The sequence below is a fragment of the Hyperolius riggenbachi genome, chromosome 2, assembly GCF_040937935.1.
Source record: "Hyperolius riggenbachi isolate aHypRig1 chromosome 2, aHypRig1.pri, whole genome shotgun sequence".
NCBI lineage: Eukaryota > Metazoa > Chordata > Amphibia > Anura > Hyperoliidae > Hyperolius > Hyperolius riggenbachi.
In genome coordinates, this window is record NC_090647.1 from 48,383,526 (window position 1) to 48,527,704 (window position 144,179).

General features: G+C 45.4%; 3 protein-coding genes across 7 annotated transcripts in view; 1 reads left to right on the forward strand and 2 right to left on the reverse strand.

The window, feature by feature from the left end:
* Nucleotides 1-4,627: 4,627 nt before the first annotated feature.
* On the reverse strand, nt 4,628-12,966 carry LOC137543719 (aquaporin-11-like). The gene is made up of 3 exons (XM_068264846.1): nt 12,301-12,966; nt 6,601-6,717; nt 4,628-4,865 (listed from the first exon to the last, which is right to left on the reverse strand). The coding sequence occupies exons 1-3, from the start codon at nt 12,890-12,892 to the stop codon at nt 4,792-4,794; spliced, it is 783 nt and encodes a 260-aa protein (XP_068120947.1). The 5' UTR covers nt 12,893-12,966; the 3' UTR covers nt 4,628-4,791.
* A 3,956-nt stretch (nt 12,967-16,922) lies between these two features.
* On the forward strand, nt 16,923-90,051 carry CCDC81 (coiled-coil domain containing 81). Of its 3 annotated transcripts, none has more exons than XM_068266769.1 (16): nt 16,923-17,052; nt 38,936-39,011; nt 47,894-47,955; nt 51,900-52,056; nt 54,140-54,396; nt 57,600-57,685; nt 59,848-59,993; nt 61,088-61,202; nt 66,408-66,522; nt 68,023-68,169; nt 72,059-72,166; nt 75,125-75,294; nt 81,916-81,994; nt 83,293-83,519; nt 86,310-86,435; nt 88,896-90,051. In XM_068266769.1, the coding sequence occupies exons 1-16, from the start codon at nt 16,957-16,959 to the stop codon at nt 89,032-89,034; spliced, it is 2,106 nt and encodes a 701-aa protein (XP_068122870.1). In that variant the 5' UTR covers nt 16,923-16,956; the 3' UTR covers nt 89,035-90,051. The 3 variants fall into 3 exon arrangements, with proteins under 3 accessions (XP_068122870.1, XP_068122871.1, XP_068122872.1); XM_068266770.1 differs by lacking the exon at nt 16,923-17,052 and adding an exon at nt 21,960-22,102; XM_068266771.1 differs by lacking the exon at nt 16,923-17,052 and adding an exon at nt 22,143-22,209.
* A 9,165-nt stretch (nt 90,052-99,216) lies between these two features.
* The window catches only part of ME3 (malic enzyme 3), a 212,096-nt gene continuing 167,133 nt past the window's right edge, over nt 99,217-144,179 (reverse strand). For all 3 annotated transcript variants that reach the window (XM_068266772.1, XM_068266773.1, XM_068266774.1), the window contains exons 9-15: nt 139,375-139,472; nt 131,755-131,868; nt 118,957-119,062; nt 117,741-117,883; nt 113,242-113,415; nt 112,851-112,949; nt 99,217-100,444 (exon numbers count right to left, since the gene is read on the reverse strand). In XM_068266772.1, coding sequence (XP_068122873.1) covers nt 100,283-100,444; nt 112,851-112,949; nt 113,242-113,415; nt 117,741-117,883; nt 118,957-119,062; nt 131,755-131,868; nt 139,375-139,472 — 896 coding nt within the window. In that variant the 3' untranslated portion in view covers nt 99,217-100,282. The remainder of the gene's footprint in view (nt 100,445-112,850; nt 112,950-113,241; nt 113,416-117,740; nt 117,884-118,956; nt 119,063-131,754; nt 131,869-139,374; nt 139,473-144,179) is intronic.

The window sequence follows — 144,179 nt, forward strand, 5'->3', positions numbered from 1 at the left end:
GGCTTCCCTTTAAGCGCAGAGTTCCCTAACCCTGTCCTCAAGGCCCACCAACAGTGCATGTTTTGCAGAAAACCACAAACATTTACAGGTGAGGTCATTAGTGTCTCAGCAGAGCTGATTATCTACCTCTGTGGATTTCCACAAAACATGCACTGTTGGTGGGCCTTGAGGACAGGGTTGGGTAACACTACGGGATACCTGAGGTGTAAATAAACTAAAGAAATAAACAATTGTATCTATAATCCTTCTCCTAATAATGACTTCAAGATATTGCACAGTTTTATTTTATATTTAAATCTAGTTTTTAGGCCTGGAACCCACTACAAAACGCTATCGCTAATCGCAATCGCTAGCGTTTTGTACGTGCGGTTTGCAAGTGATTTCATGAGCGTTTTCAGGAGCGATTTTAAAAAGTGTATTCAATTTGCCAGCGGTTGTGTAGCTATCCTGATTGGTCCTTTCAATTAATTTTAATTTTGTTACAGTGTGCAGTAACTCCAAAACGTTAGCAAAATCTCTCTGATTAGGTTTTGATGAGCGATTACAACAGCATTTATATACTTTACATTGCAGAAACGCTAACGCTAATCGCTAACCACCAAATGTGCTGCATGTCCTGGTTTTGCGATTTGGTAATCGCAATCACTCCAGTGGAATTTGGCCCATCCATTAATATTAGCTGAGCGTTTAGTGAAATCGCTAGCGGTTTGAATCGCTCCCTAAACGTTTAGAAAATCGCTCTAGTGGTTTCCAGCCCTTACTGTTTTATTGTTTTTGCTCAATGACACATTCATTGAAGTATGCCAGAGCGAAAAGCTATAAACGATTGACCCTTTTTATCTCTTTCCTCCTCTCAGAAGCTATTTTCTGCTAGGAAAGTGTTTTCTAGTTGTAATGTCTTATCAGTGAGGGCCACACTGTAGTCTGACCCAATCCAGAATCAGACAGGAACTTCCACTTACATACCTGATGTTTAACTCTTTCAGGCAGAGAAAGAAAAAAGGAGCACAGCATTTGTGTGCTAGGCACTGTACATACTCATGTCTATCTCATCATGTCACGTCACCTCGGGTGACATAAATGAATGGGGCAGGAATGGGGGGGAAGAGTGAATGGGGCAGGAATAGGAGGAAGCCCCAGTTAAGTATAAATACTTCTACTTTTGTTGCCTCAGTTTTACTTTAATTGCTCCAAAAGCTATAAAAAATGCAGCCTCTGTGGAACCATAAGGTTCAGCATGTTATGCATTTTAGACCATGCTGAGCAGCTTGAGAGGACATGCTGGCACTTGTGATTCAAGGCTTGCTTTGTATCCACAGCAGGGGTTCAATAAGGCCCGGTTCACATTAGCGTTCCAGGTCCGGCTTCCCCGGAACGCTCCGTACACAGCGGATGGTGAATGGATACATTGTTAATCAATATATCCATTCACACTCGTGCGCCGTCCGGATCCGATCCGGGAACGCAGCTCCGGGACGGTCCAGCTTTTTTTCCAACTTGCTCCATTTTTGCCGTACGTCCCCCGTGCGGCTGCGCACCCGGGCCGGATCCTGACCCGAACATGCGGCCCATGCTGTGCAATGAGAAACGGATGTTTCTCATCACACTGGCAATAGGACCGGATGCTTCCAGCACCGGTCCTATGCCACTTGGGGGGCCCGGACTACACGCCGGTATCCCCCATGCTTGCGGTGCCTTTCTGGCACTGCAATGTATCTAGTTCCGGCTACTTTATTGTAGCCGGAACTGATACATTCCGGATCCTCAACTTGTGCCGCCTCGTGGCCACCGCAGAGACCCGTATGGTCTCTTTGCGGCCACCAGACCCGGACCCCGGGACACTTGCGGACTCGAACCGCAAGTGTGAATGGGGCCTAAGCAGGAAGGTGAAAGAAGATAAATGGCAGGAGGAGAGGTTGCTGTGCACACAGACTTGAAGTCACAGTTTGGCTGGACTGAACTCCTGCTGCAGACATCAGATGGCTGCATTCCTTTCACTGATCCTGCCTGCGTGCTTCCTTTCTCCATACAGTGTCTCCCAGCAGACAGGACGTTCTCCCTTTCTCTAATGAGTCTTTCCCATCTACTGTTAGCCCTGCAGAGGTCAATGCTCACTTCACTAGCCTAACTATTGCTGCAAATTCCAGGACGAGCACTCTCAATAGGGACTGTCTACAAATTTTTGTCTAAAAAAACATATCAGTGGTTTGGTAGATGTAGTCATTAGAACTGTGCAGAAAGCAGAAAGCTTTTTCTCTCCATGCCCTTAGGCCCCATTTACACTAATCAGTTGCTCCCAATTATAACTGATTTTTAAAGTAATGCGCATGTTTTCCTATGGCACAGTTCATACTTAAAGAGAAACTCCGACCAAGAATTGAACTTCATCCCAATCAGTAGCTGATACCCCCTTTTACATGAGAAATCTATTCCTTTTCACAAACGGATCATCAGTGGGCTCTGTATGGCTGATATTGTGGTGAAACCCCGCCCACAAGAAATTCTGAGGACCATGGTACTCCTGGCAGTTTCCTGTCTGTGAACCTCATTACATTGTGGGAAATAACTGTTTACAGATGTTTCCAACTGCCAAAACAGCAAGCAGCAGCTACATCACCTGCCAGCAGTAAAAATGTCACCATGTGATAAATGGCAGAATGTAAATCAGGGTTTTTAAAGATTTTACAATGGGAAAACACTGACTAAATCATTTATACATAATTATTGTAAAAATGAAGCACTTTTTTATTACATTATTTTCACTGGAGTTCCGCTTTAAAGGACCACTATCGTGAAAACAGTAGACAGTTAAGATCTGACAGAACTGACAGGTTTGGGACCGGTTCATCTCCTCATAGGGGATTCTCAGGGTTTTCTTTGTTTTTCAACAGCATTTCCCGAACAGCAATTTAACTGCCAACATAGTAAGATACCAGCCATCCTCCCTAATCACTTGCTCACTATTTTGTCAGTTAGACTTTGCAACTGCTGTTCAGGAAATGCTGTTGAAAAAGAAAACCCTGAGAATCCCCCATGAAAAGATGGACCGGCCCAAAACCTATTGGTTCTGTCAGATTTTGACTGCCTACTTTTTTCGGGATAGTGGCCCTTTAATGCATTTTAACTGAAATCTTTTTCACAATGCACTGCTATGGAAAAGAAAAAAAAATGCGTACCAACTGATTAAGTGTAAATGGGGCCTTAGTCTCTCAGAACAGGAAAATCAACATCTCCCCCTATAGCCCCCCCACTGCGCCTGCACCCCTTGCAGGGGTGATTGTTACGCCCCAAATTACCGGGACTGGGGAGAACAAGGAGAGGAATGAAGAATGCACAGAGCTATGTAGATCCAACATGAACTTACCTTTAAAAAATATCCGAAGCAATTAATAAAATCTAGCTTTACTTACCTGGGTCTTCTTCCAGCCCCTAGAGGTCACTTGTGTCCCTCACCGCAGCGCCAGGCTTTTCCCGGGTCTCACTGGCAGCCTCTGACGTATCACCAACCCCCGATGGGTCTGCAGCAAAGGGAAACGTGAGCTCTGGGGGCTGGAAGAAGCCCCAGGTAAGTAAACCTAGATTTTATGAATCGCTTCGGATATCCTGTAACTAGCTTCACCTGGGTCTGGTTAGGTATCCTTTGAATTTGTGTGCTCTATAAAGTGGAGAGATGTTCCCAAATATTGCTGTATTCCCATTCAGCATGCACAGTGAGTCCTAACTAATCAATTCCAAAAGGGATGGGGGGGCAACAGAACATTACATTTGTCTTACTGGGGGTCAGCAGGTGTTAAATGGCACTAAAGTAAATTCTGGTAGGGTAGCACATAGGCCCAGTGCACACCAAAATCTTCTAGCAGATCCGCAAAACGCTACAAGTTTTTGAAGCAGATTTTCAGAGCGTTTCTAGGCAGAGATTTGCTAAACATGCCTAGCATTTTTTGGAGCGTTTTTGTGTAGCAGATGTCATATTTTGTTACAGTAAAGCTGTTACTGAACAGCTACTGTAACAAAAACGCCTGGAAAACCGCTCTGATCTAGCGTTTTTCAGAGCGGTTGTCAACTTTCCTATACTTAACATAGAGGCAGAGACGCCTCAGAAATCTAAAAAATGCTGCAGGACAGGAGTTTGCGTTTGCGGAAAAAAACGAGCCGCTCTGGTGTGCAGCATCCCATTCACTTTCATTAGCCAAGCGGTTTTCCCCCTGCAAGCGTTTTAAAAACCGCTTCAGAACCGCTCTGGTGTGCACCAGCCCTTAGGCCTAGTGCACACCAAAAACCGCTAGCAGATCCGCAAAACGCTAGCGGTTTTTGAAGCTTTTTTTTCTTCTTTTGCTAGCGGTTTGCGGTTTTGTGTAGCAGATTACAGATATTGTTACAGTATCAAGCGTTTTATCAAGCGTTTTGCGGTTTTCCTATACTTAACATTGGAGGCAGAAACACCTCAGAAATCCAAAAAATGCTGCAGCCCGGGAGTATGCGTTTCTGCAAAACACCTAACGCTCTCGTGCGCACCAGCCCATTGAAATACATTACCCGAGTGTTTCGACATTTCGCAAGCGGTTCTAAAAACGCTACCAAAACCGGTCGGTGTGCACCAGCCCTTAGTGTGTACACACCCCTGGGATACAGCACCTGCTGCATAACCAATTCATTTACAAAGGCAGCTTGTGCGTTGGGTACAGATTGTGAGTCTGGTATGAATCGGATTTGTCTGCTGAAATAACCCCTGCAGGACTCTGTCTTTGGAGTGTTACTTGGAGATTTTGGATGAGCGACTCCAGTCATTGGTTAGTCCATCTTCATCTGACCTGGCCTGAATTTTGGCAAGATGTACTTCAGGAGCAGGAAGGAAATAAATGTTCCTATAACGAGATAAGATAAGTCTGAAGTTAAGTTAAAAAAGTTGAATGACAAGTATTATTTTCACAATGATTTTTCTGCGGGAGTCGGGCAGTGTTCGCTAGCAAACAGTTGACCAATCCAAAACTGATTTTCCAAATTGGAAGCTTTCAGCTAATGCCTGTAATATGCAGATTGATGCAATGAAGATGAACACTAGTTCATATAGGTGGGGCGCTTCCTTGCTTAAGCTGGCCACTAACGGTCCAATTTTTAGCGAAAAATCGTTCGAGCGATCAGAAATTCTGATCAGATTGGTTGTAAATAATCTCCATTGGTGGACACAATAGATTATGAACGAGTGAAAAAAATGTCGCCCAAATGAATTTTCGTCGAACGAAAATTTGGATTTTCTTGGTGGTCGTGATAGATAGGAAGCAATGATTGATTAGTTGATGGTGTAGTGAACGATTTTTCGTCCGATCAGAATTTCTGATCGCTCGAACGATTTTTCGCTAGAAATTGGACCATTAGTGGCCAGCTTTATTGTGAAAAGCTTAAAAGATGCAATATTAGAATAGGTTAATCCAGTCTCTGAGGAGTCACCATAGTAATGAAACGCGTAGGGTGGAGCTACAGAGTGGCGCAACGTGTGAAGTCACCGGAGGCGGTGATTGTCTGATGCACTGAGTTTTTCACTATCAGTGGCGGCGGTTCCTTGGGGTGAGAGCCCCGGCGGCTTACTTTAAGGCTGACACTCTTGACACAAAGCTGCGTGCCTCCCCAATCTTAACACCCGCATGTTGTATATAAGAAGCAAAAAGATTGTTTTATTTGAACTTTTTACAAGAAACGTGAATTTGAAGCATCTTTTTTGGAGGTGACGTTCCTGGATTCACAAGAGCCCAGCTGAGCTTGCCAAGGTGGCTGAGGGGTGGCCTATACCCCTGAGGCGCTGACGGGCCCATTCAGCCATTCCATCCGGTGAGTTTTTTCATATTGGGGGGGACGGGACTATTGGTGTGCCTATCCCACCCTATATGATGAAGTGCAAGTTGAGATTCTGACTGCAGCAGAGACTGGACTTTGAGCGCTTAACCTATTCTAATATTGCCTATACTGTCACTTTTCCTGATGCCCACAGCTCACCCATTCTCCTGTCTAGCCCCCCTATCATACTTAAAAGCCCTCTGGGACCCTCTTTCGGGTCGCCGGAGTCTGGCTTTACTGTCGGCCTGCACGCATCTGTGGCCGGGAGCACACTGCGCATGCGTGTGACTTCATGCACATGATGTAGTGACGTCATACGCATGTGCAGAGCGCTCCCAGCCATGGGTATATGCCTGCTCCCACCTTTTCTCTTAATATTTTCACTTCTGGTATCCTTTAAGTGCTGTACAGGACTTGTGATATTTGTTTTCACCTCTAGGGATGCACAGAAATTTCAATCACAAAGTGACTATTTTGACTTGAAGCATTTTGTTATCTCAGATAATATACAGGTACTAGTCTACTTTAGGGGACCCAGCAGGAAACATCATAGGGAAGTTCCGCTAACGTGATTGGGTGGACAGCACCTTACTTGTACTGCTAGGTTTCAGATAGGTTGTAGTAAACTACGCCCACACTATTCAGCCAATCACAACGCTTCATGCTGTAGAGGGTGCTGTGATTGGAGAACTGATCCTATGATCAGTCCTCCAATGGGTCTCCTAAACTAGACCAGTGCCAATATATATTTCCATATGGAAAACTCACCGATAAGAGGTCCGATCCAGTAGACAAAGATGTATTCCAGATAAGTGTTTCCTTGGCACAAGAACACAACTGCGAAGGCCAATACTGGGTTAAACAAGGCTCCAGTCAGAGTGGCACCTGCAAAAGCACACAACAGCCCTGTACTTTATACAAATCACTGCTCAACAAAAGGCACCATTAAAAAATGTTGTCACTTTCTAGATTTTTGAGACTTCAGATAAGTGGAAGTTCAGCTATCCGTCTGAAAAATCCTGGTACACACTTTTAATTATGATTGGTCAATCGCTGACCAATTTTACCACCTTCATGTAATATATGGGTCAACAGATATTGAATACTAATGCAGATTGTGTAAGTAAACCCTCATACTAGATCAGCCTTTCTCAACCTTTTAACCTTGGAGGAACCCTGCAAATAACTTTTTGATCTCAAGGAACCCCTGCAAACACTTTTTTGGTCTTGAGGAACCCCTACATTTATTTTGTTGGAGGCATGGTCTTTAAAATATGTGTGGCTGTTTATTTCACTACTTCCTATTATATTGCCCCTCATTATACTGTCTCCTGACCCCCCAAATTAACGCTTCTTGTTACAGTACTCCCTATTATAATGTGCACTATTATACTTCCCCCAAGATGAGGGAAAATGCCAAGGAACCCCTGCAGAGTACTGAAGGAACCCTGGGGTTCCAGGGAACCCTGGTTGAGAAAGCCTGTACTAGATGGAGGTAGTAAAATTGGTCACTGATTGGCCAATCATAATTGAAAGTGTATACCAGGCTTAACCAGTATTATGTACAGTATATCTACACCCCCAGAGACTTCATCTTAGCTCCAGAGGCGTAGATATTTGTATCTCGCTGCAATCACAGCTGCACACGCTCCCTCTCGCTCCTTCGTGCGCACGCTCATGCGCGTTCTCATCACCACCCGTTAGTAGGGAGATCAGTGAATGGGAATGCAGTTCGTATTCATTGATCTAAGTGCCTGTGTCAATGATCGCTGGCATCAACGAGATGCCTTCGGTCATTGTAATAACGGAAGTAATACATATACACATTACTTCCTGTTAGCGTACTAATTGTATCTTGTGGACAAATAGTAAAATTACATCTGCATACATTTTTTTTTCAACAAAAAGACCTATACATACAATAAAAATGAACCCCTTACCTCCCACACTTTCCCATAGTTACCCACATATAACCTGAAAAAAAAAATACATAAATTTAGTCCCTTAGGGACTGAACTTCTTTCATATGTATGTCATAGAGGGTATATTACTGTTATTTTTGCTCTCTATGAACTTGTAATTAGTGATGAACGCAAAACTTAAAAAATGCTCCTTTATTTCCAAATAAAATATTGTTGCCACACATTGAACCAGGGACATGTTTCAAACGTTGTAATAACTGGGACATATGGGTGAATAAAATGTGCAGATTTTATCCACGGTAGCAGGTTTTATTTCAAAACTATAATTGCTGAAAAAAGAAAAATAATGCATGTTTTCCATTTTTCTTATTTTTCCCTTTAAAACACATTTAGAATAAAATCATTCTTAGCACAATGTACCACCCAAAGAAAGACTTTTGGTGATGAAAAAACCAATATATAGATCATTGTGTTGTCATAAGTAGTGATAAAGTTATTGGTGAATGAAAGGGAGGAGCGCTGAAAGGTGAAAATTGCTCTGGTCTTAAAGGGGAAAAACCTCTCAGTGGTGAACTGGTTAAAGGACCACTCCAGCGAAAAAAGTAAGTAGTTAGAATCTGACAGAACTGACAGGTTTTCGACTAGTCCATCTCCTCATGTGGAATTCTCCGGGTTTTCTTTGTTTTCAAAAGCATTTCCTGAATGGCAATTGCTAAGTCTAACTGCCAAAATAGTATGCAAGTGATTAGGGAGGCTGGCTAGTATCTTACTATGTTGGCAATTAACCTGCCGTTCAAGAAATGCTTTTGAAAACAATGAAAACTCTGAGAATCCCCCATGAGGAGATGGATTGGTCCAAAACCTCTCGGTTCTGTCAGATTTTTAAGTGACGGTGAAGTGAAAAAAAATGTATGAATGTGTAGTATTGATAATTAATAGAACATTAGTTGCAAAGAAAATAGTCTCATATTTACATTTTTAGATATATATGTGTTGTTTTTTTACATGGCATTATTCTGTCATATTTGGAATTATAAGCCACACTCTGTATTTTAAACTATAAAATAAGCAGAGCTAATGACCCTTTAAGTTTCCTGCAGTAAAAATCTTATCTAAATCTGTCTGTTTCTTTGTATAAGTGCTCCAGAAAACAGCGACCCAAGTTGGGTCGGAGAGCTCAGAGAAGCTCTTTTGCATTGATCACAACTGAAGTTTTTTTTAACTCTTCCTGAACTGGAAACAATATATGACTCATATCTGGGCTACTAATGTTGTATTTCTTAGCTGCACTACACATACAATTCATTATCTCATAAGTTTATTTTCACTTCAGTGAAAAAAGTGAACAGTTAAAGGGAATCTGAAGTGGTCCTTTAACGCCTACTGCCCAACACGGCATCAGGAACACAGCACACGTTTCTACAAAGAGCTGCCATAGGAAACAAGAGTGTGTCTGAGATGACTACAATTAGCAGGAATGTGTTAAGTACAGAAATCTGTAACCTTTGTGCCCAACTACCAGCTGATTATGCAAAACTCTGAACTATGGCTTGTTGTCAGTGTACATGTTGCCAAAAGGCTTACTGCATTTCAGTGTCTCCGTTCACATGTGTGATGCAGTATGGTAACTATAGCTGCTCTGAGGTCCAGGAGTAGGTGGGGGCCCAGAGTGTCCTTAACCTCCTTGCCGGTCTAATTCCCCCGGCAAGGAGGCAGCACAGCACTTTTTTTTGTTTTGTTTTTTTTTTTACATCATGTAGCGAGCCCATGATGTAGCAAAGTGCTAGCTGCGTGTAACAAAAAAAAATATCGGGATAACCAGCAAGGAGGTTAAAGTGGATTTGAGATAAACTTTTACTCATTGCATATTGCATAGGTGTGTTCCTTTCATATAGTTTATAGGGCATTCCTCAAGCCAAATACTTTTTCTTTTGTTTTAATACTCTCTCTAATTTCCAATAAACTAAACAAGCCCCACCCACAGCTTCTCCAGAGTGCCTTGGCACACTGAGACCCTTGAAGCAAGGGCTTATGGGAGCTCAGTCTGGGAGGAGGAGGTTACTAGCCAGAGATTTCAGAGGCAGAGGGGACGAGAGAGGAGGAGAGGGGAGTGAAGTTTTCACAGGCTAAGGGCTGGAGATGCAGATCAGCTTGGCTGAGTAATGTGACAAACAGAACATGGCCACTCTCATTGTATCACAGGAAGAAGTAATCATATACTGTTGAAGCTGTTTGCAGCTAGATTTGCTGTGCGAACTATCTAAACTTTAGATAAGATATACAGACAAGTTACTTGTTATAGTTAGTTTTTCATTTCGGATCTGCATTAACCTGACTTGAACTGAGCAACGGAGTCCTGGGAGTGAGAGCAGTGGCATAGCAATAGGGGATGCAGTGGTTGCGACTGCACCGGAGCCACTGGAGCAGAGGGGCCCACTAAGGGCCTGCCTTCATCTGTCTTTTTAGCTTCTCATTGGTGCTGTGCTGATGATGAACTCCTCTATATGTGCATTGCATAGTAGGGAGGCTCATTTGGATTCCATAGAATTGAAATTTCCCCATTTCCGATTGGAAATCACATTTTCACACTAGACAGCCAATCAGAAGACTCATAATGAATAAACCAATAAGGGACTGCGGAATTTTATTGCGTCGGAACGCAAAAAATGTTTTGTATTACCGATATTCGGTCATTTTAAGCGAATCAGAAGACTTAGAATGAATAAGCCAATCAGAGGATGCAAAAATTTTCCCATCAAAAGGCAATATTGTTTCGCATTGGAACGTGGAAATTCGCAGTAGGTGGAAAGTGGTAGCGGTAATCGGCATTGGCCGTAAGTGGAATATTGGCAGAAGCAGAAATTGGCATCCCTATTGCATAGTGGTAATCTCTGTTTCCTAACAGTAAGGATGCTTCCTTATTCAATTCACTGTAGTACTCTAATTCCACCTCTTTGACACTGCAGCTGTCCTGGTAGGTTTTGGGGCTCCATATCAATACAGTGCTTGGGGCCCCATGAAAAACTCGCACTGGGGCCCCAAGCTCCTTAGTTACGCCCCTGAGTGAGATTGCATTTACACTGCATCAGTTGTTTTGCATAATAAAAAGATACGCAACAGCATAATAGCCTTTAAAGAAAAATATTTCATTGTTACAACTGATAAACACAGTTTCCATTCACCGATCTAAGCGCCTGTGATCAATGATCAGTGATGAAAGTGAAAGTAAAGCATACACAAGTTATTTCCTGTAATGCGTGACTGCAGTACACAGGAGGAACAAAAGTGGCCAAATAGTAACATTACACCTACATACATTACATTAAATAAAAATACATAAAATACCCCATGAATTAACCCCTTACATCCCCTCCCATAGTTACCAAAAATAAACACTTGTATAAAAAAATTCAAAAATGTACATATAAAAAAATAAAATAATAGTTACCTTAGGGCATACATGTAAAACTCCGGCCCGCGGGCCAAATCTGGCCCTCAAAGCCATCACATTTGGCCCCCAAGTGGTTTCCCACTTTGCATTATGTTTGGCCCACTCTAGGTGACCAGGGAAGCTGTAATGGAGGTAAAGCCCTAGAATTCCGGGGAAGCCATATGGGGAGTTAGAGGGAAAAGCACTAAACACTTGGGAACTGTATAGGGGAGGGAGGAGAACCACAACACACTGTGGAACTAAATAGAGGTTGGAGGGGAGCCATTAGACACCAGGGAACTTTATGAGGGAGGAAGGTGGCCAGTAGACATTGAAGTTGGCCCGCAACTTGGTCCCAGTGTTCAATTTTGGCCCACTTTGTTTGATACCCCTGCCTTAGGGACTCAACTTTTTTTTTTTATATGTATGTCATGGGGGTATATCACTTTTATTTTTGTAGATATGGGCTTGTAATTAGTTAGACGCAAAACAAACACACCTTTATTTTCAAATAAAATATTATCGCCACACATTATACTAGGGACATATTTTAAATGTTGTAATAAAAGGGACAGAAGGGTAAATAAAATGAGTGGATTTTATCCAAAGTAGCATGTTTTATTTCAAAACTATAATGGCCCAAAACTGAGAATAAATTAATGTTTTCATTTTTTTCTTATTATTCCCATTTAAATGCATTTAGCGTAAAATAATTCTTAGCAAAACGTACCACCTAAAGAAAGCCTAATTGAAAAACAAACAACATATAGATAATTTAATTGTGATAAGTAGTGGTAAAGTTATTGGTGTATGAAATGGAGGAGCACCCGAAAGGTGAAAATTGTGCTGGTCCATAAGGGGAAAAAACCCTCAGTGGTTAACTAGTTAAGCATGATCATGTACTACAGTGCAGAACACGTATGAGCCCATTTATAGCATGAGTAGAGATGGTCAAGAAGATGCTAATAATTGCAGTTTGCATGCAAAAAGTATGCAGCTGTGAATCTAGCCAATCGGATGCAGTGTCTACAGATTTTGATTGGCCCAGTTCAATTCTGGAATTATTTGCATTTTTTGGCCATCTCTTGTTGACGAATAAGAAACCGCTATCATCACCTGCGTAGGCGATCAACGTGATGGTCACAGCAATCATGTGTGGTTGAAGAGCCTCGCTGATCCTGGGAAGAGGTTGCAGAGTTAGGAACAGGCTCAGGGCACAGGCCATCTCCACCAAGGCTCCGGTCAGATAGGAAACCTGGAGGGGGCTGTAGCAGTCTTTATCCATTTTATGAAGTGGCGACACGCCCAGTGACCAGAGATGTGGCATCAGTACCCATGATAATCCAGCTGCCACAAACTGGGCCACCACCTGCAGGACGGCACGTGAGGCCTTCACCTTGCCATACAGCCACTGATTCATACTTCCACATGGGTTGCACGTGGCACTTCCAAAGGTCGTACAGTGTACCACAGTCAGCAGGTAGGTGAGCGTCAGGGCCAGCCAAAGCTCAGCATCAGTCCTAGTGCAGAGTAGGTCCACCTCCAGGGTGCAGCAGCACAGCTGCACTGTACACACTACTTCCAAGGCCAGATCCAGCCCGAGACCTGCAGGCAAAGCCCTTCGGCACACCCAGCGTAGCAGCTCACATAGGAATACAGTGTAGATAATCAGGGCTGCAGAGCCCAGCACCAGCTCTGTGATGTCCATTTGTCTGATGGTGGCACTGGTTTCAGTCCGCACTGGGTTTGGACCTTTGCTGGGCTCCCCGACACAGTTTTCACTGAATGTTCTCCAGTGCTAGTCTGCTTGGGCATCTGTCATACTTCTGCTTTGCTTCTGGGTTCAAATCACATTCTGCACTGATCTGAGAGTTCAGGGCACAGTGTGTAGTAAACCGCCTCCTGTACTGGGAGCAGGAGCAAAGTCTCTGCTACTGATGCTATCTGCCAATAAAAGTTTAGCTGTTTTATGTGCTGCTGCCCTCTAATGGTTGTAAGCATTAAAAAGCTGAGAGGTGAAACTCGAAAACTTAGAATATTGTGCAAAAGTAAATTTATTTCAGTAATTCAACTTAAAGCGGAATATAACCCAGCATTTCAACTTTGCTCTAAAACATTATTTACAGCATATTATATGCAACCAGCATTTGGAAGGGTTACACACAGAGCTTTATAGTTCCGTGGAGAGAAATGCAGATGCATCTGAAGTTTAGATAGATACATTTAAGTAAACACAATGTAACAAGTGGTGAATTTGACTCACTCTCTGACTGTCCTCCAGCTCCTGCACAGTCAGAGAGTGTGTGTCACATTCCTCAAACTCGATTTTAAAATCGATTTTAAAAATGCAAAGAAACATGGTTTTTAAACTGTCATTTTTCTAAGTTTAAAAAACATTTTTTACTTGCATTTTTAAAATCAAGTTTCTCAAAAACTACAAGGTCTTTTTGCAAAATTCTTTTTTTGACTTGTACCCACGATTCTCCTTAATATATGTATATGCAATTTTGGTGTCAATAGCATGTATGGGGGCTGTGCTTTTCACCGCTAAAGTCGGCAAGAAATTACGCGAAATTTAATGCGGAATTACGAATCACTACAAGAAATCAATTGAATTTGCAAATCGTAAGTACGTATAAGCGCATTTGCAAAAATGTACGTGAAATTTAGCGAAATCGTAATTTGTTGATTAGATCATCACTAGATTGGAGCTCTGGCATACTGCAATGAAGGTGTGATTGAGCAGAGACAATGAAACAGTAAAAACGTAAAAACTAGATTTAGATTTAAAATAAAACTGTGGAATATCTAAAAAAGGTCATTTTTAGGAGAAGGAGGATGGGATACAATTGTTTTTCTATTTTCACCTCGGATATACTTTAAGGGGATATTTTCAATCAAAACTGTAGAAAGCACTTTTAAAAAAATAATAATAAATAGGTCATTCCTTTTAGTTTTTATTTAAAATCCATTTTTTTTTCAAATACATAAAATAACAACATATTAACATCACGCTATTAGTTATCAACAAACTTCAAGTGCAATCAGATATTAGTTTATCCACTCTTAATCTTGTTACATGAAGTGCAAGTCGTATTGCACATTAGGAGTTTCGCGACACGTACAGTTAAAAATATAGTACAGGGTGGGCCATTTATATGGATAAAAATGGGAAAGTTTGGTGATATTAATTTCCTGTTTGTGGCACATTAGTAGATGTGAGGGGGGAAACTTTTCAAGATAGTGGTGACCATGGCGGCCATTTTGAATCCAACTTTTGTTTTTTCAATAGGAAGAGGGTCATGTGACACTTCAAACTTATTGGGAATTTCACAAGAAAAACAATGGAAGTTAAAGTGAACCAGAGATGAAGCACCCTCATGTATTTTACCATACAGTGGGAGCATTAGAGAAAACACCTACCCTACTCTCTGTTTCATTCTGCACTGCACAGCTTGTTTCTTAACAGACCTGATAAAATCCCCGACTGAGCATTTAGTCTGGCATTGCTATAATGACTCAGCTATAATGATTCCTGAGCAGAGCCAGCAGGGGGCAGGCTTGGGCTTGAAAAGACATGAGAGAACACAGATTGAGCTATAAATATTCCTGAGCAAAACCAGACTGAAGGCTCAGATGGGGATTTTATCAGGGCTGATTAGAAGCAAGCTGTGCAGTGCAGAATGAAACAGAGAGCAGGGTAGGTGTTTTCTCTAATGTTCCCACTGATATATATGGTAAAATACTTGAGGGTGCTTCATCTCTGGTTCCCTTTAATATCACCAACCATTCCCATTTTATTAAGGTGTATCAATATAAATGGCCCACCCTGTACATAGCTTCACCGCCACTGTAAACGTGCCCTAGTACATTTTTTGCTACAATTTGGAAAGTCATACCGATTTCAGTTGGAGTTATTTTAAACACCATTTAGAGACTGCAATATTTATATTTAAAGAGACTCCGTAACAAAAATTGCACCCTGTTTTTTATCATCCTACAAGTTCCAAAAGCTATTCTAATGGGTTCTGGCTTACTGCAGCACTTTATACTATCACTGTCTCTGTAATAAATCAATGTATCTTTCCCCTGTCAGACTTGTCGGCCTGTGTCTGGAAGGCTGCCAAGTTCTTCAGTGTTGTGGTTCTGCTATGAACTCCCCCTTCCAGGCCCCTCTATGCACACTGCCTGTGTGTTATTTAGGATTAGAGCAGCTTCTCTCTTCTCTTTTACAAGCTGGATAAATCGTCCTCTGAGCTGGCTGGGCTTTCACATACTGAGGATTACAGACAAGGGCAAAGCTGTTTGCAGGAAGAAACAAGCAGCCTGAAACTTCAGTGCATGAGAACAGGGGGAAAGAAACACACAAATAATCTCTTGAGATACAAAAGGAAGGGTGTATACAGCCTGCTTGTGTATGGATGTATTTTCTATGTGTGGACATACTGTACATCAACCTACTTCCTGTTTTGGTGGCCATTTTGTTTGTTTATAAACAAACTTTTTAAAACTGTTTTTAACCACTTTTAATGTGGCGGGGAGCTGCAAAATTGTGACAGAGGGTAATAGGAGATGTCCCCTAACGCACTGGTATGTTTACTTTTGTGCGATTTTTAACAATACAGATTCTCTTTAAAGAGGAACTCCAGTGAAAATAATGTTTTTTTCTCTTTAAACTGGATTGTGCAATTTTACATAGGTGGCTTTAAAGGGAACTTTTAAAATTCCCATTATCAGTGTTTTATGGCAGCGTGGGTATGAGTGGATCTAGGTAATATCCAGTGTATGATTAATGATTATGTGAATGGGTTAGTGAGAACAGAAATTCATGTTCTGCAATCATTAACACATTGTAAACCTTGTAGGAAATAAAATATTAGGCCCCTTTTACACTTAATCAGTTGCTCTCAGTTATAACTGAAAGAAAACTGATTTTTAAAGTAATGCCCATGTTTTCCTATGGCACCTTTCACACTTAAAGAGGAACTCCAGTGAAAATTATGTAATTAAAAAAAGTGCTTCATTTTTACAATAATTATGACTACAGTATAAATGATTTAGTCAGTGTTTGCCCATTGTAAAAGCTTTCCTCTCCTTGATTTACATTCTGACATTTATCACATGGTGACATTTTTACTGCTGGCAGGAGATGCTGTTTGCTTTTTTGCATTTTTTGGCAGTTGGAAACAGCTGTAAACAGCCATTTCCCACAATGCAATGAGGTTCACAGACAGGAAACTGCAAGGAAAATGGTCCTCACAGTCTACTATGGGAGGGGTTTCACCACAATATCAGCCATACAGAGCCCCCTGATGATCCATTTGTTAAAAGGAATAGATTTCTCATGGGAAAGCTACTGACTGGGATGAAGTTCAATTCTTGGTCACGGTTTCTCTTTAATGCGTTTTAACTGAAATCTTCTTCCCAATGCGCTGCTATGGAAAAAACGTGCACTAACGCGTACCAATGCATACTAACGCACACTAACGCATAGCAACTGATTAAGTGTAAATGGGGCCTTAGTGTTTTTATTGCATCTGTGCAACGCTCACATATGTTTTTTTTTTTAGACGTAAACAATAATTACATAAAAGTAGTCATAACATTTTAAATGAACTGTTACAAGAAGTAACTCACCCAATCATTTGTTCCAGCAGTGATCTCCATGGCAACTGCGGTGTCATGTGACCTGCCTTCTTTACATATCAGCATATCACATGATGCTGCCGTCACCATGGAGATCGCCGCTGGAACGAGCTACAATGGGGTCTCATGGCAAAAGTAATCGGGGGAGTGGCCCTGATCACCCTCTCCCTGGAAGCAAATCCACCCCTGAGGCAGCTGCCAGGCCCCCCACTATCCCTGCAGGTGTGCTGCTCCATTAGTCTGTGCACTGTCGTCTTTGTCCTCACAGGGGGCCCTCTTCTCAGTGACCCAACGCATGTTATTATGTAATGGCCTGCAGAGCAGGATCATCCACCAGGCAACCTACGTAGGAAGGTCAATGGGCTCTAGTGGGTGTCAATGGGCCCAACAGCGACCTTCTCTGATCTCTCTCCACTTTAGCTTACCAAAAAAACCTCAAGGGGGCCCCAAATCTACTACCTTGCCTAGGGCCCCATTACATCTTAAAGTCAATGGGAACCTTTAAAAAAAAACAGATACTTACCTAGGGAATGGGAAGGCTCTGACAACTATAGAGCAGTGGTCAGGAACCTTTTTGTCTGAGAGAGCCATAAATGCCATATATTTTCAAATATGTTTCAAACTGGGACAGTAGGGCTCATGTCCCTGTTGCCATGGTGATGTGTATACAGTTGATCCGCCAGGCAGCGGAGTGTCAGACACGTCTTCAGCTTCTCTTGGGTTACAGCAACATCAGCAATTTCCCCGAGAGCCAGACAGGAGAAATACCAACTAACAGCTTGTACAATTAGCTAGCTGACTTGGGCTTTAATTCACTTTGTAGGACAGGATCCCCGCACTTTGATTGGTCCAATAGGCTGCCTGTCGCTTGACAGGCAGCTTATTGGGCCAAAGTGTGGGGATCTCACCCTACAAAGTCACTGGACCTGACAGGGTCCAGAGTGGGACAATTGGAGCAGATGTTTATTTTGGGGTAGCGTAAGTAAGTTAGTAGTGCATGCTACAGCAGTAGCGGGCACTACTTTGAAAATGCTACTTGCGCTGCCACACTAAGCTGCCCTGCTTGAGCAATGGAAGCTTAGTGAATCAATCCCTACTGATTTGTTTGTAAGCCGGATGTAGCCATCTAAAGAGCCACATCTGGCTCCCGAGTCATAGGTCCCCTTCCCCTGCTATAGAGCTACCCTCTCCTCTTCTGGTGTCCGTTCCAGTCTCCCCCGTAGCAGCATTTGACTAAATTAGTCAAATACTGCTGTCTTCTCCGCCAAAGGGAGGCTTTTGAAGTCTTCGGGGAGCCCGAGTGCTCCATACTGCCCTCCCTTGCGCACTCTCTCGCACACTCGCAGTATGGAGCCGCTTGTCTTCAGGAGGACTCGGCTCCCCAAGATGCCTGAAGTCCCCAGTGGCAGAGGATTTAAACGCAGGAGCTGCCGCCGCAACGAGGCCCCCGGGAGAGTACTGGGAAGGCGCATTAGGACCCATAGCCTTTCCTCTCCTTAGGTAAGTATCTGGTTTCTTTTTTGAAAAAAAAATAGACTCCTATTAGCATTAAACCACCTCTAATCACATGTAACAGTTCACTGAGATGATGTAACCAAGGGGTGTGACACATGGAGCAGCATGCTGGGACAGGTGAGTTGCTATGCTGCCTAAAACTTTGCAGGGGCCCCAGGGAGCCCAAGTTGGGGGGTGGGGGTCGGTCAGCAGTGCCCAGCAGCCCTGGGGCAATGCACAGAATGCCACTATGATAGCATTGACCCTGTTTGATCGGGAGTGGCTGATTTTTCTGATCAATTCTTATAAAAAATTTAAAGTGGACCTGAACGCTTGCACAGGACAGAAGGAAAACAGAGAAAAGCACCCTGTATGTATTTAGAGAGTTTAGCTTGTCTAATTCCCCCTCATCTGTGACTAAGCACAAGTTGTAATTTGATCCCTCAGCTGTGTCGGCCTGTCCTGCCAGGACAGAGAGCTAATTAGTAAACACAGGATGCTAACAATATGTCTGCCTCCATGAAAGCAGGAAGTAGACACTCTGCAGATTTATTGCAGGATTTGCATCAGCTGTAACAAAGAAATGTTTTTCTTTAAATTTTATTATGCTGTTGCTTATCTTCTAGAGCAGATAGGAAGATCTGAGTTCAGGCCCGCTTTAAAGGGAAGGTTCAGGGAGGGGATTAAAAAATAAAAATAAATTTCCACTTACCTGTGGCTCCCCCCAGCCCTTGGCAGGCAGGAGGTGCCCTCGCCGCCGCTCCGCAGGCTCCCGGTGGTCTCCGGTGCCCGACCCGACCTGGCCGGCTGCCAGGTCGGCTCTTCTGCGCTCCATTTCCTGGCACTTCTGCGTCCCATGCCGGCGCGCTGACGTCATCGGACGTCCGCCGGGCTGTACTGCGCACGCGCAGAACTACTGCGCCTGCGCAGTACAGCCCGGCGTCAGCGCGCCGGCGTGGGACGCAGAAGTGCCAGGAAATGGAGCGCAGAAGAGCCCGACCTGGCAGCCGGCCTGGCCAGGTCGGGTCGGGCACCGGAGACCACCGGGAGCCTGCGGAGCGGCGGCGAGGGCACCTTCTGCCTGCCACGGGCTGGAGGAAGCCCCAGGTAAGTGGAAATTTATTTTTATTTTTTTAATACCCTCCCTGAACCTTCCCTTTAATGGCGTAGGATAAATTGTCAATTTCTTTATTCATATCATAGTCCAAAGCATTTTTTTTCAGAGTTTTCAATCATTTATGTTTTCACAATTGGGGAAAAATTGAAGACGTGTGTAAAACATTATTCACATTTTTCAGATGTTACAATCAATCAGAAAGGGCTTACGGGAGAAAACTTCGTACTGCGTCTGCGCAGTATGCTCCCGGAGAAACGAGTGGGAGTGAGGACCAGTGCGGCCACGCAGCCACAGTAACATCCGTCTAGTTAGACGAATAATTGGACGGTGACATGCGACGGGAATGGAGGATTCTTCAGTGACGGCGCAGGACAGGATATCTGCAGGGGGCTGTGCTGGGGCGCTTTCTCTAGCACTGAGTGATTTTTTTTTTTACTCGCCTTTCTCTGCGTTTTCTAAGTGCTTAGAAAGTGATTTTTTTTCACTTCCTGGCGTCAGTCAGGAAGTGAATTCTTTGAACCGGAAATGATTCATAAAAACGTTTGGGAAATCGGCATATACCTGCCATTACAGGCAAATCGCCCTAAAAATGGTACAAGCGGCGCTTTGCTGACCGGATCGCAAAAGAACCGCTCAGATGCGAACACTCTCATAGGGCTTGTTCACACCTACGGTGTTTTACGCTTTTTTTGAAAGCGTCAGTGATTTTAAAAATCGCCCTAAAAACGTGTGTGCAATGATTCCCTATGAGAGAGGTCACATCTGAGCAGTTTGTTTCCGATCCGCTCAGCAAAGTGCTGCCTGTACCATTTTCGGGGCGATTTTGGTACAATGGAAGGTATAGGAAAAGCGCAAGACGCTCACAAATTGCATTGCAAAAATGTATCCGGCGATTGCGCTTTTAACCACTTTGTCCTCCTTGACGTATAAAAACGTCAAGGAGGACATGCGCTCTCCCGCACGCTCCTGCGGCCGATCGCGCGCGTGCACGCGCACTCCCGGCCGCGGATTCGTTAGCCCAGGAATCAATGTATCGGGCTATGGTGCCCGATCACTGATTCCTCTCCCCCGCTGAAAAAGCAACAGCTTCTCTCGGAAGCTACGCTTTTTCTGAAGCTATGTCCCTCTAAGCGTACATTGTACGCTTACAGTGACGTCATGTAAACAAACTCAAGATTGCCATCTTGTGGCCAAAAAGTAAAACTACAAGTAAAAGTAAAAAAACATTACAATACACAAATATTTCCCCAAATAAAACACTATTTATATCCCACCCTCCCAAAAATGCCCACATAAAATGTTTAATAAAAAAAAAAAAAAAACATTACTATAAAAAAAACAAAACACATAAATATTTACCTAAGGGTCTAAACTTTTTAAATATCTATGTAAAGATGAAATATTTCTCCATTTTTTTTATAAGCTTGTAAATAGTGATCGATGCAAAACGGAAAAAATGCTCTTTTATTTCCAAATAAAATATTGTCGCGATACATTGTGATAGGGACATAATTTAAATGGTGAAATAACCGTGACAAATGGGCAAATACAATACGTGGGTTTTAATTATGGAGGCATGTATTATTTTAAAACTATAATGGCCGAAAACTGACAAATAATGAATTTTTTCATTTTTTTTCTTATTCTTACTGTTAAAATGCATTTACAGTAAGGTAGCTCTTAGCAAAATGTACCCCCCAAAGAAAGCCTAATTGGTGGCGGAAAAAACAAGATATAGATCAGTTCATTGTGATAAGTAGTGATAAAGTTATAGGCTAATGAATGGGAGGTGAACATTGCTCGGATGCATAAAGTGAAAACGACTGAAGGCTAAACTGGTTAATATACTCCTTTGACATGCATATTTAAAAAGTTCAGACCCTTAGGTAACTACCTATTTATGTTTTGTTTTTAATTGTAATTTTTTTTTTTTAATTAAAAATGTTATTTGGGTAATACATTGTATTTATTCTTTTTGGGGTTAAAGAGTTCACTTCTCGACTTGCGTCAGGAAGTGAAAATACAAATCGCTCTACAAAAGCGCTTAACACAAAATCGTAGCGCGCAGTGGAGCCCCGGGTGGAGAAAAAGAAGTGCAAAAGATCAAAACGCTTGCATCATAGATTTGGATTTTAGATGTGAACAAAGTCCTAGGGAATCATTGCACAAGCGATTTTCAAAACTGCCGACGCTTGAAAAAGGTGTGAATGAGCCCTTAAAAAGGCAAAATAATTTATTTTAAGAAGGCAAAACTGCACTGTGCAGCAGGAGAGATGGGTAAATGCTTTGAGTAGGCAGTAGGCATATACAGTACCTGAACAAGGCTTGCTTTCAATACTGGCAAACAGGCAAAAAAAGAATGTGACCTAAACTAGAGTAGACTACAGGATTCAGGATCGGCTGGTGCGCGGGCACGTCTCATCATACACAGTGCGCGCGCAGCAGGGCAGCTAGCTACTCGGCCGAACTCATAAGCCACGCCCCTATGGCACTTTCCCGCCCTCCAGCTCTTCCCACTGGAAAAAAGTTCTGTTCTTGTGCGCGCAGGTGACGTCATGCCTAGCAACCCCCTGGACATTACCTGCGCGTCCTAGAGACGGGCGCGCTCCCGAGGCTGGATTGAGACACCTCTGCACTACCTGCATCGGGCATACAGGACGGGTGAGAGCTGAGAATGGGGCTACATAGAGGAGAACGTGTGTGTGGAGGGGAGACAGGGTCAGGGGAGGGAGAGGCTTGCCTGTGTGAGTCTATCAGTATTCACAGAGGTAAACAGAGTTTTAATAACTTGTGCAGATCAGACAGAACTTTTCATCTTGCTCTTAACTTTTAGTATCCTGTTTTATAACCTGGGAAGCGATGCTAGGGATTAGGGTAAACTTCTGTGCTGCAGTCATTTCACTTCTGCACTTTTATGTTCAACACAAACATTTATCTTTTAGGGTCCACTCACACTTGAGCGGGAATCGCACGATTCCCACTTACCGCAAACCGGTAGCGGTTTTTAAAACCGCTTAGCACATGGTTAGCTATGGCAGTGTTCTCACTGCTGCGATCGGCGGGCGTTTGGCGATAATCGCAAACATGTTACATGCAGCGTTTTGGCTGCGTTTCTTGAGCGATCGCGATTAGCATGTATTGAACTGCTAATCGCGATCGTTCCCAAAACACTACAGTGTCCAGTGATTTTTTCGCGTTGGTTGCAGAAAAATCACTCATGCAAAACGCTAGCAGTAATCACTAGCGTTTTGCGATTTTAGATGTGAACGGGGCCTTAGAAATTGGCTATAAATCCAATTGTTGTACTGTTGTAAAAAACTAACCGAGGGCTACGCACACGGAAATGCATTTTTTTCTGTTTGTGTTGTGTTTCTTATGTGCTATGAACAGACTGTAAACACCAGGTTTCAATTTTGAAAGAGATTTTATGCAGGTGTGTTAGGAAATCTAAAGTCAGGAAAAAAACAGTTTTAGCTTCCCTGGGGCATCTTGCAGCCATCTGCAGTCATCCTGTGCCCGCGCCGTCCATCTAATACCCTCTGGCCAGCAGCTCGACCCCCTGAAAGCTGCCTGCCACAGGCCTTTGCATCACGTCCAGGTGCATGGCAGTGTTCTGTGCATACGAAGTACGGGACAATCGCTACTGCGCATGCGCAGAATGCTCCCAGCGAAGAAAGCATGATCAGGGTGCACGTGACTCGGGATTGTGCATGCGCCGTAGCCTGCTACTGGCCACAGCCGGTCAGCTTTGAGGGGTCTCCGCTGCTTTCTGGAGGGTCGCGGAAGGATTGTACAGGCACAGGATGACTGCAGGGAGCTTCAAGAGGCCACAGGTAAATTAAACTGCTTTTTTTGGGTGGCTTAAGTATCCCTTTAAGGCAGGGGTCTCCAACTCAATTTACCTGGGGCCGCAGGAGGCAAAGTCAGGATGAGGCTGGGCCACATAAAGGATTTCACAATCAGCAACTCCCGACCCCCCCCCACCGTCCCTTGCATTGATTTTTATTTCAAAATCAAATGCACACTGAAGCGACCTATTTTGCCTATTTTACCTTATAGTTCGCTTCAGTGCTCCGATTACAAGTAATCTGCCGTGTCCCCGCCGCAAAACGAGGGCTGCAGAGCCCCCAAATCACCCAAGGTGCAATCCGCCGGCATTTCTTGGAAGGGGCAGAGCTTTCAGCTTCAGCTCTGCCCCTCCTGACTTCTGCCCGCCCCTCTCACTCTTCCTTCACAGAGAGGGGCGGGGAGAGGCGGCGATCCGTGTGGCGATTGACGTCAGGAAGGGCAGAGCTGAAGCTGAAAGCTCTGCCCCTTCCAGGAAATGCCGGCGGATTGCCCCCGGGGATGTGGGGGCTCTGCAGCCCTTGTTTAGCGGCGGGGATGCGGCGGATTACTTGGGAGCACTGAAGCGAACTATAATGAAGCTTTTGCCGGAGCGGGCCACAAAATATTGTATCGAGGGCCGCAAATGGCCCGCGGGTCGCGAGTTTGAAACCCCTGCTTTAAGGTGAGAATACAGTAGATGTGGTAAATGATCAATATCTAAGTGATACTGATTGCCACATTGGGGCACTTAAAGTGAACCAGAGCCGAATAAAAATAGAAAAGGTGTAATACTTACCTAAGTAGAAGGAAGTCTGTGGATCCTCCCAAGACTTCCCACGTCCTCCTCAAGACCCGGGGACCCACTGACAGTTCATGGCCACGCCCTCTTTGTGAATGAGCGTGGCCATACTGCATCAGCGCGAGCATGCCCCCCTGCGCAGTAGCACGGAGTCACTAGTGGATGTGTGGCTTCTGCTTAGTGTGTAGGTGTGGCCATACTCACACAGCCACTATAGGGTGCGTACACAGCTCTTGACCCATCGGGGATAGGGACCTGATCCCCTAGGGTGACATCACTGGCCGGCCTGTACAGATGCCTGTCAGCTATGTAGCTGGCGAAGCGTTTTGTTGCTATGCAGGGTGGTGGAGGGATGACAGAGGTGCATGTGTGACGTCACGCGGTGGGCGAGGGAGCCTCATAGACATTGTGATCGGCTGTCGCGGGGGTGAGTTGATCCTTCAGGCGGATCGCTCATGGGTTGTCCACCGCTGTACAAATGCCCTAAATTTTTGTGCTTTCCTTCCTTCCCTTTTTCGCATTTTTAGTGTTATGCAATTTCACGTTCCACGTGCACGTTTGAGTTTTTGTACACTAGTACAGCCACTCAAGTGGCCACTTTTTTGCCATTGCAGTGTTTTTGCAATTAGGAGGAATTTACTCCTTTAAGATGGTGAATACGTCATCTTTTCCTGCTTAATTGCGTACATAGTTACGTGTCAGCGTGCGCTCCATATTGGGACGCATGGTCTGCGCTGACGGGTAGCTTGTGTGAAGCTTTATCGGGACAACGTCTTTTTGGGGCGTGTATCTATCTGTTTGACGCATACGTTTTTTTGGAGTTAACGCGTTCGTCATCGCGTAACCCGCCCCTAACACGTGATACAGGAAATATAACCCAGTGTTTGCTGTGTAATGGCGTGGATCAGCTTCGGAAGAAGCACTGCCGCGCAAAACGGCTGTTAGGCTACCTATTCCTTGCCCTGCACCCACCCTCTGATATGGTAGGACATCTTAATTTCTGTCATCTCAGCACTATTTGTCTGTTAATGACTTTGGCACCTACCTTTGAATGAAACAAATCCACATGTCGTGGCTCACACTATGCTTGAATCTTGAATAAATGTGAACCAACTGCAGTGCCTGATGAAACTTGTCTCTATCTCCATTGATCCATGCACTGTACACACGCCTATCGGCTGAGGCGGTCGTTATTGGCCACCCTAGTCAGGCATGTGTACGGGCCTTTACACGGCGGGGAGCACGGCCATGAGAACATGTCCGACAAGCTCCTGTCGGATGTATTCAGAGGGTCCATGTGTGGCAACAGTGGGGTTGAGGAGGAGATGGCAAGCTTATGAAATAACCAGAGGCTTCCTTCTACTAGGTAAGCATCTAACCTTTTTTTTTTTTTTTTGTATTTGCCTCTGGTACAATTTATTATTAGACCAGATCACAGCTTAGATGTGATCTAATGTGACTGACATTGCTGCAGCTGCAAATTTTATACTGTTTGATGCAGTATTGATCTGTGGAGCCTTGCTCCAGCATATTGGTCTGTAGTCAGGGCTGGTTCTCTCATGAAGCAAGGTGAAACACTTGCATCAGGTGCAGAGATTACAGGGACAGCGTGTTTGTACTGTTTTTACACTAACAGCATGCAGAGTAGGAGGAAAAATGAGAGGAGAGCGAGGTGAAGAGGTCATCATTGGGGAAAGCAGCTTGTTGTGCTGTGTGAGGAGTCAATAAGTGAGGAGGGAGGAGGAAAGAGAGCAGCAGTGTTTCATTTGACTTGTACAACAGAAGGGAGGGAGTGGCACTGCTGTCCCGACTAAGGAGGAATGGAGGACAGCCTGAGGGTGAGCAATTTGTTTGTCAGACTCGCAGCCAGCCAGCCAGTGTGTTATTGTGTTGAGCTGCAGCATGTCATGTCTCAGGCTGTTGCATATGCTCCCTTGCTGACTGAGAACATTAAATGAAGCAGAAATATTACATGGAATAATAGCATTAGGTAACAAAACTCGCACTGCAGCTACTGTATAACATGCTGTGCAAATCATCGGATGCTGTGTGATCATTCCAAATCGGGGGGGGGGGGGGGGGGGGGAGTGCACATCCTCACAACTTTGCCTCAGGCAGCAAAAAGTCTAGAACCGGCCCTGTCTGTAGTGATGGTCGTGTCTAGGAGAACTCATGGAGAAGCATGTGATTTGGTTGATCAGCTGATAGATTTGCAAAGCTCTGATTTGCTGTGATCACATCCTGCACATGATCATGACTAGCTAGCAAATCAGAGACTTATGCTGGCGATACACGGTCCGATAATGCTGCTCGATCCCCGCCGGCGTACAATGGCAGGGAATCGAGCGCTGATAAGGAAGCACCAGCGGGGACGAGTGGGAACCGATCCGCGCGGACAAGCGGGGACGCGGCGGGAGTCGATCCGGCGCCTAATCTAGCGTTTTCCACCAGAGATGTTTTCCACTTTCCTATACTTTAGCATTGAGGCAGAAACGCCTCAGAAAACTAAAAAATGCTGCAGCCCCCGAGTTTGCGTTTGTGGAAAAAACAAACCGCTCTGGTTTGCACCATCCCATTCACTTTCATTAGCCAAGCGGTTTTCCCCCTGCAAGCGTTTTAAAAAACGCTTCAGAACCGCTCTGGTGTGCACCAGCCCTTAGATTGTGAGTCCCCTCTGTGGTACAGTTAGTGACAAGACTATATATACTCTGTACAGCGCTGCATAATATGTTGGTGCTATATACTAAATAATAATAATAATTAACAGAGGGTGAGAAGATTTAATTATAGTAGTATTGGTCATTAAAAGTGGGTGAGGTTAAACACTTTATTATTGTAATAGTCCCCATTCCATATTTCTCCACTACAGGACACTCATTTCATGCACTCTGTTATTACCCCCCCCCCCCCCCCATTATAGTTATACGGTGATAGTATTTACTTGATTTCTCTTTTTCCGTTGCATCTGGTGTTCACACATCCTTAGTCCTGGCACCTCACATGCCACATTTTAGTTATCACCAATGTAATGTGTCATAACAGTCCTGTGGCCATTGCACCAGTGATGAACAAGTAGGGAAGCTAGAATTCAGGATCGGTAGAATATGAGTGAAGAGGCATTCAAAAGCTGAAGATGTAATTTTGAAACTTTCGTAACCTTCCAGCTGAGGCAGCTCACCTCAAGGGGGAAAAATGCCAGGGAACCCCTACAAAGTCCTGAAGGAATCCTGGTTGAGACATACTTATGACCAGTCGGACTCCAGCTGTGGAGTCGGAGTTGGAGTCGGAGTCGAGGAGTCGTGGTTTCAGAAACTGAGGAGTTGGAGTCGGGAGTCGGAGTCGCATGATTTTTGTACAAAATCCACAGCCCTGTTAAGTATTAGACTAAGGAGTCGGAGTCTGAGCAATTTTGTGTACCCGGAGTCGTGGTTTCAGAAACTGAGGAGTTGGAGTCGGGAGTCGGAGTCGCATGATTTTTGTACAAAATCCACAGCCCTGTTAAGTATTAGACTAAGGAGTCGGAGTCTGAGCAATTTTGTGTACCCGGAGTCGTGGTTTCAGAAACGGAGGAGTTGGAGTCCGAGTTGGAGTCGGAAGATTTTTGTACCAACTCCACAGCCCTGCTTATGACCATTTATATCTTTGAGCACTGAGTGACTGCAGGTGAGAATCTGATTGATTCAGGCATAGAAAACTAGACTGAAGAGTTATCTACATTGTTGTGAGTGCCGAGGTTGTTTTCAGCATATCGTATGACCTATTGTGGAGTAGGATACCTCCAGCTGCAGCATAACGTTTTGATATCCGGATAGGAGCGATTGTATTATTTCCTTCCATGCAGGGCTGTAACTAGACACAAGTAACACCTCCACTCCCTCCTAGCAATGATTTGAATGAAGTTCCCTCTAAAGAGACAGTAAGGTCCTAGCTAGAGTACGGCCATACAGAATGTGATGAAATATACAATATATTGGCCTCAATTCACGGAGCATTATCAAACGTTTATCAAACACTTTATCAAACGTTTGATAATTTATCTCATGGGTAAAATCTCATTTTTAATTCACTAAGGTGTTATATATTTGTTGAACGTTTTATCGGTAAAACATTCGATAAATATATAAAACCTTAGTGAATTTAAAATGAGATTTTACCTATAAGATAAATTATCAAACGTTTGATAAAGTGTTTGATAAACGTTTGATAAAGCTCCGTGAATTGAGGCCATTGACTGCTTTCCACAAAAGCCACTGCTAGAATTTTAGAACATAATTCATCAGGCATATCCCCGAAACAACAATTTTCACCCGACTAGCGTAGTTAGAAAGTACGCTCACATAACAAAATTACTCACAGATTGCTCTCAAATAACCTAAATGAGACAATTAGCCAGAGGGCCTCCCTCCCTAGTAACAAATAGATCTGAATGGAGAGTCTTTACTTATGTTCTAAAGCAGCCTTTCTCAACCTTTTTACCTTGGAGGAACCCTGTAAATAACTTTTGGATCTCAAGGAACCCCTGCAATCAATTTTTTTGTTCTCGAGGAACCCCTACATTTATTTTTCAGGAGGCATGGTCTTTAAAGAGACACTGAAGCGAAAAAAAAATGATGATATCATGATTTGTATGTGTAGTACAGCTAAGAAAAAAAACATTAAGATCAGATACATCAGTCTAATTGTTTCCAGTACAGGAAGAGTTGAGAAACTCCAGTTGTTATCTCTATGCAAAAAAGCTATTAAGCTCTCCGACTAACTTAGTCATGGAGAGGGCTGTTATCTGACTTTTATTATCTCAACTGTAATTGAACTGTTTACTTTTCCTCTGCTAGAGGAGAGTTCATTACTTCACAGACTGCTCTGAAAGACTCATTTTGAATGCTGAGTGTTGTGTAATCTGCACATATTATAGAGTGATGCAATGTTAGAAAAAACACTATACCTGAAAATAAAAATATGAGAATATTTTCTTTGCTGCTAATCTTCTAGTAATTATTTATAGTACACAACCAATTCATTATATCATATATTTTTTTCGCTTCAGTGTCTTTTTAAGTAGGTTAGGCTGCTAATTTCACTATCTCCTATTACACTGCCACTCATTATACTGTCTCCTGACCCCCCAAATTAATGCTTCTTGTTACAGTACCACCTATTACAGTGTGCTTTATTATACTTCCCCCACGATGGGGTAAAATGCCAAGGAACCCCTGCAGAGTCCTCAAGGAACCCTGGGGTTCCAGGGAACCCTGGTTGAGAAAGCCTGTTCTAAAGAAACGGATATTGGCCTCAATTCACTAAGCTTAACTCCTCTCTTTAATAACGTTTCTAGAGTTACCACCAAGGTGCTGAGACATGTAGTATTCAGGAAACATTTTACCTCAGGCAAATCTAAAGTTAACTCCTCAATCCTTAAAATAACTCCAGAATTCTAAAATTAAAGACAGGCTGTTAATTAACTGCATGTGAAAATAACTACAGAGGAGGTAACTTAAAGAGTAACTGTTAGCCCAAAAAATCAAATTTAAGTCTCTATTGCAATGTGTTAAATAGTTTGTAAGGGAGCCAAAAAGGCAATGCTGAAGTTAAAAAGCAATCTAATTTTTTTTACTGTGTGGCTATCATTCGGCCTTTTCTCCAAGCTCCTAAGGAGGACGCAAAGCCGCATAACAGATACTGCAGAGCATGCCCATGTCTGCCCGACCCCCCTCTCCCCCCCAGGACCAGGTGCCGATGTCTGCCCGACCCCCTCTCCCCCCCCAGGACCAGGTGCCGATGTCTGTCCGCCCCCCCCCCCAACCCGCCCCCAAGAGCCGATGTCTGTCCGACCCCCCAGGACCAGGTGCCGATATCTTCTCACCCCAAACAGCTGACACTGAGAGAGAGCGGGAACGGAGTACATCTACACACTTCCAGCGCCGCCACTGCAGAGCAGCCGCCGCCGTGCATCTCTCTCCTGCTCATGATTCTCTCACATGTGACTCGTCGGCGGCTGCTCTGCGGTGGCGGCGCTGGAAGTGTGTAGATGTACTCCGCTCCCGCTCTCTCTCCGTGTCAGCTGTTTGGGGTGAGAAGATATCGGCACCTGGTCCTGGGGGGTCGGACAGACATCGGCTCTTGGGGGGGGGGGAGCGGACAGACATCGGCACCTGGTCCTGGGGGGGGAGAGGGGGTCGGGCAGACATCGGCACCTGGTCCTGGGGGGTAGAGGGGGGTCGGGCAGACATCGGCACCTGGTCCTGGGCGGGAGAGGGGGGTCGGGCAGACATGGGCATGCTCTGCATGCTCTGCAGTATCTGTTATGCGGCTTTGCGTCCTCCTTAGGAGCTTGGAGAAAAGGATGAATGATAGCCACACAGTAAAAAAATTAGATTGCTTTTTAACTTCAGCATTGCCTTTTTGGCTCCCTTACAAACTATTTAACACATTGCAATAGAGATTTAAATTTGATTTTTTTGGGCTAACAGTTACTCTTTAACCACTTCAGCCTATCTGGACGGATCTGCTCGTCCAGATAGGCGCATTGCGGGCTAAATGGACGCACAAGTACGTCCAGCGTTATTTCCGCGGGTGCGCGCGCATGCGCACGCACCCGCCGCTCGTTCACAGCCCAGCCGACAGAGCGCTAATTGGTTCAAGGGACCAGCAGGTCCCTTAACCAATCAGATGAGTTTACAGGCAGAATGCACATTGTTACAGCCAGTAACAATGTACATTCTGCTAAATGTTTATAAACAAAGTTTCCCTCTCTCTCTCTCACAGCTCTCTGTCATCACAGATTCTGTGAGTGATCTGTGCTGACAGGAGCTGAGAGAGAGACTGCAGCAGTGTGGTAGGACTTATATTAAAATTTTGCCCCCCATTCCTTGATTTTAACCCCATATCTACCCCCTTATCTCCTGATCCTCCCTCTCCTTGCCATTTATTCTTTCTAACCTCCCTTCCTAACTTTTGGGTATTTTCACCCTCTCTACTCTTTCTATATACTCTTTCTATCTTCCTTCTATCTACTCTTTATCTATTTTATCCATCTATTTCAGAAAAAAAAAAAAAAACTGTCACTTTAAAAAAAAAAAAAACACAATCTATTTCTTTCTTTTTCTTCTTACTTTTTATTTCTATCTCTTCTTTTTAGTATGGCGAGGAGGCGCTTTTCTTTGCAGGAGGCAGTCGCCTTCTGCGAGCAGAGCAGCAGTGAGGAATCTGGGGATGACTCAGGCAGCGAGTGGTCCCCTCCGAGCGACTCTGATTCAGGTACTGAAAGCTCAGAGTCCGGAGGGCTGCCATCTCACCAATTGTGTTGGGATGATCCTGATTCCCCTGATGAGGAACCATCAGGACAGTCAGAGGCCATAGCTGGGGTCTCAGCGGGCAACACCACAGCAGCCAGCAGCAGCAGTGGGCAGACAGGAGCCAGCAGACAGGAACCAACTGGACAGTCAGAGGCCATAGCTGGGGTCTCAGCGGGCAACACCACAGCAGCCAGCACCAGCACTGGGCAGAGGGGAGCCAGCAGACGGGGTGAGCGGCCATCGGTACCTCGCAGGCAGCCGGTACCAGATCATATCCTTAATGGCACTTGGTCACCCCCTAATTTTGAGGTGCCCAATATACCACCCTTTACAGCCACTCCTGGTGTGTCAGTGCCTATTGACAATCTGTCACCCATTGAGCTGTACCAGCTCTTTATTACGGTGGACTTTTGGCAGCATATGGTTGAGCAGACTAATCTCTATGCTGAACAATTTTTAGCTGAAAACCCAACCCACTGGACTGTGACAAAATGGAAGCCCACCAACGTGCCCGAATTTAAAATTTTCATTGGCTTGAATCTCAGCATGGGTGTCACAACAAAGCCACAGCTGAGAATGTATTGGTCCAAGGACCTCTATCATAGCGCGCCCCTCTACCCAGCAACAATGAAAAGGCAGCGATTTGACTTGCTATCTAAATTTTTTCATTTGAATGATAATACCAACCATGTTTCACGGACTGACCCTGCCCATGATAGGTTATTCAAGTTAAGGCCCATGCTGACCCACCTTACTGCAGTATTTCGAGATCTCTACACCCCAGACCGTGACATTGCAGTGGACGAGTCCCTTGTACCATTTCATGGTAGACTTGCCATTAAACAGTACATACCTAGCAAGAGGGCAAGATATGGGGTAAAAATGTACAAGGCATGTGAGAGTGGCACTGGCTACACCTTCGCCTTTACAGTATACGAAGGCAAGGACTCCGCTTTACAGCCAGCTGGGTGCCCACAGTACATTGGCACCAGTGGGAAGATTGTTATTGATCTTTTAACCCCTTATCTCCACCAGGGGTACCACCTCTATGTAGATAATTTTTATTCAAGTGTACCTTTGTTTAAGTTCCTGTACTCAGCCAAGACTGGAGCATGTGGGACGGTTAGATCCAACCGTGTAGGCCTCCCACTACAGGTACTGAACAAAAAACTACATAGAGGACAGTCCTACAGCCTCAGATGTGGCGAACTCCTCGCACTAAAATACTTTGACAAGAGGGATGTGTTGATCCTAACAACGATCCACAGTGAGGCCACCGTTCCTGCCTCGTCAAGAGGGGAGGGAACTGTAAAACCACAGGCTGTAGTGGAGTACACCAAGAAAATGCGAGCAGTGGACTTGGCAGACCAAAAACTGGCTCCTTATATGCTAAGAAGAAGGCGGAGGGCATGGTATAAGAAGATAGCCTATTACTTGCTGGAGGTGTCAATGCAGAACGCATTTGTCTTGTATGCAAAAGCAGGCGGAAGGGACACCTTTGTGCAGTTCCAGGAGAAAGTCCACAAGTCTCTAATTTTTGGCCCTACCCAAATCGCTCAGCAAAACGATCCGATTTATTTGGAGAATACCCTCAGACTTAAAGAAAGACACTTTCCTGCCCTGATCCCCCCAAATGAAGTGAAAGCCACCCCTATGAGAAGATGCAGAGTGTGTGTGAAACACAAGATGAGGAGGGAGTCCAGATATTTTTGCCCGGATTGCCCCTCAGCCCCAGCACTATGCGTTGCTACTTGCTTCAGGACATACCACACTCTTCCACATTATTAATTTCTTCTTCTTCCTTTTTTTTTTTGGGGGGGGGGGGGGGTGTCTATATTTTTTTTAAACCTGGACATATTTTACTGGCCTTTTACTGTCCCTTAAGAAGCTCCCATTTGGCCTACCAATGTGTTTCTGAGGTGTTGGAGGAAACTGGATGCTTGGGAGAAGCCCAGAAACATAATCAAGCTGCCAAATTGAACTTTGGACCCTGCTTCCAAATTGAACTTTAGCCACATGCTTGGAATGAACTATGCTGACCCCTCCCTTCTTCTGACCCACCAATTTGCTTTGGCTTCTGACACCTGACTTCTGACCTCTGACTTTTCTTCAATCCTGCTAGACGTCCAATGGTAAGTTCCATTGTATTTGTCATCATTGTCATTTGGTTTTCTTTTAACCGTGACAAGCTGTAGAATAGATTTTGGTGTGTTTTAGGATTGAGGCCTATGTCATGTGAATTCTTCATACTGCCAAACTGGAAAAAACTGTTCAAAAATGCAATTTTCAGAGTTATGGTGCAACTTTAGCAAAACCGCATACGTCCCAATGTTACCAAATATGTATATCTGAGTAGGCCTGGGTCTCTAATTTTCAGAATGGTAACATTTATGACATGTATTGAATGTTCTGACACTCCATGGGCGTTGCTAAGAAAGAATGACATTGCTGCATTTGTTGAAAAAAATGACTTTGAAAAATCCATTGGCGCTACTTGTGGTTAATAGTGTGCTGTGAGCCCCAAACACTATGTGATTATGTATATAGGGTATCTTTTTAACCGTGACAAGCTGTAGAATAGAATTTGGTGTGATTTAGGATTGAGGCCTATGTCATGTGAATTCTTCATACTGCCAAACTGGAAAAAACTGTTCAAAAATGCAATTTTCAGCGTTATGGTGCAACTTCAGCAAAACCGCATACGTCCCAATGTTACCAAATATGTATATCTGAGTAGGCCTGGGTCTCTAATTTTCAGAATGGTAACATTTATGACATGTATTGAATGTTCTGACACTCCATGGGCGTTGCTAAGAAAGAATGACATTGCTGCATTTGTTGAAAAAAATGACTTTGAAAAATCCATTGTCGCTACTTGCGGTTAATAGTGTGCTGTGAGCGCAAAACACTATGTGATTATGTATATAGGGTATCTTTTTAACCGTAAAAAGCTTTAGAATAGAATTTGGTGTGTTTTAGGATTGAGGCCTATGTCATGTGAATTCTTCATACTGCCAAACTGGAAAAAACTGTTAAAAAATGCAATTTTCAGAGTTATGGTGCAACTTCAGCAAAACCGCATACGTCCCAATGTTACCAAATATGTATATCTGAGTAGGCCTGGGTCTCTAATTTTCAGAATGGTAACATTTATGACATGTATTGAATGTTCTGACACTCCATGGGCGTTGCTAAGAAAGAATGACATTGCTGCATTTGTTGAAAAAAATGGCTTTGAAAAATCCATTGGCGCTACTTGCGGTTAATAGTGTGCTGTGAGCCCAAAATGCTATGCGATTATGTATATAGGGTATCATTTTAACCGTGACAAGCAAGAGAATACAATTTGGGCAGTAAGAAAGTTGAGGCGTATTTCATGTCAATTTTTCTAACTGCCAAAGTGAATGAAAAGCAATAATATTGGTATTTTCATAAACTCTGTACCAAAATAAAACACTTGTAAAACCCCCAAAAAGTGACAGATTTGAAAAAAGAATACATAAATCTTTACCTTAGGGACTCAGCTTTGTAAATATGTATGCCATGAGGGCGTATTCCTGTTAGTTATGCAAATAAGGACTTTTAATCCTTGGTAGTGTACAATGAGAAAACAAAAAACACAACATAGAAAAAATACACCTTTATTTCCAAACAATATACTGTCACTATACTTTGTACTAGGGACATAATTTATATGTTGTGATAACCAAGACATATGGGCAAATAAAATGTGTGTATTTTATCTATAGTAATATTGTTTATTTTAAAACTATAGGGGATGGAATTTGAGAAATAGTGTATTTTTTCATTTTTTCCTTGGTTTTTCACTATAAGTAGCAACTGAGAAAGAGGTAATCCAGGAGCAACTTCGCCATTCCAGTATTCAATAAAACATCCAAAACTTTAATGCTATTCTTTCAGTAAAAAATTCCCATAGGTAAAAGACATCAAACCGTATACGGTCTCGAGAAAGCCCTCATTGAGGGGCGAAACGATCGTCGACCAGCCTCCGCACCACCTTCACTACCTCTTGTTGATAAGTATTGCCTTTTGATGTCTTTTACCTATGGGAATTTTTTACTGAAAGAATAGCATTAAAGTTTTGGATGTTTTATTGAATACTGGAATGGCGAAGTTGCTCCTGGATTACCTCTTTCTCAGTTGCTACTTATGATCTATATCTATTTTCATCCGGATGATGCACCGCTGTAATTTGATGTATTGGGATGTTTAAGGCATAGGTGTGCACTCGCTCTGTTATCTTGAACTGTCTAATTGAATGTTTTTCACTATAAAATGCATAGAAAATAAAGTATTTACTGAAAACAAGTATCGCTCACAAAAAGCTTGATTTGTGGCAAAAAAAACAAGATATAAATCATTTATGTGTGATGAGTAGTGAAAAAGTTATTGGGGAATGAATGGGAGGAGTGCTGAAAGGGGAAAAGTGTCTGCGTGCTGAAGGTGAAACACCTGTAGGCTGAAGTGGTTAAGGAATGAAGAGATAAGATAACTCTCACTGTGTGGTGGCAAGTTTTCTTCAGCATGATCTTAGTGAATTGAGGCCAATGTCGCCCCCCCCCCCCCCCCACACACACACACACACAACATAATTGGGCAGCCCCATCCCCTAATCTAATTAGTCACAGTGCCCTTCTCCAATGACTGTCTAACAGAATTAGGCAAAATGTTCCCTCAAACAACAGAAGTAGGTAGCATATTCCTCAAATAATATTCCATAATTGGGCGCTTGTGATACTGTTGCCATATGCACATAGTCACCATTCTTTGCCATGAGTTCCTACAATTGCTTCAAAGTTCCCAGATGCCTCTTGGTAGCTTCTTTGACCATTTCCCTCCATTTTCTTCCATGGAGTTTGGAGGGGTGTGCTTATCTGGTAAGGGTCCACGTATCCCAAACACTTTCCACTTGTGCCTATTTACAACGTTATCCCTGAGATCGTTTCACAGTGTCATGCCGCCCATGGTTGATTGTTTGCTTAGTTACACTACCAAGTACTGGAATGCTTCATGAATAACTTTTTATGTTTAACCAACCAAATAATGAGCAGCATGATGGCATAATGGGTAGCCCTCTTGCCTTGCAGTGCTGGGTCCCCAGTTTGAATCTTGTACAGAGTTTGTATATTCTCCCTGTGTCTGCGTGGGTTTCCTTCGGGCACTGGTTTCCTCCCACATCCCAATTACATACAAAGAAGTTAATTGCCTTCCCCCTAAATTGGTAAATATAGTTATATAAAAATACTAAATAATAATAATAAAATGATTACAGCTGATCACAGGTGGAAATAATTTAGCCTTGCGTACAACACAGAAGGTGATTAATGATTCAATTTTTTATTTTATATCTAAACTTATATCTTTCACTGAAGTATAGATTGAGTAATTACAGCTGGAAAGTAAATTAAAGATTAAAACACAAATCTACAAACATGTACAAATGATAAGGGGCATAGAAGGAATAGACGGTAGAGGTAGGGGTTATAAATACCAGGGTTGTGGAGTCGGAGTCGTGGAGTCGGGCAATTTTGGGTGCCTGGAGTCGGAGTCGGGAAAAAATGCACCGACTCCGACTCCAACTCCTAATGAATTTGTAACTGTAATTAAAATAGAAAATATGATAAAATGTTCTATTTCTCAGATAATAGTCATTAAAAATAATGTATATATACAGTATATATACAGTAATAGCTGTGCTTAGTCCACAAAAATGAAATAAACCAATCAAAATTAGTTACTTGTGCTGCTTCAATAAAGCAGTCCCCGTATTTTTAAGGTCAGATATACATATCTGATTGTGACTGTATATATGATGTGTACACAGGAATCTCTTATATATACTAAATAACATCTATGCTGTAAGAATAAAGCCTGATGTGTAGCTATGTCACTAATAGAGATGGTCAACGAGATGGAAATAATTCTGCATTGATGCTGATTTATGCAAATGTATGCACTCCCTTTGCTGATGAAATAAAATAATTTGATATGTTATTAAAATTTGGTTTGGTGACTACAAATTAAAGGGTAACTGAGACGGATGAAAAGTAAAGTTTTATACATACCTGGGGCTTCCTCCAGCCCCCTTCAGGCTAATCAGTCCCTCACTGTCCTCCACCACCCGGATCTTCTGCTATGAGTCCTGGTAATTCAGCCAGTCAGCGCTGTCCGGCCGCACCCCGCTCCCACAGCCAGGAACATTCTGCACCTGCGCAATAGTGCTGCACAGGTGTAGTATGCTCCTGGCGGCGGAGTGTGTGCATGCGCACTACGCTTGACTGACTCAAGTTCCTGGACTCATAGCAGAAGATCCAGGTGGTGGAGGAGGACAACGAGGGACTGATTATCCTGAAGGCGGCTGGAGGAAGCCCCAGGTATGTATAAAACTTTAATTTCATCTGTCTCAGGTTTACTTTGTTACACAGTAGTACTATACTCTACATATGCACTCCCCACAGAGCTGCAGGGAATCCACTGAGAATGCTGTGCACATTGAACACAGAGGTGTTGTCTGTTTACAATCTCCTCATTCCCCTGTAGAGTACCTGCACATCATTCTTACATGTACCCACACTTGATAGATGTTCTTTGTTCCGGTTGTACCTTTTACAAGTACTCTTACCAAGGACTAGTTTTAGTCTAAAGGGAATAAATATAGTAGTCTACATATCCTTATCACTTCAGTTGTCTTTTAAAATTCCTAAGCGTTGGCAGTTAAGAGACGAATTTCATGTTACATACTTTTAATCAACAAAATTGTAATATGCAAATTAGAGGAGTCGGAGTCGTGGAGTCGGAGTCGGTGGAATCCTAAACTGAGGAGTCGGAGTCGGTGGATTTTTGGACCGACTCCACATCCCTGATAAATACTATGGCTATCATTCATAAAGCATTTCCGCATGCGGAAATGCTTAAAACAGCTGACTTTACCGACCACTTAGCAAAGTCAGCATTCATAAAGGCTCTTTCCGCATGAAAAGCTGACATTACCGAGCAGAGTGATAAATCACCGCCTTGTGCGGTGATTATCGTAACAAATGTAACAAAATGTCAATTCATAAAGAATTACACAAGCAGTATGAGGACGGGAAATTCCGCTCCCTCTGATGTGGCGATAACAATGCTAAGTTAATGTAGAGACAGACCTCCCAGGCAGCTGCAGCAGAGCGGAACACGGAGAAATGTATCAACTCCGCAACTTCCTGTGCTTCCGCAAGCCTACCGACAGCCTAGTTTGGGGAATCTCTGCAGTGCTACCGCAACTGGATACATTTTTATGAATGCCCACCCAGAAGTCTAAAACACCGACAGTTGTGTTTTCCCGCACAGATTCTCTTTACCGACAACACGTTTATGAATGATAGCCAATGTCAAATAATAAACATCACAACAATACTTAGAACAATAGAGACAATATAGCTTCATGATGAGAATAGGGTCCTGCTTTATGATATGAGGTCCTGCTTGTTACTAATCATCGATGTGCTAATCATAGATACTTTCCTATATAGAAACAATAAAAAAGACATACCCACTTTGCGCTCTTTCTTGCAGGCCTGGAAAATGCTGGATTTTTTTCAGGATACCGTTAGGAGTGGCTTTCCAACACTGCCCAAGCTCACAGATGATGGTAAGTACATGAAAGACACAGAATCTAGGTTCATCTCCTCAAGTGAGGTGCTAAAGGGGTGTGGCCAAACAGCAAATTTAATGAACCCTTTGCACACACTCATGCAAATACTCACTGCAGACCAACCATCCAATCTCAAAGATCAGAAGCACAAATCCTAACATCCTCTCTTGGGACATGAATGTCCTCTCATTGGATAGATAGTACTTCAGACTAACCTCAAAGGGCGATACAACTATACGTACCATGCACACAACAATGTGAGCTGTATAAATGCTGACAATGATCTCTCTGTCCTATAACTATTGTCAGCATTTTAACAGGTCATACTACTATATGGTGCATATGGATGTATATTGTAGTGCTATTTGAGGCTAGTTTGAAGCACTATCTGTCCGTTGAGAGGACATTCATGTCCCAAGAGAGGATGTTAGGATATGTGATCCTAATTTTTTGATAGGTTGACGCACTGTACAGTATGCTTGCATGTTGCGTTATGCATGTTATAGGGCCAGAGTTAGGACACATACAAATAGAGATGGGCAGAGCTGTTCTGAAGTGAACAGTCCCTGGGGAATGACCTCGGAGTCACTTCCGTATTCGCCACTTTCTGCATTACTGCTCAAACTCTTTCATCGTGGCCACGTGTCCTCGATCGTGCGCCCGCAGCCAGGAGCGCTCTGCGTGACGTCATGCACAGAGCGCTCGCAGCTGCAAGTGCGCGATCGAGGATGCGCGGCTGCCGGAAAAGCGTCTGCGTAGTAATGCAGAAACTGGCGAATGCAGAAGTGACCCCGAGGTCATTCCCCAGGGACTGTTCACTTCAGAACAGATTTGCCCATCTCTACATACAAACTCAGTTTGCCATATGTGACTACACAAAATAATGCATTTTCTTTTGCTTACTAACACCTCTGTTAACTTAGCCACAGGGATAGTAGTGGTTCCTGGATGGTTGGTCTGCAGTGAGTATTTGCATGAGAGTGTGCAAAGAGTTGATTGATTTTACAAGTTCATACAACATAGACATAGATGACTGTTTACAGAACATCTACTGTATCATTTCTTGAGGAACATTGACTGGAGTGCAGATGAGGGTAGGAAGGAGAGGATGTGGATGATAACAGACAACTAGTAGGCTCCTTGCACACTGCATGCGATTCCGATTATGCTTTTTAATCGTTTTTTACATCCGATTGCGATCCTTAATCTTTACTGCATGCTGCATTTTGTGATCCGTTTTTCTGTTGAATGTATTCAGGTAAAATCGGAAATTGAAAATCGGAATCGCAAAACGGATTTGCAGTGTGCAGGGAGCCTTAGGCGTACGAGAGAAATCTCCGCCGGGAGACTTGGGTGCAGGATGCAGCCGGTATATGGCTGATCCTGCTGCTGCACAAGTCCTGGCAGCGTTAATTACCATTCCCCCTCCAGGTCCACGTGGATGGTCGGGAATGATGTAATTATGCTTCCAGCTATTGCTGGCGGCCGAATTGCAGTGTTTTAAAAGTAACTTCAGCTCCGTCTTCTGACGGCACCGAAGTTACTCACTGCGTGCCGATATAGCTGTAATTCCAATTACGGTCTATGGTGACACCTGCTGCGCCCAAATCTCCGGCGCTGTATTTAACGTGCTCAACGATTGGTACTCCCATAGCTTTCTGCTGCATTGAGCAGCTAGAGGCAGTGGCGCAATCCATTTTCATTCAGCCATAGGTTGAAATTTGCTCAATACCGAGTTGTGCAAGGTGGTAACCATCAATATTTCCTGATGGATTTTTGATTGGGGAAATACGTCACGTAATGTTTGCCTATCTTTATTAGCAACCTAATGATAAGATAAGCAATAGCTATAGGACAGTTATACAGGATGGAATCAGCTCAGTTGTTGCTGTTGATTGATGTTTACTGTTGTGTTCTCTCAGTCTGACGTGAGTCTTTTGTTAACTGGGTTCCCATTCAGTGTCTCCAATATCTTGTTACCAGGAGATTACCGTCACTTCAACACAACACTGTTTATACATAACCTCCTCCTTTTGTTTCTTACTTTGCTGTAATTTACCATATGAACATTTACCAATACTAGTGATATCTCAATCCACACATTAAAGAGACACTGAAGCAGAAAAAAAAATATGATATAATGAATTGGTTGTGTACTATGAATAATTTCTAGAAGATTAGCAGCAAATAAAATATTCTCATACTTTTATTTTCAGGTATATAGTGTTTTTTCTAACTACTCACTTATGAAAAGGGAAGAGAAACAAATGTATAAAAATATATATCATTTATTATAAATCACCATATATATAAAAAGATTTTTTCTTATAATATAGATTCCATTAAAAACCAGAGCCCAATCTCCTAGTGACCGGGGGGTAGAGACTTGACCAATGCAAACCATATGACAATAGATGTTCCAAAAAACATTTTAGCTGGAGCTCTCAGCATAAAAGTTCAGTTCCATGTGAGTCAAGATACTTTTCACAGTTCCCAAGGTAGTTATTAAACACAGTGAATGGAAGATTCTGAGTATTAAATAATTCCGTAAATATTGCAGGTAGGACAACCACTTGTTGAAATTGTAATATAAGGATGCTCGCATCAACTTCCACCCGAGTAAAGAGATTTCTAGTAGATGTAACATTCATCAGGTAATGTTACATGAATGTTACATCTACTAGAAATCTCTTTACTCGGGTGGAAGTTGATGCGAGCATCCTTATATTACAATTTCAACAAGTGGTTGTCCTATTTGCAATAATCACGGAAGTGGTTGTCCTACCTGCAATATTTACGGAATTATTTAATACTCAGGATCTTCCATTCACTGTGTTTAATAACTACCTTGGGAACTGTGAAAAGTATCTTGACTCACATGGAACTGAACTTTTATGCTGAGAGCTCCAGCTAAAATGTTTTTGGAACATCTATTGTCATATGGTTTGCATTGGTCAAGTCTCTACCCCCCGGTCACTAGGAGATTGGGCTCTGGTTTTTAATGGAATCTATATTATAAGAAAAAATCTTTTTATATATATGGTGATTTATAATAAATGATATATATTTTTATACATTTGTTTCTCTTCCCTTTTCATAAGTGAGTAGTATGTATATTTTGAGTCTCAGACTCTAAGGGAAGCACTTTGACTTTATACTTAGACCCATAGTGTGAATAGTGTTTTTTCTAACATTGCATTATTCTATAATATGTGAAGATTACACAACACTCAGCATTCAAAATGATTCTTTCAGAGCAGTCTGTGAAGTAATGACCTCTCCTCTAGCAGAGAAAAAGTAAACAGTTCACTTACAGTTGAGATAATAAAAGTCAGATAACAGCCCTCTCCATGACTAAAGGCTCATACACACGGGGTACGGCCGTCGCCGCAACCACGTGGCACGCGCGTGTTGCGGCGACGGTTCGCCCGTGTGTATGACGCGCGCGCCCCGAACCGTCGCCCGTCGGAGCTGTCGCCAGGCGATTGACATGTTCAATCGCCAGCTACAGCCGTCGCCGCAACCTCGCCGGAACTGTCGCTAGCCCCGCATGTGTATGCGGGCTAGCGACAGCTACCCACACACAGTACACGGAGCATCCGGCGGGGGGGAGGAACCTCGGCGACAGCTTCCGCCGCATCGCTAATCCCTCTGCTGCCGTGTGTATGCAGAGGGACTTGGCGACGAGCTGTCGCCGAACTGTCTCCGAACTGTCGCGCACACGCTCCCGTGTGCAGCGACGGCTACAATTGTCCCCCCGTGAGTACTTAGCTTAACTTAGTCGGAGAGCTTAATGGATTGTTTGCATAGAGATAACAACTGGAGTTTCTCAACTCTTCCTGTACTGGAAACAATTACACTGATGTATCTGATCTTAATGTTTTATTTCTTAGCTGTGCTACAGATACAAATCATAATATCATCATTTTTTTTCGCTTCAGTGTCTCTTTAACTATGTATGTATTTGTACTTGTATTACTGGATGTCATGACTGTACAGTTTCTTGAACTTTTCATGTTTATATGTTCCCCAATATTTGTCTTGTACTAAGATTCAGTTTTTGGGCAAACAGTGTGAAAGAGGCCATATGGAAACTTGGACATTACCTTGCACATCAGTTGTCCTTTCAGTTAAAACTGTCAGCAACTGATATAGTATAAAAGGACCCTTAATGTACCATTAAGTATATGTTACTTTAAGTTTACATAATAATGTTGGTTCCTTCCAATTAACTGGTGGAGAATTTTGCTATATAAGACCATTGGCCATTTGAGGAAATGTGACATTAGGCAAAAGGGGGTGTGGCTCACTTTTTTTCTCGTACTGGAAGCCAACTTCTAAGTCGACCTCCACTGCGCCCTGGCCACGCGCATCTTAGTACGTGTTCCTGTAGCCAGGAGCGCCCTGCTCAGTACGTGTCCAGCTACGGGAGCGTGAACGAGGAGGGGCGCGGCCAGGGCTGTGCAGTTGCAGTGCACCCAAACTGTGCGATGTGAAAGTGAGCCGTGGCGTGGGACCAAAGCATCGGTGAGTGGCTGCGTGGGAAGAGGGTGGCTGCAGGGGGCTGGAAGAAGCGCCAGGTAAGTGAAACGCTTATTTTTTTTAACAGGTATCAGTTCCACTTTAAGTGACACTGGATTTTTGTGATATGCTGCATTTTGTGTGTGTGTGTGTGTGTGTGTTTTTTTTTTGTATTAATGAATAGAGGGGCTTCATCCAACATATGGGCAGGCCTACCGTACTTTGACTGCTGTTAAGTTGATATAAATTTGCTTCCATCCATAACCACACCCACATTATGGTGCATAGCCACACCCATTTTCCGTCTGGAGTGCCCAAAAGTGCCCTTTTTCTTAGGATCCTAACAACACCACTGCCCTCTACTGTTAGGATGCCAGAAGCAATGCTTCAGCCGGCCACATGCCTTGCAGTGTTCATAACCTGTAATGCTGGGAATACACGTTTCATTTTTGCCTTCGTTTTAGCCTTCGTTTCGATTGTGCCTTTTGTGCTTTTCGTTCCCGAAATAATCAAACGTACGGTTAATATCACCACCCACGGTTTCGTTTTTTTTTCCGATTCTGATGGTTTCGTTTTTCCAATAATCGAAGGCTGCAAAGAAACGAAACGAAAATCCCTTTTTACAGGGACGGACTAACATAAACGAACATATAATCGATCTGAACAGCCATCAAGCCTACCAATGGCTCGATTAGATGGATAAAGAGAGATAATATCAAACATGTTCGATCACTAGTCGTTCGTTTTTGGGGTCTATTAATCGAAACTATAATGAGATTATGACTATTTTCACATACGTTTTCAACACTCGATTCGTTTACTGAACGAATCGAAGGCTAAAACGAAGGCAAAAACCAACCGTGTATTCCCAGCATAAGAGCCCTCAGGCCATCAGTGATTGGTGGTTTATCCATTCATGTGCCTCTCTTCATGTTGTGTAATGAAAGTGTCACACTTCATAGCTCAATTCAATGCGAGGGAAACATGAGTATCGCTGTGGGGATCACTTTATTATGTTACCTGGTAATCAGAAGACCGTGTCTATGTGAAAGATTCAATGGGGAGAAATGTTACACCCTCTAATTAAGTCCATTAGCTGCAATTGTTGGAGCAGCACTGAATTGTTCTCAAAAGCACAAGCAAAGTAGACCTGTCATTTTCTCAACGGATGTTTTCCCTCTGCCTCTTTATTATATGCAGTACAGCTAAATTCCTGTAATGCTAGGTACACACGATACAATGTTCTGTTAGATTTACCTGCCAGATCGATTTTTTTCCAACATGTCCAATCTTAATTTTGATCGACAGTCGATTGATTTTCCACAGAAGTGAACCGAAATCGATCGGAAAATCGATCGAAATTAAGATCGGACATGTTGGAAAAAATCGATCTGGCAGATAAATCTAACAGAAAATTGTATTGTGTGTACCTAGCATAATTTCCCTGGGTGATTAACTACTAAAGGACCGCCTCACGACAATTGGCTGAGCGCAGCGGCAGCCCCAGGACCAACTAACGCCAATTGGCTGAGCGCGGCGGCAGCCCCAGGACCAGCTAACGCCAATTGGCTGAGCGCAGCGGCAGCTCCAGGACCAGCTAACGCCAATTGGCTGAGCGCGGCGGCAGCCCCAGGACCAGCTAACGCCAATTGGCTGAGCGCAGCGGCAGCCCCAGGACCAGCTAATGCCAATTGGCTGAGCGCAGCGGCAGCCCCAGGACCAGCTAATGCCAATTGGCTGAGCGCAGCGGCAGCCCCAGGACCAGCTAACACCAATTGGCTGAGCGCAGCGGCAGCCCCAGGATCAGCTAACGCCATTTGGCTGAGCGCAGCGGCAGCCCCAGGATCAGCTAACACCAATTGGCTTAGCGCGGCGGCAGCCTCAGGACCAGCTAACGCCAATTGGCTGAGCGCAGCGGCAGCCCCAGGACCAGCTAACGCCAATTGGCTGAGCGCGGCGGCAGCCCCAGGACCAGCTAACGCCAATTGGCTGAGCGCAGCGGCAGCCCCAGGACCAGCTAACGCCAATTGGCTTAGCGCGGCGGCAGCCCCAGGACCAGCTAACGCCAATTGGCTGAGCGCAGCGGCAGCCCCAGGACCAGCTAACGCCAATTGGCTGAGCGCGGCGGCAGCCCCAGGACCAGCTAACGCCAATTGGCTGAGCGCGGCGGCAGCCCCAGGACCAGCTAACGCCAATTGGCGTGCAGTCCTGGGGGTGTGTTTTGCTGGAGATCATGCGTGCTGATGTGCGTGCATTCCCGCTTGAATGGCGGAGCTCTACTCCGCCATCAGTCTCCCATCGGTGATCGCCGCTAGAGACTGTTAGACAGCGAAAACGCCGTCTATTTACACCATACTGCACTGCGATCTATGGCTGTACTGGGGACAGCCGTGTGTCATGGCTGTCCCTTCTGGAGGCACGGAAGCGATCCGCTATCATAGGCTAAAGCCTATGACAGCCGATCACTCTGATTGGCTTGCGAGGGGAGGGAGGGCGGGGATTTAAAACAAAAACTAGGCTTTATGTTTTTTTTTTTTTTTAAACCCAAAAATTATTTATATAAAAATAAATGAACATCCTGGGAAGAATGATCTGTTGGTGGGCAGAAAAAGGGGGCGGGGAATCATTTGTGCGCTGAGTTGTACGGCCCTGCAGCGAGGCCTTAAAGCTGCAGTGGCCTTAATTGTAAAAAATAGACTGGTCACTAGGGGGGTGTAAGCCCTGAGTCCTCAAGTAGTTAAAGGAAAACTCTTTGATACACAAAGTAAAAGTGTCTTTAAAGAGGAACTTTACCATTGGGTACTGGTGTATTCTTACAGATGTTACCCCTGATGTTCTTCTCCATGTTTATTACCTTAGTGCATAACCGCTGTATGATAACTCGGAAATGCCTTAAAGCAAACCTGAAGTGAAAAAAATGTTATGATACAATGAATTGTATGTGTACGGTTAAGGTTAGTGGCAAAGAAAAGACCCTCATATTTTTATTTTCAGTTTTCGTTTTTTTTTAATAACATTGCATCATTCTGTCACAGTTGCAGTTGCAGTTTTAACCACTTGAGGACTGCAGTGGTAAACACCCCTAAAGACCAGGGCAAATTTAACTAAATGGGCCACTGCAACTGCATAGCTGCAGGCCCATACAACTCAGCACACAAGTGATTCCCCCACCTTTTCTCCCCACCAACAGAGCTCTCTGTTGGTGGGGTCTGATCGTCCCCCAAAGTGTTTTTTTTTTATATAAATATTTATGCTTTTTTTTTTTAATTAAAATATGCTGTGCTTGTATGTGCTGTCCCCCTGCTCCCTCCCTCCCCCCAGCCAGCCAATGACGCGATCGGCTGTCATAGGCTTCAGCCTATGAGAGCCGATCACTCTCTTGTCCCCCAGGGGGACAGCCGTGTCACATGGCTGTCCCCAGTACAGCGCTGCTGCTGATCGCAGCGCTGTACTAGCAGAAAAGATGGCGGTTTCGCCGCCTAACAGTCTTCCGAGCGGCAATCACCACTCGGAGACTGAAGGCAGGGCGGAACTCCGCCCCCCAAGCAGGAGATGCACGCACAGCCTGCGCGCGATCTCCTTCAAGCTGCAGCCCCAGGACTTGACGCCAATTGGCGTTAAGCGGTCCTGGGGCTGCCGCCGCGGTCACGCCCATGGGCGTTACCCGTACTTCAAGGAGTTAAAGTGTACCGGAGCTCCTGAAAAGAAAAAGTGTTATACAAACCTGGGGCATCCTCCAGCCCCATAAGCTTGGAACAATCCGGGTTTATACAATTAAGAGATCCGAGATTGTACAATTAAGTACAATCCTGCAGCGCCAAAGGGAGAAGAACTATCGGCTCAGTTGTGATGATGTGACTTTTTTTTGCTTATACAGTATATCAAGACGTTGCTTGTATATCAAATCAAAATTTCACAAAAAATGTTGGTTATATTGCAAAGCGCTCTTAAACCAAGTTACTCTCAATCCAAGGTTTTCCGGGGATCTCATTTGAGATAAGTGCTCTGCTTTTGACCTCAGTTACCAGGACTTCTTGTGCTGTAAATTCTTGGAATGCTTTGATCTCTCTCTGGTAACAGAAAATATAGAAACTTAAAGCAGAAGTCCTGCGTTATTGTCTCACACTGCCCCCTAGTGACAAGTGGCCATAAATACAAATTGCAGCAGTACTAATTAGAAGCCAGGAAATGTAACAAAGAAGAAATAAAAAAAAACATGCTAAAATAAATTGGCCTGGAACACTTGCAAGCCTCTAAATAAATTGGCTGCTAAAGGTTTAAGTGTAAGGGTCACATGTGTGCAAGGCCAAAAATGATTTGATTCTGCTTATCTAATGATATTTATATCAACTTTTCAGATGTGTCCTCTATATGGGCGTCTGTGTCTGAATTCATTGAACATCAAATGTCTCAGCAAAAGGTAATGGAAGATCAACACTTATTACGGTTGCTAATGTACACTATTAAAATGTACACATAAAACTAATCCACTGCTTAAATGGTTTGGGGGCCAGTGCTGGGATATTAAACAAAAAAGCACCCGTTTACTTGTTATCAGCCCCTATTGGTTTGATTTTGCTGCAGAGGTGAGGTTGACAAAAGTAAGGATTGGCTAGAGTTTAGGGACTGTGCGAAAAAGATTAGGGTAGCGGAGGTGAGTTTAAAGGAGTTAGAAGGTTAGAGATATGTGTGAGGATGGATATTTTATTAGGAAGTGGTTAGCATTAGGAGGGAGATTAGGGTGTTGCATCAGAAAGGAGTTAATATTAGGAGGGGAAGTAAGAGTTATGGCTCGCACACACGTCAAATTTTCGCAAACGACCTGCGGATCGCTCAAGTCCAGTCTTATCAGCTGAACAACAGACACACGCTCGATTTGACGTCCAAACGACGGGTCGTTTGCGAAAATCCAACGTGTGTATGTACCTTTAGGCATAAGGAGCTTACATTTTGGGTTGGTTATGGTTAGACATCTGGGCAGGGTTTATGTTGTGAGGTACTAGGCCTTGTGGAGAGGAAAAAACACTGGGACAATGGGAGCGTACATATGAAAGCGCTGCATGTAGAAATACAATATAACAGCAATAGAATATCGGTAATTTATACAGATATTCTATTATACACTATAGTAGAATATTGGTAACTTTACCGATATTTTACTATGTTCTAATCTAGCCTAACCTATTCTTACACAGAGCCCTCCCTCTTAATACCTAAAACTAACCTTGCACCCCTCACGCCTAACCCTTAAGACCTCTTCTGCACACACCTACCCCTCCCCCATGCCTAAGCCTTAAAGGGAACCTAAACTGAGAAGGATATGTATTTTTCCTGTTAAAATAATACCAGTTGCCCGACTCTCCTGCTGATCCTGTGTCTGTAATACTTTTAGCCACAGCCCTGGAACAAGCATGCAGATCAGGTGCTCTGACTGAAGTCAGACTGGATTAGCTGCATGCTTGTTTCAGGTGTGTGATTCAGCCACTACTAGCCAAAGAGATCAGCAGGGCTGTTAGGCAACTGGTATTGTTTACAAGGAAACATCCATATCCCTCTCAGTTTAGGTTCCCTTTAAGACCTCTTCCCTGCACACCTAACCCTTAAAGAGTAACTGTCAGGCTGCAAAAGCTAATTTAAACCTCTATTCTCCTGTGTTAAACAGTTTAGAAGGAAGCAAAAAAGGCACTACTGAAGTTAAAAATCTCTCTTAGTTTTGATGTGTGCTGAACTGCAAGGATGTTAGACCCAAGCTCTTAAAGAGAACCAGAGATGAAGCACCCTCATGTATTTTATTACATTTATCAGTGGGAACATGACAGTAAACACCTACCCTGCTTTTAGTTTCATTGTTATCTGCTTAATTAGTCTATTAGCAACTGTGATAAGAATGCACCGACTATTCAGTCGAGGTTTGACCTGGAATCATTATAGCTGAGTCACTCTTCTGTGTAGTCTTTTCAAGCCCAAGCCTTCTCCTCTCCTGGCTTAGATTTCCTGCTTTGCATACTGAGAGCTGTGATGACATGGGATGGGGCTGCTGCTCCTGAGAGAGAAGCTCTGTGGCTGTAATATGATCCCTGTGTGCTCTGTGTGCACTAGATACTGATAATAACGGCAGTTTCATTCCTATGAGAGACACTTCCTACAGGCAGATATCATACCAAAATGAAAGCACATAGATGAAAGGCTGCATTTAGCCTAGATAGCAGCATAGTCTCATATAGCCTAGACAGCACATCCAGAACAACTCATAATAACCCGGAAGGAGAATGGATATGAGCCGGCGGCCATATTTGATTTTTCCTGGAGCAATAATGGATAAAAAACACTAAAAAAGGCACACCAGAGCGGCAAAATTATCAAGTAGAGCATTTATTCTTTACAAGCTATCAACTGATATGTTTATTTTGTGTGAAACGTTCATCTCTGGTTCCCTTTAAGATGCCGAGAGCCGCATACCATACAGCAAAGCATTCTGGGGCCCTCCCCTCGGCTGTTAGTGATAAGTTACAGGGCTCGTGTTCCAACAGCAGCAGCTCACAGCACTGAAAAATCTCCGGGCAGAGTACACTGCAGGAACCCGCTATTGTTCCTAGCCACATGGCTAATTAATATTCACTGCACAGTAGTGTTTTACATTACCGATCTTTTGTGTGAGTCTAATCATCAGGAAGCAGGCAGGACATGACGACACATTTGGCTTCATAGGAGACAGACAAACATGGAACCTGCCATGAGCTGTCAGGAGCATCATTCTCTGCAAATACTATATAAAGATTCTGTGAAATCCAAACGTGGACAGTGAAATGCATATGTAATGTAAGTACAGCCAATCTTTAGCTACTGATATATGTGATTATTTTCTCTGAGACCCTATACCTAACAGCTCCTCTTTAAGAACCCCCTCCCTCCTCACCTAAACTTTAAGATCCGCTCCACACACACCCAACCCTTAAGACACCCCTTCCCCCACACCTAACTCTTCAGGTCCCCTCAACCCTTAAGACCCCCTCTCCAATCTTACGCTTATCGGGTGCCGCGGTCGCTCAAATTTCCCCTCAATGCCGATAAATTTGCAGGACGACTTTATAACACTGTAATACTATTGTTAGCCCATCCCTGATATAAGTTTGGGTGGTGGTTTATATATAGCCCGCTTTTCATTTTTTAATCCAATAGTAAATAAAAGTTATATTTTAGGTACTATAGTACCATTGAGAAGGGCCAATAGGGATTGTTTTCAATTCCAGTGTTTATTCATGACCAATTCTCTTAATTAGTTGATGTGTTTATGCATCACAGTTATACATACAAATCAATATGTTGGCTGTGGGGTCCAGTCTCTCAAACAGCAGCTACAGTTTTTTACTTGCTTTAAAACAGGGGTCAGGAACCTTTTTGGCTGAGAGAGCCATAAACACCACATATTTTAAAATGTATCTCCCTAAAAGCCATACAATAGGTTTCAAACTGGGACAGTGTGCATGCGCAGCAGAGGGCTCAGGTCCCTGTTGCTATGGTGATGAGTATGCAGTTGATCCTCTGGGCAGCGGAAGTGTCAGATACGTCTTCAGCTTCTCTTGGATTTCAGCAACATCAGCAATTTTCCCGAGAGCCAGACTGGAGAAATACAGACTAACAGCTTATACAATTAGGGAGTGCGAGTAAGTTAGTAGTGCATGCTACAGCAGTAGCATGCCTGCTTTGAAATTTTTACTTGCGCTGCCACACTAAGCTGTGCTGCTTGAGCAGTGTAGCTTAGTGAATCAACCCCTACTGATTTCTCTGCGAGCCAGATGTAGCCATCAAAAGAGCCACATCTGGCTCCCGAGCCATAGGTTCCCTACCACTGCTTTAAAGGATACCCGAAGTGACATGTGACATGATGAGATAGACATGTGTATATGCAGTGCCTAGCACACAAATACCTATGCTGTGTTCCTTTTTTTCTTTCTCTGTGTGAAAGAGTTAAATATCAGGTATGTAAGTGGCTGACTCAGTCCTGACAGGAAGTGACTACAGTGTGACCCTCACCAATAAGAAATTCCCCCTTTTTACCTCTTTCTGCTCTCAGAAGCCATTTTCTTCTAGGAAAGTGTTTTATAGTTGGAATTTCTTATCAGTGAGGGTCACACTGTAGTCACTTCCTGTCTGAGTCAGGACTGAGTCAGCCACTTACTTACCTGATATTTAACGCTTTCAGGCAGATAAAGAAAAAAAAGAACACAGCATAGTTATTTGTGTGCTAGGCACAGTACATACATATGTCTATCTCATCATGTCACATGTCACTTCGGGTATCCTTTAAGAATTACTGCACTGGTTTTTTTTGTACTGTACTGTACTGTTCTTTTTATTTTGTAGGGCGTGCAGATACCCGGATTGGGAACTTTTACTCTATCGAGACACAAGTTGGATGTCGGCAACAACAAGTTCATCCTAGTTCAGCGCCCGGTTTTCCTTCTTTCAGAGAAATTTGTTCAGATTCACGCTCTGAAATATAATAAAATATTCACCACTGGTAAGGAACATAAAACTGGGGAAAACAAAGGATTCATATTCATTAAACTAATATTGGAGTTGTTGTCAGGCAGAGGGATCACTCAATTTGCTGACCTTATCTGTCAGGGACGGCGATGGTTGAACCCCCACTACTTTTTTTCCCAGCTCTCCTTGCCGTACACAGTAATCTCTTCATAGCATAAACTGTGTGGACAGTTGAGATGATCTATGAAACAGAAATTATTCTGGCTTCCAAGCAAAGTTAGTGCAAATTGTGTGCAGTTTGGAATAAGCCATTTAAAATGCAAATTTGCATGCAAGCCAAAATTATTTGCATCTCGTTAAACTTCTCTAGTAGACAGAGAAAAAGGAGTGTGGGGAACTGGGAACTCAAATCGTAAAAGAAATAATAAAAGAACAGCATCTTCCGAAAACGGAAATATCAGCTCTAATGGGACCAAGCAGGAGATAGTTTGTACATGTGTAGAAATTTTGGGTCTGATTGATCAGTGCAGGTCCAGGAAACCCTTACTAAAGGAGAGCAATGCTGTAGAGCAACACTTGAGAATCTGTATTTTATTTACCTGCTGAAATCTAATTGGTTGCATAAGACAATCACTCAGTCTTGTTATCAGTGTTCTCTACACCTTTGTTAGTAGAGGCCTGTACATACGCTAGATGGGTATGTTGTCGGGAACATTACTACCTTTACTATGCTGGTGGCAGTATTCCTTGGGACTGTGGTGGACTTCCACTGCCCACCAGTAGGTGGCCTTGAGGCCCACTCCAGCCTTTGGACTAAGCCTGCTATGGTTCGTATCACCTGCAGATGGTGTCTAATGCTGGGATTACACCATACAATTTTCTCTGTAAAGCCCCATCTACACCATACGATTCTTTGTACGATTCAATTACGATTCTATTTACGATTCGATTAAATCCAACATGTCCGATCGAGATTCGATTCAGTTCGATTTGCAATTGCAAAACAATGGCAAATCGAATTGCATTGAATCGAATCCCGATCGGACATGTCAGATTTAATCGAATCGTAAATAGAATCGTAATCGAATTGTACAAAGAATCGTATGGTGTAGATGGGGCTTTAGATTTACCTGTCAGATAGATAAAGTTCAACATGTTGGAAATTTATCTATCTTACCATCTATCGGCCAAGCAATTAGGCGTTATTCTACTCAGCAGGAGATAACCAGAAGACGATGCGCCAGAGATAATGACCATTCTCTACAGAAAATAATCTAATTATGCATTCTAATGCTGGGCATACACGGCACGATAATGCGCCGGTATCGAGCCAGCGTGTCCCCACTTGTCCGCGCATGCGTGTGGATCGATCCCCACTCGTTCCCGCCGGCGCTCCTTATCAGCCGCTCGATTCCCCGCCATTGTCCGCAAGTGGGGATCGAGCGGGCGGGAATCAAGCAGGGTCATCGTACCTGCTGAATATTATCAGCTCCCGGCATCAGCTGCTCGATACACGGTACAGAAACGTACCGTGTATCCCCAGCATAACAGAAAATCTAACAGAAGAATGTAACAGAAAATTGTATGGTGTATTCCCAGCATAATGCTGGGCATACACGGCGCGATAGTTGTTACCAATCGAGCCGCTGATGGTTCGATTAATAATATTCAACCTGTCCGATCACCGCAGTGGATCGACTCCGCGATCGCGGGCGGACAATGGAAAAATCGAGCGGCTGATAAGGAACTGCCCGCGGGGACGAGCGGGGATGCGCTGGCATCGAGCCAGCGGCTCGATTCTGGCGCAGGATTGCACCGTGTATGCCCGGCATAAGACTGGATGGACTTCCTGCTGGTGAGCAGCAGACATCCACCACATTCCATAGGAATACTGCCACCAGCAGGGGAAAAGTGGTAATATCTCTGACATAAGGAAGCCTAACGGGCTTAGTCCAAAGGCTGGAGAGGGCCACCACGGTCCATATGAAGTCCACCACAGTCCAAAGGAAAACTGCCACCAGCAGGAGAAAGGTAGGTTAATGTTCCTGACATATGTACTGCAAGCTGAGTAACAGAGAACGTTCATAGACATGGGTCTCCTATTCTTGCTTTCTCAGGTGATATCCCGGTTGTTCCCCTGAACTTCATCGCCCTGTCGTTTTCCTGCCCCTTCAACAGAGACACCATAGAGGGCTGTGTGAAGGAGACCCTCAGTGCTTTCTCTCGCTCTGTCGCCACCAAACAGAGCGTTGAATTCAGCTTCAGGGGCATTGGAAGTCTCATCATCCGAGATCAGAAAGTGAAGATGAAGTTTTATAAAGACTTTCTAAACAGCATGGATGGAACTGGCTCTCTGGTGAAGTCTCTGTCTAATGTAAGTCACTTCCTGTACACAAGTCTGCACCTTAGCTGTAGAGCCAAATCATCTACCAGGCAACTTAGGTAGGTAGAATCTTATCAGACAGGGATCTATTGCCTAGCCACACACTGCACAGCGATTTTCAATTTCAGATCTATTGGAAATTGTCCTAGCACAACTGCCTGCCGGGCCGCCCCACAAGCGTATACGTGTCTCCCCCACTGTGCTCTGTGGTTGTGACTCCTGGCCTCACCGTGGCCCACATGTAATTCACTTTTTCTCCTGAGTTTTTTCCAAGGTGATATTTTCACAACTTGTCATAAAATACCTTTTACACCACCAGCAAGCAAGAAAATACTCAAAATACATTTGATAGTACATTTTCACCAACTTTTGGGTACTTTTTCAATTGTAAATTGCTGAAAATATAGTTTAAAGAAAAGATAAAAATTATCTCCTAGGAGATAACTCAGGTGAAAAAAACTAATTGCGTACGGGCCCATGAGTACAAAGCAGGCAAATGACGAATAAAGAGTAAGTGCGCACCAATTATGCCCGAATGCCAAAACTAAGGGTAACAACAACTCGCAATTCCATAGATCACACTACGGTGCAACATACGGACGAGAAATGAATACGTTCAAGTAGAGAAATACTCCAGGAGCAACATGCCGTCTTCTAATACCACACTTTTCAGTAAACTTTAATCAGTACATGTTCAAAAGGCAATACAGCAATTAAAACCAATTTACTTATCAGCACAGGCAGATCATAGTAGAGAAGGTGCGGAGGAGGGTCGACGATGGTTTCACCCTGTAATATGGGCTTTTTCAACCCCTACTTATTTATTTATTTATTGTATTTATAAAGCGCCAACATATTACGCAGCACTGGACATTAGTTTAGGTTACAGACAATATTTAGGGGTGACATACAGCAATATGACAATACATGAATGCAAGAAAGAGCAGATCACACAGCACAGTATGAGTACAAGGTAATGCTTAGTCACTGGAGGGGAGCATGGAGATTAGGCAAGTTAGGTTCACTCAGATGCATAGCATGGGTTCACAGTAATGGAGGTGCATGATCAGGTAGGACACAAAAGGAGTAGGATCCTGCCCAAAGGCTTACAATCTAGAAGGAGAGGTAAGGACACGAAAGGTAGTGGATCAGAGTTCAGCTGTGGTATGAGCACTTGTGAGGGGTAGTAGCCTAGAGTGAAAAGGTGAGTTTTGAGGGCCTTCTTGAAGATGTTGAAGGAGGGGGCTGCCCTAATGGGTGGAGGTAGGGAGTTCCATAGTGTTGGAGTACCTGTCCTCATTTTATACTGGAAGCATGAAGTTTGATGGAGGCTCGCTTTTGCGCCATTAGGTTGTAATCAGCTCAACTCGTACCATGAGTACCTATACCACGTGATACAGCACATTTTGTGGCTTCACAACATATGCCAGTGTCACGTGGTGCAGGCACTCGCGGCGATGGAGGACACCGGAGGAGGCCAGGTAGACTCGGTAGTAGGTAGACTCTTGGCCTTGTGTTTAAGGTGAAGGATCTAATTATGGTGCCTGTTTTGCAAGAAAACTTGGACTTGGAGTTCACCTTGCAAGCCTAGGGCTCTGAGGTGTTTTGAATCCAGAGTTAAGCCTTGTACACTTAGGAGGACAGGGATCAGGATACTTCATGTGGCAGTTTGAGGCGAGTCTTTTGCTATGGAAGGAAGTGTAGGGACGACGTGCAGCTTCTGGTGGGCGGGGTGAGTGGTAGAACAATGTGCTTGGTGGTTGCTCCTGATCACACACTAGATTGTAGCCTGAGGTTGTCTTTATTGGCAACCCCAGTCGAGTTTTATCTAGCATGTGTATGTAGCTTTACAGTAAATTGTAAATATCTTGGATCTGGAAGTAAGTTACATCATTGATTTCCAGTCCATTTTCAGCATCTAGATGAGAAATAACATCCTCAAATCTCTCTATCCCAATAGTTGTTCACATCATTTACATCATATGGATGACCCCTACAGGTCTGATGGTCTTGTATAGCTTCAAATTTGTAAAAGATCCATTACATTTTTTGTTTACGTGGAGAGATGTTTTGTCCATCAAACCTTTACATCCTTGCAGTTGCTTCCAGAGATTTGTGGCCATACCTCAAAGCAGCACAATGCTTACTACTTATATCCAGCTGTTGAACGGTGTTGTATCAAACAGGTTGTGGCCTTATTATAAGTACAGTAATTTGCACAAAATCATAGGTAATCATACATCTAGCGATGAGGGGCAAACTCGACCAAGAGACAGATCTCTCTGATCAAATTACTCGCCCCGATATCGCTTGCTGTTACTGCCACACACCCACTTGACCACGTCGGCCCAACATCTTGCAATGTCCGAACAATACATGCAACCAATTTTGGCACAAAATTGGTTGCATCGTCAGTCGGGCATGTGTTTGGCGACGCCTCAATAATAATTATCAAATCGGATGGTCGATCAGCCATCGAGTCGCGAGATGTGTGGCCACCTTAACTATTTCTTAAAGAGGCTGATGATGTAATACCCCCAGCAGGTTTTGGGACAATGCTGAGGGTAAGGAGTTGGGTTTAGGGTGATTTGCTAACTAACTTGCAAACATGTTTTGGGAATTTGGGAGGAAGTCAGAGTACCCGCAGGACACCCACCCGAACGTGGAGAACCCCGAATATCATTGTGTACAGTGTCCTGCCCTGGTTGAAAGGCGCCAGTGGTAAGCAGTCAAGCCTCATACTCACGTTATATAGTGTTTAGGATTAGCACACCTTGCCGTGGGTGGTTGGGTGCTCAACCTTGATGTAGAAGCATGAATCGCTTACACTCACGTTAGAGGGTTCCCAGGCTAAAGTGCACAGTTCGGGGTCATCTCTGCTGAGAATCTATTGTGTGTATGGCGGCATGGATGCTCCGTCGTGCATACTGCCTGTTGGCCTTCCATAGCAACAAAATTCACCGCTCGCTTATAGGATAGCAGCACATCTATACAGCACTCTGCTCCAAACTGTTGCATGAGGTATCGAGTTCCAATCCCTGAGGATGACAATAGTTGTATTTGTGTACACAGCTTTAGCCACTGATAACTCACAAATATTCAGCGCTGCGTGTTATGTTGGCGCTTTATAAATGCAATAAATATAAAGATTAGTCCATTTTAACAAGTCAGTGTGTGTTGTGTTTCTCTGTTAGAGGCCGGGGACAGCTGACTCTGTGATGTCTACTGGAGAAGACCCATTGCTCCGCCCACGTTCCTGCAGCGCTCTGCTATTCCCGAGGTAATTCAGAATCAGAATTTATTATCGCCAAGTACAACGGTGGATTGTACCCGGAATTGGTTTTGGCGCATACAGGGTCGTCGATGAAAAGAAAACAGGAATAGCATACGGTTAAGCATACATATACATGGGACAAGCACACATAGAACAACATTACAGCTTGTGCGTAGAAATAAGCAGAGTACAGCATCGCATACAGTTAAGCATGGTACATACATATAAACAATAAAAAAAAACAACAATAAAAAGCAAAACAGAGCATTACAGCATACACGTGCGTAACATAATACAAACATAGCAAGAACATACACTGATAGCAGGAAAAGAAAAGAGTGGGACTGGAGGAGCAGCCTGAGAGCTGATATGAGCACTGCCATTTCCGGCAGTGGACGCTACACAGCGACACGCTCCCAACAAGACAGGTGCTACCAATTGTCCACGAGAGTAGAGAGAAGGCTGTGAAAGCTGAGGGGCATCATGATGGAGGCGGACAGCAGAGTTCACTCGGACCAGGTTGCCCGAGGAGTAGCGCTCCTGATTACAAGTCCGCACGGCTGGTAATGAGGGTGCAGACACAGTGGGGGCCCTGTGGGGCCAGGGGGCACCTTTGCTGGGCCGCAGTGGTGTTGGACGTGGGGCCAGGGGGCACATTTGCTGGGCCGCAGTGGTGGTGGACGTGGGGCCAGGAGGCACATTTGCTTGGCCGCAGTGGTGGTAGACGTGGGGCCAGGGGGCCACCCCGGCTGGGCAGTGGTGGTGGGGCCGGGGGCAGCAGTGGTGGGCAGGCCAGGAGGTTTACCTCGGTGGTGGCAGGACACTGATGCCCATATGCAGCAGCCGGCTCCACTGGGAGAGGGGCAGCATCACCTCCTCTGTGGCTGCGATGGGGCAGCCTCAGGCCCTTCATTGACGCGGTGGTGGTGTGGATCCAGGCAGCCCAGAGCGCTGGGTTGATGGTGCATGCAGAGTGGATCCAGGCCACTGCTGCATGAGAAGGCTGTCGGCAGCGATGGCGATCCGGAGCTGGCTGCAAACTGGGCAGCATTGGGGAGAGATCCAGAGATGGCTGCAGCTCGGGCGGAGAGAAATCCGGATCCTCCTTGGCCAGGTCCAGCAGGCCGCATCGGGCAGCATGCCCCGGTCTTCCCTGCAGCGGCGAGAGAGCGGAGGCCAGTTCCGGAAACCCAGAGCACGTGGGCGCGATCAGCTGCATGATCAGCTGGCCACCCGCCACCAGGCCTGCGCGTCTCCACGTGTTCCCGCGGACAGTCTCCCCGACAAGGCCCCCCCCCCCAGGCTGTGTGCCGGTGATGGAGCTGCCGGCGATCAGCAGCGGTGATGGGGCTGCCAGCGAGCAGCAGCAGTGACCCCCGCCACTTCACCATTCCCCCAGAGGGAAAGAAAGAGCAGGTAAAGGATGTCAGGGGGAGAAAGGAGGGTAAGGACCGGAGCTCTGTGGCTGCGGCGTCCTGTTACGGCGCCATCTTGATGTTAAGCGTGTAAAGTAAACTTTTTGTAAATATTATATATGCTATTCCTGCTATTTCTGCTGGCATGGCAATGTCCTTCTGGTGCTAAAAATAGTGTACGGCTCGGGTACACTTGAATTTTTTGACATTTTAATTTTTTGACAGTAAATTGCAATTCCCCCTTTAGTGGGAAATTAGAAATCCCTTCAGTACAGTTCTACATAGTTAGTATTAATTACATATATTATTTTAAATCCCTTATGTTTTATTTATATGATTTTACATTCCTTATGTTTTATATGTATATATTTTGATATATTTGAATTAAAATGTTAAGCTACTTCGCACAGATTGTAACAGGCTCTGCCAAGACTGGGAGTGGCAGAGCTGTTGAGTTGACAGTCACTCAGTTGACACTCACTTTGTCCAGGTGAGGAAAAAAAGTAACAGTTGTTCCTGTTGTGTACAGGAAGTGGAACATACCTGGGCTATCTGTTTTGAAAGCTAGTGTACAGTTTTCAGACTAGAAAAATAATGCAAAAAGGGCTGACTGTCAGTTTTTAGAAATCAAATCCGTGTCCGCAAATTGATATAGAAAGGGAATTTTCAATAACCTCACATTACAAACTCATCTGCGCAGTTCTAAAACACATGTATAGCAAGTTTCTAGTGAGAGTTGAATTTCACTTAAAGGATTGAAGGAAAAACTTCAGACAAGCCAACTGCCATGGAGACTATCCTGGAGGAAACTGTAGAAGGGGACGGTGGGGAGGAGCCTAAGACAAATCAACCAATAGAAAAAGTGCTTGAAGAAGAAGATCCAATCCCAAGCAGAAGAGGTAAGATAATATAAGAAAAAAATCCTAGTATAATTTTAAGACTTCTTTTATAATGATGTTTTTAAAGCAGATTTCAAGTAAAAAAAAGGGAGTACAGAACTTTCTCTCCTTTATTTGCTCAGTAATTTATTACAAGTCAATCTAACCATGTGTCATGCAGTTGGCAATGTTAGAAGTGTAAATATATGCTTCAAATGACATTAGAGAAGTCTTATATCTAGTTGGCTAATGGTGATTTGGTTAAGGGCTCTGCCTCTGACACAGGAGACCAGGGTTCGAATCTCGGCTCTGCCTGTTCAGTAAGCCAGCACTAATTCAGTAGGAGACCTTTGGCAAGTCTCCCTTACACTGCTACTGCCAATAGAGCGCGCCCTAGTGGCTGCAGCTCTGGCGCTTTGAGTCCGCAAGGAGAAAAGCGCAATATAAATGTTATTTGTCTTTTGTCTTGTCTTATATGCTTCCATATTAGTTTTTAATGTGTTTAATGTTTTAGAGCAAAATTTAATTTTTTTAAAGTCTGTAGTACAGAGTTGTCTGTGTGCTAGATCCCTGCACCATCGGTGCTCATCCAGTGTAAGCTACATGTGAGTCAATCTTTGTGACCTATATAGAATATACTTTGTAAACTTCAAAGCTGAAAAAGAAAGTGGTTGCGACTGGCACCCAACACAGTTTGGTAGACTCACTCTGGATATACCAGCTCCACCGTGCTCACAGCGACCACAGTAGTTCAATTTAGGCAAGAGTAGAAAACAGCTGGGCACCGATGGGTTAATGCTAGTTACGGTAAATTGAATCCGTAAGGTGCATCAAAACAAGTAAAACAAAAAGGGAAAAAGGGCGACCTAACAACCGTTTCTTGGGGAACCCCTGCTTCTTCAGAGACCAAAAGGTACCTTTTGGCCTCTGAAGAAGCAGGGGTTTCCCGTGAAACGGCTGTTAGGCAGCCTTTTTCCCTTTTTGTGTTACTTGTTTTGATGCACCTTACGGATTCAATTTACCGTAACTAGCATTAACCCATCGGTGCCCAGCTCTTTTCTGCTTTTGCCTAAACTGGAATACTTTGTAAACTTGTAGTCTAATTACTCTTGCAGAGCCTTCCTCATCAAAACGGTTGCTGAATAGAGAATGCATCGTTCCTGCCAAAGTCACCGGGTTCAGCTTGCATGAAGATCTGGAGCCAACTAAACCAAGAACTGCTCCAGAAAGGTAAAACTGACCCAAATAGGACAGAAACGGGCCAACATATCATGATTGCTGTTTGTTGTGCTGCAGATGTAAGATGTTGGTGACTTGAATAATTATAGGATACGTATCACAAGTGAAGTGATTATTTCTAAAACGTAGGTATTTTAATTTTAAAGGGAACCTCAACCGAGTCAAATTATGTAAAATAAACACGATGTACCTGCAAACGAATATTACATACTTACCTCACAGTCAGTTCCACTCAAAAGCTCACCATTTTCTTCCAACAGTGATTGCTTCCAGTTCTGACAAGATTTTGTCAGAACTGAAATATATCAGTTGTCAGTTATATATCAGTTGCTGTTAGTTATAACTGAAAGGACAACTGATGAGCAAGGTAATGTCCATGTTTCGATATGGCTCAAGTGGGCGATATTACAGTTTAACAGTGTGCTGATCAGGAAGCTGTTATGGGGTAATGGCCATTTTCAAAATGGAGAATAGAAAGTTCCATTGATCGCAGTAGACAAACAGGATTCAGGAGAGGAGAAAGAGATTGATGAGTAGTCTACATGGGAAGAAAGTATGACCTGTGTATGGTTATTTTCACTTTTAATTTTCCAGTTCAGGTTTGCTTTAAGAAGGCAAAGTACACTGAGCATTGCTTTAAGGTGCCCATTAACAGTACAATTTTTTCACCAAATGCAATCTTTCAATTCGATTTTAATGATCAAATTGCATAGAAAATTTGCTGTTTGTGAAGGCAATTGATAGTGAATGATTCTTTGGTTGAGTACTTTATAGGATAAAATCGATCTGAAAGTTGGAAAATATGATCGCATTTGAAGACAGAATTGTTCAGTAAATGTGAACATTCCATAATTGCCTTCAGATTACTTACGATCATTTTAATAGCATCGAAAGATCGTATTTAGTGAAAAATTGTACCGTTAATGGGAGCCTTTAGTGGGAGGGTTTTTCGGTCTCTTTTAGCCTCCTATACTTACCTAGTGGTTTTGGGCCACCCCGAGGTGCTTGGATATTCTGTTGTACTGGTCCAAACCCTATCCCCTAAAGTCACATCAATACCTGCCATGCACTGATGAGTACCAACAGTCAGAAACAGGCTGTCTGCATGTTGGGTTGATTTGGCTCTGTAAATTTTATAAGCGATAGGCTTGCTATACACCAGCAGTTCTGGATGTAAGCCTGGCTTCAGCTCTGCATGCTTGTTCAGGGTCTATGGCTAAAAGTGTTACAGACCCAGGATCAAGAGGACAGCCAGGTAAGTTGGATTTTTCAAATAGAAATCAATATGGCAGCCTCCATATCACTCTCGCCTCGATTTCCCTTTAACAGCTTTGTATCCAGCTAGGCCTGGGACACTTTCCTTGTTTTGCAGCACTGCTTTCTGTACTAATTTTAAGCAGCTCATGAACTATTCATTCCTACTGACAAAATGTTCTTTTAATGGTTATAAATGATTTATAGGATTAGTTTTATTCAAAGGTATCGGCTGTCAGTGAGAGGGAGAGAGCTGTATACAGAGACGGCACAGGGGAGGGGGAGAGGGGGAATTAGCATTGCAGGGGGGCTGTTGTAGCTTGTAGAGTTTCCTTACCTCATGAAATGGAAACCGGGTCCTTTCAGGCCATGCAGCAGCCTCCGGTTTCCTGGCCATTCCGGTTTCCTGACCATTGCTCTCACCATGGTGCTGCTCTTGTGCATTTCCTTACACAGGTAAGTAGAAGTCTTTCCATCAGTGATTCTGTATGAAGGACTGACGGTTAGCAGCCTATTCAGAGTGCAGATGGCCACTTGTGTGAGGGATGTGAGCTGAGTAAGGGCTGGTTCACACGGGCGTCTGCTGAGCTTTTGCTTGGCATTGCGTTCAAACGCCAGCGTTTAAAAGCTAGCTTTTGAAAGCTTTTGAAAAGCGTTCAAGGCTAGCAGTTCTGGTCTCTGCTATTGTTTCCTCACGTTTTCTGCCTCTGAAAGCAACATGTTGCTTTTGAGACTAGACGCAACGCCGGGATCTACTGCCAGGCTTTCATGAAAGCCTGCAAAAGCCAGCTCTAAACGCTCCCATTCACTTGCATGGGATGGCAGTAGATCCCAAAAAACGCTGCGTCTGAAACGCTGCGTTAAACGCCACAAAAACGCCCGTCTGAACCAGGGCTGTGGAGTCGGGCAATTTTGGGTGCTCGGAGTCGGGAAAAAATGCACCGACTCCGACTCCGACTCCTAATGAATTTGTAACTGTAATTAAAATAGAAAATATGATAAAATGTTCTATTTCTCAGATAATAGTCATTAAAAATAATGTATATATACAGTATATATACAGTAATAGCTGTGCTTAGTCCACAAAAATGAAATAAACCAATCAAAATGAGTTACTTGTGCTGCTTCAATAAAGCAGTCCCCGTATTTTTAAAGTCAGATGAGATATACATATCTGATTGTGACTGTATATATGATGTGTACACAGGAATTTCTTATATATACCAAATAACATCCATGCTGTAAGTATAAAGCCTGATGTGTAGCTGTGTCACTAATAGAAATGGTCAACGAGATGGAAATAATTCTGCATTGATGCTGATTTATGCAAATGTATGCACTCCCTTTGCTGATGAAATCAAATAATTTGGTTTGGTGACTACAAATTAAAGGGTAACTGAGACGGATGAAAAGTAAAGTTTTATACATACCTGGGGCTTCCTCCAGCCCCCTTCAGGCTAATCAGTACCTTACTGTCCTCCACCACCCGGATCTTCTGCTATGAGTCCTGGTAATTCAGCCAGTCAGCGCTGTCCGGCCGCATGCCGCTCCCACGGCAAGAACATTCTGCACCTGCGCAATAGTGCTGCACAGGTGTAGTATGCTCCTGACGGCGGAGTGTGTGCATGCGCACTACGCCTGACTGGCTCAAGTACCTGGACTCATAGCAGAAGATCCAGGTGGTGGAGGAGGACAACGAGGGACTGATTATCCTGAAGGCGGCTGGAGGAAGCCCCAGGTATGTATAAAACTTTAATTTCATCTGTCTCAGGTTTACTTTGTTACACAGTAGTACTATACTCTACATATGCACTCCCCACAGAGCTGCAGGGAATCCACTGAGAATGCTGTGCACATTGAACACAGAGGTGTTGTCTGTTTACAATCTCCTCATTCCCCTGCAGAGTACCTCCACATCATTCTTACATGTACCCACACTTACATTGCCTAGGGCCTGATAGATGTTCTTTGTTCCGGTTTGTACCTTTTACAAGTACTCTTACCAAGGACTAGTTTTAGTCTAAAGGAAATAAATATAGTAGTCTACATATCCTTCTCACTTCAGTTGTCTTGTAAAATTCCTAAGCGTTGGCAGTCAAGAGACGAATTTCATGTTACATACTTTTAATCAACAAAATTGTAATATGCAAATTAGAGGAGTCGGAGTAGTGGAGTCGGAGTCGGTGGAATCCTAAACTGAGGAGTCGGAGTCGGTGGATTTTTGGACCGACTCCACAGCCCTGGTCTGAACCAGCCCTAAGTATAGTAAAGTGATAACTGGCTGGAAGCGAAGCAATGGCAAACCGCTCAGGTCACGTTGATATGGAAATGGCAGGACAGGTAAACAGGTTGTCATACTGGTCCATTTGCAATTCACTTTTGCTCCTGCGTTTTCTCCTAGGGGATATTTTCAAACTTGTCAATAAAAAGTGTAAACCATTTGCAAACAAGAAAATACTCGAAATATATTTTATAGTACTTTTTTTCATCTACATTTTGGTACTTTTTCAATTGTAAAGTGTTGAAAAATTATTTCCTAGAAGAAAACTCAGGAGAAAAAATGAATAGCATATGAGCCACTGGCCCGCATTCAATTCACTTCACTTCTCCTAAGTTTTTTCCTAAGAGATCATTTTTCATCTTCTGTTTAAAATAACTTTTCAGCACTTGAAAAAAAAGTACTAAAAAGTTGGTGAAAAAAGTAGTGGCAAAATTATTCCCTTGCTCACTGGTGGCTTAAAGGGACCCTGAGCAGTGACTTAAATTAAAAGATTACACTTCCCTGGGGCTTCCTCCAGCCCACCGTAGGCCGCGAGGTCCCCCGGCATCCTCCTGGCTCCTTCTGTGTGTCCCTCCGGTGGCTCCTGTTACTGGCGACACCCGGGCCGGGTGTTGGTCCGGCTCTTCCTGCATCCTGACGCTCTGTGTCATCACGCTAAACTGAATCGAGCCTGCGCTGGAGCCGGGAAGGTAAATATTTAAATCCCCGCTGTTTGGAGGGGCACAGCCAAGACCACCGTGGGACACAGGCGAACGGGGGAAGCCTCGATAGGATCCGGAAGCTTCCCCCACCCGAGGTGAGTAACTTTTTTTAGTTACAGGTTTTCTTTAAAGGACTTCCGAGGCGAAGTTAAAAATCTATTCTTTGTAATATTGGGGGGGTGGTTGGCTCTTCTTCGCCACGAGTGCCTGTATGCCCAGGTCATCTGGCGCACATTGCGCCTGCACACAACGCCATATGACGTGGGCGCAGGTACAGAAGAACCGACCCCAGCCATCATTGCGGGCTGCCAGCTGGGACACCGAGAACAATCGGAGCTGCAGCGAGGGACTTAGACGGCTGCTCGGGGCTGGAAAAAGCCCCATGTGAGTAAAAAATAGATTTTTAACTTCGCCTCAGAAGTCCTTTAAGGAGAAGAAGAAAATTATCTCCCAAGCAAGAAAAAGTTAATTGCACATGGGCCTTGGTTTCTTACAAGGGAAGGTGAAGAGATGTTCATGTGGCTTTTATAAACACACAGGGAAGGTTGCAGGACAGAATACATGCTTTATGAGAAAGCAATCTAGGAGGAACAGGACAGAGCTTCAGCTGCAATCCTGGTCACAAAGACTCTGAACAGCAGGGGGCGGAGGGGAGCAAGGTCAGGTGATTGGCTCTGTGCTGGGTTAGCAACGTCTAATCTGCTGCAAGCTTCATGCTCATTGGAGAGCTCTCTGGTCACAACGGACTTTTCTGAAGGGAATATCCATGGAATGGCTTCATCATATATAAAAATCGTGGAAATAATGGCATAGTTTGTATTCACCATTACTTCCAATGCAATATGGGCCTTTTGTGTGGACAGGCAGTAGACCATTTTTGAACAATGTTTTAATAACAAGTCATAATGCCCCATTTTCTGTAAAGCATTTTACCTACATCCATGTTTCTTTCTGTTACAGACCCAGATCCGCACTTTCTATGAGCCTCACAAGAGCTGAGCCGGAAGCGAACCAGACAAACACCCTGAGAATAAGAACTCCTCCCGCCTGCCTGGACCACTGCCGTGCCGGACAGGTACTGTGCAAATTAAAGAGAATCTGAAACAAAAAAACAGACCCTGGGCGTTACTTACCTTGGGAGGGGGAAGCCTCTGGATCCTAATGAGGATTCCCCTGTCCCAGGGCCGGTTCAAACCACAAAGGGGCCCTGGGGCAACAGTAACCTGGGGCCCCCCTGAACACAACTCTGCCTGCAGCAAATTCACTCCCCCAGAGCCCCCAAGCCAGCTGCTCATCTCCCCGATCTCCTCCCACATTTTTGGCAGCATAGCAACTCACCTGTCCCGTCTCGCTGCTCCATTAGTTTGTGCTCTCATCTCCCTCCTCACGGGGTGCCTCTTCTCCACATGTTATCTGTAATGGCATGTCACAGTTCATGGAGAAGAGGCAGCCAGTAGGAATAAAGACGCGGAGCATGGACGGAGCAGCGTGCCAGGACAGGTGAGTTGCTATGCTGCAAAAACAGCGCAGGGCCTTCCAGGGAGCACAAGTTGGGGGGAGACCCTGGGGCCCAGCAATACTCAGGGGCCCTGGGGCAATTGCCCCCTTTGCCTCTATGGTAGCGCCGGCCCTGCTCCGTCCTCTTCACCCTGAGAGATCTAGCGCTGGCAGCCTCCGAAAAATCACAGGCGCAGTAGTGTCTTTCTGATGGTCTCCTGGTGGAAATAGCCGAGCCTGAGCTAGGCTGCTGTACTGCGCAGGTGGAAGAAGCCTCTACTGCGCCTGTGCTGTAGGTAAATATTTACATCAACGCGGTTTCAAGTGTAGATTGAAAGCATAAGCAACTGCGCGGAAGCTGTATCAAGTAACGGCATCCCCACAGGCACATGGTTTCTCCTGCTTATTGACGCCGACACCAAATCTATGGGCCCCATTTGCACAGTGGGGGGGTAGGGGGGGGGGCATACTTGTCCATGCTGCTAAATTTGATTACTGCTAGATTGCTGAATAAGGTGTGAGTCCACAATTGCACATGGAAAACTAAACATTTAAAGTGTACCTGTATCAAAAGAAGAAGCCACATATGGGTACTTAAGCAGAGGGAAACTTCTGGATAATCCAGGCTTCCCCTGTCCTCCTTGCCATTTCATCGCTGGAACCCCCTGAAACAAGGGTTGGTAGACAGAGCTTAGCCACACTGCGCAGGCGCAATTGGCTGGCAGACGCCCACTAGCCCGGAGCTGAAGGGTTCAGCTTTTTTCCACTGAGCATGAGCATAGCCGTGCTTCTGCTGCAGGTGTACTGTGCTCTTCCCTGGATGAGGAGCGCTACTCAGCTGTTCTGCAGTAAACACTAAAGCCTGCTACATACGTTCAATTTTCATTGGCCAATCTTACTACTTCCATGTAGTATGAGAGCTTACCTACACAATCTGTTCATAGCATTCAAAATCTGTTGGCTCTCATACTACATAGAGGTGGTAACATTTGGCCAGTCGTGATTGTATGTGTGTACGTACTGTAACTTGTCACTAGTCACCTATAGCTCATGGACGTCCTCTGTGCCCTATCCGCAGGAACTGTGCTACCTCTGCCTGCAGCGCGCCCAGAAGAACATCCCTGTATACTTCACAGAAGAACGGAAAATGAAGGAGCAGGAGGAAGAGCGGATATTACAGCAATACCAGCACATGAAAGACCAGGAAGCCATGCAGAAATCTCAGGTACTACAATGAGCAAAATCCTATTTCAAAAGTAGATTTAGAATCACTGTTATAAGTTCTTAGTGCAAACTGGTTTTTTTTAAGTGCTTGAAAGGGTTAATAGGCAGACTTTCCTTATTTGTGTTCAACAGATTGTTTAAAGCCGCGCTAAGGATCAATACACCGTTGTATCTTAATGCAGTGTCAGTTCACTGTAGATTCTATTCACGGTTATACCTTACTGCAACTGTTTTTAGGTGGGGCGCCTCAGTAAAACAACCTCCTCTGGTTATAGATCAAAAAACCACCAGTGCCAACAATCACTTCCACCGGGAAAGGGATTCGCACACCCCCTCTGGGTCCCCGCTCACCAGATAGTTTCTTTAAACTTGCATATCTCTCCGCCTAGAGAGACGTGCTGAATGAGGAAGTAAGATCACACGCAGCCGAGACCGGAACGGTTCCTGAAGGCAACGGTGACTGTATTATGGGTTTTTTACCAAGAGTTTTTAATGTACGCACATATATGTTTTAAGCGTGAAGCTTCTTATTAAAACGGTGACAAGATTTTATCTTTATGAGGTGCATGCTTACTGATGCAAGGTACGACGTTAAGAGATATGTAAGTTTAAAGAAACTAACTGGTGAGCGGGGACCCAGAGGGGGTGTGTGAACCCCTTTCCCGGTGGAAGTGGTTGTTGGCACCAGTGCTGGGCGTAATGGAAAAAACTACGCTTACGGATCATTACGCGTAATTTTACGCTATTACGCATTACGGAATTACGCTTACGGCGTAGACATTTATCTACGGTTCATGTCTGTAATTACGCAAGGCCCTTACGCAATTACGCGTAAGAATACCGTAATGCAGGTTGTTACGTTATTGCCTTACGCGTAGTTTCCTACTAGCAATTAATGCGTAAGGCAATGCTCCCAAGCGGAAAAGTTGACGCATGGATCAATGTTAGGTAGCCGCCGACTTTAAGGGTTAATAGCAAAGCCCCCTTAATTGCTGAGAGCCTCAAATTTGGAGAATATATTAAGGAGATCAGTGGGAATAAGAGGTAAAAAAATTTTTTTCAAAAAGACCTTATAGTTTTTATGAAAATCGATTTTAAAGTTTCAAAGGAAAAATATATACATTTAAAAACCCGCCGACTTTAACGGTTAATAGCAAAGCCTGCTTAAAATTTAGGAACACCAAATTTCCAGGGTATATTAAGGGGATCAGTGGGAATAAATTTTTTCAAAAAGACCTTATAGTTTTTGAGAAAATCGATTTTTAAGTTTCAAGGGCAAAAATGTCTTTTAAATGCGGAAAATGTCAGTTTTTTTTGCACACGTAACAATAGTGTATTATTTTCATAGATTCCCCCAAGTGGGAAGAGTTTTACTTCGTTCTGAGTGTGGGAAATATAAAAAAAAAAACGACGTGGGGTCCCCCCTCCCAGACCTCTTTAACCCCTTGTCCCCCATGCAGGCTGGGATAGCCAGAATGCGGAGCACCGGCCGCGTGGGGCTCCGCACCCTGACTATACCAGCCCGCATGGTCCATGGATTGGGGGGTCTCGGAAGGGGAGGGGCAGCCAAGCTTTCCCCTCCCCCTCCGAGCCCTTGTCCAATCCAAGGACAAGGAGCTCTTCTCCACCTCCGATGGGCGGTGGAGGTGGTGCCGCGATTTCCTGGGGGAATCAGAAGGAACCCCATTGGTCTGCTAAGGACCAATGGGGCTCCTTGGAGCCCAAATACAAAGATGCTTAGAGAGCTCTGAGCTATATAGCTCAGAGCTCTGTCGGGTCCGTGCAGGACGCTAAGTTCCGCCGGCTCCCGCTGCCCTCCCCGCCTCTCCCACATGTCACCCACATGTCACCCACATGTGGGTGACATGTGGGTGACAGATGTGGGCGGGGTGGACGGCGGGAGCCGGCGGGGACTTAGCGTCCTGCACGGACGCGTAAGTGTATGTGGCGGCTGAGCGGCGAGTGACGTCGGGTGCGGCGTAGTTACAATGTAACAAAGTTGTTACATTGTAATAACTTTGTTACATTGTAACTGATAGAACATTTCCGAGGCTATTGCGAGGGATCATTTATTTAAAGGGACAAGTAAGTATTAATGGTTAATTAAGAATATTAAAGGACTTTTTTCGTGGTTATGTTTTTTGTTCAATTAAAATACTTTTTCTAAGTGTTTGTGTGTTTATTTACTTTTAACTCTTAAAGGAAATGGGTAAGAGGTACAAGTACCCCTATACTCATTTCTCCTAAGAGGGGGGGTGGGCATCTGGGGGACCCCTTTTTAAAGGGGGCTCCCAGATGCCACCATGAACCCCCCCAGGAAATCGCGGCCTCCACCTCCACCGCCCATCGGAGGTGGAGAAGAGCCCCTTGTCCTTGGATTGGACAAGGGCTCGGAGGGGGAGGGGAAAGCTTGGCTGCCTCTCCCCTTCCAAGACCCCCCAATCCATGGACCATGCGGGCTGGTATAGTCAGGGTGCGGAGCCCCACGCGGCCGGTGCTCCGCATTCTGGCTAACCCAGCCTGCATGGGGGACAAGGGGTTAAAGAGGTCTGGGAGGGGGGACCCCACGTCTTTTTTTTATATTTCCCACACTCAGAACGAAGTAAGTAAAACTCTTCCCACTTGGGGGAATCTATGAAAATAATACACTATTGTTACCTGTGCAAAATAAAAAACTGACATTTTCCGCATTTAAAAGACATTTTTGCCCTTGAAACTTAAAAATCGATTTTCTCAAAAACTATAAGGTCTTTTTGAAAAAAAATTTTTCCTCTTATTCCCACTGATCCCCTTAATATACCCTGGGAATTTGGTGTTCCTACATTTTAAGCAGGCTTTGCTATTAACCGTTAAAGTCGGCGGGTTTTTAAATGTATATATTTTTCCTTTGAAACTTTAAAATCGATTTTCTCAAAAACTATAAGGTCTTTTTGAAAAAATTTTTTTTACCTCTTATTCCTTCTGATCTCCTTAATATATTCTCCAAATTTGAGGCTCTTAGCACTTAAGGGGGCTTTGCTATTAACCCTTAAAGTCGGCGGCTTTTTTATATTATACGGGAGCGTAATATTACGCGATTACGGCAGACTGTGTAATTTCAATAGGAGTTTACGGTCTTACGCGTAATTTGTTACGCGTAATAACGTAACCTACGGTCCACGCGTAATTAATTACGTGTAATACCGTAACCTTACACGTATTGCTTACGGTGCATTTGTAGTGAATTACGATGCGTAATTACGCTAATGCGTAATTTCGGCTCAGCACTGGTTGGCACTGGTGGTGCAAAAAGTGTGCGGTTTTTGGGAGCACGGAGGTGTCAAACAATATTCAGACATCCTGCACTAAGATATGTTTCTTTCCGATATCTTTTACATTTAAAGGTGTATATACGTCTTGAAGATTCAAGTGTTGTTGCATACATTGCTATCTCTGGACAGAGAGCGCCAGTATATGGGATATGGGGTTTCCTTATTTGTGCACAGCAGAGATAGACTGGTTTTATCTCTGACTGCAGGAGATAAGGCTCCTGCATAGCTGGGAACTTCTGTGTGCAGGCTGAACTGAGAGAAAGTTGTAGATTCAGTACAGAGGCGCCAAAAGGATAAAATATGCTAACATTTTTAAAAAATATTCGGGTGGCGGCGGTGGGCCGGCCACTCACAAAGACACGATGCTGTCGCTTGAGATAAAGACAATTTAATCACATACTCCAAGAACAAAGTCGCAACGCGTTTCACGGGCACAATCCCGCTTCAACAGGCATTAAACAAACGGAGTATCACACAGCTGCTGGTCCAATACACGCTTGGCACCTCTGGGGAGCGTAGTCTCTGCTCCACATAGAATTGACAACCGGATATTCTCAATTCTCTTTTCTCTTCCTGTAGATAAAAGCACAGACAATTCGAGAGCAAAGCCAGAAGGATGCAGCGTATAATGTGGGGGTGGCCGAGGCCATCAGGAACGAGCGCAACACCAGAAACACTGACTTCTATGTAAGTACACCGTGACCCTCCAAGCTAACGTCATTACCAGGACTGATGTTATAGTAAAAACTGACAACAGGACATATATGACAAAATTACAATACAGTCTCTTAAACCCTTTAATTTTACGGATGAAAATGCAGATAAGTCATGTATCACTCAGAGGATGTAGTCCAACACACAAACAATAGGAAGTCCACAGGCCTCAGGCTATACCCAATGTGTCACAGGGAATCACAGATCAAGGTAGGAGGTCCATCAAACCTCCAATGTAATAAGGTCTATACACATACAATCCAATCTGGACTCAACCGTTCACTTTAACCACTTAACAATTTATGCCTTCAGGACGTAGTACCTACGTCCAGGAAACCACGTGCGCGTCCGCGCGCTCCCACGACCGATCGCGCGCGCGCACACGCGTGACCGGCCCGCGGTTCGTTAGCCAGGCAATCAGTGAATCGGGCTATGGTGCCCGATCACTGATTCCTCTCCCCTGCAGAAAAAGCGACAGCTTCTCTCGGAAGCTTCGCTTTATCTGACTTCAAGCGTCCCTTTAAGCGTATGTTACGCTTAGAGTGACGTCATGTAAACAAACTCATGGCTGCCATCTTGTGGCCAAAAAGTAAAACTACAACTAATTGTAAAAAAAAATAAAAATGCACATATATTTACCCCAAACAAATACTATTTACATCCCACCCTCCCAAAAATACCCAAATAAAATGTTTAATATATAAAAAAAAAACCATGTAAATATTTACCAAAGGGTCTAAACTTTTTAAATATCAATGTAAAGATGAAATAGTTCTATTTTTTTTTTACTTTTAAACTTGTAAATAGTGATGGATGCAAAACGGAAAAAATGCACCTTTATTTCCAAATAAAATATTGTCGCCATTCATTGTGATAGGGACATAATTTAAATGGTGTAATAACCGGGACAGATGGGCAAATACAATACATGAGTTTTAATTATGAAGGCATGTATTATTTTAAATCTATAATGGCTGAAAACTGAGAAATAATGATTTTTTTCCATTTTTTTCTTATTCTTCCTGTTAAAATGCATTTACAGTAAAGTGGCTCTTAGCAAAATGTACCACCCAAAGAAAGCCTAATTGGTGGCGGAAAAAACAAGCTGTAGATCAATTCATTGTGATAAGTAGTGATAAAGTTATAGGCTAATGAATGGGAGGTGAACATTGCTCGGATGCATAAAGTAAAAACGACTGAAGGCTGAACTGGTTAAAGGGCAACTATATGGAGGCGGGCATATTTATTTAATTTTAAATAATACCAGTTTCCTGGCTATCCAGCTGATCCTCTGCCTTGTTTAAAAGGAAATAAACATGGCAGCCTCCATATTCTTCCTTCTAAAATTGTCCTTTATAAGAAATCTGATGTGAGAGGAATAAACAGCACCAGTTGCCAGACTTTTGTGCTGATGCTCCGCCTCTAATACTATAAGTTACTGGCCCAGAATAAACAGCAGATCAGATGCTTTGACTCTGGTGACTGCATGCTTGTTGCAGGTGTGTGACTCAAACACACTGAAGCCAAAAGCTCAACATGACAGCCAGGCAACCTGCATTGTTTATAAGGAAATGAAGATGGCAATCTCCATAATGGCAATTCTTCTCACTTCAGGTTACCTTTAAAGTCCAACTCCAGGAACAATTCTAGTCCTGTGGGGCACCGATTGACAGAATGTAGCTTTGAGACTTTTTTTTTCAGCTGCAGCCGTGATCAGCTATAAGATTAAGGCCCCGTTCACACTGCATGCGTTTCCAGCCGCGTTTTGCAAACGCGTGCAGGTGGCCGACACGCACGACATCAGACAGAGCATAGAGTGCACTGTCTGATGTTCACACTGCATGCGTTCCGGACCTGTGCGGTCCGGGAACGCATGCTGCACGCATTTTTTGTAAAAACGCATGTCTGTCCCATTCACTTTTCAGTGATGGGATCAGCCATGCAACGCACACAAACGCGGATGGCGTGCGTTCGTACGCGTTGCGTTCCGCACACATGGCCATCTGCGTTTGTGATGTGAACGGGGCCTAAGTCTAACTGATTGGATGGGGCAGGCGAGTGTGTTTAGCTGACAGATTTGTGTGGCGTTCATACAAATGGCCTGTAGATGGCACTGTGATACTGGTTGTATATGAGAATATGATGCTGTTCTGAGTAGGCCATCCACTAATTGCAAATTTGAAGGGCAGATAAATGACAGTTGCCATTAAAAGTTCACTTCCCAGGTTGTTGTTTTTTTGCCTAGGCATCATGTTAGCATTTCTTATCTATGAAATTGCCTCCACTCGTTGCTGCATACTTGATTAGACCATTTTGTTATACAGTCATCTGTAATGCTTGTGTCCATGTTTGAAGTGTACCTCAACTACGAAAGCCTTTTTTGAAAATTTACTAAAGTGTGTTACTACTATGAATTGGAATTTATGGTAGTAAAATATTGGTAGATCACACTGATATTTTACTACAGCTAAACGTAACCTTGTTCTTGCCCAGGACCCTCCCTCTACCTTTGCATAACCTAACCCTAACCTTCCCCACTGCGACCCCTAACCAAACCCCCTGCCAATAAACAGTATTTGTATGGGCGTCGCTAGCGAAGCCTAAACTGTCTGGGCACCCAAATTTCCTGCTTTTGCCTGGCGTGTTCTTTTGTGAAGTGCAGTTGGCTACATACCTTGACTTTGTACCTTCAAATTCCCATTACTCAGATATCTTAATCTCCTGTCTGTGGACTTGCTGCCAGCAGGAAGCAGGAATATCTGAGAAATGAGACTTCACAGAGATAAAGTAAAGGCACGCAGTTAACTGTGCTGCAGAGGAAGCCATACAAACCCATTTTCTTTAATGATGCCATCCAGAGGTCGGCTACATGAGACTTTGCTCACATTGCAGCTTCAATTATCATCAAATGACATTTATTTATCTTCCCAGAGATCGTACATCTTCCAGAGAAGGCCTCTGACTCCTCCAGCGATAATAAAACAGGAGCAGTATTACCAGTCCCTGACGAAGCAGATGGCGGACAGGCGAGGGAAGGAAGAGCGGGAGAAGCAGGACCAGGAGCTGCTGAGCAGGCTGGAACAGATTCAGCTCGCAGAAGAGTGAGTTTTATCTTCATCCATTCTCCCATACAACAGTCATGTGACCTGCGAGATCACATGACCCTTAGGTCCTATTCTATGTAAAGGCCTATCGGTCTGTGATGCTGTGATGCGTACTTTTGGACGCATGCGGCATCACGTGGTTCCGCCAGCCAATCGCCGCACAGAGCTGTGCTCCAGGAAGTAAACACTGCACGTCACAACGTGTAGTGAATATTAATTAGCCATGTGGCTGGCCGCGGAGGAGGAGGGGAGACCTCCTCCTCCAACATCACGGAGCATGTGCAAACAGTCTAACGTGGCTTAGCCCAGTATAACATACAGCATGCAGCACTTTGTTTTTACCTGCTGCGGTACAGTGTAACGCAACATGGGCACTGTGAACAGCCCATTCATTTTTCATTGCTGTGCGGTGGGCTGCATTACAGGCTGCTCTAACGTGCGCCTGTAACGTCTTACTGTGAAAGCAGCCTTAAAGTACAGAGAGAGGAATATGGAGGCTGCCTTATTTATTTCATTTTATAGGGCAACTGAGGCAAGAGGGATATGGAGGCTGACATATTTATTTCCTTTTTAACAATGCACATTGCCTGGCTGTCTTGCTGATCCTCTGCCTCTAATACTTTCAGCCATAGCCCCTGAACAAGCATGCAGCAGATCAGGTGTTTCTGACATTATTGTCACCTCTGACAAGATGCTTTTTATGGTCTTATTCAGACACTTCTGCAGCCAAATAGATCAGCAGGGCTGCCAGGCAACTGGTATTGTTTAAAACGAAATAAATATGGCAGTCTCCATATTCTTCTCACTTCAGTTCCCCTTTAAACCATACCAGTTGCCTGGCTGCCCTGCTCTCTTTGGCTGCAGTAGTGTCTGAATCACACACCTGAAACAAGCTGCAGCGAATCCATTCACACTTCAGTCAGAAGCACCTGATCTGCTGCATGCTTGTTCAGGGTCTATGGCTGAAACTATTAGAGGCAGAGGATTAGCAGGACAGCCAGGCAATGTGCATTATTTAAAAGGAATACGCATGTCAGCCTCCTTATCCTTTACTTCAGGTGTCCGTTAAGACTATAAACTGCTGATCTCCCAAAGTCAAGAGGAACCAGTGGCCTCGATAGGGACAATGCAAGTGGTTTTACGCTCGCAGTAGATCTGATGTATTCTGCAGGTGAAACACACAGAAATCTGTGCTGATGTCTCACCTGCAGTGTATATTTAACCATCCTTAGACCCAGATGATCTAAACAGCTACAGACCTGTCTCAAACCTCCCCTTTCTGGGAAAAGTTATTGAAAAGGCTGTCTACCTCCAACTTGAAGCCAGGCTCTCCAGAAACAACATCCTTGACCCTCTTCAATCTGGTTTCAGGAAATATCACAGCTGTGAAACAGCCCTCACCCAGATTTGCAATGATCTGCTCATTGCAAGAGACAAGGGTCAATGTTCCATCCTGATTTTGCTCGACCTCTCAGCGGCTTTTGACACAGTCGATCATGAAATCTTACTCAACAGGCTACAAGAGTACTGTGGCATAGATGGCATTGTTCTCCGGTGGTTCAACTCCTTCCTGGCTGGCAGAACACAAAGGGTAGCCTTAGGGCCCTTCCTCTCCAACCCTGTACCACTAAAATACGGTGTACCTCAGGGCGCAATATTATCCCCTTTACTGTTCACCATATACATGCTGCCACTTGGAGAAATCATACAAAAACATGGCCTGACATATCATTGCTATGCTGATGACACCCAGCTATATTTGTCATTCAAACCTGACGTCACAGACCCTACTCCACAAATAAACGCATGCTTAGCTGAGCTTCAGGAGTGGATGAATAATAATTGGCTAAAACTTAATGCTGACAAAACTGAGGTTCTTGTTATCGAGGGCCAGGGCTCAACAGCAAAGCAGCTCCAGTCTCAACCAACACCGCTAAGGATAGGAAGCTCAGACCTGAGCAACTCAGACTGTGTGCGCAGCCTGGGAGTACTGATTGATGGGAAATTAAGCTTCAGGAATCAAATCTCAGCTGTTGTGAAACATTCCTTCTTTCACCTAAGGAATATTGCAAGGATTAAACACCTAATTCCTTCAGAGGATCTTCCAACCCTAGTTCATGCCTTCGTCACATCAAGGTTAGACTACTGCAACGTCCTCTACACAGGCCTGCATAAGAAAGACTTACGCCGCCTGCAATTAGTACAGAATGCCGCCGCAAGGCTGTTAACGAGCCAACCCCGCCATTGCCACATAACACCAACCCTGAGCTCACTCCACTGGCTACCGATAAAATGGAGAATTCTGTTTAAGATTGGCTTACTGACATTCAAATCCCTGCACAATCTGGGCCCTGGATACCTGAAGGACTTGTTGCAACTACATCACACCCCCCACAATCTTAGATCAAAAGGACATAACACCTTGGTCACCCCCAGAGTCCACCTCAAAACCTTTGGAGACAGAGCCTTTTGTCATGCTGCCCCTACACTTTGGAACTCCCTGCCACACCCAATCAGGACAGCCCCATCCCTGGAAGCATTTAAGTCTAAACTGAAAACCTACCTTTTCAGTCTGGCATTCATGAACATCTGACTATCTCCTCTGTAACACAACCCAGCCTGAAACCCTGTATTAATCTGAGACACAGCTATGCGCTTTGAGTCCTATGGGAGAAAAGCGCTTTACAAATGTTATTGTATTGTATTGTATTGTATATCTATATTCCTCTCCTGCATACTGTGACCCCCTCACCACAGGCGCTTCTCCTGTCTGCCACAGACCCCCGCTAACTCCTTTCCACACTGATATTTATAGTGTGCCGGATACTCACAGCATGAATCAAGACTTCTCTTTTATCCATATAAAAAGCCAGCCTTATATCACAGACAAGAACAAAAGTTCACATAAAGTCTTACGCAGAATACTTGATCTGGCCGAGATTGGCTTTGATGCAAAGTGAAGCTTTTGAAGTGCTATATTTAAACCTACCTCTAGATGGCAGCAGATGTACTCTAAAAGATTTAATAAAGCTCTTGTGTTTCAAATCTCAGATTTGTTGCCCGAAAGTTTTTCAGTCTTATAATTGCACATGGATATAACACTACTGCTATACTTTCTATTAGCGGACCCGCAGCGTAGCATACGCCACATAAGAGGGTAGCGGGCAGGAAGGGGGTATTGGGCACAGCGGTGGGGAGGGGGGTCGGACCCCCCCCCTCCCTCACCTGGGTCCCCCATTTGCACTCCCCCTCCAGCTTAAGCGGCGCGGAGAGGGGTCGGACCCCCCCCCCTCACCTGGGTCCCCCATCTGCGCTCCCCCTCTAGCTGAAGTTCAGCAGCAGCCGCCACTATTAGTAAGAGGCAGCGGGCGGGGATGACTCACCTCTTCCGCGTTCCAGCGTGCGTTCCACTGTCGTCAATCCTGCAATGCCGCCCAGTGTATTGTAAGTGGACGGCATTGCAGGAAGTGACGACAGTGGAACGCACGCTGGAGTGCGGAAGAGGGGAGTCATCCCCGCCCACTGCCTCTTAGTAATAGCGGCGGCTGCAGCTAAAATTAAGCTAGAGGGGGAGCGCATATGGGGGACCCAGGTGAGGGGGGGGGGTCCAACCTCCCTCCCCGCCGCTCTGCCTAATACTCCCTTCCTGCCCGCTACCCCCTCCAGCTCGGTCGGCAAGTGTAGGACCGCCCCTGGGGGCAGGTCGCTACTTCTTCTGGCTTGGACCGGCCCTGGGGGCAGAACTTCTTCTTGTTGCTCTAAGGTTGAGGCACGTAGTCTATTATACAGGATCTTCTCAAAAAATTAGCATATTGTGATAAAGTTCATTATTTTCTGTAATGTACTGATAAACATTAGACTTTCATATATTTTAGATTCAAATACACACAACTGAAGTAGTTCAAGCCTTTTAGTGTTTTATTATTGATGATTTTGGCATACAGCTCATGAAAACCCAAATTTCCTATCTCAAAAAATTAGCATATTTCATCCGACCAATAATAGAAAAGTGTTTTTAAAACAAAAAAAGGCAACCTTCAAATAATTATGTTCAGTTATGCACTCAATACTTGGTCGGGAATCCTTTTGCAGAAACGACTGCTTCAATGCGGCGTGGCATGGAGGCAATCAGCCTGTGGCACTGCTCAGGTGTTATGGAGGCCCAGGATGCTTCGATAGCGGCCTTAAGCTCATCCAGAGTGTTGGGTCTTGCGTCTCTCAACTGTCTCTTCACAAAATCCCACAGATTCTCTATGGGGTTCAGGTCAGGAGAGTTGGCAGGCCAAGTGAGCACAGTAATACCATGGTCAGTAAACCATTTACCAGTGGTTTTGGCACTGTGAGCAGGTGCCAGGTCGTGCTGAAACATGAAATCTTCATCTCCATAAAGCTTTTCAGCAGATGGAAGCATGAAGTGCTCCAAAATCTCCTGATAGCTAGCTGCATTGACCCTGCCCTTGGTAAAACACACTGGACCAACACCAGCAGCTGACATGGCACCCCAGACCATCACTGACTGTGGGTACTTGACACTGGACTTTTGGCATTTTGGCATTTCCCTTTCCCCAGTCTTCCTCCAGACTCTGGCACCTTGATTTCCGAATGGCATGTAAAAGTTGCTTTCATCCAAAAAAAGTACTTTGGACCACTGAGCAACAGTCCAGTACTGCTTCTCTGTAGCCCAGGTCAGGCGCTTCTGCCGCTGTTTCTGGTTCAAAAGTGGTTTCATGCTTCCATCTGCTGAAAAGCTTTATGGAGACGAAGATTTCATTTTTCAGCACGACCGAGCACCTGCTCACAGTGCCAAAACCACTGGTAAATGGTTTACTGACCATGGTATTACTGTGCTCAATTGGCCTGCCAACTCTCCTGACCTGAACCCCATAGAGAATCTGTGGGATATTGTGAAGAGACAGTTGAGAGACACAAGACCCAACACTCTGGATGAGCTTAAGGCCGCTATCGAAGCATTCTGGGCCTCCATAACACCTGAGCAGTGCCACAGGCTGATTGCCTCCATGCCACGCCGCAGTGAAGCAGTCATTTCTGCAAAAGGATTCCCGACCAAGCATTGAATGCATAACTGAACATAATTATTTGAAGGTTGCCTTTTTTTGTTTTAAAAACACTTTTCTATTATTGGTCGGATGAAATATGCTAATTTTTTGAGATAGGAAATTTGGGTTTTCATGAGCTGTATGCCAAAATCATCAATAATAAAACAATAAAAGGCTTGAACTACTTCAGTTGTGTGTATTTGAATCTAAAATATATGAAAGTCTAATGTTTATCAATACATTACAGAAAATAATGAACTTTATCACAATATGCTAATTTTTTGAGAAGATCCTATATATATATATATATATATATATATATATTAGTTCTTCTGTCCAAGGATTGTCCTACCTACAATGGGGCCCCGGGGCAAAAGTAACTTGGGGGCTCCCCCTAGCAATAGCTTCTCTCCTCAGTTGAGTATATTTTAGGTTATACCTGTAGCTCCATACATAAAAAAAATATTATTTAAAGTGGACCCCCGCTCACTGGTGTAACTATGGGGGAGCAGCTACTGTGATCACGGGAGAGCCTGGCGGGGAGGAGGGGCCTGGGCTTCTTGTTTTCTCTCATGGCTTCCTCACAGCACCTTTGATATCTCAGCATTTTTTGTGTGTCTGTTATCAGTAATGAGAATGAATATCCTCTCCTGTGATATTAAGCTGACATTTTCCAATGATAAGGCGTAAATATAGGGAACAAACAGGACAAAACATCCCCCATCATATCCACACTGCAGTTTGGGGCCTTTGCCTGATTGATGATCATTGCTAGGTAATGTATATACAGCAAAGTCCCATATATCCAGAACTCAGGCAACTGGAAGTCTCAACTAATCGAAATGCCTGAGGGGATAGCAGGGACTGTGCTTTGGGGGGTTTGCAGGGCATAAAATACTCACTGAGCTTCCTGTAGCTCCTAGCTGCTCTCCGGCGTCTGTGCACGTCTCCCGGCGTGAAATATCACTTTTAAGTGGTCAGATGGCCACCGGATTGACATCTAATCGATGCTTACACATGCTGTACACAGATTTTCAGTACATTTCAGGATGAGTCTGCCTTCTAGGTGCCCCAAGCCTCCCCCTCCCCCACAGCCATGTGGAGTGTCGGGTACGGAGCTTACACTCACCTGTCTGTTGGCGCATCCTCTCCCCATCGCCACCTCGGCTACTCCTCCTTCTCTCTATCACGTGGGTCCCAAGACAAACACTAGAGACCAAACACTAGAGGCCTGGTGGGGTATGGACCTTACGTGACCACGCAGGGCTTCTAGAGTTCAGCCTAGTGTTTGTCACATGACACGGGCGGTGGAGAGAAGAGACGGGGAGAAGCACCCGGGGTGGCGATAAAAAAGAAGACATGCCAGCACATAGGTGAGTGTAAGCTTTGCTGCCAACACTAAACACCCTTGGTACACAAACTCGAAACGACGATTTTGTCTGGAATTTGACGGGAAACATTGCTAAGTGTATGTCACCTTAAGCCTTTGACAGGATAACAGAGATGAGGATTTGCAACTGAATACACTAAATATTTCTGTGACTTTTGTTGTTCCCGGCAGGCTGGCTGCTCAGAGAGAGAAGTACTTAATGGATAAGAATGATCTGATGCTGTCCTACAAGAATGCCCTGGACACCCAGGTAAGTTTAGGATTTTCATAAAGCTCTTATTAAAGGAAACCTAAAGTAATTCAGAAAAAGCCAGTTTAACTTACCTGGGCCTTGTACCGCCCCCTGCAGCCACCCTGTGCCCAAACCGATCCTCCGGTCCCCCGCAGCGAGCCAGTTTCGTTCCTGCGACTGACCAGTCGATTGCCACTGCGCCTGCGTCCTTCATCTTGCTCTATTGCCGGGAGCGTCCTGCGCATGCGCAGTACGAGATGTGATGTCCTGCCACATACCACCACAGCGCAAAAAAGGACAAACATATGAACCTGCGGCAGGGTGCGCCGACAACGTCATATGCATAGCGTCGCCCCCCCGCTCATTGACTTACTACCTGCTAGACAGGAAGTGTGTCACCGGGATTCCTTGGGATTACCGTCGGTCAACTCATGCACGCTGTGATGCACCGCGCTCCGTCGTTTAAATGCGTTGTCTATAGACTCACATTAACCGAAGCACAGTGCTGTAAACACATTTCTTGCAGTAACGCGCTGCAGCCCTTGCATCAGATTGGATACTTTTGTAAATGGGGCCTTAAAGCGCACCTGAAGATAGTTAAAAAAAAAAGTTTCACTTACCTGGGGCTCCTGCCAGGCCCCTGCATCCGCCCTGTGCTTGCACCGATCCTCCAGTCCACCGCTGCGGCACAGTTGCGGTATTGCTGACTTACAAGTCGACGGCCACTGTGCCTGTGCAGTCCTGGCTGCGCGTCCTCGTTTGCACCCCCAGCACCGGGATCATACAGGCGCAATATGAGAAAACCTTGTACTATGGGAAGTGCGGCAGGTATGTGCAGCGATACGTCGGTAAGCACCGTTTTTGTGGTACCAGCAGTCTCTGGTCCTTAAGGGGTCAGAGATGGCTGGGACGCAAGGGGTTAAAAAGCACTTCTAAAGTGAGAGAGATATGGAGGCTGACATACAGTATTTATTTCCTATTAACCATATTAGTTGCCTGACAGTCCTGCTGATCTCTTTGGCTGCAGTAGTGTCTGAAACAAACATGTGCAACAAGCATGTGGCTAACCAATCCAGACTTCAGTCAGATCACCTGATCTACAATGCTTGTTCTCGGTCTATGGATAAAAGTATAAGAGGCAGAGGATCAGCAGGAAAGCCAGGCAATCTGCATTGTTTAAAAGGAAATAAACATGTCAGCCTCCATATCCCTCTCATTTCAGGTATCCTTTTAAAAATTACACCTCAGGTATCCTTATAGCTCCTCTAGAAGAACTGCACAATTCGCTCAGTAACTGTATTAAACTCTTCCTGCAGGTGAAATTGAAGCCAAGTTTAGCTCCTCCTCCTGAAACTGAATTTGCAGAGCCGGTATTTGGACTGAATGATATGACCAATGAAAAGCTGGCTGAGAGGAAGAGGCGGGCCAAGGAAGTGTCCAAACACCAACTCCAAACAGCCACAGATCGAAAACGTCTGGCTGTGCTGAACGATCTGGTGCAGCAGAGGAAGGAATCGGATATGCTGCTGTCCTCTAAAGAGCAGTATGTACAAGGCTCCTAAAAATGTCCCATTGCTCATGCACAGATTTTTATATACATTTGATAAAACCATATGTTACATTTATTAAAGTATTAGGTAAATAAGTTTTGCCTAAAAAATTGTGCCGTTCTGGCAAAATGAAAAAGGGAAATTACCTGCTACACTGATTCAAATAATTTTCCTCTCCGACTCGGCACACTCCCTGCCTGGCTAAACATTCTCTCTCAGTCAAAATGAAGCCACACCCCTTACCAGAGACTGACAGCCATAAAAGGCAATTGGGCATTAGGGAGGTATAGCTTTATCTGACAGAGTAATTACTGTCACTGCTTCGTGCCCATGTAAAAACGGGGAGAGTTTCATACTGGCTGGAGAGGGCAGGCAGTCCACTGAGTATTTTTGTTCAACTTCATGTAGTATGAAACCATTAGACTTCCCACCACTGTCATTAATCACATTTTACATCGATTTAGCCATCAAGATTGATCAATCAATTTTAGGGCAGCAGAAGATTTCTGTCAGATTAGAACAAAGTGAATACTGACAGCATTTTCTGTGCTGGACATTACTTCTGTTTCTTTTGCAACTGAATGAAGCAGATTTACATTAGGCTGTCACAGCTGCTGTTTAGAATTCAGTCTTAAAAATAAAATCCTTAAAGAGGAACTTAAAAATATGCTTCCAGGGATACTTACCTCGGGAGGGGGAAGCCTCTGGATCCTAACGAGGCTTCCCCCGTCCTCCGCTGTGTCTCCGTTAGCTTGCACGGGTCCCCTGAAGTGCGGCGATGTAAATATTTACCTTACGTGATCCTGCACAGGCCCACTAGCTGCTCCTTCTTCGGGTTAAGGCAGAAATAGCCGAACCCAATCGATCTGCTCTACTGCTGAGGCGTGAGCCCGTTTGCGCCTGGGCAGTAGAGTGGATACGATCGGGCTTGGCTATTTCTGCCTTAAAGGGATACTGTAGGGGGGGTCGGGGGAAAATGAGCTGAACTTACCCGGGGCTTCTCACGGTCCCCCGCAGACATCCTGTGCCCGTGCAGCCACTCACTGATGCTCTGGCCCCGCCTCCAGTTCACTTATGGAATTTCTGACTTTAAAGTCAGAAAACCACTGCGCCTGCATTGCCGTGTCCTCGCTTCCCACTGATGTCACCAGGAGTGTACTGCGCAGACACAGACCATACTGGGCCTGCGCTGTGCGCTCTTGATGACATCAGCGGGAGCGAGGACACGGCAACGCAGGCGCAGTGGTTTTCAGACTTTAAAGTCTGAAATTCCAGAAGTGAACCGGAGGCGGGGCCGGAGCATCGGTGAGTGGCTGCGCCAACACAGGATGTCTGCGGGGGACCGTTAGAAGCCCCGGGTAAGTTCAACTCATTTTCCCCTGACCCCCTACAGTATCCCTTTAACCCGAACAAAGAACCGCTACTGCGCCTGCGCTGGATCCCGGCAAGGTAAATAAATCATCCCTTGTCGGGGGAGGGAGATTGCCCGAGGGTACGAGCGCTGGATTCCCTGCAGCTACAGAAATGGGGGAAGCCTCATTGGGACTCTAATGCTTCCCCCTCCCGAGGTGAGTACCCCCCAGGGGATATTGTTGTTTGTTTGTTGTTTTTTTATTACAGAGTCTCTTTAGACAATTAAGACAAGACAAATAACATTTATATTGCGCTTTTCTCCTTGCGGACTCAAAGCGCCAGAGCAGAGCAGCAGCCACTAGGGCGCGCTCTATAGGCAGTAGCAGTGTTAGGGAGACTTGCCAAAGGTCTCCTACTGAATAGGTGCTGGCTTACTGAACAGGCAGAGCCGAGATTCGAACCCTGGTCTCCCGTGTCAGAGGCAGAGCCCTTAACCATTACACCATCAGCCAACTGCAAAGGAACACTATCAAACCATTTGTTCTAAAATGAATTAAATATTAGAGGCAAAAGCTGTAATTCATTGTGTGTAGATTTTAGCTACGTTTGGAATGTCTTATTTGCATAGGTGAATCTCTGCAGTCTGACATGCTAAGAACAGTGTAATATTGAAGCAGAGTTATATGAAGCTTAGTATGGATACAGAGGCACCAAAAGGATTAACGTATTTTAAAAAGCTTATAACATGAGGAGGCAGCGGTAGTCTTACCTCCTCCAAGCAGACACAAAAATTGCCAATATGTTTGTTTATTTACATACTCTGGGGGACAATGCAACGCGTTTCGCAGTTTTGATCCTACTTCATCAGGCAATAACAACGGAGCAATAGCATATGTGGTCAGTAGAAGAGCCAGGCACCTCTATCTCTAGTGTCAGGTTTCACACACTTACAAATGTTTATGTTGCACATAAGATACATTTCCTCTGCTTTCTGCAGACAGCTCAGTCAGAGACAGGCAGCTGCAGTGAGAGCTTTCTCTCACACACAGGGCTAACAGATATAGTGTGAGGGAATCCCCCTCCCTTCATGATTTAGTCTGTCAGATTTTGGCGTCACTGAAGAGCGAAAAGAATTTGATAACAGTAAAGAAAGAGATAAGCATTCAAATGTATACACCCTTTCTTAACAGCACTTCCCAAACTATTCCTATCTCAACTGAAAAAAGCATGTTAATCGATAGTGTTCCTTTAAGTTGAAAAACAAATATCAAACTCTGTTCCATGTTACTAATGTTTTATCTACAATTAATACTACACATAAAATTGAATAAATTCATAAGTTTATTTGCAGTTGAATTATTTTCTAATGTTCAGAGTTTTCATGGGAAGAAACAGTGACAGATGTTTGTGATCTTCATGCTGTTCCGCAGCTTGCTGTCTGACAGAGCGCTGCAGTTTTCCAAGATGCAGAGAATACAGAAAGCTCTCCAGGAAGACTGGACCAAGAGCGCCGAACTGAAGAGAGGGAAGGAGCAGGACGAAGAGCGCTTCATCCAGTAAGTCTCTCCTCAGCCATGTGTGAGCTGCTCACTATCTATAGAGGAAATCCCAGGTTCACCAGACACTGCCTTCCTATATGCATTAGAAACAGCCAAGGCCGGATCTACTTCCCAGGAGCTTATAGTCAAAAAATAGTGCCTTTAACTCCGCCCAATAATACTGCAACACCCAATCCATGCAGATGACAAGCTGGATAGTGAAAAGCAAAGTGGGAGATTGGTGGGTGGCGTAATGGGGTAGAGGGGTACACAGGGCGTACATTTGAAATCGGCGCCAGTAGACTTGGGCGCAGGATACAGCCGGTATATGGCTGATCCTGCTTCTGCACAAGTCCCGGACGTATGTATTACTATTCCCCTCCAGGCCGCCATGGATATTGGGGGAATGAAATAATTCGGCTTCCAGCGATTGCTGGAGGCCGAATTATTGTGTTTTTAAGCAACTTCAGCTCCGTCTTGTGACTGAGCCGATGTTACTCACTGAGCGCTGCTATAGACTGATTCCCATTACAGTCTATGGCGGCGCTGGCTGCACCCAAATCTAGCAGCGCTGAAAAGCACTGCTCCGTACACAGGGTGGGACGGATGGCGTAGATAACAAAATCAGCTACGGGGGGTGGGGGGAGTGCACACAGAGAGCAATGCCAGTGGCATGTGGTTGTCATATTGTAGTTATGTGGGGGAGCTCCTTACAGGTGCCACTTCTGTAGTGTCACCACTAGGCAGCTGACTCTGACAGTGATCCCTGCAACAGATGGCACAATTTCACAAGGAGATTGGGTTTGGGCTTTGTGGTTTTCACTGGCTGGTAGGAACACAAAGAGAAAGGCAGAAGAAATGCAGCTAGCAGGACATTTGCGGTCAGGCAAAATCAGATCACAATCGGATCGCACTAGTACAAAAAGGGAATCGGCTACTGTTCACGTGTCATTCCATCGACTCTGAATCGATTTTGGGATTCAGAGCATGGAGACACAACATTGGTCAGATCGAATGTGAAGGTGAATTGCATAGAATATTGTTTGTAGTGTGTGGGTTACTAGTTGATCGACTTTCGATCAACCATACTGAAGTCGATTCCTTAATAACGTCAATCACTTTGTTGATTGAATCAGAATCGCTAGATTAATGGCTACATTTATTAGGTGGAAATCTATATAGGTAGCCATACATCTAGTGAGGGACAAATCTCTCTCTGATCTCATCTGATTACAGAGAGATCTGTCGGCTGCCCATACACCACAGGCCGATTCATGCTGAAATCGATCAGGAATCAGCCTTGCGATGCTGCATACCCAACGCGGTCCCCCCAATATCAAATGTGCCCCCCTGGTGCACAATACTTTACCTGTCCGTGTCTGCTGCTGGCACCTGGCTCTGTCCATACACACGCCCCACGTGGTTGCCTGAGCAACATGGGCGTGTATGACGCCACATGTACGACGGCAATTACGTGGGGCGTGTGTATGATTAGAGCCCGGCGCCAGCGGCAGACACGGACAGGTAAAGTATAGTGCACCCGGCACCGGGGGGGATTGGTGCACATTTGACACTAGGCGAGGACAGCGTGGGTAGTTTAGTCACGTTCGGGAGACACGGGAGGAAGTGCTAGTGGACAGGTCAGTGTAAGCTTACCCCGCATGTTATTGTGCAATTGGATGCCACTAGTGACCAGCTCCTTGTCTTCCGCCAACCGAGCCATATAGTGTGGTGCAATCAGCCAAATCCATGTTTGGTTAAATATTCATCGATTTGGGAATCATTTGCAGCATCAATTTCTAGCATATTCAAATCTGCCGAATAACGGTGAGAAAAACGGAAATTTTATTTTCTTAAATGGTTTCTGTGGGTTATTTTAAAAACTAAAACCTGACACTTACCTGGGGTTTCTACCGACCCCTGCAGATAACCGGTCCTGCGCCGTCACTGAAGAATCCTCAGTTCCCCCACTGCTGGTCACCGTCTCCCGCTTGCGTCTCCGGGAGCTTCCTGCGCAGACGCAGTAGGAGAAAACTTTCTACTGCAGTTGCATTCGTCTAGTTGGACGGATAATTAGACGGTGACCGGCGGCGGGGGAACGGAGCATTCTTCTGTGATGGCACGGGACAGGTTATCTGCAGGGGGCGGTAGAAGCCCCAGGTAAGTGCCAGATTTTGGTTTTTAAAATAGCCCACAGAACCCCTTTAAATACCGCAGCTATTGCATTTGATTGGTCCATTTCCAAGCTGCATAAATTTGCATCACTGGAAATTATTAGTATCTTATTGGCCACCCCTGTGTGGAAGTGTGAAGATAGCTGGGCTGTACAGAAAACTGCAGGTCGCTGCTCTGGCTGTTCCGTATGGCGGAATGTGGGAATTACAGGGCTAGCTGTACAGGATTACAAATGGCGAACCAGCTGATGTATGCCCCTGTATCTCTATAGTATTTATCTCTCTCTATCTTACAATCACACAGTGCCGGGAGTCACCTTCTTCTGGATCAGTTTGAGAAGTATCGCCGCTGCTTCCAGTGCAAGAGGCGGACAACAAACTGCGGAGAGAGCAACATCTGGTGCGACACGCGGTACATCCCCGGATCCCGCCTCATGGTCTGAGGACACGCCCACTCCTCCTTCACAGTGCTGTCTGTCCATTCATAAAATATGTCCAAGTGGAGCTTCTCTGCTGATGGTTTTGTTATTAAGGTCTTCATATCTTGGGAGGAGTAGTGATGATCAAAGATTTTTCCAAATTAATTTGTATGCAGATTGAATTTGGACCAGTTGAATGCAGTTGTGGTGAATTTTGATTGGTCCCGTTTCAATATCCATACACGTTGCAACCAAACTAAACCCATCAGCTCAAAAACTAGCATCTCACTGTTTATCTTTAATAATGAGTAGGGATGATCAATGAGATGCAAAAAATGTCGAGTTGATGCAGCATTGTGCAAATTTTGTATGCAAATTTATGCAGCTTGAACATGAACCAATGAAATCCTGCTGAGGTAGAATTTAAACGGTTCATTTTCAAGCTGCATACATTTGCATAACCCTGCATCAACTCAAATTTATTTGCATCTCACTGACCGTCCTTCTAATGAGGAGAAATGTAATGCTTTTGCGTATCCAAGTCCCTCCACTTCCTGAGCTCATTATTGCAGGATGTATTCAACTTCCTCCCCTTCTAGTGCTACCTAATGCAGGATGTATCCAAGTCCCTCCCCTTCAGGTGCTAATTATTGCAAGATGTATTAAAGTCCCTCCCTTTCCTGTGCTAGTTATTGCAGGATATATCCAAGTCCTTCCCCTTCCTGTGATCATTATTGCAGGATGCATACAAGTCCCTCCCCTTCCTGTGCTAATTACTGTAGGATGCAGTTGTATGCAGAGACCAGAAAGTTCTGTACTGTGAGTTTGGACATGTTTTGCTACATTAAAGGTTCTCTTTAAAGGCTTGAAGCACTCTCCTACCTCTTTCTGCTCTGTGGCTGTATTGCTGGGAATTGCAAAGAGACGCTGAAAGCAGATTACACCAAAAAATGGAAATGGTGAGAAGTCTAGTAGAGACTTGAAGTGCGCATTGTCTCATGTATGTCTACAAATAAAGGTCTGCTCAATATGTGGAGTACATTCTGTTTGTCTGATTCCTCATTAACTCAGGATTAGGGTCCTCATTGAGCTTTGCTGTTGTGTCAATAAACAGATCCCAGCCAAGAGCTTGTTTCATGGGAACCACTTGGGCAGCTTCTGATTGGCTTCACTAGTGGGAAGTCTGTAGCCTCAGCAATGGGTCCCCACACTGTCTCCCCCACCATAAGATGCTCCAGTCGTGGACAAAAGTGTTACAATGAAACTCTCAGCTTGCTGGGAAATTATTATTTCAGGTCAGTTATATTCATTGTAAAGGTGTCCATACATCAGACAATGTATGGGCAGATCGATCTAGAGACAGATCGATCTCTGATCAGAGAAGGATCTGTCAGCTGCCCATACACCACAGGCCAATTCCTGATCAATTTCATGCTGAAAGCTCTCGGGATCGGCCTTGTGATGTGGCATCCGCCCCCCCATGTGAAATGTTCCTTGTGCAGTATAATTCACCTGTCAGTGTCCGCCGCTGGCTCCTTGCTCCGTCTACATACAGGCGCCCCACGTGGTTGCCGGCGTACATGGGCACGTGTGACGTCGCACACGCGTCTACATATATGCCAGGAATCATATATGTGGACGGAGCACCCCCCCAGCCTACAATTTTGGGTTTTGCAGCTTTAACAGCTTGCTGCAGAGCCATACCACGCAGCACACAAATGAACTCCCCACCCCCCCCCTTTTCTGCCCACCAACAGAGCCCCCGGTGTTTATTTGTGTATTTTTGAAAATAAATTGACCTATTTTTTAATTATTTCCTCCCCCCACCAGCCTATGACAGCTGATCACTCTTAAGCCACCCCCCCCCCCCCCCCCCCCGGGGACAGCCGAGTGACATGGCTGTCCCAGGTACAGCCCTGCCTTGGATCGCAACGCTGTACAATGTAAATAGACGGTGATCGGCGCTGGGAGACTGATGACGGAGCGGAGTAGCCAACCCACAGGCGCACATGTAGTGCACATGCTGGTATGTGCCCAACTGGCTCTTCTGAATCACCAACTACAGCTACACAGATAGTAAATGAACAGTTGTATTCAGAAGCATCCACATACTCTCATCTGAACACAAACCAATTTGAGGGTTTTTTTTTGTTTGTAAAATAAAAGGACCCCATCTGCACCTCTAGGAGCCCTAAACGTCAGGGATAATGGTACGCCCCCATCTTAGCTGCTTTGCTCCTCTTTCCATTAGCCCAATTACCTGTGTCCAGATGCCCCTCTCACCCCTCCAGGGCCATGCCTTCATCTAAACCTGACATTGGAGGGAGGTGGAGTGTCATCTTGGTACTGCAGCTTCTCACAATCTTACACGACACAGCTAACACTGTCCCAGCAAACATAATAAATTGCATGAGGTGTGTATTAGATCCTAGGGTCTCAACGTGTGGTACGCGTACTCCAGGGGGTACTTCTGATGGTTCCAGGGGGTACTCAGGCTTGATATACTTAACCAAGAACAAATTTAGAGTTTCAGAAATGTATAAATCTTATTTAAACACCAAATTAGTGTTTTAGCTAATTAAAGAGACTCTGAAGTCTCTTAAAATTGAGGTTTTTACTTTTAAAAACCTCTTTAACATAATTGCCCCTCCTAAAACGCTGCATTCCTGCGGTTGAAACAGCCATAAATCACCCCTAATTCCCCTGGCAAAATCCACGACTTTCTTGGTTGTGGATTTTGCTGCCCTAAGGAGGCAGAGCTTTGGGCTGTATCTCCGCCTCCATGCGTGTCAATCAGCGCTGATCACCGCCTCTCCCCCACCCCTCTCAGTGAAGGAAGACTGAGAGGGGCGGGAAGAGGCGGCGATCCGCGCTGATGGACGCATGTAGAGGCAGAGCTACAGCGCAAAGTTCTGCCTCTATGCAGAAGGAGCCCTGCGATGTATCCCAGGTAATTTGGGGTGATTTATGGCGTTTTAGGGGGGGCAATTATGTTAAAGAGGTTTTTAAAGTAAAAACCTAATTTTTAGGAGACTTCAGAGTCTCTTTGAAAGCAATAGTAAATGCTTGGAAATTGTTTAGAACCAATTATCATGTAGTACACTATACAGGGTGGGCCATTTATATGGATACACCTTAATAAAATGGGAAAGAATAAAGTTACGTTAAAACCAAGCACACCATTGTTTTTCTTGTGAAATTCCCAATAAGTTTGATGTGTCACATGACCCTCTTCCTATTGAAAGAACTAAAGTTGGATTCAAAATGGCCACCATGGTCACCACCCATTTGGAAAAGTTTCCCCCCTCACATATACCAATGTACCACAAACAGGTAGTTAACCACTTGCCGACCGCACACTCATAACGCGCATCGGCAAAGTGGTAGCTGCAGGACCAGCGACTCACATCTGCGACGCCGGCTGCAGGCTAATTAATCAGGAAACAGCTGCTCGCGCGAGCGGCTGCTTCCTGTCAATTCACGGCGGGGGGCTCCGTGAATAGCCTGCGGGCCGCTGATCGCAGGCTAAATGTAACCACAAGCGGAAATAATCTGCTTTGTTTACATTTGTACAACGCTGCTAACAGTAGCAGCGTTGTACTGGATCAGCGATCCCCGGCCAGTCAGCGGCCGGGGATCACTGTCACATGAGAGGCAGGAGCCTGTTAGAGGCTGCACAGGACAGATCCGTTCCTGTGCAGCCTCCAATCTCCGGGGCAGGGAGGGAGAAGAGGGAGAATCCTGCGGTGGAGGGGGCTTTGAGGTGCCCCCACGCAGGCAGGAGCGATCAGACCCCCCCCCCCCCAGCACATCATCCCCCTAGTGGGGGAAAAAAGGGGGGCGATCTGGTCGCTCTGCCTGTTATTTGATCTGTGCTGGGGGCTGTAGAGCCCACCCAGCACAGATCAGCGAAATCAGCGCTGGTCCTTAAGGAAGGGGGGGGGGGGGGTAAAGGCTGAGTCCTGAAGTGGTTAATATCACCAACCATTCCCATTGTATTAAGGTATATCCATATAAGTGCCCCACCCTGTATATTTGTAAAGTTTCTATAGTAGGGAGTACTTGGGGAGTACTGGGTTTTAAAAGGAATACATGCCAATAAAATGTTGAGAAACACTGTATTAGATTTCCTGGCTGCCATGCTGATGCTCTGCCTGTAATACTTTTAGCCATAGACTGTGAAAATGCATGTTTGACTGAAGTTTTTATAAGACATGCTTGTTTCGGGTGATTCAGACAATACTGATGCATGAACAATCAGCAGGACAGCCAGGGAACTGGTTTTGTTTAAAAGGAAATAAATAGGACAGCCTCCATATCCCTCTTACTTTAGTTGCCCTTTAAAGGGAATCTGAAAATAAACTTATGTGATAATGAATTGTATGTGTAGTGCAGCTAAGAAATAAAACATTAGGAGCACAGATAGGAGTCTCATATTGTTTCCAGTACAGGAAGAGTTAAGAAACTTCAGTTATCTATGCAAACAAACGTCTCTGAGCTTTCCAACCCAACTTGGGTTAAAGACAGTGCTGTTTTCTGAAGTACTTATACATCAAAGAAACAATGATAACAGCTTCCGATAAGGTTTTACTGCAGGAGAGTTCAAAGGTTCATTAGCTCTGTTCTGTTTCATAGTTTAAAGTACAGAGTGTAGTTTTTAAACTGCAAATATGAGATAAAAAATAGCTATATAACTGAAATCTGTACTACACATACAATTCATTATATCATAAGGGTTTTTTTCACTTCAGTGTCACTTTAAAGAGACAGTAAAGCATAAAAAAATTATGATATAGTGATTTGTATGTGTAGTACAGCTAAGAAATAAAACATGAGGAGCAGAGACATACGTCTAATATTGTTTCCAGTACAGGAAGAGGTAAACTCCAGTTATCTATGCAAAAGAGCCATTGAGCTCTACGACTTCCAAAGTCACAGAGAGCTGTGTCTTCTGAAGCTTGTTATCTCTAGTGTCTAACTGTATTGTTTTTTTTTCCTGCAAAGGACAGTTCAAAAGTTCACTGGCCTGCTCTATAAAAATCATTTAGAATGCTGAGTGTTGTGTAAACTGCAAATATTAGAGATTGATGCAATGTTATAAAAAAACACCCTATAACTGAAAATAAAAATATGAGAATATTTTCTTTGCTTCTAATATTCTAGTAATTATCTGTACTACACAACCAATTTATTATATCATAAGGTTTTTTTCCGCTTCAGTGTTACGTTAACGCGCCAGGGTGGGCTACTGATCACACTTTGTGGCCGCAGCTCTCAGACGCTTTGTGTCTGCCAGGAGAAAAGCCGTATACAGATTAGCTTTTTATTGTACAGAATGTATATAATATGCTAAGTATAGCTGGGCTGTGATATCACTGGGAATCTATTCTCTATATAAACCTATCATACTTGCTAACACTCCAGATACAATGTAGAATTTATTAGCACTGCAGCTCGGAGGAATCGGAATGTGATCACACCAGGATAGACTGCAGAGCTGCAAGACACACACCAGCCCGGGCTTTACAACAAGCAGATTTATTGTTAAAAGGAAATAAGAGGTACAAAATGAAAGTTCCCGGGTGGTCCAAGCATAGGACAGCATCATTCCATCACAGTACAGTCAGTGCTTATACAGTACATTATAACCGCCATAACAGCAGACTCCTGACGCTCGCTCTGTGGGGATCAGACTTAGGGTGTCCATACATGGTACAATTAAAATGTTCGATTTTACCTTTTTTTGACCAAAACAATCGGATTGAAAATCAAAAGGATCTTTTTTTTTGATCAAGGAAAAACAAACAATTATTCCGTTTTTTTTATAAAAATCTGATTGGACATGATGGAAAAATCCGTGTGATGGTTTGTGAAATTGTATAATGCACGGTAAGTTGTATACGAAAACACCATAAAGCCTGGTACACCCTTTAATTTCCCGTCACAAAGATGGGTCGAATAGATTTATTTCCGATCCGATTTCCGATCATTTTTCTGATCGATTTCCATAGAAGTGATCAGAAAATCGATCAGAAAAATGATCGGAAATCCAATCGGATCTGTCGGAAATTATCAACCATCTATCTGATGGGAAATTGCATGGTGTGTACCAGGCATTAGATTAACCAACTTTTTCTTTATTTCGAGCATTTTTATCAGATTTTTGGAAAAATTTTGTACCTCGAAAATAATTTAAAAAACTATTCGACCAAATGGAATAATCGATTGAATTTTTCGGATTGAAGAAAAATGAAAAAATTGTACCGTGTATGGTGCCCATTAAGGATCCCAAACGATCAACCATTGGATCTGATCATTGCAAACAAACAATAAGATATCCGATCAGACTAAAAGAATTGTTCCAAAATTTGGATCGACAAAACAATTGATAGAACGATTGTTCATCATCAATTGGCATCATTAACTGTACCCGATCCATTGTAGAGTCAATTGTTCAGGAGATTTTTTCCCTTTTGAAGGGGCTTTAAGAAGTCATCCAACGACAGATATTCCAGAACACGTATACATCAGGACAGACGTCACAGCTAACAGAATAGCCACTTATTATACAGAACAGACCATTTACAGACACATTGATTAGCTTAGACTCTCTGGGCAGCCGAGCTGATGATATTAAACGGCACAGTTTACAAATCGGTTGATATTCCAGCGGTAGAGCCACCCTAGACGCTCCCCCCTGGCAGAAAAGGATTAAAATAAAATAGGGCCCTGGGTAAGATAGCACTTTTTACCCACCGCTGATGTCACCTGGCTATTTTAATTAGAGTTGGTGGGGGCTAGCATCCACCAGGCCCCAAGAATCTCTTCGGGCCCTAGGCAGATGCCTAGGTTTGCCTTGTGGATGATCCGGCTCTGCAGCCTGGTGTTCTTCAGCTGGATGTGATAGACAAAGTGACAGATTCACGTAAAGTAACATTCCACCATCGTTGATAAAAGAGCCGCCCCCACTTTGGACTTCTACATTTCAAAATTTTCGATAAACATGATTTCAGCTTTCTGCCTGGCAGATATGTCAGGAAAATGGATACTTACCTCGTCATAATTTACTTTTCCAGGTGCATCCCTATTGGCAGCATGCTAGTGGTTTGACTCCTCCCTCCCTTAACCCTACAAGGACCACACCCATAAATTACACTCCTCATCCTGGCTGCAGTTAGAAACAACTTCATCCAGACTTGGAAGCTTTGCCACTGTAACATATAGGTCATTATCCCTCATAAAACAATGTTTTATATTTTTTTCACTCCACCTGATTAATTCCCCCCCCCCCCCCCCCCCCACACACACACACAAACACTATCATTGGAGGGAAATGTCTTTGCATCTCAGGGATTATACAGTAGGGCCAGCACTAGGTCCCTCCTCCCCCCCAAATATCTTTTGCCCTCTACCAAGTTATAGTGGACCCACCGCAGGAGGAAAAGAGAAGTCACAGACAGGAAGGAGCGAGCTGGTCGGACACATGAGTGCGCTGCACTGTCGCCATACTCTGCAGGGCCTGCAGTGGGGTCAATATTAGCTTGGTGGGGTGCCAAACAAAGACAGCTTGGAGGCGGCTGACAGATGTGGAGGAAGACCTGGCAGCTGGGGGGACGCAGACGCACCCATTTTTCCCCAATCTAAACTCAGGTGCGTTTAATGGTGCCCATACATGGTACAATAAAAACATTTGATTTTCCCGTTTATTCGACCAAAACAATCAAATCAAAAATAATCTTTTTTTTTTTTTGCTCCGCCTTTTTAGTCACTGGCCCAGAAAGAGCTGCAGATCAGATGCTGTGACTCCGCTGGCTGCATGCTTGATGCAGCTGAGTGACTCAACAACAACTACAGCTCAGCTTGACAGCCAGGCAACCGGCATTGTTTACAATGGAATGAGGATGGCAGTCTCTGTATTCCTCTTACTTCAGGTTCCTAACGATGCAGTTTAGTGGTTTGTAAAGTTTTCAGTGGTCGGGAAGTTAAATCACACTATTCAAAGCTAAAAGATTTCCCTAGAACTGAGAAGGAACCTCTTTTGTGTTTTTATTACGGTCTGAGACTTAATCTGAGTGAACACTCCTGACTTCCTGCCCTGACAGGAAGTGGTTAGTCAGCAAGCATGAGAATTATCTGTAAGCGAGGGAAGAGTCAGAATATATATCTCTGTCCCTTATTTCCTGTCCCCAAGAGCACCAGTTCTTCTAGTGAAGTCACAGAGATCCCAGGGAACGGGAAGTGAAGAAAAATTCCCCAAAGTGGACAGAGCGCAATAAGAACGCAAACAATGTTTAAACTCATTTCAACACTTTCCAAAACAAATTTGTTAATGGTGCTGGAACTCTAAATTCTGGGAAAGTCTATATTTCTGAGCAGCGAACAGAAATGGTTACAAGAGATTGTCAATGAGATGCACATTATTCCCATATTTAATGCAAATTGCTTGCAGCCTGAAATTAGGCCAATCAAGATCACCAGGGAGAGCATTTCACTGGCCCAGTTCCACGATGCCTACAGGTTACAGTAAATTTGCAAGTAGGAATTATTAGCGATCAGGGAATGACTCAGCGCTGTTTTCAAAGTAGTTAATTGTATTGAACATCTTACAGAAGACTGTCAGTAGCAACTGATTGAAAAGGAGCATCCTCTCTTTTTCAAGCTTGTCCAGAGCTATACAATGGAAACACAGTACCTCAAACTTTATACAGTATATGTCTGCTCAGAAAACCAGCCAATCGGAGAACAAAGCTGCACCACTGTGCTGAACAGGGCTGTGGAGGCAGAGTCGAGGAGTCGGAGCATTTTTTGGGGAGTCGGTGGTTTCATTGACAGAGTCGGATGATTTTAGTACCAACTCCACAACTCTGGTAACGAAGTATTAGACTAAGGAGTAGGAGCAATTTTGGAGCCGTAAGTTTCAAAAACTGAGGAGTCATAATCAGATGACTTTTGTACCAACCTGGTGCTGACCAATAAAACTCAATGGCAAACACGGGGGAGGAGTCAACAATTCAGCAGAAGCAAAGCTAACTGGAGACTAGAAATCAACCCACTGTCACCAATAAAAAGCATTAGAGACCAAAATGCTAACCAATCCGTAAGCTTATGGTGGAAAACGTGATCCATCTTTGGGATGTATCGCATCAGCACCTCACCGGACTCCAACAAAACAGCGGTGCAGCATTGTTCTGATTGGCTGCTGCTGGAGAATGCCTATATACTGTGTAGTTCGATGTACTAAGTGTATAAATACAATGAAGTAACTACTTTAGACTACTTTGTAGATGGTGCTGGGTCTTTCCTTGATCGCCGTTAATTGTACTCCTCCAGGTCAAGTAGGCGATTGACCGAAGCTTGTCGCCTGTTGATGCTGGTGGGTGCTGCCTTCCTTCTGCTGCAGGAATTTTTTGCATCTCACCGACTATTTCTAGTGGTTTCTTCCACTCCTCTGATGCTTTTTGATAAGGCAGCAAAATCAGAAAATGTGCTACATGTGGCCATCACAGGACTTCATAGAAAACCACCATCCCTCTGCTTCTGGGGGAGGCAGCAGGCAGACCATGGATACCCCTCCTATAGTCACAGTGGGGTACCTTTCATAGAGTAATGCTAGGTAGCGATTTCCCTTTTAGCAGGTTAGTTCCCTGACACACAGCTGATCCCATAATAAAATCAGAAGGACCGAGTGACAGGTCACACGAGAGACTCCATAGCTCTTCTATCCTCGATGACAGGTTCCCGAAGGCCACTGCTACAAGCTATAGCACTCTCCAACTACATGTGGCTGCTGGTGACAGCAGATGAGTTTAACGGGTGTGTTATGTGACTCGGGCACTGGTCACAACTATAAAGTCTCCAGTGTGACACGAGTTTGTGTACACAAGGCCTCATTTAAACTGTACATGTAAGGAAAAAAAGTGCCAAATTTAGATACTTACCTCAGTAGAGGGAAGCCTCTGAGGCTTCCCCTGTCACTCTCCACCTTGCCGGTGCAACCCGGGGACCCTCCAAACCTCGTTGACAAAAGCTCATTGACAAAGAATGGTTGCACTGTGCATGTGGCTCGCACCTGTGCGGTATCACTGAGCCAATTAGGCATGGCTTTGTCTGTCAAGGGGCGCCGTGCTACCGTGTAGAAGCAAGCCATGCTACTACGCAGACGCAAGCTGTCCTACGACTGCACAGTGCGGCCGCGAGCTCTGAGAAGGTCTTGGCGAGAACAGGTGGTCTGGAGAAAGATGTGGGAAGCCTAACTATGTTGGATCCATAGGCTTCCCTCTACCGAGGTGAGAACCTAACGTTTCCCTTTGACAAACACAGGTTTGCTTTAAATTAACATTCTGTTAAAGAGTAGCCGAGCCGAAGCTCAGGTACAAAATTAGATACTTACCTAAAAAGAGGGAAGCCTCAGGATCTTATTGAGGCTTACGGTACCTCCCCTATTGTCCCCCGTCGCTGAGCGCATCCCCCCGGAAGATTATTGGCAAGGCATTGTCGCTAATCTTATTGAAGCAGCTCTTCTTCCTGCAGCGGGGCCACGCAATAGCCAATCGAGCCTGCCCACGCATGCGCGGTAAGCCAGAGCCACGGGCTCCATGGTACTGCATATGCGCGGGAGGGCTTCTGCGTGTCCACGCTTCAGGAAAAGGAGCTGCACAGCCCCGATGGTGATGTGGAGGGGGGCCACACTCAGCGATGGGGACATAAGACTAGAGAGTACATAGTGACAACTAGAGGATAAAGCTTTGTACATTCATTAGCTTTTCATCACCCACAATTATTGTTTTGGGTGAAAATCCCATCTACGTACAGGTGTCCTACTCAAGTAGGAGTCGTCCCTTTCAACGATCCTCTCAACCGAGATTCTACCTGGCTGACAGCCATTGTAGTTTCTTCTACAACCTACAGAGGGACACCTCCTGTTTGTCTTGACCCTCCCCTTCCTATGGGCGGGGAGTCGAGCAAATCATATGTATGGTGATTGGGATAAATTGTCACCCAGAGCAATCATGAATGTTTCGGGTGACATTTATCCCAATGTCTGTACACTGCTTTTCTCTAGAAACAAATATTGGGTGGTGTTTATGGATGTGTAGAGTATCTGATGAACAGGAGCCGGTTCCCTGCAAGCTGGGTACTGCTTGTGTTACGTTCATTCTTGGTGATTTCTGGACTGTTGTAATCTTCAGGAGACGTTGCTATGAGTTTGTGAGAATCGAGGGACACTCCCGGAGGTCTGGACAGTGCAAATGGAGAACGGAGACACCAGGGGCTACACATCCTGGATCTGCATCGCTGCCTCCGGCCATCGGTAGTTGTCGATGGCGAAAGAGTCATAGTCTGGGCTGTAGATGAAAGATTTCACAAAGGCTTCCTTGTCCTTGGGTTCTGGGTACCAGGACGCCATGTTGTTCTTATAGGCGTAGTCCACAATCTAAAACAAGATAAAGAAAACATTTCACGCATCCAGCAAATAAATACCAAGGACAATATCACAGTACAATGAGCAGCAGTACAAAACGACCAGTTATATGTACAGGGGCGTAACTAGAAATCACTGGGCCCCCCTGCGAATATTTGGATGGGGCCCCCCCATAGGTGCCAAATAATCGTAATGGGGCAGCGTTTCACTGTAAATTAATTGTAAAGTGGGCAGCATTTTACCAGACAATCGTAATGTGGGCAGAGTTCACCAGAAAATCGTAATGTGGGCAGCAGTTACCAGAAAATTGTAACGTGGGCAGCAGTCACCAGAAGATTGTAACGTGGGCAGCAGTCACTAGAAAATTGTAACGTGGACACCAGTCACCAGAAAATTGTAACGTGGACAGCATTCACCAGACAATCGTAATGTGGGCACTGCGTTCACCAGAATATCGTAATGTGGGCCAGAAAATCGTAATGTGGACAGAGTTCAACCAGAAAATCGTAACGTGGACAGCATTCACCAGACAATGGTAACGTGGGCAGTGTTCGCCAGAAAATCATAATGTGGGCCAGAAAATCGTAATGTGGGCAGAGTTCACCAGAAAATCGCAATGTGGGCAGCAGTCACCAGAAAATCGTAATGTGGGCAGCAGTCACCAGAAAATCGTAATGTGGGCAGCAGTCACCAGAAAATCGTAATGTGGGCAGCAGTCACCAGAAAATCCTAATGTGGGCAGCAGACACCAGAAAATCCTAATGTGGGCAGCAGTCAGTCACCAAAATATCGTAATGTGGGCAGCAGACACGAGTCTCTCCAGGCCTCTCAGCTCCCTGACGATCCTCCTGTGCACTGCAGCACATCTCCCGCGCTGACAGGCACTGTGCAGGGCTACGGCAAGATGGCTGCCGAAGCCCTGTACTGGAGACACAAATAGTCTCCAGTACAGGGCTTCGGCGGCCATCTTGCCGTAGCCCTGCTCTGCCTGCCGGAGACTATGCAGTGCAGGCTGCTGGAGCGGGGCTGCGGGGAATGAACTGGCGCAGCGTCTATCAGAAGCTGCGGCCAGTTGAGCACCTTGCTGGGGGGTCCAGAGCAGCGCTCCCCCCGCGCACAGTGAGCAGGCCCCAGAGCAGCCCTGGGCCCCCCTGCGGCTGAGGGGGTCGCTTTCCCGGTAGGTACGCCGGTGTATATGTAGCTTAATGACACCCATTAAATTACAAAGCCTACACTTTAACCGGTTCAGCACCGCAGTCCGAAAATCTCATGCATCCGAGCAACGTTCACCTCCCATTCATTCGCCTATAACTTTACTGCTACTTATCACAATGAATTGATCTATATCTTGTTTTTTCCGCCACTATTTTAGGCTTTCTTTAGGTAGTACATTTTGCTAAGAATTATTTTTTTCTAAATCTATTTTAACAGGAAGATTAAGAAAGAAATGAAAAAAATTCATTATTTCTCAGTTTTTGGCCATTATAGTTTGAAATTAATATACACTACCGTAATTAAAACTCATGTATTTTATTTGCCCATCTGTCCCGGTTATTACACCGTTTAAACGATGTCCCTATCACAATTTATGGTGCCGATATTTCATTTAGAAATAAAGGTGCATTTTTTCAATTTGCGTCCATCACTATTTATAAGCTTATCATTTTAAATAATATAATAACATATTCTCTTGACATGCATATTTAAAAAGTTCAGACCCTTGGGTAACTATTTATGTTGTTTTTGTTTTTTGTATTTTTTATTTTTATTTTTAATAAAAAAAAGTGCATGTGGGTAATTTTTGGTGTGGGAGGGAAACTGCTAATTTTAAATGTAAAATAATATTTTTTTTTTTTATTAAAAATGTATTTTGGTGCAGTTTACTATTTGGCCACAAGATGGCCACAGTGAAAAAAGTCCTGGATGCGAACGATCTCGCATCCAGGAACTAAAATGCTGGGAAGAAGTTTCCTGGGGGCAGAAATACCACGCTCTCTGGAGAGAAAGCGTTGGTATTTCTGCGGGGAAGTTAGATCGGTGAATGGGAATTATATTCCCATTCACTGATCGGGGGACTAGCGGCGGGCAGCGGGAGCGCGCCCGATCGCGTGCACCAGCCGGCGGCAGCAGCAGTGCCTATCTGGACGAGGAAGCTCGTCCAGATAGGCCGAACTGGTTATACAATAAGCCCCCTCCCCCAGTACATAATTCTTTAAGCCTAATTTTACAAATTGGGGTTTAAATGGAGGAGGTAACAGGACATTAGTATTCTAAATGCCTCACATTTATTTGTAACAGTTCACATATAATAACAATTAAGAAAAGTAACAATTGTTTAACAAACACCTCCTGGTTTTTATATAACCTGAAGAGTAGCATATAACTCCACATACAAAGTTCAAAGACTGCCTGACACGTTTCATGGATAAAATCTAATTCTTCAGAGGCATATTCACAAGATCGCAAATATTATAATATATCCCAGCCTTAAAGAGACACTGAAGTCTCCAAAAAAATCATACTTTAAAAACCTCTTTAACATAATTGCCCTACCTAAAACACTGCATCCCCGTGGCTGAAAACGCGATTAATCACCCCAAACTCCCTGGGGAACATTGCGGGGAGCGCTTCCGCATAGAGCCAGAGCTTTGGACTGCAGCTTTGCCTCTACACGCGTCCATCTGCGCGTATCGCAGCCTCTCCCCGCCCCTCTCAGTCTTCTTACACTGAGAGGGGCAGGGGAGAGGCGGCGATCTGCGCAGATTGATTGGACTAAAGGCAGAGCTACAGCACAAAGCTCTGCCTCCTTAGGGCAGCAAAATCAACGATCAAGAAAGTCGTGGATTTTTGCCCAGGAAGTTAGGGGTGATTAATTGAATTTTCAGCCATGTGGATGCATCATTTTAGGTAGGGCAATTATGTTAAAGAGGTTTTTAAAGTGAAGCCTCCTAAAATCAGGTTTTTAGAGTTTCTTTAAGCTGGCCATTTGCTTTCTGCCTGGCCACAATGGTCTCGACTCATAAAAGGTTGTGCGATTAAAAAACAAATTAGGTCATTAAAATACTGCATTCAGTATTTTAGACTTTTGTTTGCTAATTCATAAAAATGTTCACAGGTGCGGTAGAAGTTCGAATTTATTAACCAAAAAATGGGCTTCACTTGACAAAAATCTGTTAGGTAACAGCAGAAGAGTGTGAAGTGGTCTCTGTGTTGTTACCTGCTGTTTAGTGCAGTGAGGGCATTACAATAGTAAGGGGCATCCCCACATCCCTTTGGAATGTACATGTTTGTTATACTGTTTGTTGTACTGCCTCTGTTCCCTCTGAATCTTTCCATTTGTCTTTCTTAACACTTTATTTTATTGCCACAGTTTAGAACTCCATTAAATATGCCAGGTTTAGATGATTACCCCACTTGCTCCTCCGCATCTTCAAACAGGAACCTAAAGGGTTAAACATCTGAAGGGCTGCGGGGGAAACCTCTTTGTTCTGCTCTGTCTCCTCCGATGCCTGGAGGGTAGAAAAGCTTGAGGCTCATACACACATCAGACTATAGTCTTTGGAAAATGAAAGATCACAGACCAATCTTACCACCCTTCATGTAGTATGAGAGCCATACTCTACACAGTCTTTTCTATGGAGCTGAACTCTACATCAGAAAAAAATCTTTGCAAGATGCTGCTCACACCGATGCTGTACAGACACAAAAGATCAGTATCTGCAAAAGATCTGTTCCTGCCAAAAATCCATTCCTGCAAATTGCAATGATAGTCTATATGAGATCTGCAGATCATCATACACACATGATTTAACTGACATTCATCTGCAGATCAAGCAATCATCTGCAGATCTGAAAATCCATCCTGGTCGATCTGATCTGCAGATGAATGTCAGTTAAATCATGTGTGTATGATGATCTTCAGATCTCATAGACTATCATTGCAATTTGCAGGAATGGATTTTTGGCAGGAACAGATCTTTTGCAGCTACAGATGTTTTGTGTCTGTACAGCATCTGTGTGTGCAGCATCTTGCAAAGATTTCTGTCTGATGGGGAGTTCAGCTCCATAGAATAGACTGTGTAGAGTATGGCTCTCATACTACATGAAGGGTGGTAAGATTGGTCTGTGATCTTTCATTTTCCAAAGACTATAGTGTGATGTGTGTATGCACCTTTGTTCCTCCCAAGAACCTATCGCATCCTATTAGCATCAGATCAGCGAGACTTGCAGGAAACAGAGGCTGTTTCTATTGGCTCTCTGCTCCTGTCAGTCATAGGGAATCCCTCTCAGCTTCTGTGAGTCCCGGCCCCTGCACTGTTTCCCACATACCACAGCATATGTTCTGGGTTTTACCGCATGTTCTAGTCTTAATGAATTGACACTTACTGACGTGTTGAGGTATTTACCGCACAAGTCGGTAATTTATCTCACTGCTCGGTAATTGCAGCTTGCCATGCAGTAACAGCCTTTATGAATTGACACTTTGCTAAATGCTCAGTAAAGTCAGCTGTTATCTGCATTACCTTATGTGGTAATGCTTTATGAATCGAATCCAATGACACCTCTATAGTGGTTTTTTGTCTGTCTAGAGACACACTTAAGCACAAAATACATTGCAAAGTGAGAAGATAAGAAATAGAAGAGAGATCAATAAATGATTGATATTTGCCATGTAATTTGTTGTTTCATTCACAATCAGCCGCATATAATCATCTTAACTACTGGCAGACATGAAAAAAACTAGACAACAGCACCAACTGCCATTATCTATAACCACACCCCCTAACAATGCGATTGGCTAAAAGGTTGTTTTTTTTTCATAGATATACATATGCACAGAGGGAGATACTGATCGAGCGCTGTAAAAACAGCGCAGGAGATTTGGGCGCAGCTGGCGCCACCATAGGTAACAATAGGAATTACTGCTATAGCAGCGCTCATTGAGTATTTTGGGCACCGTCAGAAGACGGAGCTCAACTTACTACAAAAATACTGTAATTTAGCCACTGAAGGTGAATGACATGCTTCTCCACTATCCATGGCAGCCTGGAGAACAGTTGTCAAAGGCTGTTCTTCCTGAGACAACTGAAGAAGTTCGGTATGCCCCAGGAGCTGATGACAAGCTTCTACATGACTACCAGGGCCGGCCCGCTCATGAGGCGGGGTGAAACTTTTCCCTCAGGCGGCAGTTTTTTTTTGGGGGGGGGGGCACCCGCCCGTCCGTGGGTGTGGGGGGCTGCCCGAGCTGGAGGGATAGTGGGCAGGAAGGGGGTATTGGGCCTAGCGGCGGGGAGGGGGGGGTCGGACCAGCAAAAGTCTAGGGCCGCAAAAAGTCTAGGGCCGGGCCTGACGCCTACCATAGAGTCTATCCGCTGCTCCTCTATCATCGTATGGTATGCAGATCCCACCGCAAGCGACAAGTACAAATGACAAAGAGTGATCAATGCTGCAGAAAGAATCATTGGGACACCCCTGCCACCACTGGACCTCTTTCACGCATCCAGGCTAAGAACCAGGGCAGACAGGATTGTGCTAGATCCCCACCACCCTGGTAGTCACTTCTTCAACTGCATGCACTCAGGCCGCCGTTACAGAACTATTCCCACCAAAACTTCCAACACAGGAACTCCTTCCCCCAAGCTGTGCTCCTTATCTAGTGACCCTCACTCAGCATATCCTCCTAACAGGGCCCCGCGGTCACCTCACATTACCGCTAAAGAGCTAAATAGGCCCCTATATCTGCATGTTTTTTTCTATCCTGTCTGTGTTTTTTTGTATCTTTGCACTATGTTTGTAAATTTTGCACTATGTTCAATGCCGGTGTGTACCACAAATAATTCTGGGTGTGGCATTCGCCACATGTGGCTAAATAAATCTGATTTTGATTCTGAGTAATTACTGTAACGCTGCCAGGACTTGTGCAGGAGCAGGGTGAGCCATTTATTAGCTTTACCCTGTGCCCAAATCTCCTGGCGGCTGAATCATAGGTATGCGATACTGGTTGCTTAGCAGTTGGAGACAGCTATTATTTCCCACAATGCAACAAGGTTCACAGACAGGAAACTGTCAGGATTTAGGTCCTGACATCACACTGCGGATTTCACCACAATATCAGCCATACAGATAATCTATTTGAGAAAAGGAATAGATTTCTCATGGGAAAGGGGGTATCAGCTACTGATTGGGATGAAGTTCAATCCTTGGTTACGGTTTCTCTCATGTAGAGATGAGTAAGTGTTAATTACGAAACCTGTTATAATGGAAAATTCAGTAAAGGTAGCCATACACTGGTCGATTTGCCATCAGATTCGACCAACAGATAGATCCCCCTCTGATCGAATCTGATCAGAGAGGGATTGTATGGCCACCTTTACTGCAAACAGATTGTGAATCGATTTCAGCCTGAAACCGATCACAATCTGTGGAGCTGCCGCCATCAGCCCCCCCCCCCCCCCTCATACATTACCTGTTCCGGCCGGTGCGAGTCCCCTGGTCCCCGCTGTCTTCTTCTCCGCTCCGGGCTCCAGACCGTTCCTGCAGCTACTGAACTTCCTGTCCAGGGGAAGTTTAAACAGTAGAGGGCGCTCTACTGTTTAAACTTCCTGCCGGGACAGGAAGTTCTGTGTAGCTGCAGCCGGTCCGGAACCCAGCGCGGAAAGAAGACAGCGGGGACCAGGGGACTCACGCCGGCCGGAACAGGTAATGTATACCCGCTGTATTGCGTCGGTCGTCGGGCATTCGAACGCCGCTATCGAAGCACTCCCAACCCGCCGGCGATCGAGAAAAATCTTCCGCACGGACGGATCGACGGGAATCGACGGGAACAAATGATTTTGGACGGAAATCGATCGTTCTGTCAGCGGTGTGCGCAGCGATTTCACAGCCGATTCGATCACTGTGATCGAATCGGCCGTATATCGGCGGGAAAATCGTTAGGTGTATGGGCCCCTTAAGAGTTTGTAGCTGAATTCTGCTAACTGCAAAGCAGATGCTATCGGGCTAATGCACATCATTATCTTTGCAGGTGTGACTCCTTTACATACATCACTGGGAGGGCCATCACCAGTGACCAGGGGCGGCGCCAGGGGGGTGCTTGGGGGTGCTCGAGCACCCCCTAGAATTGTCCAAGCACCCCCAAAGCACCCCCTGGAGTGAACTGACTTCAGGCGTCTAAAAGACGCCAAGTCAGTTCACACACCGGCAGCACGGAGCAGCAGGCAGGGCTACGGTAAGATGGCCGCCCGGAGCCCTGTTCTGCAGACTTCGGGCGGCCATTTTCCCGTAGCCCTGCTCTCTGCATGCAGGCAGGAAGTCTCGTGGTGACGTCGGGAAGGAAGAGGATCGTGGGCGCGCGGGCGCTGCGCGCCACAATGAGGTCGGGACTCGGGACAGGAGGTCGGGAAAGAAGGTCTTCTGGCTGTAGGTGAGTAAATGGGTTTTTCTTTTCTTTTTCAGGTGATGCGGATTGTGCATATTGGGGTCATATCTGCTACGGATTGTGCATATTGGGGTCATATCTGCTACGGATTGTGCATATTGGGGTCATATCTGCTACGGATTGTGCATATTGGGGCGATATCTGCTACCGATTGTGCATATTGGGGTCATTTCTGCTACCGATTGTGCATATTGGGGTCATTTCTGCTACCGATTGTGCATATTGGGGTCATTTCTGCTACCGATTGTGCATATTGGGGTCATATCTGCTACCGATTGTGCATATTGGGGTCATATCTGCTACCGATTGTGCATATTGGGACCATATCTGCCACCGATTGTGCATATTGGGACCATATCTGCTACCGATTGTGCATATTGGGACCATATCTGCTACCGATTGTGCATATTGGGACCATATCTGCTACCGATTGTGCATATTGGGACCATATCTGCTACCGATTGTGCATATTGGGACCATATCTGCTACCGATTGTGCATATTGGGACCATATCTGCTACCGATTGTGCATATTGGGACCATATCTGATAACGATTGTGCATATTGGGGCCATATCTGATAACGATTGTGCATATTGGGGCCATATCTGATAACGATTGTGCATATTGGGGCCATATCTGATAACGATTGTGCATATTGGGGCCATATCTGATAACGATTGTGCATATTGGGGCCATATCTGATAACGATTGTGCATATTGGGGCCATATCTGATAACGATTGTGCATATTGGGGCCATATCTGATAACGATTGTGCATATTGGGGCCATATCTGATAACGATTGTGCATATTGGGGCCATATCTGATAACGATTGTGCATATTGGGGCCATATCTGATAACGATTGTGCATATTGGGGCCATATCTGATAACGATTGTGCATATTGGGGCCATATCTGATAACGATTGTGCATATTGGGGCCATATCTGATAACGATTGTGCATATTGGGGCCATATCTGATAACGATTGTGCATATTGGGGCCATATCTGATAACGATTGTGCATATTGGGGCCATATCTGATAACGATTGTGCATATTGGGGCCATATCTGATAACGATTGTGCATATTGGGGCCATATCTGATAACGATTGTGCATATTGGGGCCATATCTGATAACGATTGTGCATATTGGGGCCATATCTGATAACGATTGTGCATATTGGGGCCATATCTGATAACGATTGTGCATATTGGGGTCATATCTGATAACGATTGTGCATATTGGGGTCATTGGACGTGTTTTTTGTTAAAATCTGCTCACATTACGTGTATTTTCTTGAGAAAACCTGCACAATTATGTGAATTTTCTGGGAAAAGGGTCACCAAAACTTGGGCCCTCTGTCTTTGCGTTGCACTTTTAAAGGGAACCCGAGGTGAGAATAATATTGAGGCTGCCATATTTATCTCCCTTTAAGCAATACCAGTTGCCTGGCTGCCGTGCTGGTCCTCTGCCTCTTATTCTTTCAACCATAGACCCTGAACAAGCATGCAGCAGGTCAGGGGTTTCTGACAATATTGTCAGAACTGACAAGATTAGCTGCATGGCTTGTTTCTGGTGTAATTCAGTTCACTACTACAGCCAAATAGATCAGCAGGGCTGCCAGGCAACTAGTATTGTTTAAAAGGAAATAAATATGGCAGCCACCATATCACTCTCACCCTGGGTTCACTTTAAATTACAGTTAGCCCCGCCCTCATCCAGTCATGACCACGCCCATTTTTTCGCCGCGGCGCGCTTCGCGCGCCGCAGGTTGTAGCCACGCCCATTTTTGGCGCAGCGCGCTTCGCGCGCCGCAGGTCGTCAGCTCCCCTGGAAATTGGTCCAGCACCTGCATAGCACCCCCTAAAAAAATTTCCTGGAGCCGCCACTGCCAGTGACTCTGCTATAGAAGCATAATTACTGTAATATAAAGTGCGTCTCTGTAAACTATAAATCACAAGTGCTGGATCTGGCCCTCCGCTAACAGCGTCACCAGCATACAAGGACAATGATTATTAATAATGGCAATTAAACTGTAACCTATTATTATTCTCATTAGCCTCATATAAGACACGGGCAGATGGCTTTGCTCTATTCTGTACACAAATCATCCTCCTCTTCTGTGGATTGGTGGCAGCATATCCCAGCTGTACGCTGCCTCAGTACATACAGCTCAATGTGTGACTAACCTGCATGGAACGTGGGGTTGTGCTATGTTTTTCACATCTGTGTATTAATTGCATTTAAATCTATATTTAAAGTGTCTAAACTCAAGCCATATTTATTAAAGCAACAGGGACAACCATACTATCCCAGGGAAAAAAACACATACATAAGTAGATAAATACTTGTTCTACTGTAACAGATGTATTGTACTGTCCACATTTTGATTTTAGTGAATTTTATATAGTAAATAAAGAGAAAGCTGTTCCAGGCATTTTCCATCTTTACTGCCTCTGATTGAAATCAATCCTGATGTAATTTCCTCCTTATTCTTTTTTTTTCATCTCTGCATAAAATGGTGTATGCATTGCCATCCCTCCTCCCCACTGAGCTCTGTAGGAACTGCACTGTCATATCTAACTTGCTTTGTAAACACATGTGAGCACAGCAAAGATCGTTTTTCAGCAGCTTCAGAAGAGGGGTGAGGTGTATTTCCCTTCTCAGCCTTGTGTCACACTGAACTGCCCTCAGCCAATCAGTGAGGAGCAGGAATGTGGGAGGGGAGAAAACATGTTTCTGTCTCCCTGGAAATGTAGAATAGAGCCAGGCTGACTTAGATAAGATTAATTACAGCAGAAACATTTATGATCATATTGGAATGCTTGCAATTCAGACTGCATGTAGACTACATAATAAATGCAGAGAAGTGGGTAAATGGAATTTTATTATATGGCTGACAATCCCACTTTAATAGGTGGCATTTGTATTTCTGTTTGTTGTGGTGAAATCTGTAAAGTTAATCCGCAATGTCAAAAATTATGAAGACTGCCATATTTATATCCTTTATTTATATCCTTAGAGGTAACCCCAAGCTACACTCTTGGTAGCCGCCAGGAGGTCCATGCAGAGCATTGCACACAGTGGGCATTCTCACTCACCTCCCGGGCGATCCAGACGCTGGCGGCCTTTCCTCTTCCTGTCCACCAAGGCTCTGCATTCCCTTGGTGAGATCACTGACTGTCATGACAATAGCTGGCAATCTCACTATAAGGTTACAGTGTCACCCGGAGGACGGAGGGAGAACTGCAGCCCTGGATCCCAAGGAGGTGAGTAAGTGCAGGTGCTGCTCCAGGCTCTCTCGTGGTATTTTTTTCTTGCTTTTAGGGTCTAAAAGCACATGAAAAAATTGTACCGATTTAGACCCTAAAATCAGGAAGGAATCATACCGCCAGGGAGGTTAAACAATGCACATTACCTGGCTATCCTGCTGATCTTCTGCCACTAATACTTTCAGCCATAGACCCCGAACAAGCGTGCAGATAAGAAGTTTCTGGCAGAAGTCTCACTGCAATTGCCACAATCCTTTCCCTGGCTCCGGTCCTGCTGTCAGATGGCTCCTCTTCTTCTCCTGCAGCTGCTGATATCCAGACCAGGAACCCCCAGGCGCCTGCCGCTATACAGCTCTGCCTGACCCTATGTGTGACCCTGGCACACGTACCCACTGGTGTTACAGTACAACAGTAATCAGAATGTATACCGCTAAGAGTAAGGAAGACCCAGCAGAGCTGGAGAGTAGCAGACAGGCTGGAGGGTAGCAGGTAGGCTGGAGGGTAGCACACAGTATGTAGGATAACAGGCAGGCTGGAAGGTAGCAGGTAACCTGGAGGGTAGAAGGAAGGCCGAAGGGTAGCAGGCAAGCTGGAGGATGGCAGGCAGGCTGAAAGGTAGCAAGCAGGCTGAAGGGTAGCAGGCAGGCTGGAGGGTAGCAGGCAGGCTGGAGGGTAGCAGGCAGGTTGGAAGGTAGCAGGCAGGTTGGAAGGTAGCAGGCAGGTAGGAGGGCAGCAGGCAGGTTGGAAGGTAGCAGACAGGCTGGAGGGTAGCAGGCAGGTTGGAAGGTAGCAGGCAGGTTGGAAGGTAGCAGGCAGGTTGGAATGTATACCGCTAGGAGTAAGGAAGACCCGGCAAAGCTGTATAGCACAGGCTGTAGCAGACCAATCTGCAGGGTAGCAGGCAGGCTGGAGGGTAGCAGACAGGCTGGAGGGTAGCAGACAGTATGTAGGATAACAGGCAGGCTGAAAGGTAGCAGGTAACCTGGAGGGTAGAAGGAAGGCCGGAGGGTAGCAGGCAGGCTGGAGGATGGCAGGCAGGCAGGCAGGCTGAAAGATAGCAGACAGGCTGAAGGGTAGCAGGCAGGCTGGAGGGTAGCAGTCATGTTGGAAGGTAGCAGTCAGGTTGGAAGGTAGCAGTCAGGTTGGAAGGTAGCAGGCAGGTAGGAGGGTAGCAGGCAGGTAGGAGGGTAGCAGACAGGTTGGAAGGTAGCAGACAGGCTAGAGGGTAGCAGGCAGGTTGGAGGGTAGCAGACAGGATGGAGGGTAACAGGCAGGCTGGAGAGTAGCAGGCAGTTTAGAGGGTGGCAGGCAGGCTGGAGAGTGGCAGGCAGGTTGGAAGGTAGAAGGCTGAGGGTAGCAGGCGGGCTGGAGGGTAGCAGACAGGATGGAGGTAACTGGCTGGCTGGAGGGTAGCAGACAGGATGGAGGTAACTGGCTGGCTGGAGGGTAGCAGACAGCATGGAGAGTAACGGGCAGGCTGGAGGGTAGCAGGCAAGCTGGAGGGTAGCAGGCTGAGTGTAGCAGGTGGGCTAGAGGGTAGCAGATAGGATGGAGGTAACAGTCAGGCTGGAGGGTAAAAGGCAGGCTGGAGGGTAACAGGCAGGTTGGAGGGTAACAGGCAGGTTGGAAGGTAGCAGGCAGGCTGGAGGGTAGCAGGCTCATGGATGAGGTGCACACATCCTAAGCTGTACATTGATGACCTACCTTAACAGCAATCTTTAGGGAGACCTCCCTGATGGTGCTGAGTGGGGGGTACAGGCGTCCCTCTGACAAGTGCTCCGCAGTGACATCTTCAGCAATGGCCTGGGAAGAGACAACAATTATTACTACTGCTGTATCAGCATTCCCCATACAGTGATGATTAAAGAAGGCCAGTGACCAACACGTGTCTGCAATAAACCTGATCTTTGCATTAAGTTTTGAATCAAGGTAGTTGTCTTGAGATCCCAGCATCGTTTAGGGCCTGAGCCCAGTAATGCAGTTGCGTCTGCTTTTCAACAACACATCAATGTTACAGATGCTGAAAAGCAGACAGAAGCATACACAACTGTGCTAGTGGGCTCAGGCCCTTAACAGAAAGGACAGCGCCACCTACCTCAGCTGTGGTGAGAAATAGGTCCTCGGTGATGTGCCTGACGCCACAAGCGATGACTCCCAGAGCCACTCCTGGGAACACGTAGGCATTGTTCCCCTGACCCGGGTAAAAGGTCTGACCATTCGGCAGTGTCACCTTAGAGAAAGGGCTTCCGCTGGCAAAGATCCCGCGACCCTGAAGAAGAGGAAGATTATCAGATTCCGCTATCCACTATGGATTATCACATATTACACTGCGCGCTAAGGGCCTGATTCACTATTCGGTGCTAACCTAGTTAGCACACCTAAAGGCTTTAGGCGTGCTAACTAGGGTGCTAAGTAGTTAGCACGCAGAAAGGTGAATCAGTCCACGGGCAAAGTCCCGCGCGCAAAGACTTTGCGCGCGAAACATCGCATTGCGGTGCGACGAAAACAGTGCACCTGATGTGCCTATAAGGGCGCATTGGGTGCGACCTTAACCCCTTGAGGACCTCAGTGCTAAACCCCCCTAGTGACCAGGCCATTTTTAGTAAAATAGGCCACTGCAGTTTTAAAGAGAATCTGTATTGTTAAAATCGCACAAAAGTAAAAATACCGGTGTGTTAGGGGACATCTCCTATTACCCTCTGTCACAATTTCGCCGCTCCTCGACGCATTAAAAGTAGTCAAAAACAGTTTTAAAAAGGTTTATAAACAAACAAAATGGCCACCAAAACAGGAAGTAGATTGATGTACAATATGTCCACACATAGAAAATACATCCATACACAAGCAGGCTGTATACAGCTTTCCTTTTGAATCTCAAAAGATCATTTGTGTGTTTACCTTCTGTCCCCTTCTTCTCTCATGCACTGAACATTACAGGCTTCCTGCAGACAGCTCTGCCTGTGCCTGTGTTTGTAATCCCTCAGTATGTGTCAGCCAGCTACTTTCACAGAGGAGGATTTTTATCCAGCTCTCTTCTATCACTGATAAGATAGCAGAGAAGCTGCTGGCTTATGTAAATAAAACACACACTAGAGTGTGCATAGAGGAACAGACCAACACTGAAGAACTTGGCAGCCTTCCAGACACAGGCCGACAAGTCTGACAAGGGAAAGATACATTGATTTATTACAGAGACTGTAAGGGCCCTTTTCCACCAGCGCGTTTGCGCTGGCTGAATCGCAAAACCGCAAACCGCTAGCGATTTTACAATCGCTACGGTTTGCTTTTTAACATAGGAATCGCGGTAGGTCATTTCCACTACCGCGATTCGCTTTTGTCGGGAACGCGAACGCGCGGCGGAGCGATAATTGCCGCGATTTTGCTATGCAGTGCATAGCATAGCAAAATCGCGGCCGCAAACGTCGGGGGAATCGCCGGTTTTGCGATTCAGCAATCGCTAGCGTTCAGCGTGAACGCTAGCGATTGCAGGTGGAAAAGGGCCCTAATAGTACAAAGTGCTGCAGTGAGCCAGAACACATTAGAATACGTTTAGGAACTTGTAGGATGGTAGAAAAAACGTTGTAATTTTTGTTACAGAGTCACAAGCTGCAGGGCCGCACAACACAGCACACAAGTGATTCCCCTCCCCCCCCTTTTCTCCCCACCAACAGAGCTCTCTGTTGGTGGGGTCTGATCGCTCCCCCCATGTTTATTTTTTTTTGTACAAATATTATCAGTGTTTTTTAGTAAAATAAGTGTGTTTCTTTAAATATCTTCCTTCCCTTCCTCCCCACAGCCAGCCAATCATGGCGATCGGCTCTCATAGACTTCTGCCTATGAGAGCCGATCGCTCTCCAGTGTCCCAGGGGGGCAGCCGTGTCACACGGCTGTCCCCAGTACAGCGCTGCTGCCGAATGCAGCGCTGTACATGTAAATAGACGGCGATCATGCCGTCTAACAGTTGCCCAAGCAGGAGATGCGCACGCAATCTCCTGCATTACCTGGCCCCAGGACTTTACGCCGATCGGCGTTAGGTGGTCCTGGGGCATGACATGACGCGGTCAGTAGCATAGTGTGATGTTTAGGTCGCACTCAATGCGCCCTTATAGGAGCATCGGGTGCGCCGCTTTCAACGCACCGCAATGCTACGTTTCGCACGCACCAGATTTTGCGCTCTCACATTTTTATTTGTGCGGGACTTTGCGCACGAGCTCTAATTAGCGCGTCCTAACCATCTTTTGGCGTGATAAGGGGCTTTTCACAAGCGTGCTAACAGTTGGCACCATTTTGTGAATCAAGCCCTTAGTATAGAGCGAGAGCTCAGATCACAGGATAAAGCTACCTATAGGAGGCGCTATAAGTCAGGTGATGTTGTAATGCTTGCAGGCAGGCAGCTGTCACTATAGGCTCAGGAGAGATGGTCACATGCAGTTGCAATTTATGGGGCCCCCCAGTGCTTACACACCTTCCCTTGCATCCCCTTGGTCCCCTTCATGGCCTTTGGGGCCCATCTTACAAAGGTCATAAAAAAAGTGTGGCCATCCAAAACCACCTGATCTGAAGCATGGCCCCCTGTATCAGAGGAAAGGGAGGTTTGTAGACGGGGCCCCAAAACAGCACTGGGTCCCCCTGTGATCGCACGGGCTGCTCCCCTCTAGTTACACCACTGGTGACAGGCACTTCCAGGTTAGAAAACCATTAGAAATCACTATGGTCTAATCACCAATGAGTGCCATTGTGTCTTCCTCGTGGCCCTGTTCACCCATCTCACCATCTGTTCACCCATCTCCAGTGCTTGACTGATCAAAGCAACAAACAAAATAGGGGTGGCATCATTATGAGGAGATAATATGTCTTTGTTACGTTTGTTGGTACGTTGTGTTGATTTCATGTTGCTCTTCCAGGCAGCGCTATGTTTTTCCAACACGCATCTACATCATCTGTTTAAGCCACGCCTTTCTATGTCTGCCACGCCTGCATCGCCACGTCACGCCTCCTGCATTGCATGAAGCTTATTGTTCCCCAACTCTGGTCACATGGTGATAATGCGCAAATCCCCCCAAAATTATGCTCCTTAAATATGGCAGCACAATCATTTTGATTGCATAATTCTGCTCTGTCATGTTTTACATTTAGGTTTCTTCTCCGAACACCACCATGTTACCTACCATGCTCCCTCAATACTTGTACATCTATGCCCCACCCCTCTGCAACTGCTGCATTACATCAGACTTTCTGCTCCACCCCCACAAACATATCCATACTGGAGCATATTTCTAAAGACACAGCTTCACTACATATTGCTTCTCTACTCCACCTCTCACTGCTATCTTAAAGGGAATGTGAAGTGAAAGGAATATGGAAGCTGCCATTATCATTCTCTAGTAAACAATGGCAGTTGCCTCACTTTTCTCTCCTGATGTTCTGCCTCTAATACGAAAAGGCCGATTTTACACCTGGCCAATGTGTTGCAGTGCTATGCTCCGCCCCCGATGCATTGCATAAAACTTCATTCATATAACCCTGTGCCCCGATGAGGTCCTATGTCATCCCCCCCCGCGCCTGCTATATAGGAAGTGCGTCACTGGGATTCCCGGGTTCCCCGCCATATTTTTGTCGTTCTGCACATGCGCGTTGCACCACCACCAACAACTTTAAAATCCCTGCGTCGCCCACTGACTTGCATGCATTCCGATGCTGCTTCGCCTTGGTAACGCGCAGCTGACTTTGCAGCGGGTCAGCGACCAATCAAACTTCCAGCACAATGCATTGCGATAAGTTTTCTAGGCCCCATTGCCTTGCCTTGTCGCTGTGTTACCCGGCAGCAAAACAGGGTAATGCAAGGCAAGTGTAAAAGGGGCCCAAGTCACTGGCCCAGAATGAGCAGCAGATCAGATGCTGTGACTCTGGTGTGACTCCGCTGGCTGCATGCTTGTTGCAGGTGTGTGACTTGAACACAACTATAGCCAAAAGCTCAGCATGACAGCCCAACCGACCTTCGTAATAAGGGAATGAAGATGGCAAAGTTACCTAAAGTAAGCACAGAGAGGTATTTCCATGCTGGATCCACATACCCGGCCCCTGTATTCAATCTCTGAAAAATGTGACTAAAGTCATTGTCAGACAGTAAGAGGCTCCTCCTACAACTCCCCCACAGCTCCCTCCTTTATTCCCCTTAAAGTGGATCCGAGATGAACTTTTACTCATTGTTCTTTTCCTATTGTTTATAAGGCATTCCTTAGAGAATGGGAGGGTGATGGGAGGGAACATCACAGCAAGCCTGCCTCTTGCTGTCTGAAAATCTGACTTTAGCCAAAAGTTAAAGTTTTCAAGGAGTGATTACGGGGACTGGAGGGAATGAGCAGAGGAACGGAAAACACACAGAGCTATGTGGATCTTACATGAACATACCACTATGCTTACCTTAGGTAGCTTAACTTTGGGTCAGGTATACTTTAAATAATATAAATTACAAACATTATTCCTATTCAATGCTGCATCATGGGATGCTCCTTTAAATGTGGGCGGTGATAATCATGTGACCTAGGGGTGGATAGCTGTGTGCCCAGGAAAGCCTGATGCCAGGTGCTATACCTCCGTCAGCTGGTAGCACTGCTCTGCTGTACACTCCGCCTTGCTGGTCGGGTTACTTAGTGCAAATATTATTGGCCGTTTATTGTAAGCAGCCATATTCTTCAGTATCTTTTCAGTAAAAGCTCCGCCTATTGCAGCGACTCCTAAGGAAAGGAAAGACCAGAAAAAAAAAATCTTCAATACAAAAAAAAAAAATCATCTGTATAAATAAAACTACCGTAACTGGTCAACAGTGATTAGCCAAAATCTTACCTAAGGTGCATACACACCTCTGAGGGACAGATAAGTGACAAGACTATATTCTCTGTACAGCGCTGCGGAAGATGTCAGCGCTATATAAATACTAAATAAGAATAGGAATGTTTTATTAAGTGCACAAAATCAGTTAGTGAATTTGAGGGGGGTGAGGATCAAGCAATCAGAAACATTCATGCTGGATTATTGGATATGTTGGATTATCGTTGCTCTGTACAATTAACAAGCTGACACATCATTGCATTCCAGAAGTTCTGGAGGTGTGTCTAGCATACAGGGGCAACAAGGGATAATTTGCATATATTCAGCAGTGATGCACTGGGAGACATCTCAAGCTCACTCCAACCTGGATTATAGCAAATTATTTCTGTTTTAAGAAGGCAAAATTTTTGTTTTGCTTAACATTTTAGTAAGAGGTGTTTTTTTTTGTGGTCCATTGTAGCTCTGAACACACTCCAATGAGTTCTGGTTCACCACAAGTTGCTGAGTAGTCTGTAACTCTAGGTGTGTTAAAAGCCCTACTCCATAGAGCCACATTAATCCATGCCATGCACTGATGAGGATCAAACAATTGGAAATACGGTAGTCTGTATATTGGATTATTGTGGCTCTGTACAAATAACGAGCTGACACATCATTGCATTCCAGCGGTTCTTGAGGTGTGTTTAGCTTACAGGGACAACAAAGGATGATTTGCATATTCAGCAGTAATGCATTGTGGGAGACATCATATACTCCCTCTAATCTGAATTAAAGCAAATACCTTCTGTTTAAGAAAGCAAACTTTGGTTTTGCTTAACATTTTAGTAAGGGGGCTTTTTGGACCATTGTAGCCCCTCACACACTCCTAGGAGTTCTGCTTCACCATAAGCTTGCTGGGTAATCTGTAACTCTGAATTTCAGTGGGTTATTATGAGTGTGAGTGACCTTACCGTGTTTAGGAATTTCCACTGCTTCTTACCTATAATTGCCGTAGGTCTCAGTATCTCCACAGCTTCCTCCAGGGTCTTCACCTGAGGGTGGTCTTGTGCAAACATCTCCTTTTCATGGTTCAGGTTCCCTCTTCCCTTTAAGAGAAAAGAATATTATGGAGTAATGAACAGAAATGGCGCATGGCTGCTGTGGCAGTGCATGGTTACTGATGGCTGCTGTGGCAGTGCGTGGTTACTGATGGCTGCTGTGGCAGTGCGCGGTTACTGATGGCTGCTGTGGCAGTGCGTGGTTACTGATGGCTGCTGTGGCAGTGTGTGGTTACTGATGGCTGCTGTGGCAGTGCGTGATTACTGATGGCTGCTGTGGCAGTGCGTGGTTACTGGTGACTGCTGTGGCAGTGCGTGGTTACTGGTGACTGCTGTGGCAGTGCGTGGTTACTGATGGCTGCTGTGGCAGTGCGTGGTTACCGATGGCTGCTGTGGCAGTGCGTGGTTACCGATGGCTGCTGTGGCAGTGCGTGGTTACCGATGGCTGCTGTGGCAGTGCGTGGTTACCGATGGCTGCTGTGGCAGTGCGTGGTTACCGATGGCTGCTGTGGCAGTGCGTGGTTACCGGTGGCTGCTGTGGCAGTGCGTGGTTACCGGTGGCTGCTGTGGCAGTGCGTGGTTACTGGTGACTGCTGTGGCAGTGCGTGGTTACTGATGGCTGCTGTGGCAGTGCGTGGTTACTGATGGCTGCTGTGGCAGTGCGTGGTTACTGGTGGCTGCTGTGGCAGTGCGTGGTTACTGGTGACTGCTGTGGCAGTGCGTGGTTACTGATGGCTGCTGTGGCAGTGCGTGGTTACTGATGACTGCTGTGGCAGTGCGTGGTTACTGATGGCTGCTGTGGCAGTGCGTGGTTACTGATGGCTGCTGTGGCAGTGCGTGGTTACTGATGGCTGCTGTGGCAGTGCGTGGTTACTGATGGCTGCTGTGGCAGTGCGTGGTTACTGATGGCTGCTGTGGCAGTGCGTGGTTACTGATGGCTGCTGTGGCAGTGCGTGGTTACTGATGGCTGCTGTGGCAGTGCGTGGTTACTGATGGCTGCTGTGGCAGTGCGTGGTTACTGGTGGCTGCTGTGGCAGTGCGTGGTTACTGGTGGCTGCTGTGGCAGTGCGTGGTTACTGGTGACTGCTGTGGCAGTGCGTGGTTACTGATGGCTGCTGTGGCAGTGCGTGGTTACTGATGACTGCTGTGGCAGTGCGTGGTTACTGGTGACTGCTGTGGCAGTGCGTGGTTACTGATGGCTGCTGTGGCAGTGCGTGGTTACTGATGGCTGCTGTGGCAGTGCGTGGTTACTGATGGCTGCTGTGGCAGTGCGTGGTTACTGATGGCTGCTGTGGCAGTGCGTGGTTACTGATGACTGCTGTGGCAGTGCGTGGTTACCGATGGCTGCTGTGGCAGTGCGTGGTTACCGATGGCTGCTGTGGCAGTGCGTGGTTACCGATGGCTGCTGTGGCAGTGCGTGGTTACTGATGGCTGCTGTGGCAGTGCGTGGTTACTGATGGCTGCTGTGGCAGTGCGTGGTTACTGATGGCTGCTGTGGCAGTGCGTGGTTACTGATGGCTGCTGTGGCAGTGCGTGGTTACCGATGGCTGCTGTGGCCAGGGCCGTGCAGAGGGTCTTTAAGTGGGGGGTGCTCAAATTTAAAAAAAAGGGACCTGGCAATGCCTTCCCCCACATACACCCCCCCCACACACACCTTTATAGCAGTATCAGGCAGACTTTGTGTCTCCTTCCAACCAACACTTTTGGTGCTACCACCCTCAAATCACCAGTGGTAGGTGCCCACTGTTAGTAGGTTAGAGTGGGCACAGTGGAGCCCACAGTGGAGGCACAGACTCACCTTTCATTACTGGGACCTCTGTCCCTCTTGATCAGCACCCAATCCTCTTTTCAGGCAAATAAGTGGTTACCAATATGCAGTGGTTGCTAAGCATAAGTAGATGCAAAACTGCAGTAAGTGCCAAGGTGCAGTGGGTGCACAGATGCAGTAGATGGTAAAACGCAAAGATTCACTTTGTGCTCAGTTGCAGTGGGTGCCGAGATACCAAAGTAAAGTCTGTGTCAAGCTACCAAGGTCCAGTTTATATTGGGTGTTTATTTGCAGTGCGTGCTATGCAGTATTGGGTGTTGAATGAGTAGCAGATGGTGATAAACAATAGTGGGTGCCATGTGATTGCTAATTGGTACAGGGATCCATGTGAGTAGGGAGTACCATGTGTGGTCTGGTTGTGTGCCATGGGAGAGTACTGAGTCTCATATGGGTTCAGACCAAGGATAGGTACTGGGTGCTATTTGGGTGCTGGCCATGGACTGGTACTAGGCTTTGGAACTTGGTGACGTGTGAGTACTGTGCCATGTGGGTGTTGATTATGGGGGTATGTGGGTTTTAGGTGCAAATACTGAGTGCCAAGTGGGTACTGGGAGTGAGTACATGGTGACATATGGGTGATGGGTGCTGGCTAGTGGGGTATTAGTTGTCATGTGGGTGCTAAAGGCAGATGCTGGGTGCCATGTGGGTTCTGGGTGCTGGCCCATGGCGACATGTGTATTCTGGCTGTATGGGCGTGTATCAACCATCATGTAGGCGTTGATTGCAAGTACTCAGTCCCTTGTGAGTTCTGGGTGCAAGTACTGGATGTCATATGTGAGTGTTTGGTGTGGGTGCTGGGCACCAAGTGGAGGCTTAGTGCAACTGGAACTACTGCAGGTGAAACATGTGGGTGTTGGGTGCAGGTACTGGGTATCACATAGGTGCAAATACTTGTTGCCATGCCTGCACTGGGTGCTAGCTATGGGTGGGCATTGTTTGTCATGTGGGTTCTGAGTGCAGGTACTTTGGGTGCTAGTACTAGTTATGTGAGTGCAGATAGTGGGTGCCATGTGAAGGCGGTGTGCAGGTGTGAGTAGTGAGTGCCATGTTGGGGCTGGGTGCAAGTACTGTGCCATGTGGGTGTGAGTACTGGGTGCCAGCTATAGGGTGAAGGGGTGCAGGTACTGGGTGTCATGTGGCTGTTTGATGCAAGTACTAAGTGCCATATTGAGGCCTGATGTGAGTGAGTATTGGGTGCAGGGTGCTTGGTGCAAGTACTGGGTGCTTGCTATAGTGGGAGTTACTGGTTGAGTGTAATGTGGGTGCTGAATATTGGTGGGATTGATGTGGGTGCAGGGGGTGGGAGATCACTGTGGGTACTGCTATAAATAGCATAGTTGCTGCTAGGGGAGGTCGAGGTCAGTGTGGTTGATGGGGGAAGGGTAGGTCACTGTGGGGAGAAGTAACTGTGGGTGCTGTGGAAGGTAGAGGTCAGTATGGGTGCTGGAGGAAAGGGAGGTTGCTGTGGGTCCTTTGGGGGAGATCACTGTGGGTCTCGGGAGGTAGAGGTCAGTATGGGTGCAGGGGGTGGGAGGTCACTATGGGTGCTGCTATGAATGGCATAGTTGCTGCTAAGGGAGGTAGAGGTCAGTGTGGGTGCTGGGTCAAGGGTAGGCCACTATGGGTGCTGGGAGAAGTCAGTGTGGTTACTGGAGGAGGGAGTGGATGCTGGATGTTGGGAGAGGCCACTGTAGGCGCTGGCAATGGGAGAGGTCACTGTAGGTGCTGCTTTTGGGATGGGAGGTCCCTGTGGGTGCTGCAGGGGACAGGAGGGTAGCCAATGGGGGAGGTAAAAATCACTGTGGGTGCTGGGGGAGGGATAGGTCAGTGTGGGTGCTGGGGTAGACAGGATCACTGCTAGAGCTGGGGAGGGAGAGGCCACTGTGGGTGCTAGGTGGAGGGAGAGGTCACTGTGGGTGCTAGGTGGAGGGAGAGGTCACTGTGGGTGCTAGGTGGAGGGAGAGGTCACTGTGGGTGCTAGATGGAGGGAAAGGTCACTGTGGGTGCTAGGTGAAGGGAGATGTCACTATGGGTACTGGGTAGGGAGAGGTCAGTATGGGTCCTAGGTGGAGGGAGATGTCACTATGGGTGCTGGGGGAGGTAGAGGTCAGTATGGGTCCTAGGTGGAGGGAGAGGTCAGTATGGGTCCTAGGTGGAGGGAGATGTCACTATGGGTGCTGGGGGAGGTAGAGGTCAGTATGGGTCCTAGGTGGAGGGAGAGGTCAGTATGGGTCCTAGGTGGAGGGAGATGTCACTATGGGTGCTGGGGGAGGTAGAGGTCAGTATGGGTCCTAGGTGGAGGGAGAGGTCAGTATGCCACACTAGGAATCCTGTCTGGGCCTCTTCACTTAGAAGTGTCCCAGGCGGGGGAGGAGCCTCCCGTGGGTGGGTTGGGCTAATCGCGGTTGGGGGCGGAGCTTATTTTGAGCAGCGAGAGGGGCCTTTTTTTGAAGGTTTTAAAAAGGGGGGTGCCTGGACACCCAGAGCACCCCCCTGTGCACATGCCTGGCTGTGGCAGTGCGTGGTTACCGATGGCTGCTGTGGCAGTGCGTGGTTACTGATGGCTGCTGTGGCAGTGTGTGGTTACTGATGGCTGCTGTGGCAGTGTGTGGTTACTGATGGCTGCTGTGGCAGTGCGTGATTACCGATGACTGCTGTGGCAGTGCGTGGTTACCGATGGCTGCTGTGGCAGTGCGTGGTTACCGATGGCTGCTGTGGCAGTGCGTGGTTACCGATGGCTGCTGTGGCAGTGCGTGGTTACTGATGGCTGCTGTGGCAGTGTGTGGTTACTGATGGCTGCTGTGGCAGTGCGTGGTTACTGATGGCTGCTGTGGCAGTGCGTGGTTACTGATGGCTGCTGTGGCAGTGCATGGTTACTGATGTAGGGGCGTAGCAATAGGCCCTGCAGCGCCTGCGCCCGCGGGGGGGCCCGGCCCCCCCCTGGGGCCCGCTCGGGGCCGTTTTTTGGGGGCTGGAGGGGTGGCAGCATGAGGGGAAAGCCTTGCCCACAGTCGGCGGGGAGAGGGGAAGTTCCCCCCTCTCCCTCACCTCGGGGCTTTCCCCTCCAGCTAGTGAATGTGTGTGGGCAGCGGGCAGCGGCGGCGGGATACATACCTTCTTCCTTGCGTTCCATCGCCGCCTTCTCGCTCTAGCGGCTGACGTCACTTCCGGAAGCGGAAGTGACGTCAGCCGCTGGAGCGAGAAGGCGGTGATGGAACGCAAGGAAGAAGGTATGTATCCCGCTGCTGCCCGCTGCCCACACACATTGAAATTCTGCAGGGGGATTTTCAGGTGTCTGCTGCCCACATTACGATTTTCAGGTGCCTGCTGCCCACATTACGATTTTCAGGTGTCTGCTGCCCACATTACGATTTTCTGGTCACTGCTGCCCACATTGCTATTTTCAGGTGTCTGCTGCCCACATTACGATTTTCAGGTGTCTGCTGCCCACATTGCGATTTTCTGGTCACTGCTGCCCACATTGCGATTTTCAGGTGTCTGCTGCCCACATTACGATTTTCAGGTGTCTGCTGCCCACATTACGATTTTCAGGTGTCTGCTGCCCACATTACGATTTTCAGGTGCCTGCTGCCCACATTGCGATTTTCTGGTGACTGCTGCCCACATTGCGATTTTCTGGTCACTGCTGCCCACATTACGATTTTCTGGTCACTGCTGCCCACATTGCGATTTTCTGGTCACTGCTGCCCACATTACGATTTTCAGGTGTCTGCTGCCCACATTGCGATTTTCAGGTGCCTGCTGCCCACATTACGATTTTCAGGTGTCTGCTGCCCACATTACGATTTTCTGGTGACTGCTGCCCACATTACGATTTTCAGGTGCCTGCTGCCCACATTACGATTTTCAGGTGTCTGCTGCCCACATTACGATTTTCTGGTCACTGCAGCCCACATTGCGATTTTCTGGTCACTGCTGCCCACATTGCGATTTTCAGGTGTCTGCTGCCCACATCACGATTTTCAGGTGTCTGCTGCCCACATTGCGATTTTCAGGTGTCTGCTGCCCACATTGCGATTTTCAGGTGTCTGCTGCCCACATTACGATTTTCAGGTGCCTGCTGCCCACATTACGATTTTCAGGTGTCTGCTGCCCACATTACGATTTTCAGGTGTCTGCTGCCCACATTACGATTTTCTGGTGTCTGCTGCCCACATTACGATTTTCAGGTGTCTGCTGCCCACATTGCGATTTTCTGGTGTCTGCTGCCCACATTACGATTTTCTGGTGTATGCTGCCCACATTACGATTTTCTGGTGTATGCTGCCCACATTACGATTTTCTGGTGTATGCTGCCCACATTACGATTTTCTGGTGACTGCTGCCCACATTGCGATTTTCTGGTGACTGTTGCCCACATTGCGATTTTCTGGTGACTGCTGCCCACATTGCGATTTTCTGGTGACTGCTGCCCACATAAGGATTTTCTGGTGACTGCTGCCCACATTAGGATTTTCTGGTGTGTGCTGCCCACATTATGATATTCTGGTGACTGACTGCTGCCCACATTAGGATTTTCTGGTGACTGCTGCCCACATTACGATATTCTGGTGACTGCTGCCCACATTAGGATTTTCTGGTGACTGATGCCCACATTGCGATTTTCTGGTGACTGATGCCCACATGGCGATTTTCTGGTGACTGCTGCCCACATTGCGATTTTCTGGTGAACTCTGCCCACATTACGATTTTCTGTCCCACATTACGATATTCTGGTGAACGCTGCCCACATTACGATTGTCTGGTGAATGCTGTCCACGTTACAATTTTCTGGTGACTGGTGCCCACATTATGATTTTCTGGTGAACTCTGCCCACATTATGATTTTCTAAAGGCCCACATTACGATTTTCTGGTGAACTCTGCCCACATTACGATTTTCTGGCCCACATTACGATTGTCTGGTAAAATGCTGCCCACTTTACAATTAATTTACAGTGAAACGCTGCCCCATTACGATTATTTGGCACCTATGGGGGGGGGGGGGGGAGGCCCATCCAAATATTCGCAGGGGGGCCCAGTGATTTCTAGTTACGCCCCTGTACTGATGAATTATATAGAGGCAGGGTGGGTGAATCCCCTGGTGGTGGGAGTACCGGGGCTCATCTGCACTGCCCCTCTAGGTGTCGCATGTGGGTTTAAAGGTCCCGGGCGGTGGCAGTTAGGGAATCCCTGATCACCGGAGACCCTCCAGGCAATGACCTGGAATGGCTTTGCTTAAAAACGGCCCTGGTGTTTTCCATGGGCCTAAATTCAATAATATGAGCTGAATCCAGGTATTCTGCCCACCACATTTATACACTGTTTATGTTCATTTATCATTCTAGATTTATTAAAATTTGCCTTCTGCAATTATGAGATTAGTCGAGGTTTTAACCACTAGTTCTCAGTCATTGCTTTTCCATTATTGCTACCGATGTATGTGAAGTAGAATGTGCAGTAGAAGGCCGCAGAACCGCTGTAAGGGTACAGGAATGATCTGGTGAGAATGGCAGTTTGCCTCAGAGTTCTGACACCTCAGGTTCTCATGCAGAATGGAGCAGGGCTGGTGTCCATCTGCTGCGTTACATAACTCGCACTGACACGGCCGCCTGGAGGCGTATTAAGCGCTGATATATTTTCTCTCAGTGCATTATTTCTTCTTTTATACACAACTCACAGAAATTCATCTCGGGGCAGTTGCCAGTTTAGGGAGGTGGAGGATATCGGATACATCTATCATTATATTCTGGCACAGCAGGAAGTTACTGGCGAGAGCCGCTGCCAGAGGACTAGAGCCAAACAAGATGTGAGCGGTCCAGCGGGACGCAGTACAGAGACTTCTGAAGGGTCCCACGCCCAACCAGCCGGTGCTCAGCAGAAATGCTCAATTATTCCAGTAAAAGGCTTTTCACATCAGTTATTACATTTACAGCATGTTTAGCATTAGACTACTTTCTAGATAACCTAAAAACTGTCAGAGGACAGTGTTCTGTGTGAGCAGATAGGCACCCAGGCCAGTATAACAAGTTAGAACTTTTTACTGAAGAAAACTTGCAGAGATATATCATACAGAACCATCAGGAAGCGCAGCTTACTTAGAACAGAGAGAATACAGAGTGAGTACAGGAAATGACAATCCCATAAAGATTACCGAAGTTTAGAATAGTGAGAATACAGGAAATGACAATCCCATAAAGATTACCATAATGTTTTACACACAGTGACAACTTGTGGTTGTTTTACTATTCTGCAATTTAAGGTAATAATCCTGTTGATATGCGGTGTATGGGCAGGCAACAAATATCTCTCTGATTAGACTCAATCAGAAAGAGATCTGTCACTTGGTGGGCCTGCCCATCATCGCTAGATGTATGGCCACCTTAACCAGCAAGATTGACTGAATTAACCACTTGAGGACCGTAGGCTTACACCCCCCATTTACCAGGCTATTTGTTACAATTCAGGGCTCTGCAGCTTTAAGGGCTCGCTGCAGGGCCATACAACTCAGCACACAAGTGAATCCCCCCCCCCTTTTCTGCCCACCAACAGAGCTTTCTGTTGGTGGGCTCTGATTGGTGCTGCAGTGTTTGTTTTTTATTATTTGTTTATTTTTTTTAATACATTAACCAATTTGTGTTATTATTTTCCCTGCCCCTTCCCCAACCCCCCCCCCCCCCCCCCCCGCCGCCAGCCAATGGCAGCCTTCGACAGCTGATCGCTCCTGAGCCTTCCAGGGGGACAGCTGTGTCATTTAAGCGGAGATGCGCACGCGATCTTTTGCAAAACCCCGCCCTAGGACTTCACGCCAATTGGCATTGAGCCGTCCTGTGGTTGCCACCGCGTCCACGCCAATCTTCAAGTAGTTAAAGTGTACCAAAGATGCTTAATTATACCTGGGGCTTCCTCCAGCCCCATCCGCACGGATCGCTCCCACGTCATCTTCCTCGCCTTCTCGGTGTCCCGGTAGAAGCCCCTTAAGTTTAGCCAGTGGGGGCGCAGTGCGCATGCGTGGCCCGGCTGCATCCACGTGCCCAGCCACGCTCCCATGGCCAGGAACGCTCTGCGTCTGCACAGTACCACTGCAGGCGCAGAATGCTCCCAGCTTTGGGAGTGAGCGCAGCCACACAGCGCCTGGCCCGGACTTGCCAAACTTACAGGGCTTCTACCGGGACACCAAAAAGACGGAGGAAGACGACGTTGAAGCTGACCCGTGTGGAAGGGGTTGGAGGAAACCCCAGGTATGTATAAATCTTTTATAATTAATCATCTCTGGCACACTTTAAGCCTTATTTTTATCTTCAATTTGCAAAGTACAGCTCTTAATGTCCTGTAATAAAAAAAAATCTATTATATATTAATGTAGTAGTAGCAGTAGGGTATTGTACTGTGTTAGCCATCACTAAAAGCAAGAAGTTTAGAATCAGGATGATACCATTTATTATGGTATCATCCTGATTCTAAACTTCTTGATATGAATGTAGTTAATGAAAATACAAACATGGGCTCAGATAGAATTATAAAGCCAAAGAGAGCTTTGAATCTACTACCCTCTGGCTGGACAGGAGGGAGCATTTTGTATTAGAAGTATTACCAGACACACTATAGAGCAGGGGTCTCAAACTCAATTTACCCGGGGGCCGCAGGAGGCAAAGTCAGGATGAGGCTGGGCCGCATAAGGGAGTTCACGTTTCCCCGCCGCAAAACGAGGGCTGCAGAGCCCCCAAATCGCCCGGGTGGCAATCCGCCGGTATTTCCTGGAAGGGGCAGAGCTTTCAGCTTCAGCTCTGCCCCTCCTGACGTCAATCGCGGCGCATCGCCGCCTCTGCCCGCCCCTCTCACTCTTCCTTCACAGAGAGGGGCGGGGGAGAGGCGGCGATCCATTCGGCGATTGACGTCAGGAGGGGCAGAGCTACAGCTGGAAGCTCTGCCCCTCAGCGCAGTCGTGGATGTTTGCGCGGGGGATTTGGGGGTCTGCAGCCCTTGTTTAGCGGCGGGGATGCGGCGGATTACTTGGGAGCACTGAAGCGAACTATAAGGTAAAATGGGCAAATATAGTTCGCTTCCGTGTCTCTTTTGCTTTTGCCGGCAGGCAGGGCCGGTTTAAGCAACAATGGGGCCCCAGAGCAAAATAAACCTGCCCTCCCCCCCCCCCCCCCCCAACAGATACCGTGGAACAAAAATCGGCATTAAGGGACCTTTTTAGCAGCTGGTATAGTCAGGGTGTGAAGCCCCAATCGGTCGGAGCTCCACATTCTGGCTACCCCAGCCTGCATGGGGGACAAGGGGTTAAAAAGTTTCAGGAGGGGGGGCCCCACATAATTTAAAAAAAAAAAAAAATTCCCACACTCTAAACATAAAAAAAAAAAACAATTGGGAAAATAGGAAAAAAATGCCAGGGATCTTCATACAGCCATATTGCGGCTGTATAGCGATCCCTGGCCAAAGCGCTGCGGCTGCGTATGGACCCCCTGGAAACCCTGTCAGGAAATGTATTGCTCTTTCTTTTGATACATGTAAAATTACACTACCATTAGGCTTGCTACTAAAAGTGACATTTACCGCATTTAAAAGTATACTATTTTCCTTCGAAACTTTAAAATCGATTTTCTCAAAAACTATAAGGTCTTTTTGAAAAATTGTTTTTTCCTCTTATTCCTAATGATCTCCTTAACATATCCTGCAAATTTAGGGTTTCTAGCATTTAAGGTGGATTTGCTATTAACCATTAAAGTCGGCTGGTTTTTAAATGTGTATTTTTTTCCTTTGCAACTTTAACATCGATTTTCTCAAAAACTATAAGGCCGATTTGAAAAAAATTTTTTCCCTCTTGTAGCCACTGGGGGCCCCTACAAGCTCTGGGGCCCTGGGGCCACAAAATATTGTATCGAGGGCCGCAAATGGCCCGCGGGCCGCGAGTTTGAGACCCCTGCTATAGAGCGAAGTCATTATCTATGATGGTTAGATCTACAGTACAGTTACCTGCAGTCTCCTATAGGGTGCTCAGCTGACTGTAAAGGTCCTTGGAAGAGAGATGAGAGCTATTACAATGACTGTGATTTGTTTTCTTCATAGACTGAATATTTTGGACACCTGCCCTAAAAACGATTAGTATTGTCCGCCCCACACATAATGGACCAAACTCAGATTTGCTCTACAAGATATTTTGGCTGCAATTATCATTCTGAATCTTCAGCAATTCAGTCCTGTTATGATTTGGGATTGAGGAAGATCAAGGAGATACTAATATTTCTGAGTTAAAGCAGATGTTATGTAAATGTATACAATTTGGAATTGGAACACTCCTCAAGAAGATTACATTTGACCATGTGACTGATTTGTATATCTCTCTGAATGGCTCTCCTGCCATTATGTGATCATTTCTCACTCCTTTGGTCATGTGATCTTATCTAGCCAAACCTTTTCACTCCAGTGCAGGCTGCTTGGTCATGTGATCATATCTAGCCATGCAGAAACATACAAATCTGTCACCTGATTAAACTGGTCACATGCTTTTCCGTTAACTCTCCTTAGGGATAATCTATGTACATTAAATTGATCATCTCTATTCTGTTTATAGTGAATTTATTAAATCTTGTGTGAGGAAGTGCAATGGTCGCTTTTAGGCTCCTCTCACACATGGTGCGTCACCGTACGCTCCCGTGCCGCAGTGGCCATTAGTCTCTATGAGACTGGCCACACTACCCGCTGTACTATACGGCGGAAGTGGTTCCGATGACTTAGAGGTGACACAGACTCCGCTCTGCAGTGCGCCGCTGACCAGTACAAGTGGTACTGCACAGCAGGCATTGGCATTTGCATTGGACTCAATGGCACTGCAACAGTCTAGATTTTTGCTGTGGTGACCTAAAAACAGTGATGCACTTCCTGTCCAGCAGGGAGCATGTTACTGTCAAGGGGTGGAGCTCTGCATATTACTTTGTTGGCACGCTCTGCCACGGGGTAATGTACAAGGGGCAATGGTGCAGTGAGATTGTCCCTCCCGGGCTCTCCTGCCGTAGGACAATCGCACCGCACCATATGAGAAATTAGCCTCAAAGGGCGAGTTCTAGAGACATCTTGGTGTTTACCAAAACTCTCCATATTGAACTAGAAGCATTGTGGAGAAGAATGGACGTGTGATTGCCCTGGGTTTACGGATATCAGAATTCATTCACTAGCCATAGGACGGCCTTCTTATGTGCCACCTTTGAAGGTCTTGGTGGACGGGCACTGGAGGCCGGGTCTTTCAAAAGCAAACCAGTCCAATTTAGAAAGATTTTAGCAGGCTGGAGAACGCTGGAAAGAGAATGTAAGATATACAGAAAGTCTGGCCTGGATGTATAGAGCAGGGATCATAGTAATTCCCGCATGTCTGTTGCAGTGAGTTGGCTTTTGCAATCGCATCTGCTGCCAGTGATTTCTTGCGTTTTGTGCAGTTTTTTGGATGCGGTGGAATACATTGCGAACGCGCCTGTTGTGCTGGATAAAGCAGAAAATTTACAATTTAAAAACGTGTAGTAATGGCATGCGTTTCTCGAGTGTAGCTAATGAATTCAATAGTCAGTGCAGCCGTGGCAAAACGCACACAATTTCAGCATGTGTGTTCCTTGCCTTAAAGATCATCTACTACCAGGTGACAGATGTCTGCAGTAAATCCAGTTCTGCAGATGTCACTGCAATCCTATGAGCTTTTTCTGGAGTCCTCACCAAGATCTCCTGTGATCCATATAGAGGTTTGTAAACGTTTCTGCCAATGGTCTTAAACAAGCATGGGCCATGTTTGTCGAGCAACTTAAGTTCTGGAAAACTTAAATGAGGCTTTTAGTGTCTCTGGTATTGAGCTTTGGTGCACATGTGTATTAGAATGATACTGTAGGTACAGGGAGGTAATCTTTCATAATGTGACATACCTTTACTATCAGTCCCTTTGAATCTACCATCCAGATCTTCTTGATGGCTTCACTTCTGGGGGTTCCCTCTTTCTCCATGGCCATACATATAAGCTGTGCTATTCCCATGGCAGCCTGGGGGGAAAAGAAGATACTTATAACTACTTATCACATTTATCTTCCACAATTACCTGTTCTGTACACAGATAGCCCTGTATATAGAGCGTGTGGCTAGGATATAGCTCAACTCACACCAGCAGCTAAGAGCTCCGCCCCTGGGAAATCTGAGTCATGGTATTCTTCAAAAGTAAACATGAATGATGTAAGGATCGGTTCACACTAGAGCGGATGGAAAACGGACACAGTAAGCGCATGCGCTAAGCAGATGTGTTCCAACCATTTTGCATTTGCTTGCAGCAATTTCACTTTCGGCCCCGCATCTGCCCGTCTGCTTTGATCACGTGTCCTGCATTGATCACATCCGCCCGTACTTATCGCCACTCACGTGTCCCGCCGCCGCTCGGTCCCTTGGTACACAGCCTGGAGGCCAATAGGGGAAGGTAGGAGACAATAGACCAATTCTACCTAACAACATTTGGCAACGGGACACGTGAGCATACCACCCAACTTTTGATTAACTACAACTACAAATAAGGAGTACGTTTCTTGCTGAGTAAAATGAGCCATAGATTACTTCTCTCCAATGTTGCTGTCACTTACAGTAGGTAGTAGCATTCTGACATTACTGACAGGTTTTGGACCAGCTCATTTCCTCATGGGGGATTCTCAGCATGGCCTTTATTCTTTATAAAGACATTCCTTGAAAAGGATTTATACAAATATGCTGGCCAGCCTCCCTGCTCGCTGCACAGTTTTTTGGCACTTATATGGAGAAACTGCCATTTACTAAGTGCTTTTGAAAATAAAGAAAACACTGAGAATCCCCCATGAGGAGATGGGCTGGTCTAAAACCCATCGGTTCTGTCAGATTTCTATTACTTACTGTAAGTGACAGCAACATAATAGAAAAGGAATATATGGCTCATTTTACTCTGGGAAAAATGTACTTCTTATTTGTACAGGTTTACATGTACTTTAAATGTTATGATTTTCGCGATAGTGGTCCTTTAAGCCACACCCCTGCCACACCTCTAACCACACCCCCAACACAACCCTAGTCATACTATAAAGATTTAATTAGAAAAATATGTTGTTTTGTAATTCAAAGCACACTGTTCCTTTCTATCCTGGTTCAGGTATCGGTTGAAAAGGGCGCCCGAGCTGCCTGTATGAAAAGGGCGCCGCCATAGACAATGTTATTTCTGGAAATATGGCTACAAGGTGTAGAAAAGGGCGCCCGAGTTTTGATATAGGCTACAAGCGGGCTCCCCTTTGTAGCCCATATTTTTTCGGCTACAAGGTTTTCGGCTACAGTAGGGCGCCCCTTTGTAGCCCATAATTTTTTCGGCTACAAGGTTTTCGGCTACAGTAGGGTGCACCTTTGTAGCCCATATTACTGCCTTTTTTTTTTTAGCCGAAGTTTTTATATGGGCTACAAGCGCTGGAAGCTGAATTATTTTATTCCCCCACTATCCATGGCGGCCTGGAGGGGGAATAGTAATTAACACATCCCAGAGTTTTTTTGTAGCCGAAGTTTTTATATGGGCTACACCAAGCGTCTTTTTTTTGTAGCCTGAAGTTTTTATATGGGCTACACCAAGCGTCTTTTTTTGTAGCCTGAAGTTTTTATATGGGCTACACCAGGCGTCTTTTTTTTGTAGCCTGAAGTTTTTATATGGGCTACACCAAGCGTCTTTTTTTGTAGCCTGAAGTTTTTATATGGGCTACACCAGGCGCCTTTTTTTGCGCCTTTTTTTGTAGCCGAAGTTGGTATATATGAGCTCCACCAGGCGCCCTTTTTTACAGGCGCCCTCTTCATATAAACCCCTGGTTCATTTTTCTTCATAATAACATAAGCAAATAATAAATACATCCATTTAAAGGATGGGAATAAAGTTTAGTCGATGAAGCACATTTTTCTGTAGAAAAATACATATATTCATATAGATGTACATGACATAAGTCCTGAAAGAGGGACAGGGGGACTGGGTTTCCAAAGAGTGACTGTTCCTCTCATAGAGAGACAGTTGGGAGCTATGCACGTGAGTATTACAACAAATACTCAAAGTATGTGTTTCTGAACCCAAGCTTGTCTTAGATTATCTTTAAAGGATACCCGAAGTGACATGTGACACGATGAGATAGACATGTGTATGTACAGTGCCTAGCACACAAATAACTATGCTGTGTTCCTTTTTTTTCTTTCTCTGCCTGAAAGAGTTAAATATCAGGTATGTAAGAGGCCGACTCAGTCCTGACTCAGACAGGAAGTGACTACAGTGTGACCCTCACTGATAAGAAATTCCCCTTTTTCTCTCTTTCTTGCTCTCAGAAGCCATTTTCTGCTAAGAAAGTGTTTTATAGTTGGAATTTCTTATCAGTGAGGGTCACACTGTAGTCACTTCCTGTCTGAGTCAGGACTGAGTCAGCCACTTACATACCTGATATTTAACTCTTTCAGGCAGAGAAAGAAAAAAAGGAACACAGCATAGTTATTTGTGTGCTAGGCACTGTATATACCCATGTCTATCTCATCATGTCACATGTCACTTCGGGTATCCTTTAATGTCTCTATAACAATACAAAGAGAACATACAAAGTCCAAGCAGAAAGTGACCCTGGCCTGGCACTCCAGCACTGCGCTTTACAACACGTATCAGTGGATGGGCCCCACTCTTATCTCAGACACTCCGATCCATACAGTGATTGCTGTTCTCCTGCTTCCCTATATGGACCCCCCCCCCCCCATGCACTAGCACAGGCTGTAGAGGTAGTATAGAGGCCCCAGACTCCCCTCTGTATATATTCATAGATTCCTCTGGTCTTTCATGTACTATAAATAACTGTTACTGCTGGAATACTACCTAAATATTATTCAGTTTTTAGAAATCTCCTAATTTGAGCAGCATTGCTCTGCCTGACTCACAGACGAGAGCTTCGGAGCAAAGAAAGGATATTTTTAAAATCTGACCATGTTGGGCATTGAGGCATCTGGAATTCAGGAATTTGGTAATGAAAGTTCCAACCTGCTGTTATATTTGTACTAAATAATCAGTGCCCTCAGAATACACAAACCTTAAAGTGGACCTGACCTCTTGCACAGGACAGAAAGAAAACATGGAGGAAGGCACCCTGTGTGTATTTAGAGGGTTTAGCCTGTCTAATTCCCCCTCATCTGGGACTATTCACAAGTGTAATTTGATCTCTGAGCTGTGTCAACATAGGAATCTTGGCAGTCCTCGGGAGGGCAGCTAATTTGTAAACACAGAATGTTAATCCTGTATCTGCCTGCTTCTACGAAAGCAGGAAGTAGACACCCTGCAGATTTATGGCAGGAGTTGTATCAGCTGTAACAAATGTTTTTGTCTGTAAAAGTTATTATGCTGTTGCTTATCCTTTAGAGCAGAGAGGAAGTTCTGAGTTTAGATCTACTTTAAAATGTGCCATCTCATTCCTGTGATTGGACCACTTGAGGACTGTAGGCTTACACCCCCATAGTGACCAGGCTATTTTTTACCAATTAGGCCACTGCAGCTTTAAGGCCGCGCTGCGGGGTCGTACAACTCAGCACACAAGTGATTCTCCCCCCCCCCCCCCCCCTACCCATCCACCCCCATTGTCTGTATTATAATGTACCCCATGTTTGTTTCTTACTTTGTACAGCGCCACGGAATATGTTAATGCTTTATAAATCAATAATAATAATATATCAGGGGGATTCCGGAAACCTCTGCATCAGCCACAGGCTTCCTACTACTGCGGTCAGGATCTCATTTTATTAACTCTCCTCACTTCAGGTCCGCTCTGTAAATGTAACCTTTAAAGAGACACTGAAGCGAAAAAAAATATATGATATAATTAATTGGTTTTGTACTATGAATAATTACTAGAAGATTAGCAGCAAAGAAAATATTCTCATATTTTTATTTTCAGGTATATAGTGTGTTTTCTAACATTGCATCATTCTCTAATATGTGCAGATTACACAACACTCAGCATTCAAAATTATTCTTTCAGAGCAGTCTGTGAAGTAATGACCTCTCCTCTAGCAGAGAAAAAGAAAACGGTTTACTTACAGTTGAGATAATAAAAGTCAGAAGACAGCCCTCTCCACGACTTTGAAAGTCGTAGAGATTAATGTCTTGTTTGCATAGTGATAACAACTGGAGTTTCTTGACTCTTCCTGTACTGGAAACAATTAGACTGATGTCTCTGCTCCTAATGTTTTATTTCTTAGCTGTGCTACAGTGGCGGACATACGGCCGTGCAGGCCGTGCAAGCGCACAGGGGCCCCTCAAGCTCCGTTTTTGAGGGGCCCATTAGGTATTGCAGGCGTTTTTTTTTTTGTTTTTTTTTAAGTTTTTTTTTTTATCCCGGGGGGCCCGACTCTTATCATTCCCTCACCTCAGCGGGCCCCCCTCCTGTTATGCGCGGCGCCTAGCGGGAGATACAGCTATTAGTCTCCGGGCTGCAGCAGACACTAGAGCTCCAGCCGCCTGTCCACTCCTGTCTCCTCCTCAGCAATACCGCTCGCACTACTTCCTGATTCAGTGCGTGCAGAGCGGTATTGCTGAGGAGGAGACAGGAGTGGACAGGCGGCTGGAGCTCTAGTGTCTGCTGCAGCCCGGAGACTAATAGCTGTATCTCCCGCTCGGCGCCGCGCATAACAGGAGGGGGGCCCGCCGAGGTGAGGGAGTGATCGGGCCCTCTTCCCAGCCTCGGCAAATAGTCCACCCACCCACCTGACCAGGTAATCTTATCTTTCACCCTCCCAGACCGACCAGCCCACCCCCCAGGTAATCCTACAGCCCGCCCCCCAGGTAATCCTACAGCCCGCCCCCCTAGGTAATCCTACAGCTTCACCCCCCCCAGGTAATCCTACAGGCCCCCCCCCGCAGGTAATCCTACAGCCCCCCCTCCAGGTAATCCTACAGCCCCCCCCCCCCATGTAATCCTACAGCCCGCCCCCCCCAGGTAATCCTACAGCTTCCCCCCCCAGGTAATCCTACAGGCCCCCCCCCAGGTAATCCTACAGCCCGCCCCTCAGGTAATCCTACAGCCCGCCCCCCAGGTAATCCTACAGCCCGCCCCCCAGGTAATCCTACAGCCCACCCCCAGGTAATCCTACAGCTTCCCCCCCCCAGGTAATCCTAAAGGCCCCGCCAGGTAATTCTACAGCCCCCCCCCCCCCCGGTAATCCTACAGCCCACCCCCAGGTAATTCTACAGCCCCCCCAGGTAATCCTACAGCCCACCCACCCACCCAGACCCAGGTATTCCTACAGCCCACCCACCCAGACCCAGGTATTCTTATAGCCCACCCACCCAGACATTCTTATAGCCCACCCACCCAGACCCAGGTATTCTTATAGCCCAACCCAGACCCAGGTATTCCTATAGCCCACCCACCCACCCAGACCCAGGTATTCCTATAGCCCACCCACCCACCCAACTCAGGTATTCCTATAGCCCACCCACCCACCCAGACCCAGGTATTCCTATAGCCCACCCACCCAGACCCAGGTAATCCTATAGCCCACCCACCCAGACCTAGGTAATCCTATAGCCCACCCACCCACCCACTCAGACCCAGGTAATCCTCCACCCACCCAGACCCAGGTAATCCTCCACCCACCCAGACCCAGGTAATCCTCCATCCCACCCTCACAGGTAATATTTTAGCCCACCCACCCTCACAGGTAATATTTTAGCCCACCCACCCTCACAGGTAATTTTATTAGCCCACACACCCACCTACCCTCCCGACCAGATAATCTTTTAGCTCACCCACCCTCCCGACCAGGTAATCGTTTAGCCCACCCACCCACCTGCAGCACTTTACAGAGTACATCGTTATGTCGCTCACTGTCCTTTAGAGGAGCTCACACTACTCCTACCATAGTCATAGTTGAATGTCTTATCATATTATTATGTATTTATATAGCTCTGACATCTTCTGCAGCGTTTTACAGAGTACATAGTCATGTCCTGACTGTGCTCAGAGGAGCTCACTATCTAATATCTTCTATATGTATAGTAAATAGCGCATAATTTTTTATTAGGAGACAGGGCTTTACTCAAAGTTCCCTGTTGATGTCAACTGCTGAATTAACTGCTGCTAAGTTCATGTACCCGTCATCGCACGTATGATTGCACGTATTTTCTGGGCATATCTGCCGACTTGCTTGCACGTATTTTCTGAGCATATCTGCCGACTTGATTGCACGTATTTTCTGGGCATATCTGCCGACAAGATTGCACGTATTTTCTGGGCATATCTGCCGACAAGATTGCACGTATTTTCTGGGCATATCTGCCGACATGATTGCACGTATTTTCTGGGCATATCTGCCGACATGATTGCACGTATTTTCTGGGCATATCTGCCGACATGATTGCACGTATTTTCTGGGCATATCTGCCGACATGATTGCACGTATTTTCTGGGCATATCTGCCGACATGATTGCACGTATTTTCTGGGCATATCTGCCGACATGATTGCACGTATTTTCTGGGCATATCTGCCGACATGATTGCACGTATTTTCTGGGCATATCTGCCGACATGATTGCACGTATTTTCTGGGCATATCTGCCGACATGATTGCACGTATTTTCTGGGCATATCTGCCGACATCATTGCACGTATTTTCTGGGCATATCTGCCGACATCATTGCACGTATTTTCTGGGCATATCTGCCGACATGATTGAATGTATTTTCTGGGCATATCTGCCGACATGATTGAATGTATTTTCTGGGCAAATCTGCCGACATGATTGAATGTATTTTCTGGGCAAATCTGCTCACATTATGTGTATTTTCTTGAGAAAACCTGCACAATTATGTGAATTTTCTGGGGAAAGGGTCACCAAAACTTGGGCCCACTGTCTTTGCGTTGCACTTTTCAAGGGAACCTGAGGTGAGAATAATATTGAGGCTGCCATATTTCTGTCCTTTTAAGCAATACCAGTTGCCTGGTTGCCGTTCTGGTCCTCTGCCTCTTATTCTTTCAACCATAGACCCTGAACAAGCATGCAGCAGGTCAGGGGTTTCTGACAATATTGTCAGAACTGAGAAGATTAAGCTGCATGCTTGTTGCTGGTGTAATTCAGTTTATTACTGCAGCCAAATAGATCAGCAGGGCCGCCAGGCAACTAGTATTGTTTAAAAGGAAATAAATATGGCAGCCTCCATATCACTCTCACCCCGGGATCACTTTAAATTACAGTTAGCTCCGCCCTTATCCGGTCATTGCCACGCCCATTTTTTGCCGCGGCGCTACGCGCCGCAGGTTCTATCCACGTCCATTTTTTGCGCCGCAGGTTATAGCCGCACCCATTTTTTGCCGCTTCGCGCGCCGCAGGTCAGGGGGGGCCCACAATTGATATTTTGCACAGGGGCCCACTGCTGCCTGTGTCCGCCACTGCTGTGCTACACATACAAATCATAATATCATAATTTTTTTTTCGCTTCAGTGTCTCTTTAAGCTCACTTAATAGGCAATTTAAATATCCGTACCTCGCCAGCACCTTGGAAGACAAACTTGTGGTCGGAAAGTCGGTTGTTTGTGATCCTGAGAGCTGCCAGAATCCCAGCCACCGCCACTGACGCCGTTCCTGAAACACAAAATTGGTAAAGGTTACGCCACATGAAATTAACTCTATTACCTATTATGACACAATGTATTGAATAGATCTAATTCACTTGAAGGACATCTGAGGTGAAAATAAACAATTGTATCTATCCTCAGTCTCCTAAAAATTACTTTTTTTTTTAGATATACCACACAGTTTTTACTGTTTCATTGTCTCTGCTCAATGACTTCATTGAAGTATACCAGAGCTCAAATCTATGAATTATTGATCCTTTTTATCTCTTTCCTGCTCTAAGTAATTTACTGTCAGGAAAGTGTTTTATGGCTGTAATTACTTATCAGTGGGGGTATAGTCTGACCCAGTGCGATCCGGTCCCGACCCGGGCAGAAACTGTCACTTGCATACCTGATGTTTAACTTTTTCAGGCAGAAAAAGAAAAAAAGGAACACAGCATAGATATTTGTGTGCTTGGCACTGTACATACACACGTCTATCTCATCATGTCACATGTCACCTCAGTTGTCCTGTAAAGAGGAACTGTAGTGAAAATGACATCACCCTGTGGGAGGGGTTTCACCACAATATCAGCCACACAGCCCCCCCCCCCGATGATCTACTGGGATCTTGTGGTAAAGAGGGTATCAGCTACTGATTGGGATGTAACCAAGGAAGTTCATTCCTTGGTTACAGTTCCTCTTGAAGTATCTCTGGGCCGGTATCATATGAAGCAGGTTGATTTGTGAATGGATTCAGTGCTTAGTACCCAACTTATGGGAGGTGCATCATGTTAATTGCACCTGTACCGAGCATACACGGTTTACGCATGTTGCTATGGTAACTAGGTTCAGTACAGGCCGGTAACATTGCTGCGTGATGTGCAATGTTACCGGCCTTTTCTGCATCCACCCCATTATAAGTAAGAGAACAACAGTATGCAATTAATTACAATAACTAATATAACTCTGAAGATACTTATATTTAGCCTATTCCCGGAGTTCTCCTTAAACTAAGAATTAGCGGAGTATGGCATAAAGACACAGACCTTCAGCTTATGAGTGACGGATGAATACAGCTTGGGCCTGCCAGGATATTTTATGATACTCTGGCTACTGGGTGGAGACCAGCAGGATTACCAATAATGCCTGATTTACTGTTTGGAAGTAAAGCCAGACAATCGTTTATAAAGTGTAATTGTACCATTAAGAGACTCTCTGGGCACAGAGGAATCAGCACGCTGTAATTGTCTCAGTAAGTCACAGAATTGCGCAGTTCCCAGTTAATGAAAATGAAGCACTGGCATTTTCCATACTGTAATATCCAAGGGGCAGCAGGCTGTTCATCTCATTACACTGTATGGTAAAACCCTGCTGTGAGACTGGCCTGCTGCCACAAAGCAGTGGTTCTTAGCCAAGGCTCCGCAAGGACCATGGAAAAACTGATAGACCTAACTAACCCTCCCACTACCTATTCCTAAGGTTGGTTTCACACTCTAAATTGGCATTAGCGATGCGGTGCGTCGCGCCCGCCCCACCGCCAGAAACCGGCCATCAGGGAACACCGCGTTAGTACACGGTGTTCCCTGTCTGGCATTCGGCCAAGCAGGAAGTGATGCGAGCTTGCGGTCACTTCCTGCTTTGGGTATGCTGAAGTGCACGGAAGCGTATCGCACCAATAAGCTTCCGCGCATGCGTGCCGCCAACTTCTTGAAAGACGCCTGCGTCCCCATAGACTAACATGACTTCCAGGCTGATGCAGAACGCTGCAGGAGGAGCGCAGTAACCTATGTGCTAGCGTTAAATCGGGCGCTTCCGGCGCAGCGTACAGCAATGTGGGAAATATGAACTTCCCCATAGGCTATCATTAGGCTCCGGTAGCAGTGCAGCAACGTGCCACAACGCACTGCGCCAGTGTGAAAGTGCCCTCACACTTAAGGTGACCGCACACCATACAATTAAAAGTTTCAATTTTTCGACAATTCGATAATTCCGATCGGTTGTCCTGAAAATTCAAGAGCTTTTCTTTGTTTTCGAACGAGAAATCCGATCGGATTTCCCGTTTTTTCCCCCGATTTTTGGAGATTGGACATGTTGGAAATTTCAGACCAACTTTATCAAGAATTGTATGGTGTGTGACCGATTGTCATTTACTTGATGTACAGTTCCAATCAATTTTTTCTGAGCTTTCAATTATTTTATTCATGATTGGGGAAAAATTGAACCTAGGTGTGTGGTACATTGGTCAGATTTTTAATTTGTTACAATCAGTTAGAAAAAATGATTGCTATTCTTGAATTGAACAGATATTAAAAAAAAAACTGTATGGTGTGTGGCCACCTTTATGGTGCCCATACATGGTACAATTTGTTTCATCCAATCTTACCATTTCTATCAAGAAGTTTTGAATCAGGATGATACCATTTATTGGCTAACTTAGAGATGGATAAACAGTGAGCTTTCGACTTATAAAAAGCCTTCGTCGGACTGGTTCCTGACCAAAACTGAAAAACACAGCTTATATACACTGACATAGGGCTGGTGCACACCAAAACCCGCTAGCAGATCCGCAAAATGCTAGCAGATTTTTAAACGCTTTTTTTTATTTTTATGAGGCGTTTTGCTAGCGTTTTGCGGATTGCTGCTGCGGTTTTCAGTATAGTAGATTTCATATATTGTTACAGTAAAGCTGTTACTGAACAGCTTCTGTAACAAAAACGCCTGCAAAACCGCTCTGAAGTGCCGTTTTTCAGAGCGGTTTGCGTTTTTTCCTATACTTAACATTGAGGCAGAAACGCATCCGAAATCCAAAAAATGCCTCACCCAGGCATTTTTCGTTTCTGCAAAACGCCCCCCGCTCTGGTGTGCACCACCCCATTGAGATACATTGACCAAGCAGATCCGCAGCCGCAAGCGGATCTGAAAACGCCCAAAAAGCCGCTCGGTGTGCACCAGCCCATACAGAGGAGAAACATTCTTTAGCAAACATAAATGTAATTAGATGCCTTAATTGTTACTGATGAGGCTTTCCCAGGCATCCTATCTAAATTGTTAAGATCAATAGAATCCTCAACATGACATAAAGCAGACTCTGGTGATGGGGAGACATCGTAAATTCCGAATTCAAATGGTAACTGGCCTGGTTACACGCACCATTAATTCTAAGCTTGAGGGCCCGTTTCCACTGTTGCGACGCGATTTCGCCGGCATCCCGACGCTTGTAAAAACGCATGCGAATGCGTTTCCGCATGCGTTTTTGCATGCGATTTCGCATGGCAGGGTGCCATGCGAAATTAACCATGACTCTGCCAGGGCAAAATAACATTGAAAAAGGTGCGAAATCGCACGCGAATCGCGGGTAAAAACGCATGCAAAAAACGCATGCGTTTTTCCTATTAAATACATTAGCGGCGATTCGCATGGATTCCCGACGCAGGCGAATTCTGTGGGTCCCGTCGTGCAGATTTGGCCCGCCGCCAAATCGCTCCCGCCCGCCGCCAAATCGCTCCCGCACGCCGCACATATGGAAACAGCCCCGGCCACTTCAATGTACCAAGCGAATCCGCATGTCGGCGCCGCATGCGGATTCGCTATGGTGGAAACGAGCCCTAAGAGAATTGTGGCATTTAAAGCCAGCACCTGAAAGCAAATAAAATGAATAGTGCCAGTGAATTCCATCTTACACAGCATATGGTACAAAAATGAATGAAAAGATAGAAAAATTTAAATTAAAAGAATTGTGTCATTTAAAACCCATCGTACCAGCACAAGAAGTTAGAGTCCTTGTTTAAACCATCTTCTACAGTTTTGAACCAATGTATAAACTTAGTTTCTTGTGTTAGTCTCATGTTTCCCGATTTGAAGCCACCCATTAATACAGTGACACGAAAATCGCTTAAACTGTGTCCAGGTAAACAAAAGTGTGTTGGTATTGGGAGATCAGTATATTTTGTAATATCCTTTTTCCTGCTGTTAATAGTGGATCTGTGGTGTGTCATGCGATCCCGCAGTGGTTGACATGTTTCTCCCACATAAATTCCTTTGGGGCATTTTGCACACATGATCACGTATACCACATTAGATGAGTCGCAGGAAAAGGTGCCTTGTACTTTGTATTCCTGTTGTGTACCTGGTATTAGTATCCTGTCAGTGGAATGGATGTGTTTACAGGTCCCACACTTTTTCCCTCGGCAGGGGAATGTTCCATTCTGTTCACTCCTCACTATCATCTGCTTAAGATTGGGTGGCTGTTGGAACGCTGCTTACCATTTCTATGTAATATAAGGGAACTGCCTAAATTATCCTTTTAGTATATTCACTTAATTTACCCTTATACTACATAGAAATGGTAAGATTGTATGAAAAAAATTGTACCATGTATGGGCACCATAAGACCTCATTCCCACTATACCGGATGAAAAACTAATTAGTTTTCTGTGTAAACAGATCAGTTTGTTACAATTTTTTCATCCGTTTTTTTTTCTGTTCTGTTTTGCGTCGCCTCCCACTCGCTATACCTGTCACATTTGCATTCTACTTCCACCACTGGCATCACCACTCAGCCCACTGCACAGGAGAAGTGCCATTATACTAGAAGTGACATATTTCCTTCAGCTTGTAAGCTTGCAAGGGCAGGGCTCTCTCACCCTTTGTGTCTTGGAATTTCTTACTGATTTCGTAGCTTGCACTCTGTTATACATTTTATTCATCATGTTACATTTGCCATTGTATTCCC

What these genes read in the sequence shown, in the direction of transcription:
- LOC137543719 (XM_068264846.1), bottom strand. Translation starts at nt 12,892, where the DNA reads ATGGACATCACAGAGCTGGTGCTGGGCTCTGCAGCCCTGATTATCTAC. An exon ending in CACGTTGATCGCCTACGCAG is followed by an intron (nt 6,718 to 12,300) that starts GTGATGATAGCG and finishes GTGCTTTTGCAG; the next exon opens with GTGCCACTCTGACTGGAGCC. An exon ending in CTGGATCGGACCTCTTATCG is followed by an intron (nt 4,866 to 6,600) that starts GTGAGTTTTCCA and finishes ATCTCGTTATAG; the next exon opens with GAACATTTATTTCCTTCCTG.
- CCDC81 (XM_068266769.1), top strand. Translation starts at nt 16,957, where the DNA reads ATGGCAAAAGTAATCGGGGGAGTGGCCCTGATCACCCTCTCCCTGGAA. An exon ending in GCCCCCCACTATCCCTGCAG is followed by an intron (nt 17,053 to 38,935) that starts GTGTGCTGCTCC and finishes TCTTTCTTGCAG; the next exon opens with GCCTGGAAAATGCTGGATTT. An exon ending in GCCCAAGCTCACAGATGATG is followed by an intron (nt 39,012 to 47,893) that starts GTAAGTACATGA and finishes TCAACTTTTCAG; the next exon opens with ATGTGTCCTCTATATGGGCG.